This window comes from Corvus kubaryi, unplaced genomic scaffold, assembly GCF_017639235.1.
Source record: "Corvus kubaryi isolate FWS band 111438036 unplaced genomic scaffold, C.kubaryi_AGA036_p1.0 133, whole genome shotgun sequence".
NCBI classification, from domain to species: domain Eukaryota; kingdom Metazoa; phylum Chordata; class Aves; order Passeriformes; family Corvidae; genus Corvus; species Corvus kubaryi.
The window spans coordinates 34,933,261-35,077,156 of record NW_024580667.1 but is presented as its reverse complement, the minus strand read 5'-3'; the positions used below and the strand labels follow the sequence as shown (position 1 = coordinate 35,077,156).

At 40.9% G+C, this 143,896-nt stretch overlaps 4 protein-coding genes across 7 annotated transcripts; 1 reads left to right on the top strand and 3 right to left on the bottom strand.

The window, feature by feature from the left end:
* Positions 1-27,563: 27,563 nt before the first annotated feature.
* On the top strand, positions 27,564-116,766 carry UBAC2 (UBA domain containing 2). Of its 3 annotated transcripts, none has more exons than XM_042043113.1 (9): positions 27,565-27,693; positions 36,728-36,855; positions 40,015-40,134; positions 40,572-40,678; positions 85,259-85,382; positions 87,279-87,326; positions 99,351-99,596; positions 112,467-112,589; positions 115,890-116,766. In XM_042043113.1, the coding sequence occupies exons 1-9, from the start codon at positions 27,663-27,665 to the stop codon at positions 115,995-115,997; spliced, it is 1,035 nt and encodes a 344-aa protein (XP_041899047.1). In that variant the 5' UTR covers positions 27,565-27,662; the 3' UTR covers positions 115,998-116,766. The 3 variants fall into 3 exon arrangements, with proteins under 3 accessions (XP_041899067.1, XP_041899047.1, XP_041899056.1); XM_042043122.1 differs by lacking the exon at positions 27,565-27,693 and adding an exon at positions 33,824-33,842; XM_042043133.1 differs by lacking the exons at positions 40,015-40,134; positions 40,572-40,678 and having other exon boundaries at positions 27,564-27,693; positions 85,259-85,387.
* GPR18 (G protein-coupled receptor 18) lies at positions 41,977-46,820 on the bottom strand. 2 transcript variants are annotated; one of them, XM_042043147.1, is made up of 3 exons: positions 46,679-46,814; positions 44,191-44,320; positions 41,977-43,306 (listed from the first exon to the last, which is right to left on the bottom strand). In XM_042043147.1, exon 3 carries the CDS (start codon positions 43,260-43,262, stop codon positions 42,297-42,299), a length of 966 nt encoding a protein of 321 aa, XP_041899081.1. In that variant the 5' UTR covers positions 43,263-43,306; positions 44,191-44,320; positions 46,679-46,814; the 3' UTR covers positions 41,977-42,296. The 2 variants fall into 2 exon arrangements, with proteins under 2 accessions (XP_041899081.1, XP_041899089.1); XM_042043155.1 differs by lacking the exon at positions 44,191-44,320 and having other exon boundaries at positions 46,679-46,820.
* Positions 66,789-77,609, bottom strand: LOC121671429 (G-protein coupled receptor 183-like). The gene is made up of 2 exons (XM_042043099.1): positions 77,296-77,609; positions 66,789-69,690 (listed from the first exon to the last, which is right to left on the bottom strand). Exons 1-2 carry the CDS (start codon positions 77,334-77,336, stop codon positions 68,586-68,588), a joined length of 1,146 nt encoding a protein of 381 aa, XP_041899033.1. The 5' UTR covers positions 77,337-77,609; the 3' UTR covers positions 66,789-68,585.
* A 5,813-nt stretch (positions 116,767-122,579) lies between the features above and the next one.
* LOC121671426 (G-protein coupled receptor 183-like) lies at positions 122,580-127,368 on the bottom strand. The gene is made up of 2 exons (XM_042043085.1): positions 127,221-127,368; positions 122,580-126,298 (listed from the first exon to the last, which is right to left on the bottom strand). The coding sequence occupies exon 2, from the start codon at positions 126,263-126,265 to the stop codon at positions 125,207-125,209; it is 1,059 nt and encodes a 352-aa protein (XP_041899019.1). The 5' UTR covers positions 126,266-126,298; positions 127,221-127,368; the 3' UTR covers positions 122,580-125,206.
* Positions 127,369-143,896: the final 16,528 nt, after the last annotated feature.

Genomic DNA, 143,896 nt, shown 5'->3' with positions numbered 1-143,896 from the left:
TCAGTTTCTTTTCAGCTAAACACATTCAGCTAAAGAAAAAAAAAGAAAGTGACAATTCTGTGTATAAAACAAAAGGAAAAATATGGAAGCTCATAAGCAGAAATGGTAAATTACAGTTGTGAAACAATGAGAATGACTAATAGTAGCTAAATATAGGAATGAAAAGTCTTGGATCATTGCCTAAAGGGCAAGGGGAATAAATTTTTTAAAACATCAGGATCAGGAAAGAAAAAAATCTAGACAATGGCATGGTTTGCCTGCTACTTTGAAATACACAACTTTCAGTAACAATGCCAATGCATAAAAGGATTTATTTTTTAACAGAAACCTGGATAATGCAGTAATATTTCATGGATGTAATTGCAAATGTTTTATTCAACCAGTACTTAGTAAGGATGCTAAATAGCAACCTGTAAAGGTTAAAGCATTTAAACTTTCAAGACCAACTAAGTCATGGCACAGACTTTTATCGGATTCTAAATCATTCATGGTAATAATCGACCTGTGTTTGTTCCAGAAATGAAGAAGAGAAACTGATTTGATGTCCATTAGAAATGTAAAGCAAAGGGGGTTTGGAGCTAAAATAACATGATGACAATCTTTGGCAAAATCATAAAAGTCAAAAGTAAGAATCCTATGTAGGAATTAAAGAATTATTTAGTTTCTAATATCAACATGATTTGCTGAAATTTAGGCCTGTTGCTTAAGGGGATTAGTATTTCACCTAGCAAGGGTCACTGTATGGTTATGAGTTTCTGTGAAGACATTATAGTATATTCTGTTGAGCTAACATTATATTCAAAAATATTTTTATACAAAACTTGCAACATAGCTTTATCTGAACAACTGAAAAAAAAAAGATGCAGCTATAAATATTTATAGGGAGAAAAGGCATCTAAGTACAAAGAGTATTTTAAAGTCAAATTATAGAGGTGTTATAGTGTGGTTATGGAGAACTCAAAAAGATTCATACTTACAGTACAAACTTTGGATTTAAAAGTGGAGGAATATTAAGAAGTAACAATGATGATGTTATATATGGCATTCATCAAACTTTTACTGAAATTGTGGTATTGCATTTTAACACAAATAATTGACAAACTGGAAAAGCCGGGAAAATCTGCCTTGCAGTGAGAGAATGAAGAAGCACCTGTCTAGCTTATACAAAACCTCCATCATAATGTACTAGGATTTGAAAGAGAATTTCAAATATTAAAAGTCTCTTTAATATGTCAGCTGACAGTGAGAACCAATAAATGGCAGGTGAAATTATACTCATTTAGAGTAAGATCCTTCTCTTTTAGCCACAAGAGGAGTTATTTGGCATTATCCCTAAGGACCCACTAAGCTCTATTTCCCGATTTCTAAATTAGGATTCAATAGCTTTTCTAAATCCTGTGATCTAAGTCATCCCTCAAGCTATGGACTCAAAGCAAAGCTCACATTGTAGAATTTCTTGGCTTTTGTTGCTGTGGAGGTCAAGATCATCATAACCTTTCTGGCCTGAAAATCCTTTCAGTTAGGGAAAGAGTTGTTGAGCCAAAGGCCACTTAAAGTACTGATCTCTTCACTCTTGTGACCAGTGACAGGACTTGAGGAAACAGCATGAAGTTGAGTCAGGGGAAGTTTAGATTAGGTATCAGGGAAAAGGTTTTTCACCCAGAGGGTGGTTGGGCACTGAACAGGCTCCCCAGGGAAGTGGTTGCAGCACCAAGTCTGAGTTCAAGGAGTATTTGGCCAGCGCTCTCAGGCACATGGTGTGACTCTTGGGGATGCCCTGTGCAGGGCCAGGAGTTGGACTTGATGGTCCTTGTGGGTCCCCTGCAACTCAGATTATTCTATGATATGGCCAGAGAAGGTGCTGAAAGATCAGAGGAAGCAAAGGTGTACACATTAAATATTTGCTAAGCAGACAGTCTGGAGGTTTTACGAATAATAAACAACTTAAAAATGGATCTTAAAATCCAGAGAAGATGTGGGGGTGTTTTTGGTTCTTTTTTTTGGTGGTCTAAAAGGCAGAAGCATAAAAAGCTACATTTTGATAGCATTTTAGCAGTAATTTAAAATGAGTTACTAGTTCTCTATACTTGTAAAAGTTAAAGTAAAACAATACTGCTGGTAGATAGCTTTTTTAGCATCTTCAAACATACTAACCCAATCAATGATGTGCTGGAGTAGGTTCATTCGAACTCCTTTTTAAAATTCTCCCAAAGCCTGAAAAGAATAATGGAGTGTTTTTGCTGCATCTGGCTAAGACTGACTTTGTCCCAGATACAGCTAATCTACCCTTCCAAGTATTATACAAGCAGTCCACACAGATATTTCTGAATAGCAGCATTTAGTTTTTCCCCACCGCCCCCAGTGGAACATAAGAGCGTGCCAAAGTTTATGTACAGAAAGGTACAAGCATTTAAAAATTATTTTGATTATACAACACTCATCTCTTCTGCCCCATGAAATCCATAATATGCCTTTTTAAGATAACACCATTTTTTTATCAGATGGTATCCCCAGGTCTACAAAGTTCATCCTAACTTCAAATACCTGAAAACATCTACTTAGTGTAAGGTAGAATAAACATGTATTTCCACTGAGCAGATATACTGTAAATTACTTCGAGATTGTTTCCTTTGATTATATTAGTAAAAAAGAGCACATTCATGTTTCTGCTGCTCATAAATGGAAATGCAAAAATTATTTCAGTTTACTCCTTACCTGGAAATCTGGCTATATCATGAGGTGAAAGGAAGGAGTATTTAGTGGAAGTTTCTCCATAATTTCCAGAGTGTTACTGCTCATCAAACTACATCCATTGCCTGCTTTGCAGAATGATGTCATTAGTTTCAGTATAACTCTGTGTTTTAGGCTTAGTTCTTGTAACCCTGCCAGTAGAAACTTGAGGAAGGACCAAGTAAATATTCCGTGATCTTTCTACCCATTCATGTGCAATTTTTTGTGCCTCATTTTTCCATTTTTGTTTCTCATGTTCAGCAGAGGTATTACAGAATTAGTATAAGCAAACTAAATCTTTCTCTGCACTGGTGCACAGCGTAAATGTAGCTTCTCTTTTTCTTAAAAGCGGAGGTGATGTTACCTCCCATGACCTGGCTGAACTCCAACCAGGTTCTATGTAAATAAATTCCTCTGCAGGTTCACGAGGATACAGAATAATTCACTTTCTGTCTTTTCTACTGACTCATAAGACAATTCTGGCACTTCTTTCAGTTTATCAGTCAATCAGTTTCATTCAGACTTCTGGCATAGTATTCCTTCTTCAGCATTAGTTATAACAATCTACCCATGAGTATTGCTAACATCTTTTGGAGAGTTAGTCATGCAATGTGAACTGAGTTCCACATAATGCTTTTCTATTTTCAATGGAGTACGACAGCTGTGTGATTTTAAACCTGATAGAAGATTGATGCAGGACTTCTGAGTGGCTGCTCTGATTTTGTTTATTTTGGTTTGTCTAAACTCAGTTTAGATAGTTTTTGCTGGACCAAGTTAATAAAGGCTACACTTAACAAAAGTAAAAATAGATGCATAATGTTTTGTACCAATATTTTAAAATTATTTAGAGTTTAACTTTTACAATCTTAAATGTTTATTTACCTTCACAGCTTTTCCTGAACTGCTGCTTAGGATTTCTGTGTGCTTTTAGGAGATATTTCATGTCATGCCATGACCACCAGCAGCTGCTTAAGAGCATACCATGGGATACATCTTTCTTTTATCATCAGCATAAGGACTGTTGAAACCTTTAGAAGAGGATTTCTCTTCTCAGTAGGGATGGAGATTTCCAGCTAAGCCAGACCATATGCTGATTCCCGGATTTCTTATCTGTAATCAGTCTTTCTTTGATGTTGTCAAAGATGTTTCCATTAAAACTGCAGAATGATTCTGGTACTTCATCAGTGTTCATGTGCAATATTTATTATTATGAGACTACATCCCTTACTACGCAAATCAGTAATACATTTCTTGCAGTGTTAAAAGTTTGTGATTCCCCACCCACTTTGAACTAAGAGCAGCACAGAGGAGATGGCTGATAACCTCTTAACTCATAAAAGTGCTGACAAGGTCTCCTGCAGACACTGTAATTCAAAGTAGTCTGTACGACCACAAGTGACTTGTCTGCTCATTCCCTTAATTTGACATAGCTCACATTTCTTCCATTCTGAGTAGGTAACTTCATCATACTCGAAGAATTTGGGTAAGTGTTCCTTGTTTCAAAGTCAGTTTAGATACAGTTCCAAGACATGATCTGTGAAATAAATAGTAGGATATGATCTGTATTCATCAAAGAGATTGAGCAATGATTGTTTACACTATAGGCAAGTCCCAAAGCTTGCAGTTCTTACCTCCATGGCAGAGGAACTGATGCAGCAGAGATCCTTGCTGACACCAGGGAACAGTTTTCACCATATGCTGTTCACAAGAAAAGGATAACAGGTTTTTTTTGTATATTGCATGCTTGTCCAGTATCTGTTCAACTAGTGTATTTAGGAGCTTGTTCTCTGTTATAAATATATACTCTGAAATGCTAGGCTTTGCTTCCTGTGCTTTCTTCCTTGCCAGTTCTTCTGGCTGTCATTTATAACAAACATAGTCACAATAAGAAACACTGTCACAAATGCAGTATACTGTCATAAAATAAAATTATTGTAGCATACTTATTGTAAAGATTTATATTTTTATACAACATACAGCTATTAAAAATAACTGCACAATTGCTAATTTCTACTGGCTAAGGGTTTGGTTTGGCAGATTTTGAAACTGCTTGCTAACTACTTGCTGTGGTTGACTTACCTAAAGTAACTTGGTGGGAGCAGTTTTAAACTTTTTAAAGCAACTTTTAAATAGCTGCAGGGCAATCTTAAAACAAAATTAAACAGAAAAAGCCAAGCAAACCCAAAAAACAGTGCATATCCAAAACCAAAAGAAAATATTTAAAGGGTTTGAAAGTTTCCTATCTCTTTATAATTTTTGCATATTTGTAGCCTATGATGGTATATACCACAACAATAAGCCTTATTCACATGGGGAACCACAATGACACTACTAGAAAAAATCACATGAGGAACAGCTGCAAGAATGAATTTGTGGATGTGGTGTAAATAAGAAAATAGTAAAATGGAATGCTGGAATTATCATGACTAGTATAGTAGAGAAGGGGAAAAGTCAGACATCTTTCTAAGAAATACAAATACTAAGAAAGTTAAATACTTCATAATCAGTTCTGGACTATACGACAGACTGAATTTATAACCCAGTGCAATAGTACCTAAGAGCAACATCTCCTAATCAAGATAATAATTCAAATCATTATTCGAAGCCTTTCAAATGTGACCAATGATCAGTGTGACTTAGGATAAAACTCAGATTTCTTAGAAGTACAGTTGGAATTTGTTTAGTTGTTAAGCACGTTGGTCTTAGAGGAGGATCCCTGTGAGTGAATCAATCAGATTCCACTGTCTTGTCTCCTATTTTCCTATGAAACATGACGAATGGAAGCTCATGAGCATTTGTCAGCCTTCCTTTGCAAGGACAAAGGAAAAAGATCATTTTGGGTTTGATTTCCTAGATTTTCCTGATGTACTTTTTTGTACATATTTATGTTGTTTCAAAAAAAGCAAACAAGCAGACAAAAAAACAGGAAAGAAATTTACATTCAAAACTGACCTTGCTTGCTATATAGGACTCAGATCACTTAGGTGTCACTCCTCTGTCCCCCAAAAACTACCAAACAGGCCTTGCATTTAATTTTAATTGCATGTGTGACCAAAAATTAGTTGTCAACAAAATGATTGGGTTATTGTCTATTTGAAAGCTACAGCTGCCTTGTTATGTGTAGTAGTATCTGTAGCAACCATAAAATCTAAGAGCCTTCCAGAAGCCTATTAAGCAATGTGAGTAATACATTTTTGTTTGGGTTTGGTTTTTTTTTTAACTCATGGAAAAATGTGCGTCTGCTGGAATGTTTTGGCTGCTTTTTAATAATTCATATTCCATCCATTCATCCACCAATATAATATGTTTTCTCCTTCTGTTAGACAAGAGAAATTTACAGAAAGAAGCATTCAAAGCCTGTGGTGTAGAGTGGGGAAGTAATCGCAGGAGATTCCTGGAAGGCTCTGTCTCCTCCGTCGGAAGTCTTTTTCTTTGTAGGGAAGTCTCACGTGTCAGAAGATGGAGCAGCCAAACCCAGATTTATTTTGGAGCCATGATGTCCTTAGGTTCTCTCCTAAACACTTTGCAGCTGTCCTCTAAACTGGTAAATCCTTCAGGAGTTAACATGGCTTATATTCCAAATACAAAAGCAGCTGTAAGGATACACAGGGCCACAGATTTACTGGCACGTTCCAGGAGCTGCAGCAGTGATAAATCGTCTGTAAAACTCACATTTGTGATGCAAGCAACCATATAAACAAATATGCTATTTTATATTTTACATTTATAATAACTAAGAAAACATAAAGCCTTGTGTTTGTCATTTCTTCTGACACAAATTTTGTTTCCGTTTTTCAGCATTGTTGCTCAATCCTTAACAGTGAGTAAAATTCCACTAAATAAAAATATTCCTGCTTTCAACAAGCTTTGCATTTATTTTCAGAAAAACCCCTAATGTGTTGGGCAGGATCTTCAGCCCTTATCATCTCTCAGATCTATGTTCAAATAACAGACAGAGAAGATCAAACAAACTGTCCTCTGTCCCTGTGGCTTGTACAGTCAGCATTCCAGCCCTATCCTTTCTCACTTTCTCACTTTCTCAGGGTCATCTCCTTGCATCTTAATTTAAAGAAAAGGGGTCATGTAAGTTTGCAGAGCACAGATCTGTTTGGGATACCATCTGTCCTGCAGCATCATCTCTAGATTCCTTGTTTGCTGAGACTTATTAAATCATGCCTCACTTTCTTTAGATTTTCTGTAATGCTCTAGTTATCTTCACTCATAGTTTTTAATTGTCTAAAATACCATTTTAAGAAAAATCCCTTTCAACAGAATTCTTACATTATCTTCTTTTCTTCTCTTCCTTTAGTTTATGGAACTACGTTCTCCCTAGAACAAATCCTATTTTTATTGTTTTTATCACTGTCTTTCCTGCTTACATTCTTTTTTGTATTACTGGCCATGTAATTAGGAAGCCTGGAAAGGAGTAAAAAATATATTTTTACCTGTTTCAAGAATTGGACATGTTCATAATAAATTTAAAAGAGAATGTGCCATAACCTGAAAGGATTGTTGGAAAATGCTGCTTTAGATAGATAATCCAATGTAAGGTGAAAGAACAAAGAACAAGCAGTTAGAGGTTAAGATCGGATAGAGGGGGGGAGAAAAAAAAGAGAGAAAACACCTCAGTCTCAAATATACCAAAACAATGTAACAGAAAAGGAAAAGAAACAAAGTATTTAAGCTAGCCTTAAGACCAAGCATAAGAGGAATGGTGTAAAGGAAATTCTGACTTCCAGTTAACAATCCTGCTGCTGCAGTTTTAACTTCTTGTAATTGTAACCTAAGAGTTTCCTGGAAGCTGCTAGCACGGAAGCACATTCAGCCTACTGAAAGGCAAGTTTTGAAAGCCAAACATTTTACTTGCTGTTAAAATGAACTTGAAATCTGAATTAAGTCCATTTTTTAAAGTGCATCACAATGGATATTATAAAAAAAAGGTAAGTGGTTATAGCACTACTGCCCTGTGTCACCTCTGCTTTGAAAATTAACTCTTCACTTGTCTGCAAGTCTATATTGGTTTAGACTGGGAAAGAGTGAGTAAGTCTGATTTAAAGAGCAGGATGAGTGTCCTCAAAAACGGAGACTGTGCCTTTCCACACAGGAGAATATTTTGTTCCAGCAGCCAGAGCAGCTAATGAAAACTAGCGGCCAGCTCCCTGAGCACGAGTGTGAGCGCTGCTCCAGGGCAGCCCCGCAGTATCATTACCCCCAGCAATAAAGGGCCCCCAGCTGCCACCACAGCATGTCATTCCCAGACAGCTCTCCAGTCCCTGTAGCCTTTCCATAGGCTGTTTCCCTTAAGCCACACCTTGTGTCATCTCCAGGTGTGGCAGTGCCAGTGTAAACTCTAGTGTGGAAAGGTCAGTTGGGTCTGCAGCACCCCATGGAAGAGGCACCGGGTTGTGCCAGACACGGCGTATTGGTGAAAAATGTTAAAGAGAAACTACTCTGGTGGTTGGATACTGCAAAATCTGAACTTCAGATACTGGCTTCTACTGCAGCCTAGGTGAGTTGTCTTCACACAAATGGGTAACAAAGCCTGTTAAACCTGTGATTTTTATAATCATAAAGCTATTTTTCAGGTGGCAGATAGTTGGCAGAATGCCCTCATCATGCCCCATCAGAGTACCCTGAGAGCAGAACAGCCAGAGACCATCTTGACAATAGCCAGGTGTGTGCTAGAAGGGGTGTGATCTTGTTTGAGTTTATGCTGAGTCCTGGAGAGATACATCTGCAGTCTTGAGGAAGCTGCAAATTTCCAGTAACCTTGGGATCCCACCAGAGGCTTTGGTAAGAAAATATAAGGAAAATATGGTAAGAATCCTAAAAACTGTAAAGTTTGGGTATTAGAATTGCTAGCAGAAGCAGACTTAATATTATATCTGCAAATCTAAAATAAATTAGCTGTTCAAACACTCTGTTACCTACTGATGATGTGCTGCAGGCATCTATAAATATATAAAGATATGTAAAATATATATTCTATTTAATTTCTCTAGGCATCAAAAGCACAATGATTTTGTTAAAATAATCATTTTCCATAGCCAGGCTGGTTGACATACAGTGGATGCTGCCACAAAATTTCAGGGGGCATGTGCTGTTATAAGAACAAGTACTATTTGTACTGGAAAACTGGTTAAGCATAAGCTGGTTTAGAAGTCAAATTAAATATATGCTTAATTCTGTGAAGATAATTTCTTTCGGTCTGACCAAGCCTTTGCTTATACCCTTATATCTAGCTTTAATGATGCTTTTCTAACCTTGTCCTTCTCAGTGACATTCTTCCTTTTGAAAGTCTTCATTACCCTTAATACACTTTTTCACTCCTCATTGATTCAGCTGCTGTTAGGGTTGCCATAACTGTGGCAGTTCAATTACTTTATTTCTGCCAACCATTTCCTTTTCTCATTGAAGCTGAGCATGCAGCTTTGAGAAGGAGCTGTTACAGCACACTCTATGTAAGATGGTACTCAGAGGTATGAATGAAATAGCTGACAATGGTGATAGTCCTTGTGAAAGCTCTGCTTTGATGCTTGAAAGGCTGCAATGGTTTCCTATTTGTCACTACCTGTATATTGGCTTGTTGCAATTGGATCTTTAAAGTGCTGTGGGATCTGGATCCTGTTATCTACAATGCCACTTCCATCCCAGTGACAGCTGAGACAATCACATCTGCTCTGGTTAGAAGCTCTGATATTAGTAGGTGATGAAAATAGTAAAAATAGAAAAGGAAAAAAAAGCAAGAAAGGCCACCTCCAGTCAGGTGTCAGGTCCTTGCCTCTGTCAGCAGTTGATACAACGGAGTCCAAGGGTATGTCAAAGAAATGAAAATAAGTGTGTTTTAAAATGTTTGCTGTCGTACTTGTGATATGATGAGTTTAGACAGGGCTTCATGGGACAAATAATTTTGTTTCATGCAACACTAGGACAGAAACCAGGGCTGGTCACATCCACATCCAGATATGTTCAGAAAAAAAATCCAAAAGAGTTATTTTGCTTTTCTTGCAATAACTGTGGGTCTTTGAGAAGCTCTCCACAGATTCCATTCTTGGGGTGGACACGAACTCATGACTGCCTTGTAGGATGTGTGGATTGTCTACACAGCGTGAATGAAGACTGAGCCTGGTTAACTGAGTGCCTTGGGATGGAGAGTCAGTCTGGGTGGCTACAGGGAATGGAACTGCAGTGCCTGCACTGGTCAGATACACAGTGCACACATGGTTGCCTGAATGCAGTATTGCAGGTATGACTTGTGCACTTTATCCACTTAGGTGCAGAAGCAGCTTACTGACAGTCCCCAAGAGTTGCCAGCTGCTATGAAATACAGGAGGTGCCACATCTTGCACAGAGTAATGCCAGAGATCCTATAAAGTCCACAGCAATCCCAGCCCAGTCTGATTAGCATCACTGAGGGCTTGGGCACGCCACCATTACTGTAGTCTCTCCAACCTTGATGAAATCACCTTTCTTATGGCAGTTTTTTTATGCAATTCCCTCTTGCTAGAGGTAATCCTGTGGTTTTACCATTTTTGGATTCAGTCCCTGGATGTCAGCCCTCTTGCCTACCCCCAGCTTTGCAGATGCTTGCAAAGCCACCTGCAGCTAGTAGGTAAATTCCCTCCAGGAATCTGTGGTCAGTCTTACCAAGGTTACTGAACGTTTCTCTTCAACTAGCCCAGCTCCCAATTCACCTGGAGAGAGAGTGAACAGCAAAAATCAATAGACACACCACTAGTCTCCTGCTTAAAGCCTTTCAGTGTTGCAGTCCTTGTTGCATGGAGAGGGACTTTGGATTTGCTACAACCATCCTATAGTCCTGGCTGAGTCTCTGCCAGGCCACTCTCCTTGAGGTAGTGCATCCCTCTTATCGATGACCAGCTAGCCAGGACAGGAACAGATTTTTTTCCCTTGCCAGCCTTTAACTGCTGGAGATGTTCCCGAGTACCAGTGGCCTTTGGGATCACACTGGCTCACACACCTGAGTGCAAATATCCCATTTGTTCTCCAAACAATGCTTCCTTCTTTCCTCCCTTGCTTTGCTCACTCATTCATTCCCCTGGCACGCTGTACAGCACAAAGCATTCCTGTGAGCTGGCAGGGCTGCTGTCATCCCTCAGAGCTTGCTGTGAGCAACCTGCTACTGCTGGCAAGCTCTTGCAGAGTGATGTAATCCTGGGCAGATCTTACGCCACCATTCTGATGCCAGATATTGTGTTGGTTCATGTTGTTTATTACAATGTGTATGGCTCCTTATTTTTTTTTTTCCCCAAAGGATTTGAAATTTGATCCATGCTTGTCTTTCTGGTTCTCAGTTTTTCTGTTGTAGAGCTCTGAAATCTTTTTGTCTGGCATCTGTGGAAGGCTCTTGTCCTTCCTCTTGTATGTTCCAGCTGGGCTAGGTAATTTCCTCTGTTTCACATATTCTAGTTGTTTTGTTAACTTTTAACCCAAGTCTTTCAGCTTTCCAGTCTTATGTTCCCAATCCAAATAGCCTTGCTTTGTCTGAGTCAACTATTCAAAACAGTCAGCCTGAAATCAGTCAACCTTCTCCTGTCTTTTACACTTTTTACCTACCTGCTAATGAAAAGAGTTTTTAAAAATGCTTAACTCCTACATTTTCACATTCTGTAATACCCTTTCATGATTCATCCCCCTGGTTTGGATGCAGTATCAAAGGTACAAAGTGCTTCAGCTCCTTTCCAGAAACAAAGCCAGGACCTGGCTGGTTTCCATTTTGCTGCAGCTGTAGTATTGTTACAGTCATTATCTTTGAAGTACCTGGGGTGAGATAAATGTTGTAACAAGGCAAAATACCTCTCATTAGCCTGACTTTTTACAGACACCTCACTGATTTGTCCTCGCAGATGAAGGTCAAAAATGTCCCTGCTTATCCTCTACATTTCCTGGTATTTTCAGCATTCAGGGACCAATATGCAGCTTCTCTGTCCTGCTCGGACATTTTCTTAGTTTATTCTCTTTACTATAGTGTTCGTTTGCTCGGTGATGACTCAGAACAGAAAACTATGAAAGAGGTCAACCCATTTGTTTCCCAGCCTTCTAATGGTGCAGTTATCCACCCCAACAGGAAATTCAACACTTCTTTGTGAATGGATGTTACAGAGTTCTAGCGGCAAGAGAAGCCACAGTGCCATGGTCTGGCATGTATGCAAGGTGACTTGGCCTAAATAAATTAGATTAATTGAGTGAAAGTAAAAATCTTCCCTGAATTAAATACACTGAAAAGAGAAAGCATTTACAGACTGTGCTGTGAGGAACCTGAAAATGTTTTTTCCTCTTCCTGTGCACTAAAACCTGTGCACTGACTCCTGGAAGGAGCTCACGCAGGAATCCTCTCACCAGGTCCATACTAAACCCTAACGGGTTAGAAAGGTGATTTGTTCATACTCAAAGTGTTACTAAATGAGACAATATTAACAGTATTACAGCTTGGTAGTTGCTTTGTAACATGGGAAAACAGTGAAGACACCTCACACACAGCAGGGTTTGAATATTGAGGAATGCTGTAGAAATGACTGGAATCTCCCTCATACGTTGAAATGCATGTGGATTGGGATCAGCAAAGCTCATTGAAGCAGATGTGCGCATTTCAGGATTTTACATCTACCCTTTGACTGCAAGGTTACAGTGTTGACTCAACCTCCAGTTTACTTCCTCTCGGATTTCCCCATCTTCAGATTTTGTTTCCTCTGTCTATTGTAGGAGTGAAATGTTACAAAACAGGCAATTTTATAAACATTGCTTTTGAGTAAAATTCTGGATTAACATAGAGTTATAAATTTAGATTTATTGGTTATTAATTAGCAATAACTGAGACCTGGAATTTTTTTTTTTTTTTTTTGAGAATTGGCACAGATTTCTTGTTCATGGTTGAAAGACACATAAAATCTTGATTCTGTGCTACTGACAGCTCTTTGGCAACACTCTCTTCAGGATCATGCACCTTACCATGAATATTCCTTTACTGCAATCTGCTTCACGATCCATTACTTTAGAGTAACAAAAATCAGAATTGTTTAACTTTCAAGGAGTAACCACTGGAGAAGTTATGAGTTTCTATTTCCTCACTTCTGGATGAGATATGGAGAATAGTGCAAGAAAATTTGGAGCAGCTCCTTTAATATGGAGCAGCCTGGAGAAGAAGGACTTGGGGATGCTGATGGATGAGAATCTCAACACCGGGCAATGTGGGCTTGTAGCCCAGAAGGCCAACCATATCCTGGGCTGCATCAAAAGCAGCACGGACAGCAGGGTGAGGGAGGTGCTTCTGCCCCTCTACTCTGCTGTGGTGAAATCCCAGCTGGAATGCTGCATCCAGCTCTGGGTCCCTGTCTTGGGGTGATTTTATGATAATACTGTATTCCCCTATGCTTATTTCCCAGAAATGGGTCCCGCAGCTTTAAGCTGGGTCCGAGGGAAAGGGGAGGGAAGCCGAGAGAATTCTTAGCGCGGTTTGTGTTCAAGGGCTCATCCACACTCCCCCGCATTCTCACCGCTGCAGAGCCAAGGGAGCACCTGCCTGCTTTTAGCTAACCTGTTAGCTGAGGCAAGACATTTTCCCATACCGGCATACCGAAATCCTCTGGTAACTTCTTCTTCTTTTTCTGGAACTGTTGGGCCTAGCTGTGATTCGAGAACCAGATCATCAGACCCCGTGGACCGGCGGGGAGGCTGCGGGGACGCCGCATCCCGGTCCCTCGGGAGGGGCCGAGCCAGCTACAGAGGGAACTCTGAATCCACCAGCTTTCTCTGTATTGAGAAGGTTTATTATCTAACATTACTTATTTTTTTCTGTGTCTGCCGGCACTCTGCTTGTCAAAGAAATAGTTTTTTTCACTTTCATCCAAGGAAATTCCTTTCCTATCGGTGGGGGAGGGAGTGCTGAAACCTGTCTTCTGGGGAGGAGACGTTCCTGACAGAGCGTTTCCCCCTAAACTTGTCTCAAACCGAGACAGTCCCCAAGATAAGAAGGGTTGGAGCAAGTACAGAGGAGTACTACACAAGCAATCATATGGCTGGAACGCCTCTTCTATGAAGACAGGCTGAGAGAATTGGGGCTGTTCAGCCTGGAGGACAAAAGGCTCTGGGGAGACCAGGTAGTGGCCTTCCAGTACCTACAAGGGGGTACAAGAGAGCCAGAGAGGGACTTTTTACAAGGGCCTGTAGTTATAGGACAAAGGTGAATGGCTTTAAACTGAAGGAGGGTCGATGTAGATTAGATTTGAGAATGAAATTCTTCTCTCTGAGGCTGGTGAGGCACTGGAACAGGTTGCCCAGAGAAGTTGTGGATGCCCCTGGGATACTTTCCCTGGGAGTATTCAAGGTCAGACTGGATAGGACTCTGAGCTACCTGGTCTAGCAAAAGGTGTCCCTGCTCTTGTCAGGAGGTTGGAACTTGATGATCTTTAAAGTTACTTCCAACCTGAACTATTCTATGATTCTAATATCCACAAGTACCAAAATCCTCCTTTGAGGGCTTCAGCTGCTTTGTCTATTCTATTAATAAATCCTTATGTGACTGTCAATGAGTGACAACCTTTTGGGGGAAGGAGAGGCAGGGCAACTTGCCTGTGGCAGCACAAGTCATGGGTGGAATGAGGATTGTGACACCGGATTTCCTGCCTCACAAATCTCTTCTGGTTCTTCCAGATCAGGCTGCCTCCCAAGCAGGTAATTACATGCATATCAGTCATACATCTTATAATTTTCTTATCTTTATTTACGAGCTGTGATTCTCCTACTTAACTCAGTTGTACTTCACTGCATTAATTAGCTGTGCTTAACAGAACAACTTAGAGAAGTATTTAGTTGGTGTGTTCATGAAGTCAGTTCCAAGAAAGGTAATTAAGCTTTTAACAAAGCTAGACAAAAAAAAACCAAAAACAAACCCAAAGCCCAATTACAATATATTTAAAAGTGCTTACTTCTCTGCCAATCAAATGTGGCAAAGCCATTTAATCACCCACAACTATGAGGGTGAACTAGTTGCAAAGAAAATTATAGCTGCACATTTTATATGTGTTCAGGAAAGAGATCTGCATTTTTAAACAAAATTAACTTTAACACAGTTTTAAAAAACCTCATACATTTTTAAGTGAGATGTTCTTTGTATAAAGTGATAAGAGGAAGCTGCATCTTTTCTCAGTTTTGGAGGAGGAAGAGGGCAAATCCTCAACTGCAATAAAGTGGTTTTGGTTCAAGGTAATGAATGGATGGAGCTAGATTGTTTTAACCCATATAATGATCTACATCAAATATATGAGACTTTAAACTCTGAAATTTATTTTGACAGGTGACATTGTTTTGAAAGCAATCCTGCTTACACATTTAGGAAACTGTTGGCTAATTTCATTAGAATTGTTGTATTTTTTGTTTTCCACGTCATTGAACAATTCTGCTCTCTGTTCCAGTCATTTTATCCTGCGGGGCTGGTGTTTTTTTTTTTTAAAGTACCTCATCCTTTTGATATTTTATCCAAACTGAATTGCTTCACAGAATCACAGAAGGAATTATAGAATATTCTGAGTTGGAAAGGATCCAGAAGGATCCTTGAGTTCAACTCTTAAGTGAATGGCCCCTAAGGGGATCTTCATTGTTTTCTGAAGAGTTCTTGCCTCTCTGTCTCCATTTAAGAAGGGGCATATAGCAAGCAGGATGTCAGCTGTGCACACCAAGATGATGGCTAGATGATATTGCCCAGAATACCTAGAGAAGTGAACCTGAAGTCTGAGCACAGAGTTTCTGCATACTTTAGGCTATTTTGAATGTACACAGCCACAATTCATTTCTTAAAATTATTCACTTTCTGATCTGCTGTTTCTGACTCCTTCTGATCTCCCCAAAGAAGAGCTGTGTCAGTTAGCTGTGTTTTAACATCACTATCAGTTTGCCAAAGATTTTAAAGAGAACAAAACAGGACCCTTGCTCTATCCTTTGCATAGCTGGTCTGAATGAGAAAGCATTGCTACTTTTACAAAATAAGAGTAATAATGCTTATAATTATTATTTTTGGTACGATTGTTTGCATAGGTGAAATAGGGCGGAGGTGGCCCTACAAAATACTGCTAATTGCATTTTCCAAAACACATGAGTAAGCCTCCACAGATAATAAGGTGCCTTTTATTAATTTTGGTGTTTTCTAGCTGAATCTCTGGGGCAAACTTGCATCACATTTTTCAAACCTTTCTTTGCAATGTCATGGCCTCAAAGCATTTACTTTGGAAAAATAAAAGCAGGGCTTCTCTGAAAATATCTGGATTTCAGATAAAAGAACACCACAAAAGGTACTAAATCTCATAATAAAATTACAGAATGCTGTAATACATCTGGGCTGCTTTTCTATTTTGCTGTGCCTGCAGTACTAAGGTAGAATGGCAACGGCAGGTCCTGAAACACACGCTGCTACCAGCTTGTTCATACATGTTCTCCAGACAAATATTTCTATGCTCCAGGGCTGTCAGTTGTGATGTGCAAAACATATACATGTGCGTATATGTATATATGTGTATATATACATATATGCACACACATATAAAAACAAAATCTGAAATCCCATTAGCATGAGAGGAGAATCAAACCTTTACCTCTGCATAGTTTTTGAGTACTTGTCTACACAAAGGACAGCCAAAACTGAAAAGGAAATAAGTACAATCAGCACATAACCTAGCCATGGGGTTTACAGACAGGGAGAAATTCTCATATAGCCATCCAAGCTGTTACTCAGGATGCAGAAATAACCCTGTCTGAGTGCTGTTTTCATGGGTCATGGTGTAAGACATGAAATAGCTGAGCAGGACAGCATCACAGTGTTTGACTCCTGTATAAGGTGACACTTCTCTTGGAGGCAGTATTGATGAAGGTCATGGTGGACTGGGTGAGTGAGCGCTTTAGCCCCACATTTGATTTCCACTTGTAAACTTGTGCTGGAGAGCAGCCTCTTTACCATCACAGCCTTATTCCCAGCATCTTCTTGGTTGGTCAGCACAAGTTATGAAAAATTCTGTCAAATGTGTTTATATGAAGGAAAAGCGTGAAACAACAAGTGCAAGAAAGATGCTGTGCACCAAGTGATAATATTGAGTCTCTTGCTGGTGTTTTGTGTGCAAAAGCTATTCTGTGTTAGGTTATGCTAAACCTCAAGACAGCTTTTCTTGTAAAATAAGAAAGTCCATGCAGAGGGCAGATATTAAATAATTATTAAACTCTAATTATTTCCTCATAGCTCTTGCACAATATTTTCCATACAGGAAGCCTTAAAAAAAAGTCACTTGACACAGGCAGAGAGTGGATGAGGCATTTGGCCCCTGGCACTTAAGTCATAGAGCATAGAATCATTGAATCATAGAATGGTTCAGGTTGAAGAAAAGCTCTAAGATCCTTGAGTCCAACCACTAACCCAGCACCGCCAAGTCCACCACTAAACCATGTCCCCAAGTGCCTTATCTACACATCTTTTAAATACCTCCAGGGGTGGTGACTCAACTATTTCCCTGGGCAGCATGTTCCAGTGCTTGACAACCCCTTCTGTGGAGAAATTTTTCCTCATAGCCAATCTACATGTTTCTTCTACCAGCTGTGCTGGGGTGCTGGCAGCCATCACCAGAGAGATTGTAACAACCTGCTATAGGGGAGCAAGGGAGTACAGTAATACTAATTACATAATGGCCCATGATGGCACTCAGGATGGCCAGCACCGAGGTCAGGCTAACAGGCCTGTAGTTCCCCAGATCCTCCTTCCAGCCCTTCTTGTAAATGGGTGTTACATTTAGTAATTAGGGCATCCCATTTGCTGACTTCCAGTCAACCAGGACCTCTCCACAGAGCCAGGACTGCTGGTAAATTATGGAAAAAGGTTTGCTGACAAGTTCTGCCAAATCCCAGTGCCCGTGGGTGGATCCCATCCGGCCCCATAAACTTATGTGTGTCTAAGTGGTATAAGCATCTGAGGTCACACCTCCATTTTCATTCTTTTGAGCCCACACAATTTAGTTTGGGCTCCCTATTGCCATAAAGCAGCACAACTGATTGAAAGACCAGGTTATCTGTGCAAAGAAACTGTGACAGAGCCATATTAGCTGCCAGTTCCCTCATGCTTGGGCAATGGGAATATGCGGAACCAGTTAGTCAAATTATGAGTACTGTCACAGCAAGAAAGAGATTAAATACTCACTGTAGGGTCTGAAGACAGTTTGATTATGAAAGCAGTCGGCAAAGACTCTTAGGCCTAGAAGTGATTTATCAGTCAGGCTACCCCATTTTGTTATCATACTGTGAATAAAAACCAAGACACTCACTCGTACACTGTGATTTAAGGGGGCAGGGTTATTGGTCAATAAAGCTTTGTAGGAGACAGGAACATCTGTTGTTTAATCATCTTCTCAAATAGGCCAAAATCTAGAGTGCCTTTTAAACTTATTTACTTTTTTTTTTCTTGGCTAAATTATTGTTTGTAAATGTATTCAAATCTCCTTCATTCCTCAGATCTGTGGGAAAGCCAGCTGGGGTGCTGACAGAGGGACCATAATTGCTGCAGTCTAACCAAGACAGTATCAGCACCTGGATTTTGACAATGTTGTCTGGTTTTTTCTCATGAATTCAGCTTACCTCCTAGATGTGACAACCCAAGAAAGAGTAAATATGCTGCCTTCACCTCTATCCACTGTGAAAGTCTACATGATTTTTTTTCCACACTCTAATTAAATCCTTGAAGTTCTTAATTTAGCAATGACTAATCTACTACCCCTTTGGATCTCAGTTCTGTTCTCAAAGTCTAAAACATTCTTATCTTGAATCCAGGCCAATGTCTTGTTAATTATGGCTATGTCTGAGAAGATCATCTTTGTTGTTACTATATCAGCAAGACAGAATGAAGAAATTTAATACCTGATGAAAGACACACACCTTTTATAATTTTCCACGTCAACAGTGTTTCTCAGGCCCCACCCTACATTCTTAGCATAGCTGGTTGCACAATGTCACTTAAATTAAGCGATCCACTTACTGATTTTCTTCCTTGCGCTTCTTTCAGAGAAGGGAGAAGCCAAGTTTCATCCTCCCTGGATCTAGAAAGTATTAGCCTCTTATTTGCAAAGAACTTGGAAACTTCCTTAAGAGTGCTTGTAGTAATCACCCGAACACAAACACTGGTGAGTCATCAAATTTCAGTTCAAAGTCTATACAATCGAGTTTTAAATTATATTAGGATTTTTTTCTAACATAGCACAATTAGATCCCTTTCCATTTTCTGCTCATATCAGGGAAGGGTTCATTCTCATAGGCTGAAGCTGCTGATAGGGCTTTTTAGCCATTACCATGAGATAGTCACTGATCAGCCCAGATTTTCATTAAGTGCTTTCTATGATAGAAGTACCAATAGTAGATAAAATTACTTTTTAAACTGTGGGGTTTTTCTCTGGAGTAGTAACCTGATCTCTTTAGCAGCCTCCCAGCATCTCTTTAGTTTGCCTCACAGATTATGGATTGTGTGTACTGTGGTTCTGTGTGTGCATGTACACGAAACATTTATTGTCAGGTACTCTCCAAGAAAGTTACCGACCTGCACATTATTTGGAGGATTTTGCTGTGTGTTGCCTACACCCACACTCAGAAGGTCCTATAACATTTGCATTTTGCACAGGAAAGACATTTTTTGCGCTTCTTTTGTACCTCGTGTGGAACATGAAGTTACTCAGGATATGGAACACCCTAGTTAGACAGTGCAGCTCAGAAAACCTTTTTGTTGTGTGAACTCACAGAAAAAAAAGAGACTCAGTGGATACCACATACAAAGCAACCAGAATTCTTCAAGATAATTCAACAATGCTTCTTTTAGTATTTTCTTTCATCTCATTTTCTATTTCATCTTTTCTTTCTCTTTTTTAAAATCATCATGCCACCCTGCACAGACCACCTGGGCTCCATCCTATTGGTGTTACCTCTCCTGTCCATCCTCCTTACCGCTTCTCAGAGCTTTTAATGGATTCCTCCTCCGCCTGTGTCAGGGGTTAAGACCTGCCAAATTGCATAACCCCAAGTGTGTCTCTGTTTTTTTCTCCTGTCTCTTGCTCCACCCTGTGCTAATTCCGCACATTCCACCCAGCCTTCCCCTCAGACCACTCCCTTCCTCTCTCTTTTTGTTCTCGCCTTAGTATCTCCATTCATGCCATCGCCATCCATGTAGAGCAAAGGCGGCCTCCCACTCATGTCAGCTCTGCATCCTCCCTCTCCCCTCTCAAAACAAAGCCGGAGCGCGGCAGGGCCCATCTGCTCCCTGAATCATCCTGGCTGTGACAGCCACTTTCCATCTGCCCCAGCTTGCTGCTGCACTGTCTGCGGTTTGGAAGTTTAAAGTGCACCCATCTGAGCCAAAGTCTGCTGAAAACACGGCAGGCTTCTGGCTGATGAATTCAGGGCACTGTGAATCAGGCCATAAATCACCTGGGGCTGACATGCGCTTTTTTTGTTGCATTTTTTTTTCTTTCCTGTTTTATAGCATAATGTACTGACACATCTCAAGTGTTGCATCAAATGCGGATACTTAAGCCCCAAATCGGTGCTTTTCCTGGGCATGATGTCTATCTACACAACAACCTTCAGAAGAAAGCAGTTTACTTACAAGCAAGCAAAATTTCTGGGGTTTGTATGAGGCAGCCTAGGATACAAATGCTTAATTTTTGCCCCCAAGTGTACATGTCACCAGCAAAATCATTGATGCTGAATTCAGCTTATGAGCTGCTTTCCCTGTATACACAAACATATCAGTTCTTATTCATATTGACTGGACAATAAGTTCAAATAATTTTTTATTGAGACCTCAACCATGCTGTTGTGGAAGGACAAACTGCAGTGAAATCTGGAATCAAAACCATAGGAGAATGGCTGAGAAAACTTTCTTTACAATATACATTCACATGCAAAATTAATCAACTGCAGTGTTCTGTTGAGTACTAATGAATTATGTGTAGTAACCTTTTCTTGTCACCCATGTAACTTGACTTGTGTTGAAAATATATAGTTACTAGTATAAATACTCAGAGAACAAAAACATATTTAAGGAACAAATGCTGCAGTGAATGCATGTCTGGTATATATAATGGAGTGTATTGACTTTGCTGGTTTATTTTTCTCCCACTTGAAAAGTTTGTTAACTTGGTTTACAGTAGGGACAAAGCAATACACTTGAGTTCTAGTATGAGCAGATAGTATTTCATAACTATTCCTTAAGGGCCAAAAATGGCCTTGACACAACCTTTAGCACAGCTGCCAGATCAATACATGAGCCAGTAGGACATTTCTGAGGTCCAGCTACCCAGCACTGCTGGTTGCCTGTGCTCCCAGAGAAGTCTGTGTGGCAAGAGCTCCAGCATGTTTAAAATAGAAAAGATTAATGGTGTGTTTTACACACATCTTCAAATAGGGCCTTTCAGTTCCTCGTCTTGCAGTGAATTCCCAATTGCTGTCTCATTTTTCCTCAGTGCAGATGCATTTGCTTCAGAGGAGCCACCAAGCCATCCAAGAACAGGGAGGCTTGCAGCCCAGGCTGGTCTGTCCAGGCTGAAGGCCATGTGGAAAGATCCCCTGGAAGCTTCATCATGCAGGCATTTTGGGGTTTACTTTGAAAATTGTGGTGACACAAAATGTTGGTGCTTGCTTCTCTGGTTTAACACTGCAGTCAAGTCTGTCGTGGGAGCTCAGTGGCAAACTGCTCTCACTGTCATGCCAGCTGACTGGAAAGTGACATTGTCCCACCTCCTGGGCAAGGTGAGGAAGAGCCCAAAATGTCAGCTGAGTGAGTCATCCTGCCAGGAAAGATTTATTTGCCAATGTTGGTGATTTCTACTACAACTAGCCCCACAAACACAGATTTTCGTAGTACCCTAATTTATAAAGTGCTCTAGGTATTTTAAAAGTATATTAAGTATATTAAGTTGTGTTCAGCAAGTTAAACAAGACATACTTCCTATGTGCAGAGAAGGCAGCTAAAGGAAGAGTGAGAATGCAAACTTTTGCATTTAATTAGTTTTTTATTTCAGTCTCTGACTAGATCCAGTCTTCAGTTTTAGAAATCCACCTAGCATTACAATGCCTGTAGCAGCAAACAATGCTAGAAAAATAATGGCCCATGCTGGAAAGAGTACGGCATAGAATCAAGAATAATTGTAATAAACCATATTTTTTGTGGTTTTAATAGCCTCACTGTACTTAAATATTATTTATCAATATACTGATTGTTTTTACAGTAGTTCCTCTTTCTGATAATGAAAAGCAATTTGGTTTTCTGATGGCAGTTTAAAGGACACAGCTGGGCAAAATTTCACATTTCTGTATGCTAAAGCTTTTTGACACCTGACTTCACCATTACTAGCATTTATGGAGGAGAAAGGAAAACCTGGGAATGCTTAATTCCTGTAGGTGTATATATTTCTATTGCAAATATCGTGCAAGTATATTTCTGGTGTGAGCATCCTTTAATTTTTTGCAAGTTCTTCTGAGAGATCATTGTATTTCAACAAAATTATATGAACACAAACTTCTTCTGATTTGGGTAATTAGGTGAAAAAAAGACAAGACTATTCCTTCGTGTTCAAATTTAACTCAAATACAAATGAGATAATGAGAACAGCTTAAAGCTTTATTGGTTTTTTTTAATCTCTTAGCAGTGTTATGCTACAGGCCTGATAACATCATGATGTGGCTCATCAGGTATTCCCTTAAACACAGATTTGCCTCCAAGTGTAAACACAGGTGATTAATAATCTTTGCATTGTGTGGAGATAGACAGATAGCATTACAATATGGATGTGAAGCAAGAGGATGAGGATATCTGAGAAATATGGGTAGGTATCAGGGAGAAGGAAGGCCTTTAAATACCCCTATAAATATCTTCTAATATCTAATTTTCAGAATAGGCAATTTCAGCAAGGTTGTACCTGTGTGGAACAATGCAAATAATTTTCTGCATCTTAAAGGCTCAAGTGTTTTTGCTATCACTGATAGTTATCTTGGGTAATTTAGCATATGCTCCAGATCTCAAAGGTACTCTTTGACATAAATTCAGTCTGAAATAGATGAGTAGTGCTTGATCTCTTGCATGCATTAGAGAATGCAGATATGCAAAGTACATTGTGTTATGCAATGCTACACATAATTATTTGCCCTCCTAATGGATTCCTTAATTGGGTCTTCTGAGTACAATGCTTAAACTTTATCATTTTGTTAATGCTTACTATGTTTCACAATTTACCTTGCAGTAAATTAATGCCCTTCAAATGAATGATCTAAAATGCAGCGACAGCTGCTCAACCAAGGGCAGCTGGACCAGTGTACTTTTAATTCTCACAAGAAGTCTCATCTAAGTGAAATAAAACATGAACACGGGCAGATTGATTCTTATGCTTCTTAACTGTTGATTTTAATCTGAGTTTTCAATATTCTATCTTAACCTTGCTTTCCCAATATGTTTGTATTAGGATCCGGTTCCTGGTTATGCCTACCATATGTTCTTGTTTTTCACAGGATCTCAACCGTCATTGAAATAAATTTATTGAAAATAAATGTGACAGGGAAATAAATTTATTGAAAATAAATGTGACACTACCTTTAAGGCAGTGTTTTACAAGTACTTAGAGACCAAGCTGCTGATCAAGTGCTTGGTGCTGCACCTTGAACACAGAGATGCCAACATCTGCGTGCACGTGGCGCCAGTGCTTAGGATCATGTGGTCGATGGTTAAAATGGAAGTTATGGCTAAGACTTGCAGTGTAAAAGTGTATGTGGCTCAGCTCCAGATAAGCCAGTACCTTAAACTGGTACTGCACTGTCGTTGCAGGCCACTGAGGGGGTCCAGCTGAAACACAAGTCAGTGGTATGTTTATTGAAGCAATAGCTGCCTGCATTCATGTTACCAGACATTGGTATGCGGTTCAGGTTTAACACGGCATTTTAAAGTTTGCAAAAAATCTCATGGCTAGAACGATAACTAATGGAATATATTTGAGCATTCTAAATTTTTTATAATAGTGTGATGCAAAATCAATTGCAAAAATAACTGACAAAGCCCAATACTCCTTCAGCCACTCCATTGCTCCTTATTAACTGTAAGCTTACCAACTCTATATGGGAAGAACTAAGCTAGAAAATGATGCGTATCTTCTAGATACAGTAAAAAACCCCAAACCTATGCAATAAAATGATCACACTACAGTTTAAGAGGAGAGCAGGTCTGCTGCAGTATAAAGTTTTGTTCACTTCTGAAGGAGTGAGAGTAATTCTCTAATTTTGGAAAGGTACAGGTCAAATTCATCTTATTTCAGCCCAGCGAGTCTCTGCCTTCGACGTCCTTCCTCCTGTTCCCATGCAAGCTACTACCAGCAAGCTGCACTACTGCTGAACTCTCCTCTGCAGGGTATATGTGTTGCACAGCTGTTTTCCTTAACATCTTCTGTAACTGAACACAAGGGTTAGAAACTCTAGGGAGGAGTTACTGAAAACATTAAGTTTAGCATTAACCTCTCTTTAGGTATCTGTTAATATTTCAGGTAATTGTAATAACTGCAGGTGCTACTATGAATGCCATGGAAACCCTAGATGTCAAAGAGACATAGACCACTTACAATTAACCTGCAGAATCATTAACTTGCACTGAGTTTAGTCAGAAAACTCCTGAGCGAGGTGTTACATTTCCATCCTGTTTTACTCTGCTGCTATCCCTCATTCTATATGCCAGGGGAGCATCTGACTGTTGGAGATTAATTAGTAATTAAGAGTTGCTTCAGAAACATCACAAGTTCAGAGAAGAAAAGAACCTAATCATGTTGGGAAATCGTTAGAAATCTAAATTCCAGTCTCCTGGGATTTTCTTTTGAGCAGAAAATTTAAATAACTTTATTTTGACCATACCAAACCGACCCCACCAAATAGATGTAATAATCAAGTGGGAGATATTCAAGCTGACATTTGTACAGTGTCAAAGCCTTCTAAGCTTGTTCTGAGTAGATTAGTAGATAAGTGCTAGCCTTCCTATTCTGGGATATGTTCCAAGGCAAGCATGAGGACTGATGATTTCATTTAACTCCAAAGTAGTCAACACTGTATACTTAAACAATGCAAATAATTTGCTTAATTCTTATGACACACGACCAGTTGAAAGCAATGGTGTTGTGATAAAAATACCTCTCTGCTTGGCACTGTATCTGAGGGCAAAAACTACATTTCCTCTACTATTCAATCAATATGTGAAACTATAACTATTTACAAGGGGTGTGCAGTTTTCTCAAAAATACATAGTGGATCAAATATGATCTAATCCCAGAAATACTGACTTAATAATTTTTTTAAAACAATGTGTTTATCATCAGGTATTTCATAGACTCTGTAATATATTTGTAGACATTAATAAGATAGTGGCAGATAGATTGAGAGCCACGTCCCTGTATTCCAGCAGTATTGACATATCTGCAGGTGTTTTGGTTTGCTATAGGGAGAAGCTTGCCAGCTATTGCTACTCATTTGTCTTTGCTCATCTGTCAATGATAACAAGTCCACAGAGCTGCTTTCAAAATGGCCCTTAAATATTTGCCCAAATGCATCCTCACTCAGTGGAATACAGGCCTAAGTCTCTAGTATGTTCAGTGATTCTGACTTGAATCCAATTCCAGCGCCTGACGTTGCAGAGGAGAATCCCTCTAATATGATTACCTTATAGGACATCAATCTAGGGAAATCTTCAAAACAGAGACTAGAAAAAACACTAGGTCTTGGCTCTTAGGACTGTAAATTTCTAAATTAATGATTCTTCTGTCACTCAATTCTGTGAGACTGTGAAAAGAAATAAAAGCAATCTTCAGCACTGAAACAACATTCCTAAGCCTATTACACAGGCAATACTGGAAAAGTTTTCAGGTTTTATCCTCACCTATAGTAAAGCCAGATCCACACAAAGGCTTAATTACTTTAAGTGGAGGTTAGTCAGAAAAGTTCAAAAAGGTAATTAATTAAACCATGAGTACCTCATTATATCCCTAAAGCTTCGTGAGGCACCCAAGCTTTTCCCAAAAATGTTTCACGCTGGAACTACTGCAAGACTTGCAGGCTTTGCACCTCCTTATTTACCTTCGCTTTCCTTAGAAATGAGGGTTGCCTGTCACTTCTGCGGTTACAGGCATTCAGCAGCGCACTGGCAAGACAGAGTTTGCATATGTAACATACAGCAGCCAGAGCCATTTGCATTTGAAAGAAAGAAGGAAAATTTCTGTAGCAAATCATTTCTTCCAGCTGTGCTTTAACAGCAGAGAGTAAGCTGGTTGTCTATAGCCAAAGACACAAAGTACATGAAGGGTTTCATGCTGTGAATCCAATTTAGATTCTTTTCAGAGGAAAGAACCTCATCTTGGGATAAGCCAGGATTTCCAATGTGCTATCCCTTTGTCTCTCCCTCCTGGCTGGTTTAGACATACCTCCTGCTCTGTGAGCAGATTGTGAATCCCAATCCTACCTGCCTGATGCAGGCCTTGTACGGAGAGAACAAGTGAGCAACAGAATTCTGAAGTTAGTTCTTGGAAATTGGCCATTTAAAAAATACATGCTGATATGCTGAACTTAGCTGAAGTCTTTGTGGACCAAAGCATAAGGTCTTTTTATGTCGCCTTGGCAGTGTTTAAGAGATTATGTTTACAAAGATTCAGCAACTCAGCATTTCTGAGTGCTAGTTAAAAGTTGCATTTGAATGCAAATATTAAAATGCATTTTTAATGGTGTATTAAAAAATATGGAATATAAGAAATATATGACTTATCTAAAAAGCTTTTACTATTGGTTGCCTACTTTAAAATTGTTACCTAGATGACAAGCCACATTTTCCAGTTCTGGGGTGGCATTTGTTTTCAGTCTTGTACTGCAGTAAGCTGAGTGTGACTTTGAGGCCCACAGTTCCATCACCACACAAACACAAAGCGCGCACACCTTGTGCTGTAGAGCACGGTCACCTTTTTGCATGCCTAGCATGACTTATTCCAGTAAAGTCTGATTTCTACAAGGACTTTAAAATGTCAGTGAAATTTGGTGCCCTAGTAATTTCAGCCTTATCATACCATATCTCTTCTGAAATCAGGAATTTGGCTCACTTCACATGGGGCGCCGATCATGCTGGTAGAGAGCTGGTGTCTGATGTGCCATTAGAGCTCGAGGTGATCTGTTCAATGCGGTCCCTAGGTGGAGCCTAAGGAGCAATTAATTTGATTCCAAAGCAGGCACCTTCATTTGGCCACCTGAAAAGCTCTCCAGACTCCGCTGTCTCTATTGACTTTGTCTCCGTTAGCCGTAATAACAGCTTACCCACGGCTCCTAATGAGACAATTACCTCCTGGACTCCCAAATTACGGTGAGCCTCTAGGGCCAGAGTTTTCCAAAGTGTGAGGAGTCAGGCTTCGTCGAGGCACTTACAAATATAAAATTTAAATCGTGTTGAAGCACGAAATCACAGAACAGTTAGGGCTGGAAGAGGTTTCTGGAGATTATTTGGTCCAATCCCCCTGCCAAGGCAAGGTCACCCGGAGCAGGTGACACAGGAATGTGCCCAGGTGGGCTTTGAATGTATCCAGAGAAAGAGACCCCACTCCCTCCCTGGGCAGCCTGTTCCAGCGCTCTGCCACACGCAGTGGAAAGAAGCCCTTTCCATTTATAAAGATCCCAGTAATTACAGATAACACACGCAGACCGAAGCGCCGCCCGCGCCCCGCCGCCCGCCCGGCGGGCCCGGCAGGGGGCGCCGCCCGGTCTCCTGGCGGCGGCGTTTGGCCCATCGCGGCCGCCTTAGCCCTCCCCAGCCCCGGCCCCGGCCCGCCGCGGTTCCTCGGGGGCTGCCCGACCGCGGGGGCTCCGCCAGCCGCGCCCGCCGCCCGGGCCGGGCCGCTGCCATGTTCACCAGCACCGGCTCCAACGGGTTCTGTGAGTACCGGCCGCGCCGCGGTCCGGGGAGGGCGGCGGCCAGGGGTGGGAGCCCGGGCGGCGCTGCCGCCGCCAGCTCCGGGGGAGCCGCTGGCTTCGGTCCCCTCTTGGCTGGACTTTTAAACTACGTGACGGCGGGAGGAGCCGCGGGTGTGTCTGTGTATGTGTCTGCGTGTATGTGTCTGCCTGTGTGTATGTGTCTGTATGTCCGTGTGTGTCTCTGTGTGTATGTATGTATGTATGTATCTGCATACATCGATATAGACCTCCATGCCAAGATACGTATCAGAAAGAGCAAAAACCCTCTTTTCTTAATGTGAAATCAAACTTATTTTTTATAACCAGTTTGTTGATAAGGCAAACGTAAGGACTAACGTGCTTCCAGCTCTGTTTAGCTTTATTTTTTTTTACACGCAGCACATGTAAATAATTTCATGTCCTGGTGCTACCTGAACTGACTTCACAGGTATCGAGGGTTGGCTCTGAGCTTGTTTACAGGACACAGAATCTGCAGCGTCTGGAAGCAGCAGTGGGGAACTGACCTGGCTGCGGTGTGGACTTGGGCGCTACAGTCCTAAGAGCAGGCGAGGACAAATGATAAGTCAAAGCTTTGCTGACTAATTGCGTGCTCCATACAAGATGGGTGGGAGTGTCCGTCTGCTGGACGGCAGGAAGGCTCTGCAGAGGTACTGAACAGGCTGGATCAACGGTCCAAGACCCAACAGTATGAGATTCAAAAAGGGCAGGTGCCAGGTGCTGCACTTGGGTCACAACTGCCCCAGGCAGCACTACAGATCTGGAGAAGAGTGGCTGGAAAACTGCCCGGAGGAAAACGACCTGGTGCTGGTTGACAGCCAGCTGAACATGAGTCAACAGTGAGCCCAGGTGGCCAAGAAGGCCAGTGGCATCCTGGCCTGTATCAACAATAGTGTGGCCAGCAGGACCAGGGCAGTGATTGTCCCCCTGTACTCAGCACTGATGAGGTCACACCTCGGGTACTGTGTCCAGTTCTGTGACCCTCAATTTAGGAAGGACATTGGGGTGCTATAGCATGTCCAGGGAAGGGCAGTGGAGCTGATGAAACATCTAAATGCATGTCCTGTGAGGAGCGGCTGAGGGAGCTGGGGTTGTTTAGCCTGGAGAAAAGGAGGTTGAGGAGTGATCTGATCAGTCCTTACAAGTACCTGAAAGGAAGCAAAGTCGGGGTCAGCCTCCTCTCCCAGGTAACCAGCGACAGGACAAGACGAGAGGACTTGGCCTCAAGCTGCACCAGGGGAGGTTCAGGTTGGACATTGGGAGGAATTTCTTCACAGAAAGGGTGATTAGATATTGGAGTGGGCTGCCCAGGAAGGTGGTGGAATCACCATCCCTGGAGGTGTTTAAGAAAAGACTGGATGTGGCACTCAGAGCCATGGTCTAGTTGACAAGATGGTGTTTGGTCACAGGTTGGACTTGATGATCTCAGAAGTCTTTTCCAGCTTAGTTGATTCTATGTTTCTGTGAAATCCAAGTTTGGGTGATAGCACCCTCTGACTAAGGGGGAATAATTCTGGCATTTAAGAAGGAGTGTTGTAGCTGCATTTTGTATGAGGAATCCAAAGACGAGAAGAGTGTTTCTTCAGATGGAGCTGATAATACTGTACCTTGATTCACAGCTCCTGATTTTTTATCCCTCCCCATACCCCCCAATAGATATTGTAAAGGGACTTTTCAATGGCACATATCTGGGTATAATTCTATGAGAAAGAATGTAGGGGGAAAAGTATCCTTGTTTGACTGAATGGGTGGAAAGTGACAGTCAGTATTTACAAGTTTTTCCAGGATAGGTCCATCAGAAGGATGAGTGGGAAATGTTTGTCATAAGAAACGTATTTGTGGTAGGGAAAAAACCTAGACAGTATGTCAATCTGCAAAAAGAGTATCATAGAATCATAGAATATCCTGATCTGGAAAAGACCCAAAAGGATTATCAAGTCCAAATTCTGGCCCTGCACAGGACAGCCCAAGAATCACACAATGTTCCTGAGAACATTGTCCAAATGCTTCTTGAAGTCTGGCAGGCTGGTGCTGTGACCACTTCCCTGGGGAGCCTGTTCCAGTGCCTGATCACTCTCTGGGTAAAGAACCTTTCTAACCTAAACCTTCCCTGACACAGCTTCATACCAAATGTACTTTTTTTTCTTCTCAAAAAACGGATACAACATCCGTTCTTACTGAACTCACCAGCTGACCTAAAATGGATTTTTACAATAAGACTTGCCTGGTACAGGTACACTGACAAACTCCAGTAGAGGCGTGGATTTAGGTGGCAGTGACATATGCTCACCTAGGGCACAGCTGTAGCAGTTTAAGGTGTCCCTGTGCCCTCAGACTTTCGTTTCTGTCTGTGTAGCAGAAGTTGCTGCAGTAGCAGCAGGTGTGTGGGATTCCATCGCTGCTGCACAGAATCTGATGGTTCAGGTAGTTAGTGAATCAGTGCCTGATGTGGCACCAGGGAACTATACGTGTGTGTTCTGCCCCTGGGCTTGGGAGCAGTAACCTCTAGCAGAAGGCAGTGTCGGTGGATAATGGGACCTGTGTCAGTGACCCTGGATAAAATAAGTGGACGCCTGATTCAGCAGCAATAAGAATGATCGTGCCAGGTCACACTGAAGGCTCCTGCAGCCTGCTGTGCCATCTCCGACAGACAGATTAACATCTACAATGCTTGGATGAGGAGATGTAAATAAAAATAAACATACCTGGTACATGGTACAACTATGAGATAGGGAAGCCAGGAAACAAAGAACACCACCTTTTAAAAGGACATAGACAGTTTGCCCTTGCTGTGGAAACTGTTTCTGTTATCTGGAATACTGGAGGAGCTGGTGTGCTCTGGAAAAAAGAGCTGGGGACTCTGGGTACTAGTAGGAGACCCAGCACAAACACATGCAATGGCTTATCAGAACACTAACCGAGTTGAGCTGACTTGTCAAAGAGCATTGCAGTGTGTTCAGGGGGCATCCTGCCAGCACCTGGCTTTAGGGATGCTTGAGAGGTGGGCTGTGGTGCCAGACCCAGGCTGGTTGCTTGTGTTGCAGTCTGCTGGCAGCTTCGGTCCCATGGACAATGCTGCTGAAACGCTTCAGCAGTTCTGCAAAGGCTCACATGAGTGTGTGAATGGCCTGGCTGTTTGCTTTACTGTAGTGCTGCTTAGTTTGCCAAGAGGCTGCATCCCAGGAGTGAAGTATGGTACACAGGAAGGCTTTCCATTGTAAGACACAAAGGCCTTACCAACGCTTTAAACCAGTTAGACCAACACCAAACCTTTCTGCATACATTGTAATATCCCCTCCCAATACTCTTCATTGCTGTTTATGTACTGCACAGGAGTGAAGTAGGAAAGCCTGTTAAGAGTTAGTCTTTATTAAGGAAAAATTTGAGCCCATGTTTTAAAGCATATACACTTGTTACATCTGGAAAATCTTTGACTACTGCACACAAGCTACTTCTTGTAGTAGTAGGGAGTAGAATCCTTTGAACTCGCTCATGCAGCTTAGGCTTTTACCTCTCTGTGAACCTTGTAGTGCAGTGCTAGCAATTTGTTAAAAGTCCCCAAGGCAAGAAGGGATCTCTGTGCTCCTCTGCTTGCATAACTGGCAGGACTGAATTATGTTGTGCAGAGGAAAATAATAAATCTATGTAAATTGATGCTTTGTGGTATGACTGAAGGAAAAATGAAGCATGTATTGAATACATAAGACTTCTGTGCATAACAATATTATGCAGTACAGTACTATATGGGAAAGCAAATTAGCTTGTACATCAGCATTCCACAGTGCAGCCTGGTTAGCTTGAGTCCTGGGAGCAGCATGGCATTGAAGGCCACAAAACTGTGGCTATTCTGCTTCTGCAGAACTAGCTCATTTCGTTTCAAGCTTGTGTGGGGATCTCCACATGGTCTTGCAGTGTAGCCATACCTCATATTTCTGACAGTGTATACTAAAAGTAGTGTGGTAACATGGGTCTGGTTGGAAGGAAGAAAATTCTGCTCAGTGGGGTGAATATTTTTGTTACTTTCAACCTGATTCAGTTTCTATTTCAAGTGTTGCTTTTAGAAACAAAGGCTTTTTTTTTTTTTTTTTTTTTTTTCCCCTTTTTTTTTTTTTTTTTAATAGTTTGTGACCTAGGCTATATCTAGCAGTTTTCTAAACAGTAAATGTGTAGGTAAGTGGTTTGATTACAGTCTTACCTGTGCCTTTAAAAAATAGATTTAAAGCATGATCACAGGTTACTTTATTGACTTACTTAATACTAAATTTAGAAGCATTTGGTGAAAAACTGTTCCTGCAGTGATACTCTTACTGTTTTCACTTGCAATCAAACATCACTGCTGATTGGTGAGCCTGCTGCAGCATCTTGGACAGGTCTTGGAATACAATAGATTAATATCTGCATGATGGTTTAATGCAGGAAAAACAACCACCCAAAATGCAGATTCCGTAAGTGCATTTGGGAAATACTGTGCATTCAGATGTGTATCAGTTATGATCTAAAAGATTCACAGATCTTGTGTATCAACATTTAAAAAATGGTTTGTGGGTATTTCGTGCCATTATAGTAGCCCCCAGCAGTTAACTGTGTTTGAAAGTGATGTGCCTGCCTTATAGCAGCTGGGTTTGGGAAAGTTGCGGATGATAGTGGAAAAAAAGAGCTGTTACACAGCATATTTTGTCTGCAGCTGTGGTGTAAGCTCAGTGGGGATCCCCACAGAAATTGCCCTGAGCTAATTTGAGCTTTTGCAGCCACTGCTCATCAGCTGGCTCATCACATCAACTGACAATGAGAGCCTTTCCCAAGTCAACACTTGAGTCTGGAGCCTGGAATAGCAGTCCAGGGGTGAAGTCTTCCCGCAAGAGCTCTTCTGCAACAGTAGCTTGGTCTGGCTGCCTGTTTTGGCATGCCCATCTGCTGTCTCTTCACCTGTGAGTAGTGAGCAGGCAGAGACAGGAAATCCTTTTGAAAACTGTAGCTGTTGCTGTAGCTTTCTCATTCTTGTCATTAGCGCAGCAGTGGCTTCTGAAGCTGCAATTCAAGCAGTTGTGCCATAAACCTCCCCCTCTGTTTGTTACAGATGGACGCTTGTATCCTTCATTCTCTGTACTTTAAAAGTGGTACTGGCGGCCAGAAGAATAGTAAGTTGTGGAAGAAGAGGATCTGTGGGCTTTGTAATAAGTGCAGGGGTGGAATGTTCAGACTTAGAAGTGGTTTTCTCATTTATGTCATTTTAGGATCAGCTTCACATTGCACAGTTGGTAGCATGAAGGTTGGGACACTTGTCCAGGAGATTATGAGGGCAGTTTTGGGGGGAAACTTTTCCATTGCACCAGGAAGAAGCAAAGGTCTGTAGTGGAAGTTAATTCCTTGCTCTTCATCATAGCATGGGCATATTCTGCTCATTATTAAAGAAATTTCTCTGTGTACTGAGGTGGATGCTCAGTAGATGTGTTGCAGCACCAGTACTGCCTGTTGTTTGAAAGAAATGCCACTCAAGGAGTAGTTTGGGATTGCAAATTTATTTCAAGACCTTTGAAGACAGTATTTGATATATTTTAACTTTCAGGGTCAAAATTAATGTTTATCCTTTTATTCTTCTTTCTGTGTGGTATAAAAACACTGCGTTTTCTCCTTCTTGTGCACATTTGCATTGGTGCTGCCAGCAGACTGGTAGGTTGGTGGTACATGTTTCCATCTCACGCATGGTTGCACATTCATTGGATTAGAACTTTGCTTTCTGAATTTTACCTTTGCATTGTAAGTAAGGAACTTGACTTGAATGTCAGAATGCCCGATTGTGCGAAATCTGGGATTGTTAGTCATTTTTGGTCTGACATGGTTGAGACATTCCACAACAGTGGGAAGGTTGCTCCTTCCCTGCAGCCTCGCAGCAGTCCTTGAGAAGGATCTATATCCTGTTGAGGGATAAAGCAAACTGCTACACTGTGCAGTGAAACACTTGGAAAAAGATTTTCAGAGGATGCATTATTATATTTTTCAAGTTCAGCGGACAAGAATAAATTTCTCAACTATGATGACATTATGAGAAGCTGGAGAGTGGAAGTTTCCGTTACTCACGTGATGTTCCCTGTGGGTGACTGTCAGATTCATGGGTTAGTTGCTTCTGTGGTTTTTCACTTGATCACATGTCTAGTAATAAGTACTTTTCCTCTATATCAGGGTTTAAAGTGTCTAGGCTAAAAGCAGGTCTTAATAAAAATGTGTGTTCACACTTTTGGAGAACACAGATAAGGTTCTGTTGGTTATTTTTGAATGCATTCAGATTAGGAATTAACTTGATAGGATAAAGTATTTAAAGTGTATATTACCTGTAATGTAAAAATGATCTAATAATAAAAAATGCAGTAAAATCTACATTTAAACCTGTATAGAAAAACACAGAGTGGGATATCTGGAGATTTTATTGTCATGGTTTTTTGTGGTAATGTGACCCTTATGTAAAAAGTATTATAGGATTAATGAGTTCTTAAGAAAATTTCTTAAAATTAATGAAATAAAGTAAATGCATTCGATAGTAAAATAACAATTTTATCAGACTTTGTTTCAGAAATGTTTACTGTTGTGACTACTACAATTCTGCTGAATTAGGCTGTACTTTCAAATCAAAAATCTGTATCCTGATTATAAAATTGACCTTTTCACATTAAGAAATGTTAATTTAACTAAGTTAACTGAGGGAGTATTGCTTGAGGTTTCAAATGAACGTGTGTGCACATTGTCTGCATAGTAGCTTTCAAGAAGCTCCAGCTTCTTTTTTCCCCCAGTGTTCTACAGTACTCTGATGGCTTCAGATTGTTTTGAAAAGCCCAACTGAATCAGAAGAATGAATAATTTAAAAAATGGATGTCTAAAGAATATAGACTTTATTTTTGGAGAGCAAAAAAAAACCCAAAGAAAGATACTAGATTGAAAGGTGGACAGTTTTCTTGGATTAAAAAAAAGAATCAGCCAGACTTTCTGCCTGGGTGTCTCATACAATCATTAAAGTAGAGCTTATATTCAGCAGCGTAACATCAACCTGTGTCAATCCAAGTCACTGCCTAATTTCTCTAAAAGGATAGTTCTTTAAGGCCATACTTGCTTAAATGGAAACTGCATGTTTAAATAATGAACTCAAAAAGTATGGGTGTGGACTGAATTAGGAGTTTTAAGTACAAGTTTTCATTATAGTCCACAAAGAAGATGTTTTCTTCACATGGTGAACATCAGAAGACTGCAGACTTCAAGGTGGTGAACAGCTAACAGTGCCCATCAAAGTCTTTCTTGATGTCATCAGTTAATACTTGGATGAGGATCATGCCTAAACTATGTAGCAAGAACCATATTTTCGATGGCAGTGGGATTGTGCCATAATTAAAATCTTGTCTTTCATGCCTATTACCATCTGTTTTTTCTAGCAGTTTAATACCGTCCCTGCCCGGCTCCGTGGGGGGTTCAGTGTTACAGTCGGTAGCAAAGAGTCGAGAAGGGCATTTGTGTGCGTTCCGCCAGCAGCATTTATTGCTGCCACACTGGCGAAGGGTGCAGAGGCAAACACCAACATGATCCCACAGCTCACAGTTTTATCCGGGGGCGGGGAAAAGGCGGGACCAGGGAACAGGGGCCAGTGGGGAGCTCTGGGGGAGTGACGAGGGGTAGAGCTGACAGCCAACTGGGGAATCCAAACTGAATTAACAGAACACTGCATCCTGGGAGAAGCCTTTTTGGTCACCCTAACATAAAGTGGTTCTTGTGGTACTAGGGACTTGTCTTACTGAAAACTCTCTGTCCCTTGTAATGTGTGTTCACCGGCCACCACAGCAGTTCACTGTTCTAGTGTGCTGCAGATGTTGAAAAAATCATTCATGGTAGTCACTTTAATCTGGACAGGTAGTAAATGTTTATTTTATTATGCTGTTTCATGCAGTTTTCTTCCTGCTGTGTTCCTGCTCTTTACTTCCATTAATACTTTTAAAGTAATCTCATTGCTCCTTTTATTATATTTAGAATGACAACAGAGCTACAGATTTTGTAATACCCTGCAACAATAGTTGGCTGAAAATGAATGGATTCTGTGCCATAGCTGAGGTGTTTGGAAAGGAAGTATATGTGATTCAGGTTGCATGTCTGAAAAGGAGAAAAGTCATAGAATAAATAATATTTCAGAGTCTCTGTATTGGCTTGAATTGCACAAGAGTTTGTGTTTTATTGCATCAACTGCGCCAACAGGTTAGGGTGAGTTGCTGGGTACGCTCCTGCTGGATGTTCTACTTGGCAATTTTTAGTAAATGTAAGATGTGTATTGCAGATTTCTCTGTTCTTTGCTTGCTTTCTTCCGAGTGTCCTTTCTGAAAAGTCATGCTCCTAGAAGGAAAGAAGTTCTGATTTCACAAACATCCTGATTCTAGTAATTTCTTTATGAATAATTGTAATGATTGAATGGAAGGAAGATGAGTATCATGTAAATCTCCCTTGAATGGTGGATCTAAGTGCAGTGGAAAGAAAGTCAATTTATTCAGGACATTTATTCAGCTGGTTCCTGCTTCATAGCCCCTAAGAAAAAGCTAATCTTAATCCCTAATGCAAAGGAAACAGAAGTATTTGTTTTAACTAGATGTGCATGTATATTTTGCTAGAAAAAAGAGTGCTGATTTTATTTCCTGAAATGTGATTGAGACTTAGCAGGGCAGCATAGGAGGACCTGACCTCTATAGGTGCAGAGAACTTAGGTTTAATTGTAGCCAAACAATTTCATGAAACAATGTTGGAAACAAAATGTCTGGTTAATATTTAACTGTCATTAATATCTCTAAACATTTCATTTGGTTAGTGTGTTCTTCCTATCTATATGCAAGTTTTTGAAAACTTGCGAAGTTGTTGAGCTAAAAAGTCAAGATGGTGTCACTGCTATTATGTCTTCCAGTCACCTGTTTAAATATGTCACTTCTTGAATGTGAAAGACTTTTCTCTAAAATGGTTTGTTTATTTTGTCTTTAAGATAAAGCGCCTTTGTCAAAGAGTTTGTTACTAGTCCCAAGTGCCATCTCGATTCTATTGACTCTGCTCTTCCAGCATTATCAGAAGTTCTTTGCGTATAACCTACAAGCTGTAAAAGAGGATTTTCAGGTAAGAGTCTGTTCACTTTGTGTGAAAAGAGACTGCAAACTGTGATCTTCTATGCAATTTTCCCCCACAGTCTGTTGGTCCTCTGGTTCTTTCCCTTTGTTCTGTAAGAACAGGTAAAGAACTGCTGTAGACCAGCTTGTTCTTACCCTTTTTAATGCCACCCCAGTATGCTACTTTTTGGAAAATGTGAGAAAAACTGATCTGAAACAATCAACATAGCTTTCCACTTCTTTGTCTTGTCTGGGAACTTACTTGGTTTTTGTAATTTTTTTCTTTCAGGCACTGGCATTTGGAAACTTGCTATGAATGAAGTGTGATTTAACCCATTTAATAATTCAAGTATTTTGATATGACTGTCAGTATCTTATTGTGCTTAACTTTTGAGGCTGAAGAGGGCTATTTTGATTAGGCACGCTGATGATAAATGATTTATTTTAACAATGGAGGCTGTAACTTTCATTCTGTAACTTCTGTTGTAGTTAGTTGTGGAAAACTAAACTTTGCCTGTTGAATAGAACTGCTGCTTCTAATTTGAAAATTTCAGTTGATGGGGGAGTTTGTCATGCTCTTCAGCAATCGGCTGAATTGGTTAATTTCTTATTCATTCCTGTTTCTAACTAAGATGCTCTATCTTTTAGGTATTGTATCTTGTAAGGTTTTATTTTAAGTTTAATTAACGATCCTGTAGTATCAGCTTTAAATGTTGAAATAATGCACTTAAAAGTGATTAGATAAGTTCTGTGGGTATTTGTTTTGGGATGTTTTTAATTTTTGGAAGTGGCAAACTACTGCTCAATAGAGAAGGGTCAACAAATGCCTCTGTGTTTATCATACACCACAGATTTTACAATTGCATCAAACAGAAGGTATGTAGTCAAATTAATGTCTTTGAGGATGTCGGTTGTAGCCTATAAGCTTTAAAAGATTATTAGACCTAACTAGTGATACTCTGTGCTATTGCACTTTCTCTAATCTTTCTTGTCAAGAACAAGAGCTTTATTGTAATAATAAATTACAACTCTGCAAGAGCACTGCTCATATTTTTCAAGTGTCTTGCTGATGCTGTGCAGTGAAAATACATAAATTATGTCTGCATTTTAAAAATGTTATAGTCGTGTGTCTGGAGAGGGGAATGAAAAAGTCTGAGAAACTATTCAAGTTTTAAATGGGAATTGTGAGGGTTTGGGATTTGTTTGTTTGTTTTGCAATTTGTCTTTAGAAAAATCCTCCCTTTCCATATGCTTGATCTGCTGAAAAACAGTAGTGGCTGTGTTTTATTCAAAGAAATCATCTCTACTGTATCTTAACCATAAACACTTGCAAGTATCAGTAAAAGCTACAACACTTTTATTGTGGTGCTTTGGAGAATTTGTGAGTTTGGATTTTTTATTTCATGAGATTGTTTCACTTACTGCCATAGCCTTTGGAGTAAGCTATATACTATATCACTGAGTACCTCTGAGATCAGAGAAAGCAGATTGTTTAACTCCTGTCTGGTGCTAATATCCAAATGAGAACTCTTAAAAGAAAATTTGTTTAGAATAATTTCACCTGCAAGGATGTGTTTAATGGAAAGAATTTTTTCAAGGGCTGAACAAACATTTTGGATGTTGGATTTTAACGCTTCTTAAAGCTGGTAGAGAGCACAGGAATTAAAGTGAACAGTTGAAGAAGAGTACATTTGATTTGGAAGGCAAAATACATGCTGTCCAAAACTAAAAGGTTGTTCTCCCCATACAGAGAACCCTCAAGAGCAGTGAGGATGCCGTGTGTGAAAGATCTTCATTATATCATATCTATGTATTTTTTAAGCTGGCTAAAGCAAAGAGCAGTAAGGCTAGAAGCCTTTCATAGTCTGTGTGAGGGCTGTTCAGTTAGTGTGTGTCCGGAAATACTCAGCTGCAAGGTCATAGCCCTGCCAGTCTCGACTTCAGGAGGGGTGGTACTCAGGCTAGGATTTAAAATTGGGCATGTTGACATGGGATAGTAAGAATGGTGAGTGAAATGGATTGGGGCCAGTACTGTTTAGTGTGTTCATTCATAACTTGGACAGCAGGACATGGCATTCTCTCAGCAAGCCTGTAGGTGATGTAAAACTTGGATTTGTAGTTGTTATACCTTTTAGTTCTGCAGCCATTTAGAGGGGGAGAAAAGGGTCAATAGGAACCTTAGTTCAGCAAAGGCAAATGCAAACTCCTGCATCAGAGAGGGATAACATCATGCAGCAGTACAAGCTGTGGGCTGAGCAGCAGGAAATCACTTTTACAGAAAAGGCCCTGAGGGTCCTCATGAAGGCTTAAGTCGAACATGAACCAGCAATGCAGCATTGTGACTAAGATGCCCAACAGCATCCTGGGCTGCATTAGGAAGAGCCTCACAAGGAGGTCTGGATGGTGACCATCTTTACTCAGTCTCAGTGAGACTACATCTGACCCTTGTGCTGGGCTCCTGAGTACAAAATTAACCTTGACATGTTGCAGAGAGTCCAGTGGAGGGCCACCGGGCTGATCAGGGGCTGGAGGATTTGGTGTATGAGGAGAGGCTGAGAGAGCTGGGGTTGTTTAGCCTGGAGAAGAGAAGATTTAGGATAGATCTTACCAGTGTGTGTAAATACCTAATGTGAGGGAGCAAAAAAGATGGAGCCAGGCCCAGTGAAAGGACAAGAGGCAATGGGCATGATTTGAAATACTAGAAATTCCAGGTTTTCACTGTGAGACTGATGGAACAGAGGAGCAGTTTCCATCCTTAGAGGTGTTCAAGACTTACCTTGACATGGCCCTGAGCAAGCTGGTCAGATTAGACTTTCTTAGAACAGTTACACTGTACTAGTTTGTATCTAGAGGTTGCTTCAAAAATATTTTTTATAATTCTAAATTCACTAGGGTTGTGATTTACATTTTTATTTGTAAATGTAAAAGAACATGAAAGTGCATTTGAGTTAATTTCAATTGTTTATTTTAACAGTTAGACATCTGCCTTGAAAATATTTTAAAGGGACTTCTTGAACTCTCCATAACATTCTACTCTCTGTATTTCCTTCCTTAACTATGCTGCGTTTCTGTTATCTGACTCCAGTATTGCATTCCCTCTGAGCACAAATTCTGTAAAGAGTTTCCTTGAAGGAAGAGAGGCTTAACATGATGATCATTAACCTTCCAGATTTGGAGACTTGTATGTGGAAGAACAATATGTCTTGATTTGAAAGACACATTCTGCAGCAGTCTGCTCATTTACAACTTTAGAATATTTGAAAGAAGATATGGCAGCAGAAAATTTTCAGTAAGTTCCAGTTTTGAGGGTTTTTTTTAATAGAAACTTTTCTGTACAGTTTAGTCCTGTACTCTTAGATGAATACTGCAGTTTTATTTCTAGCATGTTGCATAGATATATATGTTAAAGGATTTTAAAGATAATTTGGTTTTCATAAATCTAAATTTATATTGATAATATCTTGCAGTCAGTGGATTATTCTAATTACTGTTTGCAGCTATATCAGTTGTAAGGTATCAGACCCATGGAATTTAATTTTGGAAACAATCTTACACTTCATTCTTCAGTATTTAGACAAGTAGACCTAGAATTACATTGTGTTAAAGATTCAATTAGTCTTAATTGAACTAGTGTAGAGGTTTTCTTATTTTTTCCTATATTTAGGGCTATATTAAAACCTTCTTTTCAAACTGTTGAATTGATTCAAATTAACCTTTTTTTTCCAGTCTTTTTTATTGGGCGCTTGGATGCTCTCAGCTTTGTTTGATCTTCTCCTTGTAGAAATCACTCAGTATATGTTTGGCATCACCATCAACAGCTTGCCTTCTGGTTTGTAAGTAGCTTCTAATGAATTGGTCATTTTAGATAGTTTCAAGGGATTGTTTTCTGAAAATTTTATTTTAGAAAACCTTTCTTCATGTAACACTTCAAATTAAATTTAATCCTCTTTTGAACCAAAGTGTAAAGGTTCTTGGCACAACTATTATAATTTCAAACATTTATTTCTTAGCTATGATTTGTGTTTAATTTAGAATTTATCCATATAATGATTAGTTTCCGATATGTTAGTCCCATTGCTCTATTAACATGATTGCAACATGCCCTGCAGTGCACAAATTATTGCTATATTTGTTCAGTCTAAATTCTTTGGATCCATTCAATTTGTAAAAACTAGAATCAGGTTGTGCTGATTTCTGTCCTAAATCAGAAAGGCAACAGAACTGTCAGTCCTATGCTTTATGTTCACTTTTAAAATGCATATGCATTTCATACTGGTATTTTGTATGTTTTTCAAAAATTGAATGCTAGAGCTTGTTACTCCATTTTGTGCTTGCAGCTGCAGTTCTTACAGCTTTAAAAGTGTTCAGTGGTTCACTTTTGCATAACCTATGTTTGAGATTTCTGCACTTCATGAAAGATGTGCATGGTGCAGTAGAACCATAGAGCTTGCAACCCTTGTGGTTAAGCTTCTGGCAGGTGAGATCATAGAGACTTGAGTTTCCATGTGTTGCGCACTCTGAGGTAATAATAAAAGCTCTTGGAGTAAGATTTTTAATATTAAATACCATATTAGACATTTTTGTGTTTCTACTTTTGCAGAGCGTCTGTTGAAAGTATCTAAAGACTGATTTACAGTGGACAAAAAGCATGTGTTTGATACTATAAAGACACTTTTTTTTGTAGTGTGTGAGTATTCAAAAGGAGTTGAAAGCTTGAATACCTACTGCAGTTACTCATCATGTTTGTTACCTGGAGTTTGTTGCTAGGACATAGGCTGCCAATGTGTCTGGAGAAATTAATATCTTCATATGCTTAAAAAGATACTTTGTGCAAAAGTTAGGTGTAATAAATGTGCACATCATACCCACAGGTAAGGTAATGAACTCTTTGACCATTGTACCCTTTGATGGTATTTTTATGACTGCAGAATGTAGTCAGTTACAAAGAAATCTGCATCAAAGAAGTTTTTAATTAAGTGCAGTATGAATTTTCCCTACATATGCCTTCTCATTAAGTCATGATGACATTGATCTTGAGAGAATGAAGTTAACTTCAGAAGTGTGGGATATACAGTAGTTTCAGGAGCATTTGATTATGCAAATATAAAAAATTAATATATACGTTGCATCATAATTCTTCAGTGTTGTCTACTTTATTATATTAATAGTCACTTTCACGTCTAACAACATTCACAGTCGTTTGAGGTGATAAAAGCATTGGAAAGTTTAACACTGATGCTAGGTTTTAGTTCATTTCAGGTGAAACAATAAAAGATGTTGAGCAAGTAAAAAAGAGGTGCAATTATTATTCTGCTTCTGTCATAATTACAGTGGAACAAATACATCTGTTACTTTTGGTTACAGAAAATTCTTCTGTGTAGCCAAGTGCTAGAATTTGGAAAAGAAATCACTTGTTTACGTTGTAGAAGTTCCCTGACATTTTTTCTCTTTTTATATCATTTCACTGTTCATATTATTGAGTGATCTTACACTTCCAGTTCGAAAACTTTTCCTGCGCACACTTCGAAGGTAATTGCGATAAAGGATTACACTGATGACTCTTGCCTGGAATTGTTTGGAAACGATGTAGTACAGTATAACATCCAAGCAGGTACTGAGATTCATGAGAAAGGTGGTAAAGGCTGCCCAGGGATTGTAAATTGTATTTTCATCTTGCAACATCAGGAAGGCAAAGCAAATGTGGAAGGGTACAAAGCAGATGAGTACCTGAGCAATCAAAGTAACTATAATTCTTATGGATCTCTCCTTGGCCTTAGGTTTCAATTTGGAAGTCTTGCCGTGAATAAAATTGTAAATAATGACTAGGTAACACCCCATCATGATAAACAAGGGGATCAAAAAGAAAAAAATCAAGCGACAAAAGTTCAATGCATTTACTTCCTTTAAATGGATGATATCAAGCATTTTCACGCAGGTGGTAAAATTTGAGGCTTGGTCTGGATCAGATTGTAAAAACAGCAGTGGGGACGTTGTTGAGAGGGTCATTATCCAGATTCCAGTGCAAGCCAGCACAGCTTTTTTTGTATTTTTTAGTTCTTTGACATGTTTGGGCTGGACAATAGCCATAAATCTGTCTACGCTGATAAAAGTGAGCAGCCACAGAGCAATGGCTGGATAAAATACAGTGAAAGCACTGATGATCCGACAGAATGTATCTCCAAAAGACCATGTTTCTGTCCCATGGTAGATTATCCGAAAAGGCAAAGAAAACATAAAAAATAGGTCAAGTAATGCGACATTCATCATATATACAGTTATGGTCGTTCTCTTCTTGGTAGTGCAGCTGAACACCCATAGTGCAGTGGCATTCACCAACAATCCCACTGTGAACACAAAACTGTAGAAGACCAGTGATGCAATCCTGTATTCTTCTGGGTGGGGATTTTCAGGCATCATAATTTCATTGAATTTAGGAATAGTATTTGCACTCCATAAATACCCTAAAATTAGATAAAATATGGGAAGTTATTCTCAGTCAAATAAAATTTATCTTTAAAAACAAACAGGAAGATTGTTTTACGATGGTGTTTAGTGATGAGACTGTATTGTTTAGCTGTGAAATGTGCTAGCTTTGTTGCTTTTTCTGACTGCAGATACATTATCATCCTCTGAAGGAAATATATATTGTCAGACTTGTGAAAATAGTATTCATAAGCATGTTTTAATAAAATATTGTGATTACTTAAGGTGCTTTTTTATATAAGGAATCAAAAAGTCAAGATTGACACTTCAATTGTGTGTCAGTCACTGATTATTAGATTGAAACAGTTCTATTTGAGCTGTGAGAGCTACTTTCTAAAGAAAATATTTCTTCCAAGTTGTTCCTGTTAAAAAATTCTTGACTAAAGCTAGTTATGAATAGAAACAAGTGAGCATGGCATGGAGTGACATTTGGATATGCAAAGAGTATTGATTTTGCATTTTATTTGTGTAGGAGCTACTTAACTCCCAAAAGAACAGGTACTTACTCGTAAGACACTAAAAAACTGATTTACTGGCTACATAGCTTCTAATACAGTGTTTAATCCCAGTGCATTAGAACCACCCACCCAGCATACGAATGAAATGAATAGATTAATAGACTTCCTGTTTAAAAAAGTAAAAAGATGGGAAGCAGCACAGTCTCCAGCCAGGCCATATGGGAACAGTATTTGTTCAGGGGAGAAGTTCCTGGCTGGTAGGCAGCTGCCCCAGAGCACAGTTGTGTTCCTTCTTCCAGCTTCTTGGTCATAGGAGCTGGACATCTGAAACATCACTGTGCAGGCTGAGGTGATGAGAGCTGAAGGAGAGGATCCCTGGAGCCTGTGAGGATGGCAGACCTTACCTTGTGTTTGCGTGAGTGCTTTGTTTAACCCTCACCCCTAGCACTTTCCTGGCTCTGGCTGTGGTCACAGTTTCATGACTTTATGTGGGAGGGTTCCTCTTGTCTGGCCTTTTACCCAGTCCTGTAGCAGCTTTGTGAAGAGGAGGAGGAACAAGTTAGTTGTTTGTCTGATCTTCCCACTTGTGACAAACAGCCAAGGAACTTCTGCAGTATCGGATTAGGCACCAGAACTGTTCTCAAGAGCAGAAGGGTGCATAGTTTCTGTGAGTTTTATCTCCAGAAGTGAAGAATGCATTAAAAAAAGGTTTATTGTTACTGCCCATCTGGTTAATGCTTTCTCTGTAATGTTACCAAATACTTTCTCAGTGCTATAGGAATGCATAGGGGTATGAACCAGTGTTTATTAATCTGGCATCCTGGTTTGACACTGGCAAATACCAGCTGCTTTTGAGAAGAGTGCCCATAGAGTAACTAACTTAAATATGACCTGTTAAATCTTTATATACGTTAGTATCTGCCTTGAAATATGAAATTTGGGCTTCTAATTTTCTTACAACTCTCCTGTTTACAGATATATAAAAAAGTTGTGCGTAGAAATATCTAACCCTTAATTTCAAGGTCGTTTTTTCAGCTGTACAAAACAAAAAAAGGTGTTTTCTGCTCAGATGAGGACTTTAGAACATACAATAGAATTTATGTTTTGTATGGGAAAAGCAATGCATGAAATGCAAAAAAGAGGTTTGGAGGGCATCTGTATAAATGCCTCTAAAATTCCTCATTGTGTGAAGAACTCTAAAAATAAGAAGAACAAAAGAATTAAAGAATGCTAGCAAACCTTATTGAAAGTTAGATGGCATATGCTTAAAAATTTTGAGCACATGCTAGCAGCATAGTTCAAATATTATCTGGCACACTGTTCCACTTTCACTACTGTTGCACAAAATTGTCCAAATGTTGCTTAATACACACCTCCCCCCTGCCCTTGCCCTTGCACGTTGTAAGTGGGTCTTTTTCTCTTTAGTTCTGTTTTCTTTTTCTCTCTTGCTAGTGATTGTGTATGACATCGTACAGGACTACCAAGCTCCATATCCTGAGTGATTTAGCAGGTGAATTGAGTAGTAATGTATAAAAGAGGTAGAAGAGTTCACTTGAATATTAAGAAACATCATGGATTTTAGTTTGGTTTTGCACTTCTCTCCTTTGGACTTGCAGTGACTGTAATTGTTTCTGGTCAGGTCATGTTTTCGAAATAACCAGTAGGCTGATGTTGATGGGAAGAGAGGAAGCTGAATCTGGTGTGATCTTCTTTCAGGAAAACCAGGGGTTCCATGCCTTATTTGCGGGTTATTTCAAGTTTGTGACAGTTTTGAGATATATCAAAGAATGGACCTGCTGTAACAAAAAGGCTTTGTTGGGTTTGTTTGGGTTTTTTTTCTGGTTGGTTGTTGGAGACTCTTATTTGTGTCAAAGCAACAGTGGGTTGTTTCCCAACTTTGTGAGCTTAAATGCATGCCAGTTAATTTTTAAGAACGTAAAATGTAACATTTATGTAGGTAAGAAATACTGAGATTTTAAAAAAGCATGAGTTACCTGTCTGCATTTATACACAATTGGAGATATTTTGCTTTTTCGTCGGTACTTGTCTGCATAGAGCTCAGGTTGGAACCTCCCAGGTCAGCCCAAGCAGATCTTTGGGTGTCTCTGGGTGGATGGTTTTTGCCCTAGTTGCCATTTTTCATAATGATAACGTTTACTTACTGGTATTGATTAAAGCACTTGCTGAAGAGCCCCTGGAGTCACTGGTTTCTGGAAGGCTTGTCTGTGTTAATTCTGAATGATTCCTCTGGGTTTGTCTGTATGTTATATCAATCTTTTAATTTTGTAATGATAACTGACATTCTGAATGTCTGATGTGAATTGGGAAGGCCAGCTAGGTGTCGTGTACAAGAACAAGACTTTCACAGCAAAATCACAATTAAATCTTTTCCTCCAGATTCTTACTGCAAGTTAGGTAACAGTGGTTCCATTTAAAGGACCATGCGTGTAGCTCTGTTCCCAATCCCCCTTTTTACTTTGCCTGTCCCTTGTGTTTGCTTGCATTTCCCCAAGGAGAACATGACTTTCAGTGAAGCAGAGAGAGACCAAGCAACACTCTTCTCCTGGTTTTAGTGTGATGAAAACAAATATTTTTCTTTTAGTATTAAATGTACTTACCAATGTTTTCATTTATTGCATATTTTTAAAATTTTTGTTAAAATCCAAAACAACAGTATTTATGGTACTATGCTTTTACAAATGCAATCATTTTTCTTTAAATGTTATGTATAGAATGATGCTGATGTTTTGAAAGTGCACTAAAGAATTAAATACCTTTTCATTAGTTCTAGAGTTAATTCCCATGTTTAGCTTCTGAACAACCAAGTCTCTTAACAACGTGTATAAACATCCAAGTTACTTTGTTAGCACAGCATAAGGGATTGTTACTCACCTTTTGTGCACTACAGAGTTTCTTCAGAGATGCTTCTTTCATGGCCCCAAATCTGTAGAAGATTTAGACTTCCTCTTCTTTGCTCAGCTTCACTTAACTAAAATAGCTCCTCTTCACAGGCAGGAAACAATGACGTAATCTCGCTAGTTCTGAGCTATTTTATTGGTCATACTTAAAAGTTAAGGTTTCACATAGGTGCAGTGTCTGTGAACTGGTATTTCTATTACCTTCCAACAGTCAAACTTTTTTAATATTTCCAGTGTGGTCAGGCTGGGCTGTTGTACTACATATCTTTTTAAAACACACTTTTAAGTGTTTGCGGTATAATGAAAGCATATTTTAGGTTAAGGTTTCCATAAAAAGGTATCTGCGAGAATACACATCTTGGTTATGCATAAGTTTCTAATAAGCACAATGTAAATGTATTTTCAGTAGAGCATAGTCTGGTGGATTTTTTGTGGAAATCCCCATTTTATTTATATTGCCTTGGATAGTAGTCAGTCTGAAAGTGACAGAAATTCCCTGTTTGATTCACTTGAATACACAACTTTGTTTATGCCTGTACTTAGAACATTTTATTAACACAGGAGCAATATTTCTATATATTATTTGCTGTCTAAAAAAATAACATGCTTATTCAAGAGCTTTGCTGAAAAATGCTGTATGAAGAGAGGTTTTAGCCTGTATAAAAATGGAGTAAATTCTCTCAGCTGTGTCACTGCAGCAGATATCTTAGGTGGGATGGGAGCATTCACAAAGGAATATAGGTGAAGAAGATTTAACTTCCTATGTTTCCTCTTTGTCGACGTGAAAAAAGATCCACCCTTTAGAAAAGCCATTCAGAGAAGGAGCTCATTCCATATTCTCTGTAGAGTACTTGCTGCTTCAGGTCTCTGACTGGCAGTCTTTGGGACGTGGGAGCAGAGAGCTCTATGTTGAGCAGGGGAGCAGTTACATTTCAGTCTCCACCTGACATGTCATCAAGAATTTGCCAGGATGTGCACTTGGTGCCCAAAACAACAAAGTCCTGCAGTCCAGAAATAGCCAGAATGAGGTTTGTTTGTGGGAACATCTTTCTTCACTGACCGTAAAACTAATGTAGGTAGGTGATCCTCATTTAGTGCTCAAGATAACTTCCGTGAAAAAAAGCCCCTCTCTCCTGGAGTCATGGAGTTTAGCTCAGCTAAATGTGTTTGTGTTAGCGTGTAGGTGTCTGCATAGGTCAGTGTGATGGGTAAAGTAATCACAGGGAAGGACCTGGCTATGATTTTTGGTGTGTAGATTACCTTTAAATATTTGTTTTTTTCCTGTTTAGGTGAACTAATACGAAACTTGGTTTTTTGTGATCATTCCAAAGGCCTCTTAAATGCAATGAGCTGCAAATCTTACCCTGACCACCCTATAGAAATATAAATCTATTTAAAAGTGCTTAATATTTTAGGATTAAGGATTATCTTGAAAGGACTAAGCAGTGTTGAAAACTCCTCAATGGCTTTATCATTAGTAAAGCAACTCCAGAGCATGCTACAGCAGAACAAAGCACTGTTTTCAGCTGTTCAGTGAAATTCAGTGCCATATGTATATCTTTTGGAAGAGAAGAACTGGACTTTTGAACTCTCCTAGGCAAGAGTACTTTGTTTTGGGAAAAAATACAGAAGTGTCAGGCACCTTCCAGGCTGAACTGCACTGTGAATATACCAAAACAGGCAAGTGGACGGTCAGTGCCTCCCTTAGCTAAAGAGGAAGTACAAAAGTGATTCTGGGTTTAAATGGAAAGCAGGCAGATGTTGAGCTTGGGCTCAGAGAAGCCATATGCTGTGAGTTGTCTCTTGGCTTGTTGTGTTCTTCAGGGAGGGTGGGAAGTGTGACCTTTTATAGCTGTGTCTCATTTTGTCTGGTGGGTGGCTGATGTTCTGACCCTGCAGGGGAGGTCATGCCTTGTGAGGGCAGCTGCAATCAAGTCCCGCTGTTTAGACAGGTGGATAACAGCGGCCCAGTTGAGTATGCTGGCAGGTTAGCCACTCATCTGGTTTGCTGCAGCATAGACATGTTGGTCTGTGTTCTGCTTTCACTCAGGCTTTTCACAGCCTTCCTGGTGGAGAAGAGGCAGCCAAACCTCTCTGCTGCTTGTAGGCTGGCAGGCCTTCCCCCTAGGTGTGGAGGGATAGCTCTGTCTGGCAGCAGTAGGCTGAAAAGAGATATTTGCTCTACCAGCAATTGCATACTCCTTGTCTAGGTGCTCAGGCTGGCTGCAGCTGCAGGGTGATAAGCATATGGAGGTGAACACCCAAATCAAAAGTTGCACTGCCTGGGGTTTGCGAGAGCTAGTGGGCTGCTCTGCTGCGTTGCATTGCCCTGTTGCTTTGGTTTCTGCTGTAGGAAGCACCTGGCTGTATTTTTGTTTCCTTTGCTATTTTATCAGCTAGAAATGAGTGCCTTGCACTGGTTTCCCTCAGATGGGTGAGTACTTCCTCTGCTCCATCTTTTACTGAATTAAATACCCACTTCCGTCCGGGGTCTTCTTTTGGTATTCTAAAGTTCGAGCAGTAGACAAGGTAATTTTAGTTGCATTCTGTTGTGCTAAAGCTGGTTTTAAGTAGTTTAAAGCTAAGCCAATGTATTTCCTGTCTGAGGATAAGGCAGAGTGCATGTGGTCTATTATGGTGCCTTCACTAACTGGCAGTAAGCCTCAGAAGAAATGGGTTTGATCACTTGCAACAACCTCAAAGTGCAGCACTGAAGAGATTGCCTTCATGCTGTTGCTTTTGCAGAATTAATGTACTGCTGGGTCTTTCAGCGGTTTAGTCATGGTACAGAAAAGTATGTTTTGCTTGTTCACTTACTGTGTAATGTAAGCTTTGTCCAGCTGATACAGAGAAGTTCTGCACACAGTGAGACAGAAGGATTACCCTCTGCCTCAGTTTGGTAGGGAGCAGGCTTGAGCTCATGTTCTTCTCCTTTCAAACTTTCCACCTTTTGGATCTACTGAAAATAAAGCACTGAAGCTTCTTGCATGGTTCACTGCACCAGTGGTGCAGGAAGCAACTCTCCCATGTCCGTTTGTTAACTTACTGTTTTGCTGTTGTGGGTGAGTTCACATGCAGTTTTGGGTTACTGTTCTCAGCCTTGATGAAGACTGGCTTCATTTTTTATTCCTGTCTTGTGTTCACCATAGTGAATGTTTAAGAATAAACTACTGGTTAAAAGTTGTCATGGCACTAAATGCATAAAGTTATTGTGGTTGTTTCTGGTTTTTCCATGTGTGTGTTACTCAGAGGCTGTGTCATGGCATAGCTGTCCCTCCTCTCCCAGTCCTCTGTCTGAGTGGGTATAAATGCAATGTGCAGCAGAGCTGAAGGAATGTGAAAGAGAGCAGCTTAAGAGAACTGCAGCCTAGTTAGCTGTACCTGACATGTCTTATTTACTATCACATTTTGCTTTCTCTTCCCTGTTTTGCTAGAACATGGTATGGTTTGAGGAAGGAGCTCCTGTATTCTCCCTTAAAAAAAAAAAATGAATATTCCATGCTTCTCCAGGGTTCATTTGGGGTTTTTTTCCACCCCTACGCCCTTCCCCCCTCCCCCCTGCACCTTCTCTTGTACAGCCACGACACACCCTGTCACTAAATAGCCTAAAAATAGACAGTGCATCTGGCCTGTAGTTCATCTATTTATCACTGCCAGCGTTTGAAAGAAAAAATACTTCAGGAATTAATTAAAATGAAAGTGGCGTCTCTGAGATGTCTATGACAGTGGGGTAGTGGACTAGAGACAGTGGTCTTTTACACACCAGCAATCTCAGCATGTCCATAGTCTAATATTAGCTCATGGATTTCTTAGACTGTTGGGTCTGTTCTGCCTTCCTGTGTTACATTTTGTTGGGAAGCAGCTTTTTTAATTCAAGTACACATTTTTCATGACAGATATTTCATAGTTTATTAAAACCTGCATGAATACTCAAGTTTTTATTTTCTTTTTTTAAATCTGCATTGTCAGGAACTATGAAATGAGTTAGTTGTTCTATTTTGGAAGTGTCCAGGAGAGTGTTTTCACTACTCTTTCCTTACTATGTGTGTGGTATGTGATGTTCTTACTATTAAACTGCTCTTAAAGGTCTCAGGTGCATAGAAGTATTGTTCTGAAACTTGATACACCTCCCAGGAATAGAGTTAATGTTTCAAACGAAATGTCTTTATTTGGAGCTGCATGTACTCAGATTCCTTTGATGAAATAAAGTGCAGAAATTGGGAGAGTTGTTTTGACTCCTCCAGAGTTCAGGAGTTTGGACAAGCTCTCTCAGTTACTAGGCCGAGTATATGTTATCAGAAATTAAACAATTAAAAATTGCTACATAGGCTTTAGCAGACCAGTGAAGTGTTTTATTGAAAGTACCTGAAGTGAGAGTGGGCTGTGTGAATTAGAGTCAGCACTTCAAATTCAAGGGTGCCTTACTGTGTTTTGCCCAGCCCTGGCCAGTAGCTTGCTTTGCTGAAGTGACAGTCTTCTAATGCTGTTCTGCCTGTGCCACCTGTCCCTGGCACAGATGAACAAGCAGCAGTGTTGTTGGGGTTGTGAAACTTGGTGTGCTGTGGTGGAGTTGAGGTGACACGAGAGGGAGCATCAGGATGATAAAGGGGCTGGCATAATCCAGACTGGGACAAAGCAGCCTGGTGCCTGCTGCACAGCAGTGAATCTGGTTGGTTAGGAACTCTGCTGGGCAGGTTTCCTTGGTGTGTAGGCTCAGCACTGTCCTTGGAGGGAAATGAAAGAGCGGCTGAGCGTGAGCATGCTCAGTGCATGGGAGCACCGGGACAAGGCCCGCTGGTGCTCTGAGCTGGCTCAGGTGGACAGCAGAGCTGGCTGCAAGCAGGTGGTTTCAGAGTCGCTGTCTTTTCAGGTATGGAGCCGGGTCCAGTCAGAGGACTCAACCAACTGATCAACTACAAAAAGTGTATCTATTCTACACACACACACACACACACATGCACTTTAAAGGGAAGGAGCTGAAAATCCTGAGCTTTATCACTACAAGAGGCCTAGGAGAGTAAGTCAGGGCATAAATTTGAAGTTCAATAATTTAAGCAGCTGTTTTCCTTATGTAGACATTGTGTTGGTAAAGGTGGCTTTAAGATAGGATGGACCAGTGAAACTGAACAGGGACTTGTGTACTCTGTGTTCTCTGCCACTTTCGTCCTTTGCCTACAAATCATACTGCCTGTCAGTGCTTTTTTATTTTTGTCCTGGAACATCTGGGACATTGCCTTCATTTGCTTGTAATAGAGCCCTGTGTTGTGTGATGATTTGGGCCACCAAATTCATATCACTTGCCCAAACAGCAGAAATGAGAGGGAGTGCAAAGCTTATTTTGAACAAGCAGCAGTGAGAGAAGAAAAGGCAGTAAAGGTGGCAGGATGTTGGACATCTCTGTATTCCTTCTACTTTCGAATTTGATGGCATATGGAGACAACCATAAGAACTATACCAGTGGCCCATGGCTCACAGCACTCATTACTGTCTAGATGACATTGTTTATTTCCAAGATGATGGGGCCTAACCTGTCACAGCTGTTGAGCGAGTGATTGGCACAGTGTCTTGTAGCAGTGATCCTGGATCTGGCTTCTCTTTACTGCCAGACGGTTCCTGGCCCAGTGCTTCTACTGCCTGGTGCTAAGATCTCTTACATTGGAAAATGGAGTTTAACCTCTAATAAGAAACAGTTTGGTGAAATGGTTTTGACCTCTGCTGTGGTGAGGATTAATTACTGCATCAATGCTGCCATCTACGGATCTTTAGCAAGCATAGCAACACATTTTGGAACAGCAGCAAACAGGTATGATGGGTTCATTCCTTTATACACCTGCGCTACTTAGCCAGGTTTTCAGGAAAACTGATTATAAAGAGTGAAAGCCACTTTCTCTCCTATGGAAGGAGAGGCATGGAAGCTGTGAGGCATACCACGTGGCAGGGAAGCTGCAATTGTTCCTGCAGTTGTGGAACTGCGAATTCTGTTATTGCTCGAATAGTTACATTTCATACAGGTCTCCCCTTGGCATTTCTGTTTGTACATTAAGATACAATTCTGAGAATGAGTTGTAAGCAAAGACTTTCTTACTGTGCATGGTCTGAATTTGCCCTGAAAAACTGAAGAATTAGAAGACACCTAGTGGAGGAATAGAAGAAAGACTGGAAACAACATTTACCATTCTTTTTGCTTTTTTATGTAGCACAAGGATAGAAACTAATATTAGAAATCAAGCAACTCTGTGTTTTTTAAGCCACCCACTTCCTGATTTTGTTGTTTTATTCGTCTGATATGTCTTTATCAAAATAAGACACAACAGCAACAAGTTTCTTTGCACAGCATTCCATTTTTCAGGAGTGTTCTAAAAGTCTTATGATTAAATTATTTCACGAGAATAAAAAATGCCCTCTTTCCTATGTGGGAATAGGGGCCTCCTTTTTAGCTTAGTAGTTGACCCTTGAAAGTTATTTTCAGTCCATGTGGGCATGATCAAGTTTTCTTTCTGTCTTTACTGGCAGCTTGGGGTTTTTTTTCCCCCTCTTCTCTTCCTCTTTCCGGAGTTAGGAACACCTTGTTTGTTCCTCATGTTCAACTGTAGTAAAGAAAGACAGGGATGTGGAAGTCCCTTTGGAATTTAAAAGGAAATCCTGCATCTAATTGTAGATGTCTGTGCCAAACAATTCTGTACAAGTTATCATTTCAGCTATTGTTTGCAAATTGGCTTACTGCAGTGCCTATGTCATTTGATCTGAAGGGAAACAAGCTTAAAGGAGTCATTGCATCCTAGAAACATCAGTTGTCTCCTATCTGTAGAAGTTCTGCTACAAGCATAGATTGCTATATTTTTGTTTTAAGGATCTGATATCCTTTCATATAAGTGATATTCTCCTTCATCACAGAATGAACTGCTTCCATTCCAGTGATGTTCTGTGTATCTCTTCCCCCTCCCTGAATTTGTAGGGCAGTTAATTATTTGATTGCAGTGGAGGAAGAAGGAAGAAAAATGAATGAATAATTCTTCAGAGCAGTTGGAGACATTGTTAGTGTGCAGAGAGACTCTGCCTGTTGTAGCCTTTTGCAAAATAGAGAGTGGTGGTATGATTGCTCTCTTAGGACAGACAAGGAGGGTAATGAAGTAACTTCACAAAGGAGGTCTTGCAGTGACTGATGCTTTAAAGAAACCCCTCTTGATTTATCAAAGTAATGAATAGAAATTGATTCAGTAAGTTCAATGGTATAGTCTAAGAAGGCACAGTTGTATGACTGAGACTTTAAAAAACAAATGTGCATGAAACAGAAGGCAGTGTGTACAGTTAGTAAAAAAAGTAATGCAGTTGTTTTGCTAGAGAATTAAGATATTAAAATGTCTCTTTTTCAGAGTTAAATGACCTTGAAGACTTGCTGTATAAGTAACAAGACCTTTTAAAATTTCCTCTTTGCTTTTATTTTATGCTTACTGAATACTCTCCTTTTGTTTAGTCATCACTTTTCTTCAAATACCTTGGTCTGTAGCTGAGAAAAAGGGTTATATGGTGGTCTTAATGGGGAAGTATGTTTTGCAAAGAAATCACTTCTGTGCTGCAGCTTTTCTATTTTGTTTCTGTTTTATCATGAACAAGCTAAAGGGTTTCCTGCCAGTAATTTGTGCTTTACTATACTTACTCATTGGAAAAGTTGAGCTACAGCCTTGAATCACAAGGAGGTGTGAATGACCAAAAGGCCCCAAAATGGTGGGAAGCACTTTAATGTTCATATATTGTAAAATAAGCCAAACTGTGTGAATAAGATAAACATTAAAACCTCCCTTTACTAGTCTTCAGCCTTTGAAGATATGTTATGATGTCTGTTACAATATCCTCATCATAATGTGGTTAGAAGAAATTTTATTTTTTTACCAAGAATACAAAAGTAGTTAAAAAAATGGCTCAGCCAAAAAAAAATACAATTTTTACCAATAATATTTACTGTGGAAGAAGACTGAGGAGTAGTCAATAACTCAACTTTCCTACAGAATTATGCTTAAAATCTTGAACAGGGGATATATGAGTCACCTTCTGTATTTAGCTCCAACTTTTTGTCTCTACCATGAAAATAGGTCATAATAAATGAGGTAAAAATAGCTTGGGTGCTTTGCCATGCAGGTCAACATTAATTGCCATCCTTTGGCTCCACTCTGCCCAAGCATTATGCTAAATACAGATCCTGATAAGATCATTTAATACTTGTATCAGCAGGGAGCTGGGAGTGAAGACCCTCTTCAGCCCATCACATATTGAGGTGTGTTCTTGGGTTACTGAGGTGTGGACTGGGTGATGTGGGCCATTTGTGGGATCAGTAGGGTAGAGAGAAGCAGGGTTTCTGTGCTGGAATGTTGGAGCCCATAGCGCAGTGGAGGATCAGATGTCAGGAGCTGGTAGGAAAGGCTGCAGCTCTCATTCACTTGTGGTGCCCACCTCTCCCTCCTCAGCACAGGCAGCTGTCATGTAGCCAGACTTGTCCATGCAAAGGGTTCTGGGAGACTGATGCTACCCAGTGTGCCTCTCTGGACTTCCTTTACTCTGGAAACATTAAACAGGTGAAGTTATGGGAGCCATAAGTTCAGGTAGGATCTGCATGCTTTGAAAATATTTCTCAGGTGGAGTAAGAATGGCTGTGAAACTAATAATGTTGAAAAGCAAGTCAATGAAATCATAACACTTGAAATTTAGGTGTGTAACATGCCGAGGTCTTGGATTATTATTAATCAAATGTGTTTTCTCTAAGGCAAGAAGTTTGCATAATTAAAAAAAAAATATATATATATATTAGATCCAGAGTTAAAAGCTAATCTCCATTACAAGTTGGACCATTCCCAGTATAAGGTTCCACTTTTGAGGTTATATGTGTCTGAAGGGCCTCTTGAAGTAGGTGCTTATCTTAAATGAAGTTGCCCACTCTTCTTGATTCAGTAGAGTGCCTCACAAATGGCAGCTTACTAGAGTAAGTGTCAAGATCCTTAATATCTGCTAGACAGCTCTCTTTAGATTCAGAAAGATTATAAAAGGCTCGGCTGCCCCCATAGAAGCATGAGTTTGTTTCCAGTCTATTCCTGTCCAGGCTTGGAGGGCAGGCACTTCAGTCAGGCTGAGTGTGTACCCTCATGTCCCTCTGTGAGTACCTTCAGTGAGCCCCTTGGCAGTGTGTCCATATGGGATGCTTTGCTCACTGCTTGCCTTGCACATGGGCATAGTTTGAGAGAGAGTGTACAGTAGTGGTAAAACCAGTGCCCATAGGATTATAGCCTATTGTCATCATTACCAGGTATGTAGTCACAGATTTCTATGGCCTAAATTAGGAACCTCCTCTGACATCTTTTGAGGGACAGAGACCTTGGGTCTTTAGTTTCCTTATCTTTATATCAGCTAGGTAGCAGCTTCAGGCTAAGTGGTCCTTTTGTCCATGCAGATTCAGCTTAGTCAAAGCTGACGGTACCATGGTGTATTACACAGACGTGGAGGGTGGCACATCACCCTCCTGCTTTGGTTAGGAATGTCGATCATTTGGTGGAACTGACTTTATGTATTGTACAAATTATTGAGTGGGATTTTGAGTGCTTGAGTCGGGTGAGTCATGAGCAGGAAATCTGAGATGGTTTCTCAGAGCTATTTTAAAAATGTTTTCCCCTGTTCTGGAACCAGTCAGGCATGTGGACACCTTTTCCAGTTTTCTGACAATACAGAGAGATTGGTCAGGATGTAGATGAGTTAGTTGTGACGACAGCATTCCATCTGAGAAGGAGCTTTTGTTCAAGACTATCTCAGCTAACAGTGCAGTCACACCACATCTACTTCTTTGCTTTTGTCGTTTCTTTCTGGCCTGGGGATAGCTTTTGAGCTTGGTAAAGCATGTCCACTAAATCCTTAAGTGAGAAACAGTCAGTCAGTAAGAAGCACTTACTCCCTTGCAGTTCTTAAATGAGCTGATTTCCTGTTGGTATGAGACAAAATACCTTTCTCATTTTTAAGAGTTTTGTTCAGTTTTTTACATTTTTACTTGTGTGTCTCGTACACTTAGGAAAATAAAATCAGTTCCATGAAGGGATACTCAGCAGTAATCTCTGTGCTATTCTGTGGAGAGCTTTTCTGTCTCGTCACCAGGGGTTTTAGCAAGGGCTTGGTGGGAGGTGGTTTTGTTTGTTTTGCCTTCCTTTAGTGATCCTTTTCTGTAGTGGGATGTTCATTTGATGCAGTCTTTCCTCATACTACAGCTCTTTGAGCCTGTGGTCACCAGCTGTTCTCATCTTTTAATAGTGTTTGGGTCACTGTGTGCTCTGCCACAAGTTTGAAAGAGGATTGAAGCCTGTGTAGCTGAAACAGTAGAACATCCTGTGCTTTTTCTCTTTTCTTTTTAAGATTCTCCTCAGAATTCATGCCACACTCCCCTATCACTTGTCAGAAAATCAACCTGCTGGTGTTTCATTTAAACCCTTCTGGTTTTAGAACTGGGGCATTTCTTTACCTCCTGGACATCAAGCACTTTTTTCTTTTTATGTTTCTAAAGGTTGTTCAGGAGTGTTTCTTGCTTCTTCAGTGCAGTGACTGTCTCCGTACAGACTGTCACAGTGAACAGCAGACTGTGAGACAACAAGGGAGCTCGGGGCAAACATGAGGCAGGAGCCCCACAATGGAATCACTACGTTCCTTCTTCAAGTAACTTTTTTCTGGGCTGTGGTTATGAGAAGTGAGTGTTTGCAATAATCCCAGTGAATGTTCCTGCAAATACTCATTCAAAGGAAAAAAAGGACTTCTTACTTTTAACTGGTGACAGGGGTGTACTATCTATATGCATATCTCCATCTTCAAATCTACTTCTGAACTCCTTCTGTGTGTCAGAAGTTTGAGATAAGCAAATGGAAAAGATAGAATGTGTTTCACTCCTTCCACAATATGTTCAACCAACAAGGGGAGTAGACAGTCAGGAGTCCACCTTTCTGGCATTAAGCTAAAATAGCTTTGCTCTTAAGTGCTTAAGTAATGCACTTCCAGACTGTGACTGATTTATTCCATCCAAAAAAAAAAAAATCTTGTGCCAAATATGTATAGCAGGGACTCATTTAGAGTAATTTCTGCTTAATATAGGAGTGATTGTGAGAAGAGATGAAAAAGTTACGTGACAGGTTCAGAAAATGAGACCAAACGTATTTAGACTCTTGAGGGAAATAGGAAGATCTTAATATGTGGAGCAGAAGAGACAGAGCAATGGTAGACAAAAAATACCCATATCAAATGCAAAATGACACTTGATCAGTGTAAGGGAGTGTGAGGCACCTGAACTGAGGAGGGCTCTGACTCGCATTCAACTGATGGAAAGAGTGATACTTGTTCAAACCATAAACATGGTTCCCAACCACGTTCTCCACTCCTCTGCCAGTGCCTTGCACAGGAGGCAGCAAGAACAAGCACATGTGGCTTTGTTTCACCTGCTGAAGGTGCAGTTTTGTAGCAGGGCTGAGCTGGTTGAAGTGTAGGCTGCTGTTTACACAGCAACCAATTGGTTCCTGCCTGTACTTTCCTATCTAGCACTTGCAGCAAAAGTCATCTGTTTTCTTACAGGCAGTCGTTATCAGGAGATAAAATAATGTTTAAAAATAAAACATATATACATTTATGTTTTTTCAGGGATCGTTTCCCTGAAATTTTTAAATTTTTGAAGCTGCTCACTTCTGGAGTGGATGCACACCAACATCAGAGCAAGGAAAGTGATGGAAACATGTAGCTGGAAGGCAGAGCAGGACTTTCTCTTTCCCTTGCTCTGTACCGCAAGATTCACAGTTGATTACATCAGCCTGGCTGCTGGTGCCTGAGATTAAGGTGTGCATTGCTGTGCAGTCAGTAACCCTTGACATGAGGATGAGGGTAGATGGGGCAGAAGACCATATCCTCTGACCTGGGGTTCTCTGTGGTGTATCACAAGCCCTGATTTTAGTAATTGTAAGAGGAGTCATTATCATCCAAAAGGTCTGCCCTATACAAAGTTGTACCATTCAAGATATCAGATATGATAACAAATGGATAATCAGTTGTTTTTAAAGTAGTGTCAAGATTTGCTGATGATTTTGAGAGTGTTCTTGAAATGTGGCAATGCTCCATTTTCACATTAGTTAGGATACTTTCCTCTGCCTTGCAATTGGGATTTGAAGTCTCTGTTATTGCACCTCTCCAATAGGCACACTCATGTTCAGTAACGGTATTTAGAGGATGAAAGCAGTGGGAGGTAATTTGGCAAAAAGTCAAAAAATGTTACCAATGATTGAATGTGTCTGGAAGCAAGATGGTACATCTTTGAAGGGCTTCTCTGAAATGAGCTGTGCTTTTAAAATTCGGAGTACTGAGTGGCATTTGTAATTGCAGGCAGTCACCACTCTCACACTTACCATTTAGCTGCTTTTGTTAAGTGGAAAGTACCAAGCATGGTTAGAGATCTGTGAACTAAGTGTATCCTGATTGGAAACTGGTCTGCCCTGCTGCAGTAGTCAGTACTCTGTAAGCAGCTTATGGAGGTAAACATTACATGTGTCTCTGCCAACCTGACTAAATAATGCCAGCTGTCTTAAATCTTTTTGAAGATAAATGAGCTGTAATTGGATTTCTGCACTGGATAATTTTAAACTAGGGCTGTTAGAAGCAGTAGTTGTTATGAAGAAACTCCACAATAGGCATATTATGATGAGATGTTGCATTCTCTGAGTGATTTAGGATTTGCCTGTTAAAATCAAGGTAGCAGATTAGAGAGAAACATGCTTTGGTGAGGCAGCTTGCATTTCTTCTTGATATGTGTGAGCAAACAGAAATGGTAATGAAGTTTGGGTTGAGTTGGCCAGAGGGGGGAAGTGGTGCTACTGAGAGTTGCACAATGTCCCAACATTGTGAACTTATTAAAAAGAATTTTGAAATAAGGGGAAAGATAAATTGCTATCTTTTGTATATCAACAAAACTTTTAAAAATAAAAGCAGACATTGTTTTTTCTGCAATAATATACTTAAAAGAAAAACTTGACATTTTAGTCAGAAATTGTTTCTCCATACAGACAGCGTTGTAAGAGGGAGGTGGATAGATATTAAGAGTGGAAAACATTAATTTGAATAGAATTTTAACCACTCTTCTGGCAATCTTTGCTTATGGAAAAGTATTAAAAGCTTAAAACTGAAACCAAGTGGGGAGAGCAAACTGTGATGTTGCCCACAGTATTTCATTTATTTGGTGTTGTTATCAAAGACAAGAAAGTGGGGTTTTTTGGGAAGCACACGTAAGAGTTCTCAAATACTAAAATCTAAATTTTTAAATTTAGGGAGCTTTTTTGTTTCACCAGTTTGTTTTGAACAAATAAAACACAAGTTTAGTTAGCTTCTGAGGTGTTTGTGAATTTTTTGACACCAATATTTAAGATTTTATGTGTGAAGCACAGGAATTGCTAAAAATTTTAGCCATTCTTTCCCAGGTTCATGTAGCATTAATTGGTGGTTTCATTTTTGTGCTATTTTTGCCATCCTTACACCATAAAAGGTGGATGTTTTTTCAAAATCATATTATAATTCCTTGTTTTCTTACAACTACTGTTTGATTACAGTTTTTCTCAGAGGGAGCACTGCTTGCTTCTCTCTCACAGATTTTAGGATAGCTCACTGTTTGGTTTTCCATGACTACTAATTTGCTTGTGTTTTTATTCCTTTTTTATTCTCCACAAAGCCGTATCATTAGTTTTTCTCATTTTGCTCACAACAAAAATTCATTTATTTAAGTTTTTTAACTGAGTTGCTTTGGTCTTTTTGATTTGATAGAACACTTCTTGGAGAAAAAGAATTATAACTCATCCCTTATCCCGCTGGTATTCACAGTTGGAAAAGTGATAAATAAAATACCAAGGAGGTATTTTGCACCAAGGAGAGGACTGGATCCCAGTAAGAAAGGCACAAACACTTGCAAGGCAGATAACTGTTCATTAATAACCTAGAAAAGCTGATAGCAAGTTATGAAATCCTACATCTTTTCCGATGCTGGGAACAATGAGATGTTACAGCACTGGTTGGACCTTGGGTCAGGAGCAGCACATGGTGCAGATCCCATCTGTGGTGAGGTTCACCAGCTCTGACATCACTGGTATTCCTCCAGGGTCTTCTCACAGTACAGATTGATCAGTCACTGACAGAACCCAGCAGGGAGTGAGGACATAGCTTTCAAGACCCCCTTGAGCAATATACCCTCATTTCATTAATAAAGCTGCAGTCATAGAACTGTTGCATGTAATAATTCTTATGAAAGAGACATTACATTACGTACATATACTTAATTTTAAGTGTGCATTGACTACACATTGGGTAATTATGTATTGATTGTGCATATAGTGATTAATTATACTATTGATTAGGTGCATCTTGATTAAATAGCAGTCATGTAGTATGCATGATACAGAGGCCTGCACCCCAACGAATAGTTATGTGGGTCACTGCCTCTTCACAAAAAAATCATCCACTGCTGTCTGCTACAATAGATAAGTCATTATTGATAAGGTTATTCCTGCAGCTGCAGGCATTTTGGTTCAAAGTACTGCTGATTTGATGATTTCCTATCAATTAAAGAAGTATTGCTGTTCTAAGCAAAGGTCACTTAACTAAAATAAAATTTTATTTATAGTTCTTAGGTACTTTGCAATTCTTTGTGTGTCAGGCTGGTACACCCTGATGTTCTTCCCAGGCCGCTGCCATCGTCATCCTGTGTAGGGAGGAATCCTGCTGTGAGCAGTTGTGTTGTATCATCAGATGAAATGGAGTATAAGTCATGGATCTTACTTGCTTAGACCTGTTTTTGAGATGTTTACAAAGTTGAGTAACACTGCGAAAAGAGAGTAGCAAAATCTTTTTGTACTCATGGGTCTGTGGCCAGTGAGGCATACTTGTTTCCTGTTTTTGTTTGAGACTAGAAAGTGGCTCTTCATGAAACACCATTAAAATCAGATTTCTGAGAATTTTTTTTTTTTTTTTTGGTTGTGATGGACTTATCTGGACCATATGAAAATGAGACTTCATCTGTAGTTAAAATATGTTATGGTACTAACTCTTTATTGATCTATGTTCCAAAAACCTTTTTTGTGGGCATTTTAAAATTATAAATCTGGTAATTAATCATTTCATTTCAGCAGGAATTCGGAAGTTGCAGCACAAGAAGCGCTGCAAGGAAATTGTGATGGCAGTGGTGCTTAACTGCTTGAATAGAGATGCTGACCTGTACAGTAAGTGCCTCCCCACAACCAGCAGCCACACTATTAGGAAGGCAGGCCTGTAGCCAGAGGAATTAATTTTTCCAAGTTCAGCTTTCTCATGCGATAGAGGAAACGTAGAGAGACCTTTTGTGGAGGCGGTAAAACCAGTTCAGACATGAGGAGGCATTTCCCTGACCCTGGGCTCTCCATCTGCAGGGGTCCTCAGCTGGTTGCTCTCAGCCATGAGCTTGGCCTCTAGGTTTGCCAGGTGTGGGCAGCTCCCTGTGCTCTTGAGTATGGCCAAGGGCCTGGGATGTGGGTGCTAGCTGAATAGCTGAAATGGTGCAGGAGAACAGCAAGGAGGAGCAGAGGTGGCCTAACCTAGAGTTATGAGCTGCTCATCTTGCAGTCACCCCTGGTGTTTGTGGTCATTTGTTTTGGTGTTGGCATCTAAATATGTTAATTTTAGAACTTCTGTTCTAGCTTGTGGGTTAAAAGGAGTTAAAGTGCAAAACCCCTTTGCTTAATGAAATTAATACAATGTAATCTATTATGTCAGTAATTGCAGATGACTTGATTATCCTGGTAGCTACTCCTTGCACATTTAAAGTAGTTGGTTTGCCCCCATCTTGAGTGAATGAAGAAGTAAGGTTCTGGTGGGTGTTCGGGCTGTTTTGAATAGCTGGCATTGAGAGTACACTGTATTTGTTTTTTAAAAGACAAAAAAAGAATTGACCCAGAGTTGTCTTTATAGTCTGATAACTTGTGAGGAGTCTTCAGTTGTCCCTTTTTGTCAAAAATGCCTCACACATGCAGCTGGCCGGGCAGCTTCATCTCTCCCTGTCCCACTGGGGACTGTGATCTGTCGTTGTTACTTCTAGACTGAATTGCTGTAACTTTCCATACTTTGGAGTTGTGATACTAAGATACCAAGTTCTTAGCCCCTTAGTATCAGTAGCTGCCAATTAAACTCTATCTGGCTGCTCTTCAGGCTGGTGAGTTGAGAATAGTCAGTCTTCAGCATCTCTATATTTAAAGCAGGCTGCCTTGGAGTTAAACTAACCACAACTTCCCTCGAAAGTTACATGCCACAGGAAGGATGAAACTGCTAAGCGTAGCTGATTAGAGGGAGGAACATAGCTCTCCTTTTGCATGGTATAAGACAATGTATACTTTTCTGGAGGGGATAGGATAACCACAGTGTTGCTGCCTTCCAACAGGTGCAAAACCTGCTTTTTTTAGTTTAGCCCTTTGCACAACATCTGTCACAACTGAGGGAAACAAAAGAGGAAGAGGAGAAATTCATACTTTTGCAGTGACGAAAAATGAATGCAGTTTTGTGGAAAGAAATCTATGCCATGTCTTGACCTTTTATTTTAGGAGGATGCTAATGACAGCATTTTGTTACGGGCATAAGTAGAGGACAAGATTAGAAGATTTTAAAGTTATGTAATTTGCTAGTTTTACTGCAGGGCCATTGAGTTTTATGTTGCTTTATTGTCTAACTTGGACCAATTTGCTAGTCATAAAATAACGCAGGTTGAGAGGAGCCACTGGGGATTATGTTGCCCAGCCCTGGAAGTGTCAGTTTCATAAGAGCTGTGTTAAATCAAGTTTGGAGTATCTCTAAGGACAGATATTTCAAAGGCTTTCTGTGCAACCTTTCCTAATGTCTGACTAACCTCATGATGAAAAAATGCTTCTTAATGTTTAAATGTCCCTTGATGCAACTTGAGCCTGTTACTGGGTGTTGCTGTCTTTTCTGTATCCCTTCCCATTAGGCAGTTGCAGATGGCAATAACATCTCTCAGTCTTCCCTTTCCAGGCTGAACCATCTCGGTTCCCTCAGCCTCTGCTCCTGTAACATGTGCTGCTAGCCCCTTCCACATTTTTGGTGGTGGTCTGCTGGGCTTGTTCCAGTATGCCAAGTATCTTTCCTGTGCTGGGAAACCCAAAACTCAGTACAGAATTCCAGGCATGATTTCACAACTACTGAATGGAGGGGAAAGATTGCTTATTTTTGAACACAGTCCCATACATGTTTGGCTATGAGGTCACACTATTAACTCCTCTTTACTTGTCCACCAGGAGCCCAGACTGTTTTCCAATCTGCTTTCTAACCAGGTCATGCCCAGCCTGCACTGTTGTGTGGGGTTATTTTAGCTCGGATGCAGGCTTCTGCATTTGGCTTGCTGAACTTCATGAGGTTCATGTGAGTCCGTTTTTCCAATCTGTTGAGGTCCAGTTCTTCCTTATTTAGTGCATTGGAGCAAGGTTATCCAAATTGGTCAGTCATGCAGCAAGATCCTAGCTTAGAGAACTGTTATGCTAACGTGGTAGGAAAAGTAGATCTTGTGTGTATAGAGATACTCTGTTCTCTTCTGTCACACAGCTCAAACACAGCTGGATTCCCATTCTTTACTTACACTTGCCTTCTTTCCTTCCTTTGGAGTTTGAATGAAGTGTTGAACAGCTTTTATCTGACTGTTCACAGGAGAAGAGACAAGATGACTTGAAGGAAGGGGATTTGATGCAGGTCTCTAAAATCACAAGTAATGTGGGCAGGGTAAATAGGCAGTCACTGTGTTCGCTCATTTCTGGTACAAGAAGCAAGGGACTTCAGATGAAACTAACAGGTGTCACAAATGAACAAGAATGGCTCCAGACACCATGGGTAGTTATTCTGTGCAACTTGTTGCTGCAAAATGCAGCAGTCACAGACATTTTATTTGAGTTCAAAAAGGGACCAGACAGGCTGATGGAAGAAAACATTGATTGAGGGCTGTCATGTGCAAAGATGAGACATCTGCCTCAGGAAGTCTGAAGTTAAACATTGCAGGAAGCCAAGGGAGTATTCTGAGGGGGGAAAAAAATTGAGGAAATATATCTTAGCATTTACTACACAAGCAGTAATTCCCGTTTTTTTTCAGAGAAGGGTTGCAGCTTTGCAAAGTTTTTTGTATTTATTTTGTACCAGCTCTTAGTCTGCAGGCTGCAGGTTAGCCAATACTGTATTAGGAAATACTGCACTCAGATGAATTTGTTGTTCTTCAAGTAATTCGTTGTGTCTGTTGACACACTAGCTCTATATTGAGCCAGTGGGATACTGCTGAATACAAACCTTAGTTTATCTTCAGTTGTTCCCCTGCTCTGTGCCACAGATGTGGTGATAGAAGATAACAGGGTATGTCACTGCTTTTCAGTTCCTCCAGAACTGGTCATATAAGGCAAAGCGTTTCTTCTCTTTCTCTTCAACTGTAGGCTGTTTATTTTTCCTATGTTGCAGATTGTCTCATCATTTTATTTGAGTCTCTTCATTCCTTGCTTACCTAAAAGCTTGCAAGTTCCAGAACAGTGTTAGTCTTAAATGGAATATTTATTTAAAAGAACTCAAAACCTTCCTTTTTTCTTATACTAATGAGTTTTCCGATTTAAGAGGAGTCACTAACCGCTTTCAAGAACTGTGTTATTTGTGGTAGCATGTTTACAACTTCTGACTCTTGCTGTCACTGTGTTTTGCTAGATGACCATGCTGCTTACAGGTTCCTCATCTACGTAACTGTCAGAGCTGCAGACCAAACAGTCAGACAGCAATGCCCTGGGGAATACCTGTCCTCATCTGCTGAGACTGCAAACCACAGGAGAGTGCCTTCTTTATCTCCACAGTATCAGTTAGTCTTCAATACCTTTGAGTCCAAGGCAGCTGAGGGTACTTGCAGTATTACTCTTTAGTTTTGTGTTCTTGGTGAAAGAAAAGATGAAGGTACTAAATGCTCTTCTGCTGAAGTGTGTGTGTTTTGGGATTTTTCACATGGTGCACCTTTACTTCATCATGTGTTTGACAGTAAATGTCTATCCAGCTTTCTTTTCTGGACTTGGACAGAGACAGCCAAAATGCACCATTTGGCTACCATCATAATTTTTACTTTCTAAATGCTCTGTCACATTCCTGACCAGATAAGATTCGAGAGAGATGTCAGCAGTGGACATGCAGTGTTAGTATTAGGGCTAGGACTCCTTGTCCTGTGCCATCCCCATAGCACAGCTGGTACAAGGAACAAGGCAGATGCTCTCTAAATGTTTTACTTCAGTGCAGTGTCCCAAGGCAAGAGAATCTCCCACTGCTACTTCTAGCAGATGACAGAAAAGAATCTCCTCATTGACACAAGCGTGCTCGAGCTGCAAGTGCATCCTGACAAGGAGTGAGGAGGAGCAGTGGCATCAGCTGCCACAGATATGAATTGTCATTGTCCATCTATGTTTGTGCTTGTAGGACTTTTGTCAGGAAACTGGGCTTGTCTTAGCTTTTAAAGGTTTTTATTTTATTGGTTACTTCAGCATTTGAGAAACTTTTAAATAAGGAGAAAAGAGTAGCTTTTCTCAAACCCATATCTAACTGGACTCACGCTAGAGCAGTATTTTGATGTAAAGTTAGCTGTTTGGGAACGCTGATGTGATTTAGAAACAAAATCTAATATTGAAAATAACAGAATTGCTAATGTGAGAAAATGGGGATGGAGAAAGATTTTCAATAGAAATCTTCACTTTGTTTCCACTTAGAAAAGTGTAGTTACCTGCAGTATGTGGTGTTTTAATACATATTTAAGTTATATTTTACGGACAAATATAAAAAAGGCTTCTTGTCTTTAAGATTTTATAATCACAATTAGATGAAATGAATACTAAAAACCCCAAAAAGCCTAGACATTATTAGACTAAAATAAGCTTGTACTGGTGTGATGTTAATAATACATATATTTTGTTTCTACAACTTCTAGGTATTCATTTGTGGTCTGTCTGTGATTTTATCCTGTTACCATTTGCTTACTCCAATAGGAACACATTCTTAAATAATAATTTTAAATAGTTTATTAAAAAAGCTGACAAGAATAGAACTGCTAGAACATGCAGAATTAAGCAGAACTTCTGATAAAAATTATTCTTCTTACGCTCCTTTTCTGAAGCTGCATAGTGTCTTTTAGAGTTAGAAAAGAGAGAATTAGAATTTTAGATTTAGAACCTCAATTTTGGCAGTCTAAGTGGTATGAAATATAGGGGGTTTTGTGGTTTCTTTGCCATAAAAAAATAATTGTTAATTTAATGTTTCCGTACTGCTCTTCAGATATGACCCTTCTGTGTTTGCAGGTAGGCAGAGGTCAACATGTGAGGAAGGAAGGCATTGAAAAGATGACAAATGTAATATGTCTGACTTCCAGTACAACCTCAATGTCAGAGAGATACAGCTGCAATAAATAACATTTATTCTGACATCTGGCACAGTTTTTACTAATGATTATCAGGCACTCTTTAATTTTCCATCACAACCTCCTGGCTGAGTTACCAAGTTGTGTTGGCTAGTGAAGGCATATTAATAAGATAGAACACTAAAGAAAAGATAGTGGGGCCAGAAATGAAGTAGGGAAGGAAACTGAAACGTGACGGAAGGGCGCGTCAGCAGGAACCCAGGGCTTACATCCTGGATTCTCAGCTGGTATGGAGGTGATTCCAGCAGGATGTGTTTAAGTCATTTGATGTATTTCCTGAGCCAATTTCAGCATGCCTAAAGGGATCCTAGATATGCTTTATGAAGGCATGATGGGAAAACTTGTTCTTTCCCAGCCAATTCTGCTGTTCTCATTTATTGATCTCTCAGGTAAACAGTTCATAAAGAGAGGTAGCCGTCTCACACTATCAGAATTAATCCATTAATTTACTTTTTAGTGGTCTCAACTATGAACATTTATTCAGGTTTCTAAAACGTTTGTCCTGTGTCCATGTCTGACTTCAGCAGAAGTTCTTCAGAACACTGTATCACCGTTCTTTTAACTGAAATGGTGCAGTTTTCATATTACAGTCTCTTGCTTCCATTTGTGTTTATAAATAATCTATATACAATAGGAGTAGAGAGAGACTTTTTACAATACACACTAGAAAGGAAAGTTTTCCTTTAGGAAAAGGAGTAAAGCAAGTAAATACACCTTGTGAAGATGAGTGATTTAACATACAGGAGATGTTCAGTGTTGGAAAGAACCAAACAGTTCGTTTGCTTTTCATGTGTTATATTTGACAATGTTTTCTATGTGACTTGTCCAATAAGGCATTTGTGCTCCAAATATTGTAAAAAGCAGTTTCACCTCCAAAGGTCTGTAAACTAAGTACTTGTCATAGTCAAATGAGCACAGAAGTTGTCCATTTTATCTCAAAATTTGATTTCCTTTGTTTGTGTGACTGGACCAACAAAGCCATTGCTGTAATTGGTAATTGGAGCTCAGCTAGAGGTCTTGAAATTTTCAGATGTTCTGGTTGTAGTTGGTCTGAATTGTAAGCTCTATTTGTGTTCAATCCAAAGTGTGAATTGATTCTGCTTGAGTTAATAACATCCAGGCATATGTAAGTGCAGCATGGAATCTGAACATTCACAATGGTGCATATTTGCTGGAAAAAATAAGAGATCGGTTGAAAGGATACAGCAAGAAGATTATAATGCTGAGTTTTCCAGCTGTCCTGTGATAATTCTTTTTCAGTCCATCACTCCTTGATTCCCTGACATCCTGAGAAACTGAATTCTACTTAAGCTGCAGGGAGCTCTAAGAGTTTTTGCTATGGACCCTGGATTTTTTAGTCTTTGTCCACCGTGGTATACTACAGACTTTATTTTTCAGGTAGCTTTCCATTGGAAGATTTAGCAAGTACCGTCATTTGCGTTTCTCCCACGTCACGTGAGCTTTCTTCGTGATGTGACCTGGCAGCGCTTGAAAGTGATACACTCACTTGTCGTCTCAGTATTTTCAGTACAGTTCTCTTGTATCCTTTGCATGCAAAGAAATAGATGAAAGGATCTAGGCAGCAGTTAAAATTCATCAGAAATACAGTATAATGGAGTGACTTCTGGAAAATTTTCTTTTCAGTGCACAAGGGTTCTTGCTGAAGTTTCTTAATCATGTGTTGTATGATTGCAACATGATAAGGGGTAAAGCAGATGATGAACACTATAATTACAAATATGATTGTATTGATAGCTTTTTTATTTATCCCTGATTTTTCAGTCAGTGGATTTTCCTTGGCTGTTTGAAAAAGTTTGCAGCTGATTTGAGAGTAGCAAAATAGTATAATCCCCAGGGGAATAAGATACCCTATTAAACAGGCAGCAAGAAGTATAAATGGCAGATGTTCTATTTTCTCAAAGTTTGGATATTCCATACATGTAGTCCTTTCTTCTTCTTCCTGTGACATGGATTGTATAAGTAGCGGGAAAGTTTGACTGAATACAAGAAACCAGACAAAGACACACATGCCCTTGGCATATTTAATCCTTCTGATCTTGTATCGGAAGGGGTGGACAACAGCAAAGAACCTGTCAATGCTCAAGCATGTCATGAAGTTCACACCGGCGTAGGTGTTGATGTAGAACAAGAGCGCGGTTATTCGACACAGCGCTTCTCCAAAGGGCCAGTGAAATCCCAGGGCATAGTAGGCTATCCTGGTTGGCAAGGCAATGCAGAACAGCAGATCGGAGAAGACGAGATTTGTTGAATAGAGGGTAGTGGAGTTGATCTTCTTTCTGTTCTTAAAAATGACGGTGAGGGCAATGGTGTTTCCAAGCACCCCAAGAATCAAGATGGAGCCATAGAAGACCGACAGTAATATCCGTGCTGTGTCTTTGTGCTCGTATAAATCGCAGGTGGAAATGTTGGCCTCAGATGCTGTGAAAGGGTCCATTTCTGCAACCACTGTTGTTGCAGGAAGCTCAGTAGACCTAACATGAAGGAAAAAAAAAAAACAACAAAAGGGAAATTTTGTAATTAATGTAGATAAACTGCTTCTACATAACGATGGACAGCCTCTGTTGCAAAATAAGACTAAAAAACTGAAATGAAACTTCATTGCTGTGAAATACTTGTCAAGACTCTATCTGTAAACAAACAAATGCCTCCTTTTGGCTTTTCTGTTTTGATCCCAATTTCTTCTCTAATAAAGAAAATCAGCAATGTAGTAAACCAGGGATGTAATATATTTGAAAAGTGAAGTCTATAGACGTTCAGGAGGTGGGAGACTGTTTAAAGCAATCTGACGGGGAAAAAGAGTCTGAAGAAACCACATGATAAACGATCATATGAAGTCCCCAAGGATCAGACAAGCAGACAAATGTTTTAAATGTGTTTCAGTTAATTTTAAGGGATTTTTTGTTTCTAACAATTCACATTGTGATTCTTTAACTTGTTTAGAGGAACTTTTTTTTTCCTGCATTCTTATCACATTGACATTATAACAGAATCATAGATTCACTTAGGTTGGAAAAGACCTTTAAGATCATAGATTCCACCATAATAACTCAACTTGTTTAATTCTAGTTTTAAGAATTGGCTTTTGGAAGCTAATTCAAATGTTGTTACATACATAAATTCTTAAGACTACTACTTTAATCACTCTTTAGTGACAGTGCTAAAGAAAGATAATGCAGGTGAACTATTTTACACTTTGTCAATTTAGTAGATTTTAGAAATTGTTTCATCTGTACAGTCATAAGTAGCATAGAAGAGTTGCAAAGTGGCAGTGATTTGGGGGACTTAAAAATATTTTTAAATGATCCAGCAGAATTTCAAAAATTGAAATAACCCCATCCTGTTGATACTGCTCTCAGTGCAAACATTTCTTAGGTCTGCTGTTCCCTGACAGTTGTATAATGTAGACATAAATCTCAGAAAGGATGGGGCGTCTCATGATACTCCTCAAGCAGCTGTTCTACAAAAGGGTGCCTCTTAGAGGCACCATTTATGAATTTAAACATCAGTCAAAACAAGATTGATTCTGCTTTAACACAGAATACTACCTGAAGATAATGCTGTTGCAAGTGGAAATTTAAGTCTGTTTTGTACCTTTAAATAACATGTCTATGTTATTTCTGAGGATGTCTCTTTCAACACACAATATTTACAAGCAACTGTAGCCTGTTGTACTTCAAAAAATTCTTTCTGGGAAATACCTCTCAGTTTTAAGGGATTTAAACCACGCATTTTAGAAAGCATTCATTATCCTTTTATTAACTTGTGAAAGCATTAAAAGGTTAGTGCTTTCTTCCATGATTTGAGGAGATTGTCCTCTTATTTCAGGGTGTTCACAATTAATGGTTCTCTGTAAACAGTAAACCTGCAGACAGTGGAAGACAGGTGAGTGATGTCTGACTGATAGATGTACAATGTTCTGATTCATAGAGATTTGTGAAGTAAGTACTGTCCGTCAAGAGGTGGGAATACTGCATTCAGGGTTGTATGTCAAATCCAAAGTGGGAGTTCTGTGCCTTGAATAAAGGAACTAATCTGGTAAATAACAACTCCAGCTGTAGCGCAGATTTAAGAATGTCAGTAATTTTATGTTAGTTAATTCTGCATTGTTCACGCTGTCTTCATGTTAGCGTGTTTGGTGACTGATTAATGCAGTACTTATTACCCCGAGGATAGTTCTGGTATGATTTTCTCCCATCTTTTCCCTTGTAGAAGTGTTCAGGATGGCTTTTGCTTTACCTAAGTGTAACAGGCTTCTTTTTGCCTAAAATGGTGTGGGTTTGTGTAGGCACCTGTATATGAGTCAGCGAGGTATTTTGTTTTGTTTCTCATATTTAAATGCTTCTGATTCTTGTTCACTTTCCCAGCAGCACATCTATCTTCTATGAATCTTTCTCAAAGTCTAGGTAAAACCATTTTGTCAACATATATGGGAAAGGATAATCTAAGATTTATGATAAACAGTTCAATTGCCGTAACTAGCTACAGCATATTAAGTGCATAATTTTATTTTTGCTTTAAAGTTGTAACAGTTTTGGTTCAAAAATAATGCACCTAATTGGCACATCCATTCATATGTCTTTCTATAAATGTATGTAAAATGTAGAATATCTATTATACAAACACATTGAACTGTCGTTTAGGAAAAAAACTGCAAATTCAGTAAAAAATATATTTTTTGTACATCAGGAGTAGAATTTCATAAATTGCATGTTACCTAATTTTGTCCTATGAAGTTGGATCTTTAATGTAATAAATTAATCTAGAGCTTGTTGCTCAAAATAGGATGTTCATCCTCACATATAACTGTGGCTATGTTGAGGAGTCCTAGCTGAGATAGTGTTTGTGTCTATCCATGGTGCTAGCTTGGATATACATTGGAACATGGCAGGACAAACTGGCCACAAATGGATGAGGAGACAGAGGGAGGAGCACAGCTCATGGATCTTCCAGGGCACTGTGCACATCAGCTAAGCTGTGCTCCTTGGCAGGCTCTTTTGCCTGCTGTGGGAGTCAGCTCTGGGGGCAGAAAATGTTCTTTTTGATCCTCTGTTATACCCAAAATATTTTGACTCTTAATGTAGGGAACACATTCTACAATGCTCTAGATGAGTATTAGTGTTTTCTCCATCTGTAGGTATGTATGGGCATTTTTGAGAGTCACCAAGGTGTTTAGGTGCTGTATTACCTGAATATATTTATTTAAAAAACAAAAAATGAGAGAGAGAGAGATTTTATCTGGTTTGTGGTCCAAACAGATGATAAAGTTGATACCATCCACTATAATGTGCATCACCTGAGCTGTGGTAACTTCTTTGTACTTGGGAACTCCAATTGTTGTTGGATGAACTTGATTCACCTCAGCAGGTATTTCACATTTTCTTGGCAATTTTGTAGAGGGCATAATTTAAAAACTATTTTCTTCCTGAAAGGTGTCTAGACTATTAAGTAAGATGAGATATATTTTTTTAAATCCTATTCCTTGTGTCACGTTGCTGTTTATTTCTTGTCAGCAATCCTGAGTAATCCACTTATTATACATACAGCACATGACATCCTGCACAGAATGTATCTAAAAAAAGAACATTTTGAATACTTGTTGTGAGTTTTGTATTATTGGAGAAAAAATGGAGAATGTTACATTCTTACTGCTGCAAAACTCAGACTAGCTGGACATGACTCTGTTTTAATGAGCTGTGTGCCTGAATAACCTGTGAGAATATGGCCATTTACTGTCCCAAATCCAGATGCACCAATTAAGTTACCCTCCAGAATCACTACTAAAACTTTTGCTCTTCTAGCTTGTTGGATTAAATACCCTTCCAGTGGCTTTCCAGGTTTATTCATGATATTACTTTTAAGTATATACTTGGAAGAAAGATAATATTAATTTCCCTTAACAAATAATTTTAGAAAACAGTACCAGAGGTTTTTGGCTTAGAGTCACATGCAAAATTTTAAGGTATAAAGTCCTGAAAATTCCTGTCTGTATATCTGTATTGTAAAGAAGGTTGTTCAGGTTTTTACATTTTCTGAGTCTATAAACACTCAGTGACACAGACTGCTTACTCACTTAATGTAGTCTTCTGTATAGTCCAGGTTATTATATTATTTTAGTTATTGTGTATGGATTCCAGTAACTTTTCATTTAAAGCATATTTTCTAAGATGCTGTTTATCTTGATTTGGAGAACTGAAGAGAAAGCAAATTAACCATTTGTACTCTAGTCTTTGGTCAGTCAACTTCCCTGTTAAAAAATGTGTGTCTCTTACTTAAATGTCTCTAAAATTAATTTACAATTGCTATTTTTATTGAGTCTCCTTACCTGTACACAATCTCATGGTTTGGGCAATTCGAGGTAAGCTTCTCAAATATTTCACCACAAGGTGAAATAATCCTTTGATGTCTGTTCTAACCCCAGCTGTGTCCCACACAGGACTTGGGTTTCCAGATGGCTCTTGGCATTAGTGTGCCTGGAGGCATTCTCACCACTACGTCCCTGCTTTTTCTGCTCAGTTGATTATGTATGCAAGATAGAGTTGTGTAGCATTGCACTGGGAGTTTGTGATGTTAGTTTACTGTGATCCAGGAGTATTTCTCTGATTCAGTGTGTCAGAGGATAACTTCAGTATAAGGGCATGGCCATTGCTGTCTGCTTCGACCTGGGAGAAGTTTACAATTAATTTTACTGCTAAATACTATGCCCAGGCTTGCAACCAGTGCAGGCTCTTCTTTGTTGTTCTTTCACTTGCCATTTTCAAGTCTTAGCACTATGTTTGCTTTCTGACCGCCATATTTCTTTAGCCAATTGCTTTACGAGATTTGTTAGCTAGGCAGCTGCTAGTCTATTCTCTGTGCTTCTTGGTGTTTCACAGCAATAGCATCCACCTGGGGAAAAAATTCACAGCACAATGGCAAGCTGTTTACAAAATCTAGCATGTCTGAAATCTGTGCAGGTGCCTTTCTAAACCAATATTGTAATCTCATCAAAGAAGAAAAAATAAATGGTGTAGAAGATTCATGTTGTGTGAAAACATTTGACTGGCATTAGTAATTTGTTTTACGTTTCTACATTTGTTTTGTGTTTAATCCCCACAGCAAGAGGTGTTTGATGAACAGGATGGTGACTCCAGTCTGGAAGTACTATGTAATCCAAAGCTTCATAGACATGTTCATGTATAATGAGCTTTGTATGTAGTATCATAATATTGCACACATTTAACTGTTATGAAGCATAGACTTAAGCTGTGAGCCAGCAATTGCAGTGTTGCACCTTAGACTATGTGGGCTGGGATTGTGTGCAAGCAATGGTATAAAGCTCTCTCTGTATACTAAATGAAATTTCTTGTGTTCTCAACTCTTGCTTTTTGGCAGAACAGGGAACATGTAGAAGGGTTTTACTGTGTATTGTAATCTAACATGTGATTTCTCTGTGCGTCTTCATCATTTTCATTCTTTGGAGTTGAATCCCTGGTCCATTTATCCCTGGTCCAGTAGCTAATTTAAGAGGGATACTAACTAAATTCTTGAAAAGGCACAGCAGTTCATTAGAAAGATCTCTCCTGGCGCTCTATACATAGTATGGTTTAGTCACTATGAGATGGGCAATATTTCCTTAACAAAACATATTGGAGGATAATGTTGTTTATCTATGCGTAAAGAGTGTAAATTATTTTAAAGGAATGGTCAGGAAGGAGACTTCTCTTCCCCACAAGCTTCACTGATCTTACAGTCCTGTATATCTATAATCTGTGTAGGTCTTACATTGTTTTAAAACAGTGGAAGATGGGAAATATGCAGTTCTATGTTTATGTAGGTTTAATTTTTTCTTTAATCTCAATTTTTTTTTTTTTTTCTGTTGACCAGTCATATTTACTCTTTGGATTTCTATTTTACCATGTGGGTCATCTTTATTATAGAGTGTTTCCTCTGAGGAAAAGGCATGATTCAATTAAGTTATGTGTATTAAAAGTGTGCGTGCTATGTTGCATAGAACGCTTTGTTAGTACAGAAAAGAGCATATACCTAGGGTACATAGTATCTATGTTTATGGACTGGCAGCTGGGGACTGCACGTGGTTTAATCAAAGCTGAGGCGAGAGACAGACATGTCCTAAAGCTTCCTCTTTCTTTCTAACACTTTAGCACTCATATGCATTTACTGCTTTAGGTTAATTTTTTTTCAAAAGCTGTTGAGTTTTGTGTTCTAAAGGCCGGTGAGTCAGCCTAATGACTGAGTGACCTGAGTCCTCAGGTCACAACCCACAGCTAATTTTGATGAGGGAGTTTCCAGGCTAACGCTTTTATCCCTCTTTGGTGTAGACCCAAATTTGTTGGCATAGTAAACCCAAATTTGTAACACGCACATCAGAGAATCCCAAATATGTATTTAATTCATTAAATTGTCTTAACAATGACTGTAAAGAATTACAATATTCTTTAAGCGCTTAACAGATTATGCAAATTTACAACACTGTGGGATCTTTATGGTCCTGCTTTTGTCTATAACTATAGATTTAGCATGACAGTTGTTGTATTACAGTTATGTTTGGTACTAAAAAATAATAAAAACTACAGTAAGTGAGATCAAAATAAAAGAAGTTGAGCTGAAATGCTGTATATCTAGTTAAAGAAAAAGTGGAAGTCATTTGAAGTGTACGCCTCGGTCTTATCTGTTGGATCTCTCTTTACAAGGGTGATCTGTTCTACAAAAAGTATGAGAACTATCTAACATAAATAATCTCTGCCAAAAACACATACTAACATGAAGAGCTGTGCTGATGCTAGATGATTAACTTCCCTTCAGTTTATACTTACTTAACTATACTAAATGTAAAAAGGAGAGAGCCTAAAACTAGAGCAAATAAGCAAAATAAAAGTGTGAGCCACTGACAATTACATTCTTGCAAGCAGAAGAAAGAAGTGGTCAAATGAGAATTTGTGTTTTAATACTAGAAAACATGCACACCTTTTAGAGTTTGGAGTTTTTTTCTGAGTTATATGAGACCTGTACAGGTATAGTCCTTCATTTTAGGGATTACAGCTTCAGATTTCAGTTTCTATATTAAGTTTATTATTCTTTATACCTGCTTCTGAGTCTTTTGACCAGAAAGGAATGAGATTTGAGCTCTTAATGACTAATTGCCAGGTAAATTTTCAATCCTCTTGTCTTTTCAGGAGCAGCCATGAAAATGTTAGACAGACCTCTTGTATTCTGTGCTCAAAGGCATGTACTCTGTCTTATTTTTTAAGATAAATGATAGTTGAGTTATTGTCTGCTGAACAATCTGTCTTGTTTTGCCAGTATAATAGGAAAAATTGGTCCTTTTACATTGGGAAGGTGTATAAAAATCGTACCACTTGTAATATTTCTTCAGCTTTGTGGCACAAAGATCAGTAATAAGGAGAAAGGTGTTTGGTCATTGCAATTCAGAAGAAGAATGCATTCTAAAAACCTTGAAAGAAATGTGTACTAGAAGTTAAAAGAGGAATCAGCTCATAAAACTTTGAATTCTTAAAATGCTCTGTTGCAATATTTAGAAATGAGAAGAGTGACAGAGGAGTTTTCAAGCTGATAATAAAGGCTGTTTTCACAGACAAGGAGCACACGTGATAAGAGCAAGCTATGCCTTCACAACCACAGTATGGATTTGTTTTAAGGCTGTCTCCTACTATTATTCTGTGAGATTCAGTGACTTGAGAGCTTCAGTGCTTCCCTTACTACTTCTACAGTAGCTATTTCTGCATTAGTATAATTTAAATTAGTGTTGCTTAAAAATTGTCTAAGGTAAGGCACCATGAAATGTTTCCCTGTGATTGTCAGAAGGCTGTATTATAAGAAAGGACTTGAAATAACTTGTTGATTCTGTGGCTCAACAGATCCTTTAAATGGAAACTAGCTAACAGCATATTAATATGGGAATATAAAATATCAGAGAATTTCTTCCATGGGCCTTTCCTATACAAAGATCATTTATAAAATATCCAGTATAATGCAAAAAAGGAAATATTTCCGGAATTGTTTGCTGTTACTCAGTGACAAAGGAAAAATGTAAAAAGTTAGTTCTTTTCTGTACTTACATCTCTGTAGCTTCTTGGATCCTCTGAGCAGTTAAGGGCATTAACAGGATGGCTTGACTGCGAAGATTTAGCCTTGCACATTGTTCTCAAGAGTGATTACGTGAGTCTTTTGTGGGAGGGGTAGGGTTTTTTCAAGTGCTTAGAAAAAACCAACCCTGTTTGTATGCCGGTCTTGATTTGCTGCCTACTGTTTTATGGGATGTGAAAGCATCTATTTTTGATCCTTTTACAATTAGCCTGTTCAAAGAGAGTAATTAGAAACAACACTTGCACCTCCCCCCTGAAGTTACGCATTACTGACTTTCGCAGAAGGGACTTTACCCAGAGGTTTACTTGACGAATTGTTGACCAACTAAAATCCCTCTCATATGTGAAAAACTTTGTTTATATGCCATCTGCATTTAAGAATAACTTAATTTACAGCAAAGGGCTGTGTGATCAGTGCATGCTTTAAAACTTCTTCTTACCAATGAGATCTGATGCAGCACAAGGAAACCTCAAAACCGAGACATACCGAGATGCGGTGTTAAAGCAGATGTCTCAAACACCCGTGGACATTCCCAGCATGGTTTTAGTATCATAATGATGAGGATTTACAGAAAGGCCTTTCAAAAATGTATGAGGGAGTTGAAGAACTCTGAGAGTTTGAGAGATTAATAAGAATGTCTGCCTTTGTAAGCTGTTTGTTGCATTTTAAGCAGTGATAATAATAATAATAATGAAAAATAAAAGGTAAATACATGAAAGATAAAAAACTTCTAAAACACAAATCTGATTCCCCTAAAATAATATTGATAAGAATGAGTGGCTAGGGAGTAGGAAAGGGATGGGATGTCAAGCTGTGAGTTAAGCCATTTGTACCTGAAATAACCTTGTTTCTGGGTGAAGAACTTTGATGTAAGAGTTGAATTGTGTGTTTGTTAAGAGGGTTTTGGAGATCAGAGATAGATGGAAAATCCTTTCGTTTGCTGTTAGAGACTGTGGTTGAGAGTTACTTGGGATTTTCCCCAAGAACTGATACTGATCATTCATGACTGCAAAGGACTATCTATCTTTAAAATGACCTCATTTGGTGGCCTGATTTTAAACAAGGCACGATAAGGCTATTTTTGGCGAGTCCAACCCATGCAGAATGTAGGATGCCTCTTTGGAAATGTTAGGGCTGTGTTCACAGCACAGGTGTTGGCTGACATTTTAGTGGTGAAGGTGTGTAAAGATAGGATCTCTACTAACATGCCCATCTCATCAGAAAGCCTAAAGTGAATGCAGATCTAATGACAAAGTTACACTTTACTAAATGTACTTCGTGTGATAGGAAATGTTTTTGCTATAGCAGAACATAGAGCCTTGTGAGCTACTTTTGTACCTACTTGGAGCACTTGGTTGACACTGTACACTGATTTTCCTGGTGTTGAACTCCCAGTGTACACATGGCTTGATGCCTCATAGATGCCAGAGAGCTGAAGGGCTCTATCGAGGGCTTTCAGCTCCTCAGTCTTAATGGAGCATTCATCTTCTAACACCACATTCAGAAAGTGTTTGGGAGAACTTACCGCTCTTATTCTAGATTTTTTTCTTACTTGTTTCTGAATAATTTTTTAATTATTCAGCTTCATCAGAGAGTAAAATCTCTTTAAATGAAGTAATGAGAATTAAGGACTGTTTAAAGGGAAATTGCACAGGGAACTTGCTTCATATGTATGCAAAGTAATACCACAGTGTGGTTCCCTGTCAAGCACCTAACATATGCTGTAGAAATGGGAAATTTTGAGATACGCAGACATGTCTTTGCTCAAGGGCTGACATTAGTACCCCAGCTTCTTATTAAAGGAAATGTTTGTTTCAGAATTGTGTTACCATTATAAAATAATGCCAGTATGTTTCCTGCTCAGATCTGATAAAATATTGCCTTCCTTTGCTTAAGATACAGTACTAGATTGCACCCTTTGAGTCACACTGATGTATTAGCTACCAATCCAGCCTAGCATGATGTAATGCTATTTGCTTGAGCTAAATGGTACAGGCTGCATTCTTTCACTAGCTGTTTATCCTTGTAGCTGCTTGTTTTCTGTTCTGATAAAGCTGCTCTTGGTCCAATATCTGTTTGACTGTTACGGGATTTGAACATTTAAATTAAATAATGTGATATACGTTTGTGTTTACCATATATGTGCAGACACTTCATGTTTTGCTTTTGGCAGGCAAGGCAAGTAGCATGGAACCCAGCAGTTTACGAAACATATTGTTGGATAGTCTTGGCATTAAAAACTAAAGCTTACTTTAGGATAGGTGTCTTGACTTCTGCCTTCATGAGGGGATTGTAAAGTGTTGATTAGATGATTAGTCTCAAATTTTGATGAACTCCAAGTTGCAGTGATTCTGCAGAGATATCCAAGGACAAGAGGAACCTTTCTTTTCACCTCCAGATGCACAACTTCAAGTTTTGTCTTGGGTTTTTACTTTTTCTCTGCCTTCTTGCTGCTTTCCTGTGAAATATTGGTGTTAGTGAGTATTGAGTAACAAAGCCAAATGCTTTTGCGGCTGTTGAGAGACTTCAGGCAGTGGGGTGCCCTGCTCATGTGTAGTGAAAGGATTGGGTGCAATAGGTGGGTCCTTTGAGTCCAGGGTTCCAGCAGGGAGAGGAACACATCTATCAGGGTGGTCACATTCCACAGAGTTGCTTAATTGTAAGGAATGTTATTGTGAATATTTAGCATGTTCAGAATAAAGGCTGGCACCTTAAGTTTAATATGGCAGTGTTTGGACAGACTGTAGGAGCGCAGGTCACTGAAGTGATTTAGTAGCTTGAGTTCCAAGTGCACTGTTTACGTGCCTGTATTATCTGCAGCTGTTTTATAAGTGATATTTTTAGTCCCCCGAAAAATACGTTGTTGTGAATTTGTCAGTTTAATGGTTTTTTGAAGAACTTGAATGAAGAAAAACACAGCACCGCAGTTACTAAGTGTAGTGAGTCATTCTGAATAAAATAGCATGTTATTTCTGCAAACTTAATCCCACAAAACTTCCATTGACAACAGCAAGTATTTTTGCAGAAGCTACATTTATTTAGCTTTCTAACCCTCTTTTCATGCATTTTAGAACATTTTTCCTCTGTTTTGTGCATATATTTGGTAGTGCTAATGTTTTATTTTAATCTGCATTTAATAGTCACTGTTTTAGACTTTAAATAGTGCATTTCTCTTATAAGATGTACTTGCCCCTAATTTTTTCTTCTCTGACGGTAATTTTTACATCTCTGATTTCTTTTTTTCAAGGCTATTGTTCCTACATGTCATGGGTTTTTTCTCTGTACAAAACCAATCTCATCAATGCATATGATTTAGAATGTTCCCATCTGGTCATGGTTTCTGTTTCACTGCAAATCTTAAAATTTAACATGCTCTTCAAAATGACAATATAATTATTGTCAAGACAGCTACTACAGTACATCTGGTACATCTGATAGACATGGTATCCATGTGGAGTGTTCAAACTCTAGAATTCACTTTTCAGGTTTTAGAGTTTTCTGGTTTGTTTGAAAAATTTATTTTCTAACCCACATGACTGAAATTAACTTCCTAAATATGAAGTGGGCAAAAACTCCGTTCAGAGTCAGCATGTGTTTGTGTCTATAGCCCTTCATTGCACACAGACATCTCAGATTTCTAGTAGAAGTTAATCATGGCACTTGAAAGGATGTTCCTGATATTCTCATAGTGTAGTGAACAAAGGGCTGGGCTGGAGGTCTCTGCAAAAGGAGAGAAAGTACAGGAGAGGAGACTAAAAGAGATGAAAGGGAAAGCAAAAACAAGAGGATAAGAAAGAAGTGAAGAAAAAGAAAAGATTGAAGTAGTCCTTCAATAGGAATATGTTTTCGACTTGTAGATGTTGAATCTGATACATGCTACCAAACAACTAATTAACATGACTAAAAGAGTTAAGAACCAGTCCTTTTATTTACAGTATGTGGATGGGTGTTTGCACCTGTCTAGTGAAACAGAGGAACAGAAATTCCTCCAGTGACCATGACCTTCAGGAAAAAGGCTTTGATTATTCATGGAGCAATAGGGTAGCTTAGGTTTGACAGGACCTCTGGCAGTCATCTAGTTCAACCCTGGGTTCAAAATACATCCAACAAGAATGGGTTATTTTGGGCTATGTGTCCAGGCTGTATCTCTGAGGATGGAGACTGTAGCTCTGGGCAGCCTGGTACAATACTGGACTGTCATTGCCCCTGTCTGGACTTACTCCAGTATATTAATATCTTTCTTCAAGTGTGAAGCCCAGAAGTGGACACAATGATTTAGGTTCAGGCTAAGAAGTGCTGAGCAATTACTTCTCTTGGCCTGAGGATAACACATTGATAATGCTGCCCTGTATGTGATTGACCTTTCCTGCAAGGATAAACTGACACTCAAAGGCTGACTAACACTGAAAAGATTCTCCAGATCCTTGTCTGCAAATCTGTTTTCTAGCCAGTCTATGCCATTGCACAAGGTTATTCCAACCCTGATGGAAGACTCCACAGTTACTTCTGTTGAACTCCTTAAGGTTCCTAATGTCAGCCCATTTCTCGAGTCCATCAAGGAATAGCTGAATGTGGTCCTGCTCTCTGAAGTATTGGCTGCTCCCTCCAATTTAATTTCACTTGCTACCTTGTTGGGAGTGCACTCTGTCCCATTATCCAGGCTATTTAATAAAGACCAGTGTGTGTCCTTGAGGGAAGCTGCTAGTAAGTGGCTGCCATTAAAGTTGGTGCTGCTGATCAGAGCCCTTGGAGTCCAGTGCAGCCAGATTCCCTCAAATCTGCTTATACAGTGCATATCTTCCCTGTTTTTCCTTAAGGGCTGAAGAGGAAACCAAGTCAAAGGGCATCCTAAAGTCAGAGTGTACAACATTTGCCATCTTCCCCTTCCTTAACAACAGCACCAGAGTCACTCCTGGTAAATCCATAGGGGATATTAGCAGCTGCCTCGTCCATCATGTAGCTGGCAATGGCTTCTAGGAGCTTTGCTCTGTAACTTTCCCAGGGATAGAGGTGAGGCTTGTAGCTACCTGGATCCTCTTCTTGCCCTCCATGAAGATGGGTGTGACATTTGCAATTTTCCAGTCATCAGGAACCTGCCTTAATCACCATGATGTTTCAGTGATGTAGCATTGGCAACCTCCCTCAGAACCCTGAGGTACGGCCTCCTGTGTGATCAGTTGGGCTCAAGAGCCTCCAAAATATCTTCCTTTACAGCAGGTGTTGCTCCAGTCCCACAGGAGGCTCAGGGACCACCTGCAAGGCCTGAGGGCAAAACTAACCAGTGAAAACTGACCCAAAAAGACATTGAGTGCCCATTTTTTTTGCCCTTTGTCAGTGCGTCCCTTTTTTCACCAGTGGATCTGCATTTCCCTTAACCATCCTTTTGTTGTCCTTTACTTTGTCAGCCATATTCCAGTATTATTACGTGGATAACTCCTCCAACAGACCTGCTGTAGATAAGCAACATCCTCATATAGATATTCTAAAATAAGGCATAAGTAAACTATAGAAAATTCTGAAGGCAACAGAAAATATTAAAGGAAATTTTTGAAGTACAGAATTATATAAAGAAAGCTGAAGGTGAAAGTTTAAAATTAATCAGAATGAATTTTCACCGAGTGTAGTTGCCTGTACAAATGAGTTTCAGACAATGTTTTGAAGGGCACCAGTTTTGGCATTTTAAAAAAAGATACCTGAATGCATATATGGGTAATATCTATTTCTATTAGATGTGAACTCTGTCTAAAAAGCAAACACTGAAGCCTTTAGGAGCATACCTCTGTGGTACCTATGAACTTACTGTTCTAGGAGAAAAGGCCCATCACTAAGTTTCATCCAGCTCCTCTAGGTTGTTGGGTACTGAGCAGTGTCAGACACTGGACTTTGAATTAAGCTGATCATTACTCTGTACTGGGTGGTGCTTTCTGTGGTCTCTGTTGACATAAATGGTGAATACTAACATTTAGGGAACCTTTTGGGATTCTCTAATCTCTTTTTAAAATGCACTTGCAGTCTTGGGAAATTCCTTTTTGTACTTTCCCATCTTATGATTGAGTGCACTCTTGCATGTGAAATCTCTGAGTCACTGTTTATCACAGGATCAATAAAACCTGAAAAGCATGCCACAAATGTGGTATTCTCTCAGTTAATTTGGTGAGAGTAGAAAGAAATAATTTAAAAATACTTCCCTAAGAAGAGAAAATACATTTTTTCTTTGTGTTTCTTCTATCTTCATGTATAAAACCTGATTTATTCAGTGACTATTGTCTACAATGGACTAATTTCAGATGAAGAATGATTTTTGTATGTTGCTTTCTTACAGCATTGTGACTCTTACAACTCAAATAATTTCAATTTATTTCAGGAATGTGTTGTGTATGTTTATACAGGTGTGTTTTCTTTCTGTAAAAAGGATTATATGCAAAATTGAACATTTTTCATTAATTTCTGAGTTGACATTCTGTGTACATTTAAGTGCATCTGACTGTATGTCAAATGGATGGTACTAAAAATGTTTCTATAATTAAACTGTATTTAAGTCTTTGGAAGTTTTTCCCGAAGCTGAACTTGAAATATAACAAACAAAATGATATAGCAAAATGCTCTTAAGCCAGAGACCATTAAATCAGTAAAAATAATATTTGAAGTGTTTTCTTTTTTTCTTTCATAGCTGTGGGTGTTGCACTTGGCAGTTATTCAGGAAATGTAAGTTTTAATATTCAGTCCATCATTTTCCATAGATTGCTGCTATCAGTAGTTTCTCTGGAAGGGAAATGTATTTTTGACTGAACAGTTCAAGTTACTGATGTCCTGATCTGGGCTGTTTGTGGAATTCCTGCTGGGTACAGAAGGATCCCTTTAATGTAAAGTCCTGTGGGAACTGCAACTCTTGAAAGTTTTGATAATCAGTGAAAAATCACCCCATGCAGCACCCTGTGCCTGTCGGGCCCGGGACAGCGCAGAGCTATGGCTCAGCATTCACCTGGGGCTGATGGCACTTTGCTGGTGGCCTCCCCTGCCTGCAGCTTTCACAGCTCCTCCAGTGCAGCAAGTTGTGTCTGCCTGAAGAGACCTTTTGTAATTCACCTTCTCCATCCTAGGAAGTATTTTTCTCCTAGAATCTCCCATATCCATGCCTTTGGCATTGGTTCTTCTGTGGCCTCCTCTGTGTTTTTTAAGACATGGTTTCGTTTTCTGTGTGCTTTATGGTGAGGAAAATGGGCTTTGTATCTCTGTGTCTGAATGAAATGCACTAGTTCATGTTCACAAGATCAGTCTAGGCATCTGCTTATTGTAAAAAGTGCTTGAAGTCTTAGATTCTATGACATTCCTTCCAATGGTGGTTTAAAAACTTAAAAAACATCTTGTGTTGTGATTAAGATGAGGACCCTAAAGGAAGTTTTATTTGTAGGGCCAGGAAGTCACTGGCAAAGGGAAATTAAATCAAACTGTCAATACTCCCATCTTAGATACTGTACTCTATTGGCAATCCTCTAACACCTTAAGTCTGGGTAAATACCAGGAGCGTAGCTTCATAAGTGAAGTGGTTTCCTTAACCTTTTGGGAAAGGTAAAATCCTTATCATTTGTCCATTTGAATCAAAGAAACTTTGTTCTGATGCAGGAAATCACTGCTGTTCTTGTTGTGTGCTGTGCTTTATAGGAGAAATCTGCTATCAGAGGAAATATGTTGCCTTCTCTTCTGCCTTCAGTCCCAAACATTTGGAAATAAAATACTTTTTGTCACTTGTTCTTATTTGCTAATTTATCTATTACCTTGAATGCCACAAGTTACCTAGTGTTGGTTCCCACGGAAGACCTTTGTTTGCAAGGTGGTGTAACATTTTGATTGTTATTAGAATTAACTCCTTTTGATTCTTTGACACTACTGTTGCTAGTATCATTCTTATAACCATCTGTGTCTTTCTTTCTGCAGCTTGGGTCCTGTGTTTGCGCTGTTTGTTCCATTTTATTCCTCCATTCCAAGAGTGCAGGTGACACAAGTATTGGGACACTTTTCTATCACAAACAAGTCTCTGGTCTACATACTGGGTTTACAGGTATGGTATGTACTTGCTTGTTCATCTTTTAATAAACTAATAATGTAGTAGTTAGTTTTTCTGTAGTATTTCTGTATGTTTGTGTATGAATTTTGATGCACGATTCAACATACATTTAGCAAGTAACTATCCCATCAGCTAAAACACAGAGAAACATGTGTTTCTAGTATGCTGAAGTGGTGAGCAACTGATGTGTTCTTACCTTGTCTTACATGGAAAAATATAATAGACAATTCTACAGGGGTTTTTTTTGGTCAGTAAAATGAATCAGACAAAAAGAGATTAAAACAGAACTTGTTCCTAAAGCATATGTATCTTTCACCTTTCCAGTTTACTTATATTCTTGAATTTGTTTATTTTTTCCCTTGTCTGTTAGAGTTCAAATGAAGGTGTAGAATACAGTATTTTTTATGGTAAGACTGTTTGCAAATAATCAAGGTTTTGGCGAATTTCACTTTTCTATAAATTAATCTTACTTGTATATCATGCGTTACTATGTGACAGGTAATTTAAAATAGTGTAACATAGAGCACAGCAACATCATGTAGTATTCTGTGAACTATCACTGGAAAAATATAGCTATTTTGTGTAGAAAGCCAGTAATTGTTCAAAAAACAATTTAAAAAAACCCCAAACCCAGCAGCCTAGAAATGAATGGACAGTTGTGTTACAACCTGAATTATGAAATAGGAGACATACAAATTTGTGAGGAATTAGGCTCATTTCTATATGTTCTAGGGATTCAAAAGTAGCTCTGGCACTGGCAGTGGGGTAAACACCATAGTTACGTGAAATGTGGTAGAGAGTATTTTAGATAAAGTATTCAGTTTCAGAATGTTGACTTGTGCTCCACATGAACATTTAAGTCATCCTCTTTCCTGTTCAGCCTTTGGTTTCCTACACTTTCTGCTTCAGCACCTTATTTTCTTGATCTTTCAGAAATCTTGTTTCCTCTCTTCTGAACCCATCAATTCCACTATTATTGCAGTCTTTGGGAAAGCCATGATATTGTGTGGCCTGTTTTCCATCATGTCTTTTGTATTTTGCTTTCATACACTGAGCACCTCCAGTGCAGATCAGTGCTGTCACTAACCCCCATATCTGTGTGGGATCTCTCCCTGCTGTGTGCAGAACAGTTGCTGCCATCACACAGAGGCTGAGGGAAGACTCATTTGCCTTCTCCTCATTTGTAAACTCTGCCCTTATCTCAAGTCACTCTTTCCGTAGTCAGAACTCTAGAGGGAAGGTGTTCTTATGATTAAGACAGCATCATGCAGGAACATTTCAGTAACCAGTACTGGTCTAATTTTCAGTCCATTTTCCAGTTGGTAATAATCTTTTCCAGATGATTAGTCACATACTTTGCTAGAAACAATGGGCTGCCATGTTGGCTTATCAGGATTTTTTTAAAAATTCACTACGACTTATTTCTGTGATTTCATGTCAGCAAAATGTCACTGGGTGAGAACTCCATTCCTTTAATTTTGATGCTTGTGCTTAGTCTGTCTGACTGCATGTCTGAGAGCTTCACTTGGGGTGCCTGCCTGCTTGGAACTCTTCTCCCGTTGCTGAGTCATTTCCTTTGCTTCAGTCTGTCTTTCAGACTTGTTTTTCTGTGCAGCCTATAACTGACATCCTGTTATACTCAGTAAGCTATATGAAAATAAAATGTATTGTTCTGTGGAAGGGGAGCAATTGTTGGATCCCTGTGTTTTTTCCACTTTGCTGCTTCTGGAATACTTTTTTTTAATGTTAAACTGAATTTTAACAGAGGTAAAAGTCTGATGTCTTCCATTGTCATGATGAGTGCATAGCCTATATTATATTGCAGCTTAGTAGTTCATATAGCAATAACTTTGTAAAATAAAAATTTAAATCCCTGCTCTTGTCTTCTAGCTCTTAACTTCTGGTTCCTATATCTGGATTTTAGCCTTAAGTGGATTGGTAAGTCTTACTGTTATAAAAACAGTGTGTTGCTTAAAACACTGTTATGTATGTGATCAGCACAGTATATTTGGACTCAAAACGAACAGAAATTACAAAGTAATATTTTGTGATGGTAAGTAGAAAGTTTTCCTCTTCAACTTACAAATGTGTAAAGCACTGACTAGCTGGTGATAAACTGACAGATGACAAAATTGGTAGTTAATATTTTCAGGGTGCCACTGCTCTCTGTTGCCATGGATATAGCTGTACACCCACAACTATAAATGACATTATTGAGGAAATGGTAGAAATGTGTGCCCTGGGTTGGGGTTTGGTTTTTTCAGTTTTCAGCAAGCCTCAAGCTTTGATTCCAAAACTCAGCTTTTAGTGGCTTTTTCATACTTTGCTGATCTCCTAGGAGATCTGTAGTATAGCTGTTTTTCACAATGACAATGGCAGTAAGGGTACAAAATCATGTTCATCACATCAGTCAGATAAAGGAGGTGTGGTCTTTTTCCTTTCTTACTCTGTTCTTGATACTAAGGCACTAAGTGCTGAAACAGATGGTGCTAAATCCTTCAGATTATTAGATACTGATGAGCTTCTCTTAAAATTTTACGAACTTAGACATTAGGAGCTCAGACTGATTTCTTGGCCCAAAAGACTGTAACCTTTTCAGACAGCAAGAGTGCCACCACTTCCAAGGGAGCTCATTACTAAATTGATGGAGTCCGGAGAACTCAAATTATGCCCTTGCTGCATACTAATTTGAACTCGGGTTGAGCTCAGAGGGAAATGCTGCTACAACTCTGTAGTTTGGTCTCCATTTGCATTCTATTTGCATTGACTGTTGCAAAGTATTCTGTGAATTTGCAGCATAACTAATAACAGGAGTGACAAAACAGCAAATAGTGACATGTTTTCATGATTTGATCTTGCTATAAATATCGATGATAGCAGTGCAGCTAACAAACCAGAATCTGTCTCCGCTGGAAATCAGCCCAAGCCTCTGTGCCCTCCGAAGGATCTGTGACTTCCTCCGAATGCACTACCCTTCCTGTTACTCGGCTGGCTCTTTTAATAGCCCTTCCTTTCAAACAGGTGTTCATTAGAGAGGGAAGGAAAGGAAAGAAATGGAAAGGCATTTTAACTCCCTCTTTCCTGATGGCAGAAGCTGTATGTATACTTGGTTATAAAGACATATAAAGAACAGCTTAATTTTTGTTTCGTAATATATTATGCAGTTCTTTTTTAATTCTCTTTTAATGTAAAGTTTTATTCTTATATATAATGAAACTTTCTCAACTTTCTTAGTAATCTTTTTTATAAATTAGCATGGTGTTTTTCATTTCAGGTTGACAGTATGTTTTACTTAGGTGTAAATCCACAGGATTAAATTGAGCTACCTCTGTGTCACAGGAAGGCTAAAAAAAATAATTTCAAGTTTTCATATTGCTTCAGTCAGCATGAATTAAGTCATTGTCAATGATGATGTGTTTTCAGTCTCAAATTTTTTTCCGCAGCAAGCAGAGAGCTGCACTCCACTTTGTAATAAGTGCTGCAATTTCAAAAGAAATTCATGCTAGGAATTTCAGCCTTTTTTTTTTTTGGTGTAGCATATCTGCCACACTTCTGTGATTAAGAAGTCTCTTTTTCTCCTCTGTTAGAAATTATAGTTTGCCATAAATTTTGAGAAAACTTGATAAAGGAATAAAGTTTCATGATACATTAAATAATCTGAAAAAGGATATGCAACTCTATAAAGGTGTCTTTTAGCACTACAGGTGTAGTTGGTTGATAACGTGTATGTAGAGTGCCAGAAGTTAATAGATTGTCAAATTGATGTTAAGTCCTTCTGACAACCTATGTTATGTAATTCTTACTACTCTTGACATTTTTCTAGCTTACTAGCTTAGTCTTTGTGGACTCAAATTTTCAGGTATTTGTACAAAAGGGATGAGTAAATGCACTAACACCAGGTCAGATAGCTGTGATATTTAGTTACTAGTTTATTGCCTGTTAGACACTTCACTGTATTTTTAGCACTGAAGATCACTTAGCCACTCAAATGAGTGTATTATGATGCTGTTCTGTAATTTAACTTCTGCTTATGTGGAATATCAAAATGGATGGTGCACGATTTCTAGGATGTTGTCAGTTTCCACTTTGTCTTCACTATGTTCCTGGTTTAGGTTTATTTAAATTCTCACAATCTGTATTTGAACATGACTAAATGGGATCTGACTTTCCAGTTACATCCTTGTATCATTAGTATCATTAATCTTAGTTGTGAATTCCAGGCAGGGTATGGACATACTGAGAATTGTACTGCCTTGAGTTCTTGTTTTCAGTGGTTTTGAGTGATGCCATCATTACAGAAACGTGCAAGTAGGCATTCTTGTAATGTGCCTGGTGATAGGGAATTTTAGACAATTTGTACTTTTGAAGGCGAATTGTTCTCAGTTGCAAAAATTACAGTTTTGTTATTGGAATACAGGTCTGCTGTGTCTGTCTTTGTGATGAGGTATATCTTGCTAGATCTAATTTTGATGCTGGATCCAGCACAGGAATACACTCTTAAAGGCAGTTTCTTTACTCTCCACATGAAACTGGACAATCAGCTATTGTACTTTTGGTATGTCAGTTGTTGGTATGTTGTATAAAACATGCTGTTTAAATACATGATGCCTATTTATAAGGAAGAGAGAATTTAAGAAGTAGAGTTAAAGAAAATCGCAAATCTGATGTAATCAGTAATCTGTAATGTTCTTACGATTGATAAGACTAATTTAATTTCTTGTTATTTATTTTGCCAGGAATATATGATGCCTGGCACATGCAGACCACATTTGTTTCTTATGATAGGAGTTTTTTGGGGTTTGTGTCATAAAATTAGGAAACATATTAGAGATGCCTAAAATTCTAATTCTTTCAGTAGTTGTTTATGGAAGTGCTTCCATGCAGTGCATATCACTCAGTTTAGTGAAGGCCTGAAACAGTTTCTTCACTATTTTTTTCTTTAAAATAATCAAAACAACTTAGGAAGTGGTATTCATGTTTCACTGGATGTATACATCTTTTTTTTTTCCCCCCACCCCTTTAAAATCTCTTGGATTCCCACTTTACATTTTTCCTTGCTACACTCTTGTAGGATTGAAATTTGAGAGGTGTGTCAAGGCTCAGTCATAGCTAGAGCTCGCCTGCTTAAAGAAGCTCAGGTTGGTCACCAGCAGAAGACATGTCCCACTAAGACATGCAATTCCCTCCACTTTCTAGGATGATGTCATCAGACAGATCACATGCCATGGGTTTTTCTGAGTAGCTTAGGGCTGTACTTCGTGGGGGAAGGTATCTTTCAGGCTCTTTCTTTGATTTTAGTGTTGTAGCTTTTCTTCTTATCTAGTATTGGTTTTTTACTTGTTTGCAAGATGACCTGCACTGCATAAAGTTCAAAATTTGGAACCCACCAAGTCTACTGTGAGCTGCCTTGAATTTATGTAGAGTTTAGTTCAAACCTTAGGAAACTGAAATTGAAAAGTTTCTGAAACCCTGCTTGACTTGCAGATTTCACTAAGCTGAATGCAACAGTTTTCTTCATTGTTGCTGTGCTACACTGGAATTTACTTTTCTCAGATTGTATGAAAAGTTGCACTTTTTATATTTAGACATTGGAAAACATAGAGCATCTGTAATTTAGAGCTTGTACTTTAATAGCTTAAGGTTAAGATAGAAAGTTCAGACGGTGTTGAAGGCATGGTTTTAATTTCAGTTCTGTTTTTTTGAGTACATTAGTTATTATTCATAATTTTGAAGTGGCTAACTTAGTTTTACATAGACTATGGATATCTGCTCTTAAATGCTCCCAAGTGTACTTGGATTGTACTTTTGGGTTCTATTTGTTAAGAACTTTATCCATTCTTTCTGTTAGTTATTCATCCAGCTGAGGTGTTTCTGTATAGTGAATTCATGTCCTTTAGAATTGGCATTTATAGGATAAAATGTGATTCAGCGGGGGAGCAAAATAATTAAACCAGACTTTCATTGTTTTAGTTCTTGTCTTAAAAATAACATCATGTAGTTAATACCTGATCAGACCTAGGAATCACTGATTTTTGTGTTGTTTTTCTTCCTCTTTCACATCTTTCTTGAGTGATTGTGAACAATTCATGCTGAATTTTTTATTGTTTTAAAAAATGTTTTAAAAGGAATGTAGAAGCATTTGTATTACCCCACAGTATGGTGTTCATATTTAAGTTATCATCCCTTCTACATAATTAAAATTAGTATTAAATATGTACTTTCTCAAAGAGAGTCATTGGTCAGTCTGTTAATGTATGCAGTTACCTCCACATTCATGTCCTGCTGCGCATTGTCCTTCATCCTCCAGTTAGTCTGGATATCCTTCAGTCATCCATGTTTAGTCTCATGTAGGTCTTTGGTCAAAGTATGATATTTCTTGGACTCTTTGTAACTGTGATTATAAGTGGATTCAGGTAAATGTTAGTTAAATGTTTGATCTAGTTAACTTCTGAATATTTGACATTGGTGTTACAGTATAAATATCAGTAGTATTGCTACTATCAGTGAGACTACCCACTCACTAAAAATTCTGCCTTTGCTTAAGTACTTACTTAAGTAAAACCATGTGTTTTGTGTGTACCTGATGTGATTCCCCTTTCCTGATAGAACTACCTACCAAAGAGCAAGTACTCAGTTCACAGAATCACTGAGGGTAACATCTGGTCCAACCCTCCCTGCTCAGGCCGGGCAACCCAGAACAGCTTGCCCCGGGACCATGTTCTGATGGTTTTTGAGTATCTCCAAGGATGGAGGCTCTACCACCTCGCTGGGCAACCTGTGCTAGTGTTCAATCAACCTCACAGTGAAAAAGTGTTTCCTGATCTTCAGAGGGAGCCTCCCATGTTTCAGTTTGCGCCCATTGCCTCTGTTCCTGTTGCTGGGAACCACTGAGAAAAGCCTGGTTTCATCCTCTTCATTTCCCTTCAGGCATTTCTTTACTTCGATAAAATCCCTCTGGGCCTTCTCCAGGCCAGACAGTCCCACTTCCCTCAGCCTCTCCTCGTGTGAAAGATGCTCCCAGTCCTTTGATCATCTTTGTGGCCTTGCACTGGACTTGCTCCAGCAAGTCCATGTCTCCTGTGCCAGGGAATGCAGAACTGACCTAAGTACCCAGCTGCAACCTCAGCAGTGCATAGCTTGTGAAGTGCATAGCCTGAAATAAGAAATGGAAAAGCAACAGAGGAACAAAGGTTACAAAATGAAAAAGAAGCATAGTCTGTCTGTCTGCTAACTTCATGACACACGCAGATATCCACATGTACATTAACACATGCTGAATCCTGCCCAAAACTAATGTGAAATATTTGTGTGGACAATGCTCAGTGGTCAGCTGACTGACTGTAAGTTACTTATCTGAGTGCCACTACATTCTACTGACTTTATTGTCTTAATGCCCCCTATAATGGGAACTTCGACACCTTGCCCACGTCAAGATGTTAACACATGATAACTGACTAAGCTACCAGCACTTATTCCTGCATCAGTTAACACATCTGAGAAAAAAAGGAGTTGATTCATCTGGAGTACAGGGGGATATTGGTTTGGAAGTGAGGTTTTAATTGTCTGGGGAGGAGGGAGATGCAGATATTTCCAACTCTGGAAGGAAGTAGTGAGAAAGGAAGGGGAAAGGTAATAATGTGTCATAAGATACTTTGTCTTTTATATCTGTGGCTTCTAAGATCCTGTAGAAAAATGGCTATTGGTTTTTCAGTTTGTATTTCACTTCTAAATTTCTCTCTTTGATCTGAGAGTTTCTGTGTCCAAAATACGGTCTATTTGGTCAGCTATGCCAACTGGTTCATTAGGAATTAGATTGTTCTATGAACATTTGCTTTTTTGGCAGCAATGTTACCCTTTTTCAGAGAGGGAATTCATGAGAGTAATTCAGCTGTGTGTGTACTTTGGAGACATCTGCCAAAGGATGAGTTACATCCTGAGTGCCCATTTTTCTCTATTGACTATGAAACCAACTTTAAACAACCAGCTCATAAGTAGGCTTTTAAATTACAGATCTCTATGTTGGGTTAGATTAATCAAATCCTGATCTTTTAATTGAAGAGATCTGGTTAACAACATGATAATGATCACCTGCAGAACGCTGGCAAAGACCAAGGGAACCTATGCTTAGGACTGTGCTGAAATGGCAGTACAGTCGTGCTTGCACATACACAATGTTTTTTAGCTGATAATGATTCCATCTGACCAATGAAGCATTGAGGAACTCTAAAGAAAAAAGTCTCAAGGTATCTGGAAAATTTATGAGCCCAGTCAACTGGAAACAAAATTGAAGAGAAATATTTTAGTATCATTATAATCTTATTTTTCTCTCAAAGTAACTATTGCAAAGGGCTGTTTATAGTATTTGCAACAATTTCCAAAAAGGAAACCCAAACAGAATAATCTGTTACAATTGTAACAGAAGTTGAAAATATATGTGTAGTGGGTTTATTTGTTGGGTAGTTGTTTCTTGGGTGGGTTTCACACAATCCATTTTGGTTTGATAAATGCTTTCTTTAATGAAGATGAATACAGGATTCTGACACAAACTTAAGCCCATGTTTTGATTCTAGTTGTATAGAATTCAGAACATACTAAGGATTAAGCAGATAAAATAGGTATATAAATGTCATTTCACCTTAAGAAAACTATTTGCTCTTCATTTGTTGGTATCTGAAAATAGCCAAGTCTTGAGTACATATGATTAATATATTTACGTTTTTCAGAACAAAATAATTGAGTATTTGCTGCCAAGTTCTGTTAGGCAAAATAATTTTCAACATCATTTTCTACACCAGTCTACTTTTTTTCTGTTTGATTTCCTTTTTTTGGTGTTAATCAAGTACAGTGAATTTAAATTTTAAATACTACTCCAGCTACTCGTGGAGCATATGTCTCTTTGCCATGTAAAATACTCGAGACCTTCCATGTTTGGTTTACCTTATGTACAGAGAAACTACAGCTACTTCCTTTTTCTTAAAAGTGTACAACTTTGGAAGGACATGAGGGAAGGGGAGGGGAAGTTAGGCTTTCTATGGGGGCAGGAGGAGGTTAGGAAACTTCATATGAAGAACCAATAGTAAGCCAAGGTGTTAAGAAACTGAAAATATATAAGCACACTTTTTTTCTGCAGTGTGCCAGAGAGTTTCCAGCATTCTCCATTTCCTCTGCTTAGCACTATGCCACATGCAATATGGTGGATGATGCTGTGACTAGCAGAAAACCGTATAAGGTATAAGATGAACCTTATGTTGCCAGCCACAAATTCTCCATTCTAACAGTGTGAGCATAACCACAACGTCTTTCTGTGGTGACTTTTGGAGGCTAAAATACAGTAGAGGCTCCTCAGTTTGGGAGAAGTAGCCCTTTAATCTCATGTCTGGTGCTGAAATTGGGATATAATGAGATCATTTTATCTTCCTTGAATAAACAGTGTTGCTTTGCTTTCTTAAACACTAGAAATTCACTCAATGTCAGTAACAAAAATGGTGTAAAAAGTTGCTTTATACTTTGTCAAAGCTTGTGTTTTTTAAAATGATATCAAGTTCTGCATATGAACCAGCTAAAGAGGAAGTTCTTTGGAAATACTTGACATTAAGGTGAGAGGTATGACACTGAGCCAGTCTGAATCACAAGACCTATTTTAACTACAAATATCTCCATTCTGGGTTTATTGGAAATATAGAAATAGCTATCTTGTCCTCACTAGGTGAAACTTACTGAAAATTTGTTATAAGTGACCACAGCGTTTCAAAGTTTCTTGTACTTCCATATAATATCTCTTCATTTTAGCATGTCAGTAAACTTCTAGCTATATAAAGCCTTTTCTTCCTATTAAATGCTCTGGGATGACTTGCTAAAAGGATATATATAAATATAACTGCCTGTCGCGGGTTCGGTTTGTAACCGGGCGGAAACACCAATTTAGTGTAGTGGTTTGGTCCAAAATACTCATTACTGTTTATCTGCTGTGAGATAAGAATTAGGAGAAATGCAAAACAGGCACCAAACTTGAAAGAATATAAAGAAGTTTATTAACAGACCTAAAAGAAGAAAAAAAAAAAAATACCACCTTCAGAACTCTCCTCCTCCCCCCACCTTCCTCCCTTCTCCCACTGACGATGTGAAAAGACAACCCTTAAGATGTTCAGTCTGTTTACCACTTCCATAATAACCTTGTTCAGTCCATTTAGAAAGAGAAGTCTCTTCTTGCTCATGCTATGAAAACATTATCACAACGAGACAGCCGCCCACTTCCAAATATCGTTCAGTCCATTTAGGAAGAGGAGTCTCTCTGCCTGCGTGTGAGTCCTTTCCCCCGACTTGCAGCTTTTCCCGCAACTGCCTTCGAGGGTCCACTCTTGAAGTTTTTTGGGGTACAATTTTAAGGTTGAGCCGTTCAGAAACAAAAACAGAGGCCCTTCTCCTTCCCTGGGAGCAAAGGGTCTTCATCATCTTCATCTTTAGGACTATCTCTGGGAGCATCTCTACGGACTGAGGTTTTCTCCTTTCCCGTTCGGAGCAAAAGTCCTCATCTGGTTCATCTCTACGGACTGAGGTTTTCTCCTTTCCCGTTTGGAGCAAAAGTCCTCATCTGGTTCATCTCTCCCTGTCCAAACTTCTCATGAAATTACAGCTGCGTCAGCATCTGCCTATCTCAGCGCAGGTGCTTTTGCTCACGAGTTGAACACTCCACCCCCCATATCTTCATGAAATTACAACAGGATACTCTGATATATCATAGCTTCACAACAGAATTTCAGCTTTAAGCATCTCCTCTCTCTCTTCCCTCAGGTTTTCAGCTCTTCACAGCAATAAAAGGGTTAATCTCACCTCGGCCTTGCAGCTTTGCAGCTGGAATGTTGAATTTTTCTTATCGCAGTGGAGAGGGGGGAGAGCCGAGCCGATCCGGCTGCCCACGGCAAGGCAGTGGGGGGGGGTTCCACGGCTGGAACAGGTCCATGGCTCCAGGATGGCCGTGGCCCGGCCCGGCCTGGCCCAGGCAGGGCCTGGCCGGGCCCGCTGGCCCCCACACGGGGCCTGCAGCCACTTGTCCCAGCGCCGGAAACGAGAGAGAGCTTGGAGGGGGAGTTTGCCTATTCTTAAATGTGGATCACAGAGGTGATCACAACTTTAAGTGGCTTAGAGAATTGTCCATATTCAAACTGGCCAGCTGATAGGTTCTATCAGTTCCCAGAGGAAACTGTAAGCACCCCTTAGCAAGGACGTCCCTTCCGGGACTATGCTTGCTAACCTATGACACTGCCTAAAAGGAGGTTTTAATGAGGTGGGGGTCAGTCTCTTTTTCCAAGTAAGATAAATGGAAATGTCCTTTAAGTTGAGACAGGGGCAGGTTTAGGTTGAGTATTAGGAAAAATTACTCACCAAACTTGGTCAAGCTCTGGAACAGGCTGCCTAGGGCAAAGAGAGGTTAAGTCACCATCTCTATAGGTCTTTAAAAGACATGTAGATGTGACACTTAAGGACATGGTGGACTTGGCACTGCTGGGTTAACAACTGGACTTGATGATCTTAAAGCTCTTTTCCAACCTAAATGATTCTATGACTAGCCATCTCAGCTAAGGAAAATGCAAGAATGCTTTTACTGATGCAGCTGCTAATTGGTGCTTGCAGTACACCTTCCCTTCTGAGACAAACAAGTTCCAAAGTACTGACACCAAAGATATGCTGCTGTTATCTCATTGCTCAATTTTCTATCATGAGTTGATAAAAGAATGATTGTGTTTGTGGTTAATATGTTCAGACACGTGTCAAGATTTGTCATATACTCAGGGAGATGCGGATTTTCCTATCACCACTTGCTTTGTTTTGTTCTTGTGACTTTTTGAACCTGTTCAAGATTTTTGTAAACAGTAGACCTTTTCAAAGGTGGTAAGAGAGAGCGGAGATGAGTATCTAGGAGGGACATTTGAAAGCAGTGAGGGAATGCTGGTGTGATGTTGGACAAAGTATTTTGAGTGGGACTTCTTACCCTGTTAACACCTGTACAATTAGGTGTGCAGAATCCCTGGAACGAAAGAGGGCTCATGGCTCCACAGTGTAATGATGCTCCCTACACCTAACAAGGTGGGAGGAAGGAAGATAACTTATAGGCTCTGGTGCTGCTCGAGCGTTTTGCGTTGAAGAAAACATCAGATTAAATGTATCTGTAATATTTGCTGTGTGGTTCTCGCTCCCCAAAAAACTGCTTTCTCAGTTACTGTACAATCTAGGTTTTCTTGAGTGAGGAGCCTATCTACGTCACTCCCTCAGGACCAGGGCGTTAGCTTCTGAGAGACCTTCTTGCTAGGCAGATACCTCAAGTACTACATACCAAAAGCAGGTGAATTGCAGGAGTGGTATGAATTTTCTTCCTCTTATCCTTTGGCAATTATAGCTATATCTTAGTTTCCAGTTGATGTGCACAGGTTTTAGTCATGAATTTACAGTCATCTGGAACAGTTTCACTAGAGCTGAGGAAAGACTATCTGAGGTCATGAAAAAGCTTCTGTGACAGTGCCCTGTCCAGTTAGGACCTTCCTTTGAATACCGAAAATTTTTGTTAAAGGCAGCCTTCACTCTGATGTGATTATGGCCCTCATAGCATTTACCTCCTTTCTCAAAGCATGGCTGAAAGACTGAAGAGGGTAAGGGTAGTTTAAAGCTGTTCTTTCTCATTTTAGAATGGCCTGTGCTTGGTGTTACATTCACCCCTGCGTCATAAAATGAAAGTATAATAAAACAAAATCATTGTTTCCCAAAGTAGAATGTGGTTTTGCTAAAAGTCTCACTACCTCATTGGATATTTAACCTTTTAAATAATATGAAAAATACCCCCTCTCCCAAAGAATGCTGCTTTTTCCTATACTGTCTCCCCTGGTATACTCATCAATGCATTTAGTGTGTTTATACAAATGTCAGTGAGCTACAACAAATAGCCCCAAATAAATAAATACTTCGGATGCAGATTTTCTACACTGATTTTAGCAAAATTGCATTTCTGGGGTATGTTTACAGATTTTTGAGGTTCAGATCTCTTCCTGTTCATTTCACTGTGCTGTCGCAGCATAATTTTTGTGGCATAACAGACAATAAAGGGTCACAAATGCTGAAATGCGGCATAAAGCAGAATGCAAATGGAACCTCTTTGGGCTCAAGTGCTGCGGCTTCACAATGACATTCAAAATAATGGCTGAGTGATGACTGTAAATCCATTTATGGGGCACATGAATTTCTCTTTCTCCTGCTAAATCTGAAATGAAATCAAGCCTCAAGGCAAGCACAAACACAGCAAATGGGATTTTTTTTAATGGGTAGGAGAAGTGCCTCACAAAAACTGGCTTTTTCAGTATCACAGTTTTTAATGAATTGTTTTTTAAACATTTTTTTTTCCTCCTGTAAGGTAGATGGGCTCCTTTTGGAATAAGTCTGTGCATAGTCTTAGATTTAACTTCAATTCTGCTTGTTTACTTTTATTTTTACTAGAAGGAGAGACTCGGGTGATGGGGACAGAAGCCTTAAGGGGGTTTGGGTTTTTTTGAAGAAGTGTTTACAGTGCTTTAGCATCCTCAAGAGCAGTCTTAATCTTCTCAGGTCAGCATGCAGCATACCTTGACCAGCTCTTTTACTAGAAATTAAAATTTTATTTGAATTTTGACCAGTTTTAGAAAGGGTCACTTGGCTTGGGCTCAAATTCTGAAACAAACAAAAAACCCCATGCAACTTTATGAGTCACAGGCAATGCACCACACAGATTTTAAAAAGCAATAGTTTGTAGTTGTAGGGAAGTAAAGAAATCCCCTGTTCGTTCTCTGATTCTTGACTGAGAACTGTGAGTAAATACAGTAAAAGTGCTTTAAAAACCAGAAAGACCAACTGTTACCTGCAGCCAAATTCAAAGTAAATGTGGTGTATTTAAGTTCTTTGGTTTTCAGGGTTTTTTTAACATTTCATTTTTGATTTCAGCTTTCTGGGATTTGCTACAATAGCAGTATCTTAAAAGTTCATCAAATTCTTTGTGTACCCAGATGGGTAGCAAAGATATTTTCTTGGACTCTTGAACCAGTCTTCTCATCTTCGGAACCAACAAATGAAGTTCGAGTGGGAATGGGAGCAACAGTTGACATCCAGAGGCAGCAGAGGATGGAGTTATTGGATCGTCAAATCATGATGTCTCAGGTTGCCCAAATGAGGCGGCAAAGACAGCAGCAGGTATTGCTATACATTCTTTAAGGATTATATTGTTATAAGAAATATACTTCTTTGGTTCATAGATGTTGCATTGTTCCTGTTTCTTAAAAAGAATGTATTTTAAAATCTTTCTCCATCTTTCATACACTGTTGTACTGCTGATAGCTGTTTAAGTGGTTTATATAGCTTTATATGTTAAAACTGCTTCACAAGATGTGAGCAGAATGCCAGACAATTTCGTGGGGATATCAGTACTCCTGGCATTCTGTCACCAAAAATGAGGCTGAAGGGTAAAGTGATTGCTTCTTGGTGGTCTTTAATGAAAGACATTGTGTAAAGTTAGGAAGTCAAAATGCTCCTGACTCTTCTGAGTATCTGTCTGGTTAGCATCATTTTCAGAGAGGTTGAAAATTTTTTATGGAATTCCTGTATTTGTAGGTGTATAGGTTGTTTCTTAAGGGCAGAAATTAAATTCTCTAACCTGCAGAGGTAAACCACAAGGGACTTGCTGTTTGCCACGTTTAATGCTCTTGGTTTATTTCCTTATTGAACAGAAGAGTCTTTATTTTCTCTGTTTTATACAAACCAACAAATGCAGATATTCTCAGACTTCGTGTTGCAGGGCAGTAAAACAAGGCAGGTGGTGTCTCAAATCCTGTATCTTAGATGTGTTACTTAGGTGTATATGGTACTAGCAGACAGCACGGGCCTTACCTTGCCATGTGAGAACTTGTATTGCTCATAATTTATTTACAGCCTAGCAATTTCAAGTCTTCAGTGGGTTTTCTTTGCCTGAAACACAGCTCTGTACTGATACATGAGTTCTTCTTGTGTTTGGGATAGTGTAGTGTGAACAGGTATAGCTGTGTTACCCTTAATGCATTACCAGAATTAGAGGTGTGATGGCATAAAGCTTTGACCTGCAACTGGAGTATGAATCTTTGTCTCCAGTCCCTGATAACATCATTCTGGTTTTCTTGTTTCCTTAACATTTCAATATGATGAAATTGTTCCTCAAGCAGGAACCTCTAAACTACTTTTCTCTATTCCTATTAAAATGCGAATCAGTTTTAACATAAGAACTGAACTAGAAATTACTCAATTCTTGAATGTTGCCATTGTAATAGCAAATGAATTTGAAGTGTATGTTGGGCTACAAGTATCTGGGAAGAATGAAGTCAGGTTTCTTCAGATGTGACAAGGAAGCCGTTTCCAGTTACGAGGGACAGTCTTTCTAATATATCTTTAATTACAAAAAGTGGTAAATAAGTTCAGAACTGTAAATGATAAAAGGATGGTTGATAACATTTTCCTCTCATCGTGTCCTTTCCCTAGGCTATGAACAGTGAAAGTGGAAAAATGTCTTTTCATGTTTGACTTCAAATAGAATTCTTTAAAAAGGTTGGAGGGGTTTGAACATCAGTAAGATGCTTCCCTTTACAAGTTGCTGAAACACTTTCAAGTTACCTTTATGTTCAGCTTTTAACTTGAGCACAGCATTTATTTGACTAGTAGTGCTAATCTGTGAAACCAGCAATCAGAAGGCAATAGGATCAATGTATGAGTGTTTCATAGAGGCTCTTCAGAAAAGGTATGTCATGAAAGTTTTTCACCCACCTGGTGTTTCTTAATGACTCACTCACAGAATTTACTGGTCATCAACTAAATCAGAAAAAGCATCACTCGCAAATGTTGCTGTGTAGTGGTAAAAATGAAAAGCAGACTGTTTTCTATCTCAAAATAATATTGGAAAAGTTGAAAACCATTTTCTGGATTGCTATACTTGGGCAATTCTTTTGCCTTTAGAGATTTGGCAAGGTGTAATTTGAAGACAGTGGAGCGGAACGGATCATGCTACAGATGAAACGAATTTAGATGATAATTTTACCTGTGGGAGGAAAGCTGATAAAGAGTACAGATCAGTTTCTTAGACAGTTTTTTTGTGGAATTCAAATAATAAAAGTTGTGAAGTACGTCAGTCATTAGATAGGGCTTTGAATTATATTCTGGGTAAATGTGTGGATTTCTGAAGTCCCAGTATGCTGTCTGTACGTAGTGTGCCATGGGTGAGATAAATTAACACTTTCTCTCACACTTTCCACTTTGCTTGGTGAGGGAAGTGAACTTTAACTTTCCTCTGTATGCCATAGTGCAACGATTTTGTTCAGCTGCCTCTTGAGAAGGTGCTCTGCTCATTCCTCCCACTCCTTTACTCTTCAGTTCATCTGTTTGAGAAATGAGACAATGCAGTTTCCCTGGATGTTGGTAGCATTATGGAAGGAGAAGATCAGTGCTTTTAATGGGGCTCCATTGTCTGTGCAATGTTGGCAAACTCCCATGAGGGAGGCCCCTCTCTTAAATAGATGCTTTTTGTAGTAAGTTTATTCTTTGAGTCTTCACAAGAAATTCTGAAGAATGTGAGCCTGACAGATTATGCAAACCAACATAAAAAAATTTAAATTAAAAAAATAAATAAATAAACCAAAAGGGGGGAAAAACTGGGGGAAAAGCCTTTCTCAGAAGTTGTTTATAGTGTACCTCTGTGATACTGATATGTAAATAATTTTTTTTTCCTGCTGTTCACTAAGCCTTTTTATCCAAAGCAGAGTTCACTTTGGATGCTTTCTACAAAAAACCAAAAAGCAAGGAACAATCACCCCAGAATTTCTTCGCTGTCAATTCTTTGAGCTTTACCTTTTCCAGTCTTTTTCTAGCTGAAATGTTCTGGTCTGGAGGAACCTGAAGCATGGAACTGCATGTGTGGGTGCTGGGTTGTCAAACACCTGTGACTTCGATGAGTAGATTGAGTGTGTGGTAGAATTTGAAAATAAACCCACCAAGTTCATTACTTGATGTACTTCATTTTAGCTCTCAAATACTCAGTGGCACTGTGTCTGAATATGTTGCTAGAAACTGTGACATTGATAGTTTCTCAGGGGAGTGTGGTTAAATGGTGACTGGTTTTTGTGTTGGTTTCTAGTTGCTGTGGATACAGCCCTTAAACACGTCATAGTGTTCATCTAGAAAACTTTCTAGATCTTACTGTGTTCTTTGTTTTCTCCTGTGGATATTGCTGAGAAATTATGATCTTGTCCCAAATGAATTACTTATCATCATCTACATTCACCTTTAAAGGCAGTGGAATAAAATGTGTGCCATATGTATTCATTCTCTAAAAAAATACTAGCTTGCCATTTTGTTACTGCTTTTAAAACTTCACTTTCTTAGTTCTTTTCTTTCACACTCTTTTGTGTGTCCTACTTTGTAAATAGTTTGTCCTGTTTTTCTTTTTTTCCCATTATCTGATCTCCTGTTTCCCTTCACACTGTCACATTTTCATTCCCCACTATGCCATTTTCCTCCCACGTTTTTGTCACCTCTTTACCTTCACCTCTCTTGTTTCCTATACTTTGTATTTGCTCCTATACAAAATGCTTCTTCACTTTGGGGGAAGTTCTCTCCCGCCATGTCTTACCACCAGTAATCATTTGCTATTTTATCCTTTTGACACTGCAATATTGATAAAAATTTTGGTCTTCCTCTCCTGATGTTTCTATTTCTAGGTCTCTTTCATTTCCCAGCATTTTTCTAAAGTTTATCTTTCTGTAACCCAAATAAAACCCTGATGGGAAAAGGGAAGCAACTGCTGCATCTGTGCACCAGTGTGGGTATCAAGGAGTCAACTTGACTTTCACTTCCCATTGAGAATCTTGGAGGGAGGCTGGCAGATAGCCAAATTGCAAATAGATAGGGAAGATTCCGTGCCTAGGTGGTATTGGCTACACTGATGTCACTACAGTTATGTGGAAGGTGGTAGAACTGCCTTCTGTTGGCACTAAATACAACTTCTTTGAGCACTCCTACCTGTGCCCATTTGGGATGGATGGTGTATCAACGTCAGTCCCTTCATCTTGAAAAAATGGGGTTTTTCTCCCCAGAGCATTTTTGCTGAGCATATTAAAGACATGGTATTGCCTTCTTCTTGGCTTCTCTTAAGTGTCTTGGGTCAGGGAAGAGCTTCGCCAGGTTGCTCCAGACTGCAGCAAACCTACAGCCACATATGAAAATCTTCATTTCACTAGCTCTCTTTCTACCCTATAGTCCACTTAAAGCTTATGTTTTCTTTTCCTTCCTGTCTTTTTGTTCTTCTCTTCCAGCTGCTGCTAATTTTCACTGAGGCCAGACTCTCCTTAGATTCATACCACATGGTATCTCATATGTATATCTCATCTTCATCATATAGGAGATTCTGCTGCTTGAAAAGACTTGTCTCCTATAACAAAGGGACTTCCTCTAATTGTTCATTTATTAGATGTCTTTCTCCTGGGACACTGGAGACATGTTCTGTGGGGAGGCACACTGAGTGTCTTTATTGTTATGGGGAGCCTCATATCCTGAGCGATTTGCAAGTTTCATCTTTTATCAGCTAAGGACTGTGAGACTAGATTGGTAATTTACCTTCTGGTTATATCTAAGCAATAAACTCCTGACCTTGGAAAAATAATAGATTAGTGGAGCAAAGATTTTCCTGGCTCAAGAATTCTTCCTCAGGAATGTTATCCTCATTCATGATGGTAGAAAAAAAATCCCCCAGTGAATATGCTTCCAGACAGTTCAATTCTGCTTTCTCAAAGTGAAGAACCAGACCCAGGCATATTCTTTAGCTCTCCTACTGGCATTTCAATGAGGTGGCACTTCAATGAAGTCTTCTTGAATAACTTCACAAGTCTAAATACCAACAAGAAGTCCTTCAAACAGATATTTTGAACCGTGAAGACCTTCTGCAACCTTTATACATTGCCAAGTCCGTGAAAACCCTTGCTCTCACAGCCAGGACTTTGGATGGAAGCAGCTATTCCATTTTGTTCCACAAATGTATGTATCATTGTCAGGAAGGAAACTACCAGACTGGCTTACCTGAATAAATGAGTGAGACTTTCAACTGAGTGTCACACAGTCTTTTTCTCTGATTACATTTCCATTCCAATCAGTCTGTGTTACCTAAGGCTTCTTTGGGGTTTTCTGACACATTTGAATAGAAGCTGCCTTTAGCAACACTTCCATAACCCCCAAAGACAATGATACATAGGGTACCAATAGGATAAAAAAGCTTTTGTGCCCAGACTCATGGGATGTGTGTGCACAGGATTTGATATCATATTTGTAAAGAATTGTATTAAGCAGTAAGTGATTTACAGATTCATTTCAGCCCATGAATGAAGCTTGTATGCTGCAGCAATAATCACTGTGGCTAAATTTAGACTCCGTATTCCATCACTCTTCCTTTCCTCTGCATGCCAGTGTACACATGTTGACATATTTTGAAATAACAGACAGCTTCCATTTTTATAGAGAAAACAATATTTTCCTTCAGACCTGTGTCTTGAGCTCATCCTTTGCTTTTTTTGCACTCTGCTGACATTTTCAAGCCTTGATTATTCTCTGTAATTGTTTAATACTATTTTCTTTGTGTTGATAATAAACTTGGATTTATTTCAAGCATTTATTTGGTGTAAAAACTGCATATGCTACTGATGTTGGCATGCCGAAACTCTGGTTTTTAACTGTTCCATGTTAATAATGTATTTGCAGCAACCGATAACCCACTGCTATTTAGACATTCTGGATTATTTTGCTCTATAACTTTTTCCATGGATTCTAGGTGTGAAATTAAAAACATTGAATTTCCAGAGTCCTGATCCAGGTAATGAGCAGTTTATGACTATTTCCTCTACAGACTACCACAGAAACTTCAGGTTTCTGTCTTTTTTATGGAAGTTGGCCATTCCACAAGCTGACAGACAGTAGAGCTAACAGACACTAGTGCAAGTAGAATAAGCTGAGTGTGTCTCATTAACAGCCAGCTGTCTCAATCACAAGATTGACTTTATCTCCTACTCATTAGTAGCACCCTGCTCATATATTGAACAATCCTTTTTTCTCTTGGACTGGAATTATGAAATTATCTTTCTTTCTGAGTCAACTTTTGAGCTATAGCCTATGAATTTGGATTAATATTTGTAATCAGCTTCCTTAGAGAAGCAGTGGTTGGACAACTTTCTAGAGCAAAACACTGTTTTATTTCAAAGCAAATAAATTGTTTGAGAAATAGAGTATGTTTATTCTCCTATGAGATTGGTCTATATTGCCTTCCTCTGGCAATTTAACTTGAGGCAATTTCTTATAAAAAAGCTCATGGCATACAAACTTCCGCAGGCATTTCCAGAATATTTAATTCACTGTTGTTGGATCAAGTTCTGTTTACAGAAGGCAGGGTTTTTTTAGGTGTACCTGTCCCTTCATTTCTAATAAACATGGGGCAAATAAGGCATCTGTTTTGGGGGCATCTTTTTTTTTTTGATTATTGGGTACCAGGGCTTCTTCTGTTGTCCTTGCAACGTGCACTCAGAGAGTCTTGATGGACCATTTGTTCTTCTAGAGTGTCATTTTCTGCAGTATGTAGTAAAAAAGAAGCCTGTGGTTCAGATAGTACGTGGTCCTACTTAACATTCAGGTTTTCTGGTTTGAACTCTGATACTCGCACGTAACAACTGCAAGCTGGTTCCACCCCTTGTTCCTTAATGTGCTGCTGTGGTGGCTTAAGCCCAGCCAGCAACTAAGCACCAAACAGCCACTCACCTCCCCCTGCCACCCTGGTGGAGTGGCGAGGAGAATCAAAACTAGGTTGAGATAAGAGCAGTGTAATAATTGAAAAGAAGTAAAATATAGTAGTAGTAGTAGTAACAATAGTAATAGTAGTAGTAGTAATAATAATAATAAAAAGAAATACAAACCAAACAAGTGATGCACAATACAGTTACTCACCACCAGCTGACAGAGGCCAGACCCCATTCCCTAACCTGGACTGGCCTTTTGGTTAACTCCCACAGTTTAGATATTGGGCATGGTGTTCTATGGTGTGGAATGTCCTTTTGTTCAGTTCAGGTCACCTGTCCCAGCTATGCAACCTTCCAGCTTTTTTTTGTTTGCATCGTCACTGGCAGAGCATGAGACACACAAAAAATAGTCCTTGACTTAAGATACATACAGCTTAGCAAACCCCAAAATGTCAGTGTGTTACCAACATTATACTGAATCCAAAACACAGCACTACCAACTACTGAGAAGAAATTAACTCTATCCCAGCTGAAATCAGGACAGATACCTTAAGAGGCACTATAGGTGCAAAGTGTTGCATATGACACCTTGTATATTGACTTTGAGATGTCAACAAATGGAAGCTACTCCTATTTGCAGCCCAAGACAACTGGAACCTTTACATCCCAAAATGGAATGCTGATCTGTTTCCCTATGTCATCACAGACTAGCCTTTTATATAGTCAGGTATGTGTTTATGTAGTATTTTGAAGAATTTGGGTTTGAGTTTCCTCTGTGCCCAGAGTTTGTTATTTCAGCTTGTGAAATCAAAACAATTTTAGAATTCTGATGTCTCACTTTGGTTTCATTCTCTCCTTATTCCTTATTACTCTTTGAAAAGGTTTTTGCACAGGAGGTGAGTGAAGAATTATCTGTCTAATCATCATGCTTTAATACCAGTTCAGTGTCACTAGTCCACATCCAAAGAGCCATGTGATAAGAATTAGAACTGACTGTTTTGTGCAAAATGTCTAAAACAGAGCTGAAATTATTTCTTCAAGTACAGACTCCATGTTCATGCTGGTGGACCTGCCTTCAGCATTTGGAACACTGGACACCCCCAGTGTCATGCCAGTGCTGAAATCCCTTCCATTGTCTCTCAGGCAGCTTCAGGAGCCAGATTAAGGTGTTCCTTCTAGATTTCAAAGGAAATAGCTGATCAAGCTTCAGAAAAGACCACATGTGGATTTCTGAACTTCTGTGACACATGAGCTCCTCAGGGACAGTGCAGGCATCAAAGTTCAGGATGGAGAAAATAAGAGCTGGAGACAGAGCCTTTTGGCTGAATAGACTTGTCTGTAGGATAAATTTCCAGAGAAATTAGAATATCATTAGAAATTGCTGGAGTGCTTTACTTGGTGAAAAATTCTTTCCGTCATTAGGAACAGTGCTTAGAACACTAATACTGTTATGTTTCTACCCCCTTTCAAAAGAGGGAAGTTATTAAAGTAAAAGGAAAACAAAACAAAAAAAATTCTTCCCAAACAACCAAAAAACAGAAGAGTTTTATCCTCACAAAAAGAGGCAGGCTTGACTTTGAGTAAGTGTACTGGAAATTTCACCATTTTAATCTCTTATGCAATGTTTTGAGCAGCAGATATCATGTCATCCAAGGGTATGCTTTTTTTTTTGTTTTGTTTATATCATCAGTATGTGAACTTTGGAGTCAATACATTGTTGAAAAATCTATACCAGAAAAGCAAGTCGATGTTTCTTGTTTCCAGTATATTTTTTAATGAAGCTTTATATGAAAAAAAGTAAGACAATATTTATGTCTTTATCAAGTAAAGGCTTCTATACAGAATGGAATATTTTACAAATGTTACTTTCTTCACAAAGGTGAAATGCAAAGCAATTTCCTTTTTCTTTTTTTTCGCTGCGGTTGTTGTGTCAAAAAAAGGTGAACAGGACATATATCAGGAGGTGCTTCCTGTTTGTGCAGATGACAAGTTGGCATTAACCATCTACAGGAGATAACATTATCAAAATATCTTAGCCACATGCATCACTTTCAAGAGGATTTTTATAAAGCATTTTCTTTCATTTCTTTTGAAATTAGTCTAATGAAAATATATACATATCTGAAAGCTACATAACTGGATATTTGTTAATTGTCCATAATACAACACTTTTATTTGTCAAACTTTGGATAAGAAGTGCTTTTGCAAAATATGCCATGGCGGGTGTGTACGTGGGAAACAGGCTGAGCTGTTTTTCAAAACAGAGAGGGAGGAGATTATGTGAAAAGAAATGGCAATAACTAGGGGTTTAGCATGCTGTACAATCAAAGACATTTGCTAGCTCTAGATATTTCTTCCTTATTCTGTAGGAAAGGAGGATACTTCTTTCTTGTCCCAGAATTGTCCCAGGCACCATTAAAAGAAAAAAAATAACAACCCAAATTAAAAAAAAAAAATCAAGGATGTGACCTAGAAAGGCACAGCTTCTGTATGTAAAGCCTTGGCAGCTATCCAAGATGAAATCATCAATATGGCATTTCCTTAAAACCTTTTCTGTAATGAAGAGCTGCTATTTTCCCATTCCTTTAGTCCAGTCCATCCTTAAATCTCATTCTTTGGTCACCTAAACTTGTGACGAGTTTGTTGTCTTCCTGTAACGGAAGTTCCAACATCACCAGTGTTCTCCTAATCCACTTCCAGTAGTGATTTATGAGAGACCAGTAAAATTATTTCCTTGGTATGTTTGTTTCCTATCAGGCAGTAACAAAGAACTTAAAATCAACTGATTCACCCAGTCTGCGCTGCTAAACCAAAGGAAACTTCAGAATTCTCCTACAGTTAAAAAATTACAGCATAGGATTAAAGGAGGAAGAAAGTTTTATAGGCCTTTCTTAGGTTTGTCTTGTCACCCTTCTAGTCAAATAATTAAAGAAGCAGTGCTTTTGTCAAGTCTTTTTCCTGATGACATTTTGAAGAAGAAGTTGCGACAGAGGTAAGGGCTGGGCCCCCAACTGTGCACAGTATTTTTGTGAATCATAGTCTAGAATTTTTCAGTGCTTCTCATTCTCTAGCAGTACAGCTGCACTGGCTGCTCCCCATCATCAAAGATCAGGACCAAAAAAACGTTGCCTGAGATAATCTCAGTGCAAGATATCCCAAGTCTGTCAGTTGTGAAATCTGGCTCTGGATGTAAGAGGTTTAATGCATCCTCCTTACCTTGTCCCAGGTCATGTTAAGTCCCAGCCCCCAAACCATGTAGTGTTAAACTTAATTCTTTTTATAACAAACTGCAAACTGGAATCACAGAAGAACTGCGTGGACTTCACTAAATGGATTCGACTGGCACACACTTGTCACTGAAAGTGCTGCTCAGGAAAGGAGCTTACATAGTAGACCCTTGAGCATCCCCATTGCTTATTGTTTTGGACCACTCTAGAGAGCTCTGTTATCTGAGGCAAGGTGCCTGTGGAGAGTGAGCAGATTGGTGTGAGCTCCTCTGTGCTGTTGGGTGCTGATGCTGAGTCAAGTATAATGTGAAATGCTTAGATATGGTTTGCTGATTCCCCAGGAGGGACTCTCAGATGGTTTAGAAGCATCACTTACATAAATTAATCAGATTGGATATCTTCCTGTGAAATCTTCCCGATTTCTCACAGGCAGGTGTAGTAGCACAGTGTAAAACCACTGCAGTACAGAAATGATCATAAAATTATGAAGAGGAGGTCTGCAAACTAATTTCTGTGAGGCAAGAAGGAATATTGGTCTGGAAATTTCCTTCTGTGCATTTTTATAGCTGGAATTTGCAATATTTACTTAATGTTAAGACATTATTTGGTGCTTGATTTGGCTCAATTTAAAACAGATCTTCATGTATTTCTGCTGTGATAGTTAAGGTTGTCTGAAGGTCTTTGCACAGTCACCATCCATACTGTAAATCCATAGCCTTGATCTCCATCTTCTGTGGATTTAAGATGTTAGCTGCACTTCCCAGTTTTTCCTTACCTTTATGAGATTGGCCACATTGCCAGTCCCATAGTTCCTGCTGCAGTAAACCTTCAAAACTAGATAGTTATATTTGTAAGGAAGCTGCAGTTCTTATTGAAAATAATGAATTCTGTGTATGTTAATGCAAACTGTATTGTAAGCTTAAGGCAAGGAAATAGACAAGTATGTCTGTAGTGTTAGGTGACAGAGCACAGGACAGGGAGGGTGCAAAACCAAACTGGAATAGGCAGCTCAGTATTGAAACTCAGGGCACTGCTGGAAAGGTACATTTATTTCAGTCTTCAGGCACACTGGATTAAAGGTAAATTCATGTTTATTGTAGATTTTATATTTGATATTCATTATTCTGTATGATTTACAGTGCTTCAAAGGAATGTGTCATAGTCCTGTTAGTATTTTTACCCATTCAGTGTGAATGACTTGCGGCTGCATTACTTTCTCCATCTCTAAGTAATAAAAACAGGTAAAGCAATGTTAGTGCAGTGTTCTTGCTGAACTCTAGAGCTTAGTAGACTGTGAGAAATTCAAAGTTTGTTAATTAAAACTCAACATAATTCTGAGTTACAGGAAATTATAGGTGGGGAAGTACATGATGTGATTTCCCAAGACTGCAAGGTAGTGCAGTGGTGTCAGTAGAAGATCTGAGATCCTTCTTTCTCCTTAGGCTTACTCTCCAAACCAGTTCTTCTTTTTACTACACTGTGCTGTTTGACTAACATGAGACTTACACAGAATCCTTTGATCAAAACCTCATGAATGTTAAGCAAATGTTTTATACAGTATGGGAAATGTAGACACATTTTTTTAAATTCAAATTCATTAACAGTGGAATCTATGTCTTGAAAACAGGTGATGGCTTCTGGCTATTTCACCTCTTGACAGGGAAAAATGTACTCTAGTATAGAAGGGACTAGAACATTTCTCAAGCTGGTGTTTCAAATCTCATGATTCTTCAAATGCTTTTTTAAGTGTGCAATTGTACTGCCCCCTGTGGTGTCTGGGCTGGTCGGGTCTCCTCTGGAGAGCAAGGAAGGAAACAAAGGAAAGGGCAGGAATGCTAATTTTTTTTTTTTTTTTTGTGGTCTAGGAGCATATTTAGCTGTTGCTGATCTGATTGAGCAGAGGGGATTTAATGCTTTAAGGGTACATAAAGGCAGGAAGAGCACTCTGAGAGAAGAAAAGAAAAAACTCTTGTAAGAGGAAGGCCTTCTGAGAAACAATGTTACAGAACTAAAATAGAGCAACTAGAGGAAGGAAGGCCATGTCCTATATATACAGAAAAGGAAGGGGGATCTTCTCCATAGTAACGAGGGGAGCAGGGGTGGAGGAAAAGGACAACATAAACTGCAAAAGAAGTTTCAACAAACTATGGAAAAGAGAGATTGGGTTTGCTCTTACCTGCTCACAGGATCTGTGGGCTTTGTATGATACAAAATCCCTTCAAAAATGTTTTTTTAAGCTGATGAAATGAGAATTCATGATTTCTGGACAAGTATAAATCTTCTACTTTAGTATTTCCTCTTTATGTTCCAAATGTCTTACTATTACAGGAGTTGAAGCTTGGTTGTTACGAGAAAGTTTCGGTTCTGTGATTTGCACAGTACCTATGTTACTGCTGTGTATTTGCATTATTACTATGTAGTTAACAAGATGTTTTGGCACTGGAACATGGCCAGAGTTTGCAACAATATTTAATACACAGAAGTTAGGTAAATGTGGTGGGTCTGTAAGTCACACTGGTGTTACAGGAGTAGTCACTTGCATGGAAGTCACAGGTGTCCTGAAGGTTGGGTTTGTTTTAAGTTTCCTGATGTGATTTTGCTGATGCACTGAGAAGCCCCTTTTCCTTTTTCCCCTCACTTATTTCTTGCACTCTTTTTCCCTGGTTAACTCCAGCATCAATCTTGCAAAGTATTTGCAAGACCTGCTGTTGCACCTCTTGCCAGGCAAACACCTGTTAGTAAAGACAGCTGTCTTTCAGCCTCAAAAACCTAGCACTGTACGAAACCAGATCTATCCCAATGGATGTGAAACATCCTTTCCTCCTTCTGTTGGCACTTTTCCTTAGTTTGCCATGATTACTTCAATTAACTAATAAAGCAGTAACCAGTCCAATTTTTGCTTCATAAGAGACTACAGCAGTTTTTGTTGTTTAAAATAAAGTGCTTTACTTAAAAATCTGCTTTCATATTATGTGGTATGGATGATCTTTTTGTTTAAAACGTTTGTAGTTCGTTTTGCAAAGACTGACAGCAGTGTCTGCTTTCAGGGTGGAATGATTAACTGGAATAGACTGTTTCCTCCTTTACGTCACAGACATAATGCGAATTATCAAGATCATCGCCCGTCTGAACAAGGCATACCTCCACCTACTGAGGTTTCTGAAGAGCAGGTAAACACTTTGTATTTTAAAATGGCATTAAAAACGGTTGGGAATTAACTTTACTAATTTTTTATCATCTGTTTATACAGTTTCTCTAGCAGTTTCTATAGCAGCACAAATTAAAATACAAGGTAATGGTCACAATACAGAGACAGCGTATTGTCAGTACCATCCAAACCAGAGTGACAGAGCTACTGGGGATTTTCTGCTTTTATGTGTTACTGCTTGTAATTTATATTAAAGATGTGATGGTTTCAGTAGTGGAAACTACTCAAATCTGATAAAAATAAATTTTCAAAGAAAGAAGAATGATAAATAGATTTCATTATTTGTCATGTAGACATCATCTTCGCTGAAGTCCTCAGCTTAAGTTTCCAATTCAGTCATTTTGGTTTTTTTTGAAATAAAAATGCTATGCCAGCGGTGGACTGCAAAACACACTCAGGCTAAAACTTGGATGTTTCCCTCAATAATGTGGTCGACTGATTCCTTATACTGATGCCACAGAGAAATTCGTGTCCTTTCTATCAAGTATAGATTTAGACTTCTAGACTTTTGTTGATAGTTTTATTCTCAGAAGTAACGATTATTTACTCAGAAATTTAAGAATTTAAGATTAGTCTTATTCCTGCCTGCAGGATTTATTGCATACAGTCAAATTCTCCAGGTTGTAGCCTACCTGCAGTTAGCTGTATTGGCCATTTTGTAGTTTAAGGTCTCTGCTACCCTTGAACAAGAGTAGGTTTCTTTCCCTTTTTTCTTTTTTATAAAGAGATAAGTCAACACTTGGTAGCACCACTGTCATTTTAATTTAAACTGAGCTTGTCCCAAACAGAAGTCTTTTCTATGATCTAATTTCTAGCTTTGACTCGATGTTATATTATGTTCAAAATGTTCAAAACTTTTAACTGCGCTTTTACTGCAAATCTGCTGGGCTACATCTAAAAGGAAAGAAAAAAACCGAACCCAACAAAAAACTGCCCAAAAACCATCAAAACCCCAACTAACAAACAAAAAACAAAATCAAAACCCCCCACCAAAAAGCACCCTCTGAGACAAAAGCCAGAAACTTAGTTTTGGCTGTTCTGAAAGCCTACTCAGTGCCAGTATGGGATGGATCAAAAGATTTCCTTGCTAGGTTGGCTTACTTATTTGTTTTATTGAGAAATTCTGCTTATCGGGACTTTTATTTTTGGGCTGAAACAAATGAAATAGTTACTGGTCTGACTTATGCTGGATTCTTATCCAAGCCCTTTAGGCCCAGGTTTATGAAAACAATATACACTTACATTTTCTCATGCATTGAGGATGTAGGGTTCACCTGATTGCTGTCATTTGCAAGGCTCTCTGGTTACCCTACAAAGAAAAAGTCATTAAAGCACCTTTGATTTTTCAGGACTGTACTAATAACAGCACAAGTTGTCTTAATATGGCAGAAATGCAAGGGTTTCATCTCTTCTTCACATTAAAGTTTGTGAGCATTTACAATGCTTTGGGTACAAAAATCTGCATTTCTTGTGGAGTTTTAGCACCTTGAGTTACTGTTGACAGTTATACATCTCTTTTCCCTGGAGCTGGATTCAGTTTCTGTGGTTAAAATATGCTCAGATGAAAAGAGGTTGTTGTTGTTACTATTCCCCATGATGCTTGATGAGTATTTCTGTAAACAGAAACATTACAATTCCATCCACCATTTCTTAAAGTTAGAATTCACAGCAACTGCAGTAAAAAACTTACTTTTGAAATGTGTTTCTGTGGTTAGCTTTTATTCCATTGCCTGCCCTTTTTCTCATAAAAAACACACTCTTAGATGAAAAATAAGAGTTACAGGTTACAAAATAGAGCTTGGACTTAAAACTATTGTTGCAGAAGTGTCAAAAGTAACAATTCATTTCTCTCCCTACAAGAAGGTGAGAAAGTGGCACTGATTTGTAAGGCTGGTGTTCTGACAACCAAGGTTCTCAGAACAGTTGTGATGGTGTATTTATATTAAGAAAAGGAGGGCCTGTGCCTCCAGGCAAACTTGGCAGCAGTATACTTCTCAGTAAGTCAACAAAGCAGAGATGACTAAAAATAGTGAAAGTTCTGGAGGTGTCTTAGAGGAAAGAAAAGCTGCTTTTGGTGGCAAGTTTCCTTTAAAAGTACTTTCAGTGCTAGTGCTGCACATTGGTCTTGCACCCTGGGAAGATTCTTCTCGAGATGTGTACAGCCTCTGCTGTGTTCCTGCTCAACTTCACTCTGCTGCTGCAGGCTCACTACAGGCAGAGGAGGGGCAGCAGGATCTCTCTGGCAGCTCCTGTAGCCCAGGACTTCCAGGTGGTTCAGGAGCTGTGGTGTCTGGTCATAACGCCTTTTGAAGCAGGATGAGGAATGCTTTATGCTGCCAGTGGCCACAGCTGATTTTACATTCCCTGCCCTCTCACACCTTTTTAATTAAGATTAATTATAAAAGTGAAGGAGTTATATTATGACTTTCAGTCATACCAAGATTTGTAGATTTTAAATGCACTTTAAATTGGTATTTAACCATAAATTAAATTTGGTTATGCATACATTGCCTTTCTACACGTGGTGCTTTGTATATGTTAACACAGAGCACATAGGTTAGGTGTCAAGCACGTGATATTATAAAGAGGGTTGGTTAAGAGATTATTAATTTAACAAAATCACTGTCTTAATGTGCCCTTTTCCATGTAATTCTTCCATCAGATGTCACTGATTTTTGCTTTGCCAAAGATTTTTGCAAAAAAAGTGCTTTTTTGAGTATATGTAGAAGCCCTCCAAGAATTTTACTAAACCAATTTAAGTATTGTACTACCTGTATTTTAGGACTAGCTTTAAGGTTTATTAAAAAAACCCCAACACCTGGAACGAATAGTTTTGAGTTTTTTTAATGCCCTCTGGAGAAGTAGGTCTTTTCAAGGAAAAGAGCTGAAGATGTCTGGATAGGTTTTCTCATCTGCCCTATAATTCCATGTTTTGGTCAGTGCTGGTTTCTTGAGATCCTGATCTTGTCGAGAGCAGCAAGCCCCCAGGTCAGACTGTAGTTGTCATGTGCAGTACCACACTTTGGATTTTACTCTTCTTTCAAAACTGGACCAGCCAGGAAAACACAGGTGCGGCATTTTCTGCAATCGGCTTTGAATTAAGTGGCAAAAAGCGATCGTTTCTGTGGCAGCGTTTTGAAGCACACTGTCCCAGATAGGTCTTTGATCAGTGGGAAAGTGATTTCTGACATTACTGACTAATGTGCACACAGTGTGAATAAAACTCTAGCTTTAAAGTAGTGTTACTTTACTTCTTTTCCAGGTTGCACGACTTATGGAAATGGGATTTTCCAGAGGAGATGCTCTAGAAGCTCTGAGGGCTTCAAATAATGACTTAAATGTAGCCACTAATTTTCTACTGCAGCACTGATGGTTTTCTGTGTGAAGGAACTTCACCCGCTGGGTTTGTACATGCCTGGGAGACGATCAAAGCCACCTGCTGGGCGGACGCACCAAGGTCAGCTCTGCAAGAGCGCCAGAAGAGAGGAACGGCTCCACGTGACTGGTGACTCAGAGTGATGTTAAGAAATGATGTGAACTGTTCCCAAGCCTTCGGATCACTTGGTGGTTTCTAGTCTGGTTATCCTTTTCAAAGTAACTTTAGTTTCTACTTGTTACTGGATATCACCTAAATTTATTTTTAAATAAAATAGGTGGGTTTTTTCTTGTAAATCCTTGTTAGACACATTATCAGACTTAATGACTAGGAAAAAAAACCTCCAACAACAACAGCAACTAGATTTACCTGTCAAGAAAAATTGCATTTTCTTCATTTAAAGTCTAATTTGTCTAGATTACGTGTTATTTTACAGTACTTGATTTTTTATTACAGTAATAAGAGGTTTGAAGATCATTTTATTTTCAACTCAATAGAGGGTTATGGGACTATTATGTCATTCTTTGCAAAGTTTTATTAATGCCTGTAATATTTTATTTCTCAAATTTCTTTTTGAATAAAAGTTGTCATTCAGCACATAATAGACAGATAGGGTGAGAGAAAATTCCTGTGTGTATGGCAAGCTACGGTAAGTGACCACTGTAAATTGGAATTTTTGCAAAGTGAGTGAATTGCTGTTCAAATACGGGTCATGGAGATACTCACTGGAAGCAATAAAGGTGAATCGAATGATGCAATAAGAGCAGAACTGGAATGACGTGAGTGACTTCCATGGCTGATTCTGAGAGGACTTCTGTAACAATGGATGTATGCGGTGTCCTGTGTGCTGCTTTTGTTTCTTTTAAGCTGGCTACGTGCTGTCTTATAAGGAAATGATAAAGTCTAACTTTTCTATATATAGTTCTAGTTTTCTAGTGTCAGAGATGAGGATGGTCCTGCATTTGTTGAATCCTCGCTGTCTGAAGCAACTTAGTGTTGACCACAGGCTGGAACATTAACTTACAGTGATTCAGGCTGGCGCAGGAGGCAACAGGACGGATGTACCAAGCTTGTGCCATTCTGGGTTTGAAGTTTAGATTGATTCCTGAATCAGCTTGCTTGGCTTGACTCTCGGAAGTGCTCAGTATCAGCACCTTAGGAGTTGCAGGAGGTGGGGTGGAGAGAGGGGAGCATCTCTATACAACCAACCTGAAGGAATACAAGATTCCAAAGTGCAACTCCTTAAAATCAATCTACACATGTATGTTATGCATTTCATGTGTGTTTCTGTATGTACTTGTGTGTGTACAGTGTGTGCATATGTGTCTATTTATATACACATGGGTATATTTAATACATACATACATTTAGAATAAGGTATAGGTCATAAGAAGTGTAACAGAGGCAATAACAGGTGCATAGGGGATGTTTTGGAAATCCAGATGAACACTGTGTACCACAGTACAGATCTTTGCAGTCTCACTTGGCCTGGAAAATGTACCAGGAAATCATAGGATAAGATTTAGGGGGAGAGAGAGATACTTCTCTTTTCCTTTTTTAATTGACTGATAAAACTGAAAAAAGTCCTTGGGGCATACAAGTCCTTATCCAGAAATTGCATCAAATATGTGCAGCTTTCAGCACATGATAAAGTCTTTAATTCAGTGTTCTGTATGTATTTCTTTGGTATTTTCCAGTGGGTGAGGTAAGGGGTTTTTTGAATGACAGTGTGTTTTCTTGGGCTTTGATCAATCTCCTTCAGGGTTTGGCTTGTTTCTATGATCATCTTATTTAGGGAGGGTCTGCTTTTTAATTGAAAGGTTTTGCTTGTGTGAAGCTGAGGTTGTGTGTGTGTGTGTGTGTGTGTGTGTGTAGGCCACACTTCTGTACCCAGGGAACTCTGGAAACCTGCTGTCTTGGAAAGCAAAGGATACGTGTAAGAAAAAGAAGTCCTACCATAATTTGTATATGCAGACTAGTTAAATGTTTTGAAACAAGTTTTAACTTGTTTCAAAGTTTTAACTTTGAAACATGCTGATTCTTCCTTCACAAATATTTTATCCAAAAGTAGCAATAAAGACCAGTGAATTACTTCAGAAATCAAATTTTGTCTGTAGGAAATAAAAGTCCTCCTATCCCAGGGTAAAAAAACATGTGCCCTTTTCAGACATTGCCCTGCTCTAGGGACAAGCACAAAGAGTATTTATCCCTTGGAATTTTACAACATGTTGCGTGGCATAAGGGGGATGTAAGTGGATATTCTCCAAGTGTAAATCCTTTCTTACTGTTGCCTGTACAGGGGATATTCAAATGTCACGGTTGTGTGGGAAATCCCATTTCCCTGGGCATTCTGCTAAACATGGTCAAACATAAGGGGTAAAATGCAGGTCAGTTGGTGATGTCAGTTGAAAACTCCCCTTGACAACTGTGAGAAAAGTTTGTGCTCAAAATGCTTCCAGGGTTGTGATTTCCAAATTTAAAAAAAAAAAAAAAAAAAAAAAAAAAAAAAGAAGAAGTGGTAAAAGAAGGGGTCTCAGACGCTGCTGAAAATAGTCTGTGTTTCATGCAAGAACCATAGAAGAAAGATTCACACGTTAGAGCTGGAAAACAACTCAGTTTCCACTTAATTGTGAAATTTTCATTACCTGTTTCTGGGAATTTGAGGAGCATGTTCTTCACAGCCTACGCAGGATTTGTCTGATACAGTTTTGAATGTCTCATCACACAGTTTCTAATCTGTGTGTGACACAAGCCATATTTTTTGGGCGTCATGAAGAAGGCAGAATACTTTTCTACATCTTGGATTTTAAATCACGAGAAAATTCACTCTAGTTCTAGTGAAGCCAAGATTTGATACTTTGAAGTAAAAGCAGCTGCTGCTGTTAAAATTTCCCTACTAGACTGGGAATGTCATCTCGTGAGACAGCAATGGAGTAACTTCTTGGGGACTTTCCTAGACGGTTATGGAACACTGAAATACACCCACAGTGGGGTTGATATTTTTGGAGATCTACCTGACAAGCCACCAGGCTCAGGTTCTCAAGCCTTAATTTTTTGCCAAGATGGAGATTGATTGGTCTCAAGACCTACCAAAACCATTTTCCTCCCTGAAGCAAGTGTTAAAGGCTGCCTGTTACTGAGCGAGCCCAGGGACTGTCGCAGCTGGGTCATGCACCGGCCTGTGCTGTCTAGCACTTACCAGTGCCTTTTGGAACTGTGGTGGAGAAAAGGTCTTGTTCTTCTTGTCTGGAACAGAAGAACGAGCCAGAAAAACTTACTGCAAGGTGCTGGGCAAAGGACAACGTTTCTGGCTCTCCTGTTTGTATGTATATGTATATATATGATTATATATATGCATATATGTGTGTATGCATGTGCATATATACAGAGAGTGAGTGAGAATATGTATGTATTGGTTCGCTGAATTTAAGTGGAGCTAAGAGTTTGTTAAAGAAAATTAAAAGTCTGTATTCAAAGACCCCCCTCTCTCAGATGTGTGTATTTGGAGTTGCAAAGGCACCCAGCTTTGGAAACACTCTGAACTACAACTCCCATGCTGTGGGGAGAACTGCATCTGTTTGAGGATCAATAAATGCGCAGCATTCATTTGAACTAATAGAGGGATTTGATACAAAAGTGCAATTAATTTCTTGTGTGTTTTTCCACAAGAAAAACCTACATGAGATTCGCTTTCTTTAACTGGGTGGCCACAGTAATCAGTATTTTATATAAATGAGCATAAGTACTATTTTACTAGGAGAGTCACATGAACACACAAACACTGTATGTGTTTATATATATGCACATGTGCATGCATATTTATTTATATATGTATAAAATGCGTGCCTGTTTACTTAAAAAATACTGGTTTAATTTTTAGTAGAATTACATTCCTCCTGTTTCCATATATAAAGGGATTCTTTGGCCCCAGAAAGTCCACTCTGAAAGAGGGTGTGTGCTTCCAGCAGTGTTTGGTGAGATGCCAGTGGTGGGAGCAGAGGAATGATATGACCAGACAAATGGGTGTGACTGTTGAGAAGCTCAGCACATTGGTAGTTCAGCTGTCATCATTTGTTTTCCAGAGGAGAGTTTTAAGAGGAAGGAGAAGTTAGTTTGACTCACACGTGTTTGTAGGGGGCTGTTTCTAAACCTGAATGGTTGCAATGGAGAAAGCAGGACTATACATACTTTAAAAATGGGTGAAAAATTCCAGGATCATGGCTGACCTGAAAGCAGGATCTGGCCTTTTGGCTGGGGATAGGTAAGGACCATAAGTATCACATAAGATTGCAAAGGAAAGGACTTGAGAGAGATGAGGCAGGTGGAACTGAGCAAATCCAGAGAGTTTAGGAAAGAGGAGCAAAGTAGAACTGAGGACAGAAGGACAAGAGCTGCTCAGAGAAAGGGGACAGAGTGTCACATTGCACTTAGTTAAGTTTAAAAGAATTCACAGGATTTCATGTGGAAAATTAAAATATGCAAGGTTGTGGCTAATCTTGTACTGAAAATCCACTCTTTTTTTTTTCAGGGGTGTCTGATAGGGGAATCCTCACATTTTATTTGGTCAGTTTTGCAGGAGGTGGTAGGTGTGGCAAGTGAGAAAGCAGTGTAATCCCATCAACTGGGCAGTGCCACAAGCCCTGGAGCCACTCGTATGTGAGAGTGCAGATGCTTCTGGCTTTCAAAGCACTGTTAGTCCTGCCAGCCTGACTTCTCCTGGCATCCCCTCCCAGCTGTGGAGACACCTCCTCCAGAAAGAACACAGCTCCTCCCAGGTCCTGCTGCTTTTCCTACGGAAGGTGATTTATAACTCCCTGTTCCATGAGAGCCCACCACCAGTGTAAGGGAAGTGGATTGAGAGCTTGTGCTTGCCCCTTGCTGCTTCTGGTCATTTGCTTGTGGGGGGGAGAGGCACACATGCACTTCTGAGGAGAAAAGAGTTGCCCACATTGCTTGGCCTGATCAATCACACCAGGGCTTGTTACTTGGCCGTGAGAAGCTTTTATTTTTAGTGGATATGTGCATTTTTACATTACAGTATTTTAATGGCTTACAAAGATGGCTTACAAATATTATGTGTGACATGCTATAGTTTCAGTTCAGGACAATTTAAAGCACAGACTGAAGAGGTGTGGAAGTTGGGAACCATGGCTAAGGGAAAAAAAGCTGTTCTGTTTGAGCTCTGTCCAGCCCCCCTGCCATGGGCAGGGACACCTTCCACTAGACCAGGTTGCTCAAAGCAGCAGCAACCAACCCAGCCCTTGAACACTTCCAGGGATGGGTCATCCACAGCTTCTCTGGACCACCTGTTCCAGTGTCTCACCACCCTCAAAGTAAAGAACTTTGTCCTAATACCTCATCTAAATCTGCCCTCTTTCAGTTTAAAGCCATTCCCCCTTATCCTGTCGCTACAGGCTCTTGTCAAAACAGGACCTTGGCAAAAATCCCTCTCCAGCTTTAGGTACTAAAGCTTTAGCTTTTCAGTGCTCTAAGGCTTCCCTGGATCCTTCTCCAGGCTGAACAACCCCAAGTCTCTCATCCTGTCTTCAAAGGAGAGGTGCTCCAGAACCTGAATTATCTTGGTGGCCCTCTTCTGGACTTTCTCCAACAGGTCTATGTTGTTCCTGTGCTGGGGACCCCAGATGCAGTATTCCAGGTGGGATCTCACCAAAGTTGAATATAGGGACAAAATCATCTCCCTTGACCTGCTGGTCATGCTGCTTTTGATGCAGCCAGTATACTATATCCTGTATCTGTGCATGTATTACCTATGGTTGTGTGTCCACAAAGGGTACTCTCTGCCCTTAGATAAAAGTGCAGTTTTCTCTTCTTAGAAGACAGTACAGCAGCAATGGGCTGCACAAAAGCAAGAATTACCTGCGTACTGTGCAGTTATGACTCTCTGCACGGAATGCCTTCGATCCCAGTGTGCTGTCGTGTGCTTCCCACCCACGCCACAACCACCCGGCTTACGAAAGGCGCCACATTCCTACGTGGCAGCAGCAGACGCGTGGGGGAAGCACCAGCCGCGGATGTCATCGTCTTCTTAGATTCGTGGGCGTCTTTTTTAACACCGAGTAAAGGTTCCGGCTCCCTCTTTCGGCGGGAAGCGGCGCTGTCCCTCTCGCCCGAAGGCACCGTCGGGGCGGGCACTGCGCCCTGCGGGCTCCCCCCGCCACGGGTACCCCCAGCCGGGGGCTTCGGGGGTCTGCACCCCGGGGGAGCCGGGGGAAAGGCAGGAGCAGCGGCCGAAGGGAGCCGGTGGAGAGGTATTTAAAAGACACACAGATGCTGCACTTGGGGACATGGTTTAGCGATGGCCTTGGCAGCGCTGGGTTGATGGCTGGTCTTGATGATCTCAGAGGTCTTTTCCAACCTAAGTGGTCCTGTGATTCTGTGTTTCTGTGATTCCAAGTGACCGCTGGTGGGTCAAAGTGTGGCAGGGGGCGGTAGCTGCTGGGACAGCGGGGTACAGCAAGCATCACGTGAGGAGCTTGGACCGAGTGGGTGAACAGCGAAGTGTAGGAAAATGTTATTGTGCCTCTAGACAAAATGCTCTGTATGGTTTCTCTTCAATTTTAGTGAAATGCTCCATTTTCAAGCAGCCAGGGAGCACCCACAGGTGGGCAAGCTAGTCTGGGCAATACAGAGTTCTTCAGAGTTCTCCTTTGCCCAGACTTCTCTTGACCCATTCTGCACAAGTCCCTTCCTTTTCCATCCCATGGATGTTCCCTCAGCTCCAGCTAATAACCTGCTGTCCCTGGATTGCTATTTTCAAAACTAAAGGAGCCCAGGCTGGCGTCCATCTAGAGGAGGAAGGCCGGACCCCTCCTTCATTTTGCAGCACTACACTCAACTCTTCAGCTCTTCTGGACTTGCTCCAACAGGTCTATTCCAAAGTCTCCTATTGGTGGCAAGAGATAGAGGTACCTTTCTTAATAAAGTACTTCTGAGAAAAACAGTCCAATGAGGAGCAAACGAGGTTATGTTCATACTCCAGCTTTTCCTGAGAAGGCTTGGTCATAGATTGGCTTTTTCTCAGCTGTGGGCTGCGGCCTGGCAAAACATCTCAATGCCTTGGTCTTGAGAAGAAGGGTTGGCCACTGCTGCAGACCCCTGCTCTGGTGTTCACATGGAGACCAATAGCTACGAACCACTTCTCAACCCCCAATACAGTCCCGTGGAATTTGAGTTACAAAGATAACAGAGCCAAGATCTTCATAGCACGAGTAGGTGATATTAGGGGCAACAGCCACCAGCTGTGGATGGGGAGGTTCACAGACAGTGGGAAAAATGTTTTTATCCAGAGGGCAATGCAGCGTGGGAACTGTCACCTCAGCAAGGGGACCCTCCTTTCCTGGAGTTTCCAAGCCTTGTCTGGATGAAGCCATGTCCAGCCTGACATGATGCCAACCACACTCCTGCTTTGGGTAGGCTGTTGGATGAGGTGATGCAGAGATTCCCTTCCAGCCATCACATCCCAGAGACGTTAAAAGGACAATGTAACTGTACGGCAATTACCAGCCTAGCCAGACTCTTTCAAGGGTGTGCAGACCACTGATACCCTTATATTATTGCATCCCAGCTCTTTCTTGTCCATTGTAATATGCTTTTCAGGACAAAGGCTCTCTGCAGGTCAGCACTGAGGTTAGACCTGCTTTGGGGAGGGTTCAGATAGCCTCCAGAAAGGACCTACTAGAGTCTGTTTCCCACCTGAGTTATTTTAGGCATCCCTCTTAGTCAGCCTTCAGGATGCTACAGTGACCCATACCATACATAAAACCATCACCGTCCAAAAGCTCATTCATGTGCATTTAAAACAATAAAGGGCTGCATGTGACTGTTATTAACTTTCTAGGCATAAAAAAGGTTATTACCTTAAAGAATGATTTGTATTCATCGAAAGCGTCTATTCACGAAACTTTTTCAGGTATACTTTCCAGCAAATTAAGCAGCTTTTTTTTTTTTTTCCTTTTCATGTCTCTGTGTGTGTCTGTCCCTTCCAACTTCAAACAAAAGGCCAGACATGCCAGGAACTGTGAAATCCTATGCGTGGGTTTTTTATCATAGTCTAGCGACTTCAGAAAAGAGCTGAGGAGGCTCCTGCCAACTTTCTCCTTGTCTGAGAGGCACAAACCTCAACGGGAACCTGATGTCCCAGGGCTCCTCCTCTTGCTCTGGCAATAGTCACAACTTCCTTAGCAAGGCTCTCCGACTCCTCAGGGCACCAGCTTCAAAGTCGATCAAGGTCACATAAGGCCACCCTCTGTTCTTGTGCCTATTTCTCTACTGCCTTCAAATTAAGGACTAATGGGAAGGTTTCCCCCCCACCCTGTGCATCCAGGGCAAGTTTGCAGCCTTAGAGCTAGGCTGGGCTCCAGGCCATCCCCACCGTGCCCTTCCTAGCAGAGGGTCCCAGGGTGACTGCAGTGCCATCAGCTGTGAGGAAGGGCACCCTGGGGAAGAAGCAGTCACGCAAGTGGTGAATGTAGGCAGCAGCACATCCAGGAGCTCTACAAATTCACATCCTCGCCCCTCTTCCTTGGGGGAGGGCTTTTCCAGCATCTCCCACACGCCCCACATTTACTGCTTGCCCCAAGCAGAGCCCAGGTGCAGGAGTGGGATGCTGGGTGGGGAGAGAGTGGAGCTGATGTTTGTCAGTGTGGAGAAGGGGCTGTAGGCCATCTTCTGCATGAAGATAACATTCCAGCCTTCTCCTGAAATGCCCTGAGTCTGTCTGCTCCATGCTGTCTGCCCTGAGCCCTGCAGGGATGCTGCTGTAGTGCTCCAGGGGCAGTGCAGGGGAATGGGGCAGAGGAACATCCATGGTGGTTACCAGCACACCTGAGCCCCATAGGGGATGTGGACAGGCATGGGACAGGGGTGCAGTGCAGTGCTGAGAAACCTCCAGCTGGGTTTGCCAGCCAGAGCAGCTGCACAAGCTGCCTCCTCCGGGGTTCAGATGAAAATGTGCCGCTCTGTGCTCCAGGCTGGCAGGTCCAGCAGCGCTGAGCACAGAGCCAGGCAGGCAGAGCCAGGCAGGGCTGTGTCCCTGCGAGGTTGGCTTCATGAGAACCCCTGGCTCCAGGCAGGGGAATGATGGAGCTTGTTGAAGGTGCTGGTCCTGCAGCTCGACTCTGCCTCCTGCCATCAGGGATGGTCCATAAGTCGCAGGCCGGGGCAAAAGGGAGGGGGCTGTGCTGCTAGACAGAGACGGAGCCGGGCGGCTGGCTGTTGCTGTTGCTGTCCGAGGGGGTCTTGGCAGTGGAGGAGGTGGCCAGTGAACCGCTGTTCCTGAAGATGCGGAGCAGCCTCCGCTTGTAGCCCCGGAAGGCGAAGAAGTAGATGATGGGGTCGATGCAGCAGTTGAAGTTCATGAATGCCACAGTGACTTGCAGGGACATCTTGAAGGCTTGCTGCTCACGGCAGGATGGCTGATAGAGGATCTTCCTGACCATGAACTGGACAATGTTGAGGTGGTAGGGACTGAAGCAGAGCAGGACAGCCAGCAGCACCACCAGGATGACGGTGAAGGCCCGGTGGTGGTGCCTGTTCTTCACTGTCAGCGAGTTCTCCTTGGCTGTCTGGCAGAGCTTGAGGTTGATCCTCACGTAGCAGACCAAGATGATGCCCACAGGCAGGAAGAAGCCAAGCATGCAGGCCACCAGGAGCAGGTAGGGCAGATTGGGAATCTCCTCAAAGTTGAAGTACTCCATGCATGTCAGTTTGTCTCCCATCCTTCGCGTCATGGGCCACAGGAGCAGTGGAGCCGTCTGCAGGAACACCAAGGACCAGATGAGGACACAGATGCCCCTGGCACGGCTCATCTTCCGAATCCTGCTGGGGTGCCTGGTGCGTACCACAGCAACGTAGCGGTCCACGCTCACACAGGTCATGAAGTAGATGCTCACATAGGTGTTCATGTAGAAAATGAAAGCTGTGATCCGGCAGAACCAGTCCCCAAAAGGCCAGTCAGACTCCAGGATGTAGTAGGCAATCCTGCCTGGCAGTGCCAGGGTGAAGAGGGCATCGGAGAGGGCCAGGTTGACCAGGTAGAGGTCGGTGGAGTTGAGTTTCTTCTTCCTGTGCTGGAAGGTGATACAGAGGGCCAGGACATTCCCACAGGCACCGAACACCAGCAGGATGATGTAGAAAAGGGAGAAGGTGACTTTGGTTGACAAGTGGTGGTTGTGCACGTTGCAGCTGCTATGGTTGCTGGAGGTGAGGTTGGTGGGCAGGAACACATCCTCCACAAGAGCCATTTCTGCAGTGCCTCACAAGCTCTTGTTCTCTCCCTTGGAATAAGAACAGACATGAAACTTGCAGCTTATTGATAACAGGAGTGGCACCCTTAGAGCTGGCCCTCACCACAAAGCAAAAGCCCTGTCCCCTGCTCCAGCCACCCCCCTGGCAGCATACAGCTCGAGTCATTTGGAAAAATGCTTCTCTTGTGATTTTGGTGAGAGCATCTCAACAGTGGTTGTGGCTCATTCTCCTTTTCTTATCACGAGCTCCTCTTAATTTTGTTTTTTCCCAAGTCCAATCAATATGAGAAAGGACTGGGGGTGCTGGGAGGGGGAATTGCCTGTCACACAAGGAAGGTCCCAAACTCATCTGGTGGCAATGATGTAATTTACTCATTACTGCGAGGGGAATGGGGAGCTCCACGGAGAAAATGCCCAAAACCTGGAGGGGCCGGGGGCCGGGAGGTCTGCGGGACCGGCGGGCAGAAGTGCTGAGGAGCACCTTCGCAACCCTCGGGCGGGACCAAAGCAGGAGCAAAACTGAAGAAATTCAAAGAGAGGCAAAAAACCTAGCCTTCCCTCCAACCCCCCCCCCCCCCCAACCTTCCCCAAAAATCCCGTGCTCCATGCTCGTCCGATCAGGGAGCTGGGAACACTCCGGCATCGAACCCCCGCTTCCCGCACGCCCTCCCGCCGCTCGCCCCGCTTTGGGCACGGGGTCCGCGCTCCCGGCCGGGGACAGCGGTGTTCCCTGGGCCGCGGGCTGCAGCAGCTCCCGGGACGCGCCCCCCGCCCGCCGCTCACCGCCCGCTGCCGCCTCCCGCAGCCCGGCTCCGCTCCGAGCGCCGCCGCACCGGGACGGGCGGGATGGGGCAGGACGGGCGCAGCGCTGCCTCTCGCCCGCCGCGGCGCGGACCCGAGGGGCTGAGATGCTCCAACCCACATGCACGAAAGGGAAGTCGGGGGCTCCAACCTGAGAGCAGCGGTGCCGCCGCCTTCACCTCCTCCTCTTCCTCCTCCTCCTGCCCGAGTTTTGGGGGGCGGCGGGCGCGGAGCCTCCTGCCCGCGCCCGGCACTCGGGCTCCCCGGCCGTGTGAGCGCCTCCCGGGATTCGCTCACATTATAAAAGCACCGTGAGGTTTGGGGGTTTTTTGTTTGTTGGGTTGGTTTTTTTTACTTCGGGTTAGTAAAACCTTGTGTTCTTTCTGGGTGGGGCTTTTTTTTTTCCCTTTTGCTGTGTGAGAGGCACGCTGCCGCCGCGGGGGATATTCTCAGTAGTGGCTGCCCTGGAGAAGATAAATGACTGTACCTGCGCGGCAATCGCTCCCGACATCTGAGCCAACTTCGGGTTTTACTCTGAAAGCTTCTACAAGGATGCGAAATGCAACTGAACGATGAAAACAACTTCAGCTCTGGTTCACGTGCGGTCCAGAGTGCTCACCCCGGGCACACACACACGGCCACGGCAGCACGATCAGACCACGGCAGCTTTTCCATTAAAGTTGTGGTAAATCTTCAAAGGATCTTATTGTGTCTGTGGCCAGTGCAAGCCACGCAGTGCCTGTGGTGAAACTCAGATTTGCCTTTCACACACACGGAGACATCACCAGGCACAGCTCCTTAGGGCAGGGATTGAGTAGAATGAAACAATTTGCCCTTAGTGGAGAAGTATTTTTGTTATTAAGATGATACATTGCGTGGTGCAGGTGGGACAAAGCCCCTTGTCCCAGCTGGAACTCTCACGGCAGGCTCTGTCCCCACAGGGTGCCGAGCAGTGGAGGGCTGTGATTTAGCCCTCAGCCCTATATGTGGGCGTCTTACAGCACGGAGAGAGTACTTTCCTTCCTAGCACTTCCCAAAATGTTTGCAGAAGCGCAGCCTGCCCTGTGACCAGCAGGATGGCCTTCCCCATGGTGCCTGTTTTACTGGAGACCGCTGGGGTTTTCAAATCCCAAGAGGAATTTTTATGCTCTTTTTAGTGGTTCTAGGGTTTGGGGGGTTTTCGTGGTGGTGGTGATGATGATCTTGCTGGTGTCTGGTTTTATCCCTCCAAAAAATTCCTAATATATCAGGAAATTCCCATCACAGGGCGTTTGGGATGCTACTGAAAAACTGAAGCCAAGAAATACCAAGGTTAAAATTACAGTTAAGCTAAATATTTCCCTCTGGGTCAGTAAAGCTCAAATTATTATTTAATTGCCTAATATTGCTAATGTTTTAAAACAGTGACATTAAACTCAGTACTAATCTGTGTACTCATGTACCGTGAGTCATCTGTATAGAAATTACACATTATTGTCATGAACTTACTAGAAATTGAAGGCACCTAGCAAGAGTAATAGTGAAAATCGGCTAACAAGCATCTGTTAATGGAGATACTTTTGTTATTCGAGGGTTTATATTACACGGAGGGAAAGGTCTGCTAATAACAGAATAACTGCTGAGTAAATTATTAACAATATTCCCTAGTAAAATGGGGATTTTCTACTTGCACATCTGTCAAGAGTTAAGCTAATCAGACTTGCGTGGGGCTCGGAAGTTTGTGAGCTGTTTCATCACGACGGTGAAAACAGCCAATGGATCTAACACTGCAGAAGTGTTACCTCTACAAAAGTCCTGAGCCCACACTGGCGAGTGGATCCAGGACCATCCTTTCATCTCCCTAAAGCACTGCACGACACACAGCCGCAGCTGAAAAAAATACTGGTCACATCAGTTCAGGCTCACTGTGGCACTGATGGTGCAAAGCTCCTGTCCGCCTTCACTACAGTCTCTCACATGGGAGTTTTATCTCCACAGATTCACACACCGTTGAGGAAATAAATTTGGATGAAGCTCAGCAAAATGCCATTGGCTTCCATTCCCAGGTCCCCACAACTCCTCGGATCCGTCGGAATCCCCATTGCTTGGCAGGGACGGACGGGGAGGTTTGTGATGCAAATTTATGCCCGGGACTTTTCTGAGTAAACACCCCCTTTGTATAATCCCTCCGGTCCCCTGGGCTCACACAGGCACTGAAAAGAGAGCTGCAGATCCCAGAAGGGGAATCATGTGCTGATGACCCATGACCTGCCACCCGCCTGGGGATGGAGGACCTCTCCTGGGAGCCATGGGAGTGGGAAATGCCATCGCTGTGTCAAAAGGGGGCCTGGATACAGCAGGGTCGGAGGGGTCTCAGCCCCTGCGCAGAGGAGGGAGATGACCCAAGTGGCATCACCAGCCTTGAAAACAGGTGGAGGAGCCCAAAGTTCTGGGTGACAGCCGTGTCCAGGGTAACAATTGTGCCCAGGGCCTTGGGAATAAGACAGAGGGAAAGCAATGCTCTCTGCCTGATTTTATTTTTCTTTTTGCAATGCAAAAGAAAGGAAGTGGGTTCTTCTTTTGTGCAAAACACGCTCCTGCCCTGTGTGCAGCAGGTGCTGTGCTACAGGAGTGCAGCCCAGCTCCACCCGTTTGCACGGCTCCAGCAAGCCCAGCGGGGCTGCACCACTCTGTGCTGCACAGCAGGCAAGGCCCTTTTCGATGGGGAGAGGGACTGAGGGGATCCCCTTCCCAGCTGTGGGGACCCACTCCCTGCCTCTGCAACACTGGATGAGCTGAAAGGGGATCCCCCCTCAGACAGGGTAGAGAAGACCTTTCCACCCCAGTTTGCAGCCCTCTCATTTAAGACATACTGCCCTTTACTGAACCCAGTGGAATGTTGTGTGGGATTTGAGGAGTGAGGTTCAACTTCAAAGTTCATCTAGGCTTTCTTCTGTTGTGTCCATGTTTGCATAAACTTCCTTGGGCCTGGCAGGGAGCAAGCAGAGTCCCACAGCCCAGGTATCCATCCCAGCGTGAGCAGGACCTGCTGTCCCAGGGTGTCCCTGGTGCCAGAGACCCAGCCAGGACACAGGGGACACCTTCTGGGGGAGCGCTGTGCAAACATTCAGCATGGAGGGTCTCTTTCCTGAAATGTGCATCATGGTCCTTAACCATGGCATGACTCCAGCCAGGCCCCTGCCTGGTGGCCACCACATGATGCTTCCCAGAGCCAGATGTTGGGTATTTCAGGATAGATGTGCACCTCAGAGTCACATCATCATCACAGCACACCACTCTCTGCCATCCCATGAAGGCTGCCTGCAGCCTCCTTTTGCTGCTGGAGACCTTGCCATGGATGTTGCTTCGCAGCCCAGCAGGAAAGCCAGGCTGCAGCTCCATTGGGATCAGGTTCTTGAGGCCAGCAGCTGAGCCCAGCCATGGTGGTGGCTGTGGCTGGCGAGGAAAGCTCACGAATTGCTGCGCCTGCAGGCAGGCACCTGCACACGTGCGGGGAGATCCATCACTGCGCTTCATCCACGGCTTCTTCTTCGGGTGCAAAGCCACTCTCAGGTAGTTGTTTACATCTGGTGGGATTTCCCAGAGTTGAGAGATGATTTGGAGTTGGACTTTCTGAGGGCAAGGCAGCATAACAAATGAGGTAACAGCCCTTTCACAGAGACACAGCAGGAAGTTTGTGCCTCCTCTTTCCATTGTATCATCATCGCCTCTCCCTTTTTGCTTTCCCCATCGACTTTGGTTACCTTTTCTCTCTTCTAGTGCAAAACACTCTCAGGAAGCTTTGGGTGTAGACACAGAAATCTCCAGCTGCTTTCAGTTTTGATGCAACAGGCAGGGATTTTCCACAGCTCAGCCCCTGCATCCCAGGTCACCATTACTCATCTGGCTGTAGAGCAGAAATTAGGAGAATCCCTGATTTTGACATTCTTCTGTCCATTCAGTAACAGCAGTTACATGGGAGGACAATGTTTTGGAGGCTTTAACTTGATTTGATGGGAACTGTAGAGGAATAAAAATATGAAGATTCCAACCAATTTGTGATAAAAATCGGAAGAAAACAATTACTGGAGCTTTGATATGTTTGAAATCTGATCTGGCCCTAAATCTAAGTGGGAAATACTGAATAACAAAGCAGCTGAAATCTGCTTCTGCATGACATGACTGACTTTGCTCTGCACATGCAGCACCAGCTCTGGAAATGATGTTGCAGCCCCACGTCACGACAGTCAGAGGGGTGGCACAGCTCATTTCAACATCCCGAGCAGTGGAGCACAACATGGCAGCACCTTTGGGAGCTTCCTTCCACATTCCCTTGATTTTAGTCCCAAAATGTGGGCCTGAAGCCCTGTGTGTGGGCCACACAACCACCACTGTTCCCATGTGCCTGTGGCTTCGCTAAGCCTGGCTGCCGAGAGGGGCTTGCTGTGCTAACAGGGGCAACTCTCAGTCAGGAGGGTCAGGGCACCTTAGTAGGAGAAATACCAATGAAATTCACAGTCTGAAATAACTTCCTCCAGTGAGCATGAAAGGCACTTTCTCCCACGCTGTGCTATGACTTAGAAGCTCCATTTTGATTTTGCAGGAATAAGATTAAAGTTTTCTTGGTATCTGATTTCTGTGGTTAAAAACAATGTTTAAATGCTTGTTTGAAAAAACACAATCATACGGCAAGTTTGGAGAAGTGAGGTCCTATTTTTATCTGTCTTTTTCTTATGCTAGGGCCACAAATGCTGTATGTGCACATACAAATTTGTAATGTACATCTACAACATGAGCAAAAACAACTGGTGTAGAAGATGATCACAAAATACAGAAATGAGTGTTTGTGATAGAGAAAGTGCTAAAAACACATCTTAATTCCATCTGGATCTCTAGGATCCCATACAACAATTTCTTTTGGCAGGTCACCCTCATATTTTGTGACTTGTGAGTCTTTTCCATTTATTCTTTGCGGTCAATGTTTAGGCCATGTTATGACCAGGTTTTGGCCATGTTTAACACATACCAGGTAAATCCTATGGCAAGTGTAAAAATTAGCATCCTCGTGAGTGTCTCCATGGGGTGCTCTGTTCAGTGCACGAACGCCTCAGAGAATCACAGAGTGGAAGGTTGGACGGGACCTCTTAGGGGCAGCTTGTCTGACCACACTGCTAAAGCAGAGCCAGCCTGGTTGCCCAGGACTGTGTCAAGACAGCTTGTGAATATCTTCAAGGATGGAGACTCCACAACCTGTCTGGGCAACCTGTGCCAGTGCTCAGTTGCCCTCACTGTGAAAAAGTGTTTCTTGATGTTCAGAGGGATCCTCCTGTGTTTCAGGTTGTGCCTGTTGCTCTGGTCCTTTCATTGGACACCATTACACAGAGCCTGGCTCTGTCCTGCTTGCACCCTTCCTGCAGGCATTTATACACATCATTGATATCCTCCTGAGCCTTCTCCAGGCTCGACTCACAACTGTCAGTGTTTCCTCTCAGGAGAAATGCTCCAGTCTCTTCATCATCTTTGTGTCTCTCCAATATGTCTGTCTCTGTGTACAAAGGAGCCCAGAACTGAAACCAGGACTCCATCTGCGACCTCACCAGGGCTGAGCAGAGAGCAAGGATTATCTCCCCTAACCTGCTGGCAACACTTTGCCTAAGGGACCCCAGGATGCCATTGTCCTTCTTTGCCACAAGGGCACATTGGTGCCTCGTGTTCAGCTTGGTGTCGTTTCCTCAGCAGAGCTGCTTTCCAGCTGGTTGGCCCCCAGCCTGTACTGGTGCCTGGGGGTGTTCTTCTGTAGGTGCAGGGTTTTGCACTTCCCCTTGCTGGGCTTGATGAGACTCCTGCCAGCTCATTTCTCCAGCCTGTGAAGGTCCCTCTGGACAGCAGCACGACTTTCTGGCATCTCAGCCACTCCTCCCAGTTTGGTGTCATCAGCAAGCATGCTGGGGGTGCCCTCTGCTCCATCATCCACATCATTAATGAGGATGTCAAATAGGACTGGACCCAGTAGTGACCCCTGGGGCACACAATGAGTTACTGGTCTCCAGCCAGCACCCGTCTTGCCAATCATCACCTTCTGGGCCTGGCTATGCAGTTTTCAACCCACCTCAATGCCTCAGCTTCATCTGCTGATTTATCTACCCAGCACTTGCATGTGAGAGACCGGGGTGCTCTGTGCTTTATTGTGGGAAAGGAAACCTCAGAGAAGTCACGGTAAGAAGTGAATAGCTGGAGACCTCGACACATGATTTTTTTTCAGAGCGGTTTGCTCTTGCTTGCTCAAAGGGTGCCTGTAACAGGTGTAGTGCCAACCCCAAGCGCTCAGCACTCCTGTGTACTTCCACCTCCTCAAGCCCTAATCCTGCAGAATCCTGTGGCTTTTGGGAGAGGGTGGGACCAGCTCACTGCAGAATAAAAACATTTGTTAAGGAAAACCTTTCTTAACAAAGGCCTCCCTTTGCAGTGCTGGTCAGAGTGAAGTCTGGCTTTCGTGGCTATTTCTGCCTAGACTCGGTGTGGGCAGAGCAAAGAGACAAATCTGTTTGCACCACAACAATGATTCACCTGCAGAGAGGCCCACGCGGCGCCGAGCACGAGCACGGCACAGTCCCGGGAGGAAGCAGTTGGCCAAAGGTGTCACACACCCCTGCACGTGCTGCATGTCTGCACGGGACCTGGACTGGCTTGGCACAGACAGTCCTAACGCAAGAAGGTCTTAATTTATAGGGCCAGAACTTCTGTGGGGGTCTTTGGTGTTGCTTTTGCTGGAGGTCCTTTGTAGGGCCTGGATTTACCTTTCTCTGTAGCTCCCTTCCCTGGCAGATCTCTTCTCCTGAAGTCCACTTGCAGTGGGCAAGGGGCTGCAGCTGTCAAATTTTACCTTTTAGGGTTTACTTGTAAGACCAGATAGATCCTTTCCACCTTAAATTGTAGTTTCCAAGGTTTGTTGGCTAAATACTGTTTTAAAATGTTTTTTATGCTTTTGCTTGTCTCCTGAGTCGAAGTTGAGGTTGATCTCCTCCCTTACATGCTTGGGAATATATTTTCGAAATTATTTCTTCATAGAGGAACTTCCGCTTCTTGGGGTTTCACTCACTTGTAATGTATTCATGAAGACTGCAACATTTTAGCTGCTAATGCTTATTGAAAACACTTCAGTCTCTGGGCTGTACTGTAGCTACATTTGATGCTTAATGCTTTAAATGATTTGTGGTCATGAGGAGTTTGGCCTGTCAGCATAGTTATAAGTGGAGAGGCTTCTGAGCGCTCCATAAAAACTAGAAAGAAAATGGTACAAGCTTTTTGCATCTTTTTCATGTACATGGGAGATATAGAAAATTGACCTCTAAATAAAGCTTTTTTTAGGAAAAAACAGAATCACATCTTAGCTTAAGGGAAGATGCTTTCAAGAAACAACCCCTCCCCCCCTTTACACATAGAAGTAGAGCCTGCTCAGCATCACATTCAGCCACCCCACAAAGCCATGAGCCATCGCTCAACAGGCCAAAAGAGGACCCTGCCTGACCTCGGCACAGAGAGAAAAAAAATTGTCTTTTAACGCCCCATGGCTCTAAGCCCCTTCCTATTGGGAAGGTTTTGCACAAGTGGGAAGTCCCAGCACTTCCATTGCAATGACTTGCAGCGATGCCTTGAGAGGCCTCCTAGAAACAGAGACTAGACAGGAGTAAGGGAATAAAGGTAGATATTTATTTGAAAGGTATTTCAAAGGTAGCCCTGGGGAGCCAGAGGCTACTGCCAAGATGGACCCCAAGATGGACGACAGGTCATGAGTTCTTCACACCTTTATAGGTTTGGTTCATTTGCATAACAGGGTTAATTCTCCAATTAAAGCTTCAGTTTAATGATGTAATTCCCCTCTGCTTGCCCCCCTTTAGAGGTTTTTTGTTTTATACTTTTTGGGCGTAGGACGGTCTGAGTGTCCTTGAAGAGCAGGCCTGGAGAGGCTTTGTTATGTCTACCTAGCACGAGAGAGCAGAAGTGAACAAGCTACAAGAAACCTCAGAGTTACACACTAGGCAGTATAGGATTTGAAAAATATAAAAGTTAAAACCTAGGGCATCAGCAGAGACAGGGATAATTCCTCTCCATGAGGGGCCAAACATTCCCCCTGCTCACCACTCTAGCATTTCACAGATTTTACCTCTGCCATGAGACACAGAGGAATGATTTGCATCTCATGGACAGGGATCTGAGGCAGGGAATTAAGTGGTATAGATTGCTTTCCTTACAAATTGCAATTGTATGGTTTAGCATCATGAAGCCAGAAATCCCAAAGAGGGACCTTGCCTGTGAGCCATGCTGGAAACATTTAGGGGCTGTTAAAATCACGCATTTGTTATTCTGCTGGTATTTTGCTTGTGACATTTGCATGTTGTGGAAACAAGTTTCTGATTATTATTTTTAAATTTGTTGTTACTGTTTTTGTTGTTTGATTCTCCATTAGCATTAACTGTCTGCAGCAGTCCAGGCACTTTGGAGCTGTTAAAATGTGTAATCTTGAGATGTGCAGTCAGAGAAAAGTGTTTTGTTCTTCACAACCACAACCAAAGTCTGAGCTCAAAGTCTAAAATCCTGCTACTTTGAAATAATTTTCAAGTGCAGGAACAGGTCTCCTTCCTCACCCAGGTCTTACAGCAGTGCTGCTGGTTCTGTAGTACCATCACACGTAGCACACATGGTATCACATCATCTACTGCTGGCTACCCTCAGGCAAGAGGGAATTCAGCTCTCTTCCTTAATGTGTCTTCAATCACTGACTCCCTATAACATGTGAATGTCCCTGCTTAGAGGGGGGAAGTGACCACTGTGGCTGCAAACGGTTGGTGTCAGAATGAGTTAAAGCTTGGCTGATAGAAAATGGGAATAAGGAAGAGTATTTCTAAAAGGGCAAGAAACAAAGGGGATTTTTTTTCAAGAGCTGGGGGAAATTTGAGGGAGACTAGTAATTTCCCATCTCTCTAGTGTGATAGTCATCTGATGACTTCAGTTAGCTTTGACCATTAATTACACAATTCACAGGAACAAACACAGCAAAGGCACCTCTTTGCAGTGGTCTTATTAGTGGGGTTTTCTGTTTGGTTGGTTTTTGGTTGGGTCTTCTTTTTGGTTGGGTTTTTTTTGGTTGTCTTTTTTTAATGCATTTAAGTACCCTGGGACAACAGAGATAATTCTAATATGATTTAAATGCCAGTCCCTATGAAGAGTACAATTAGTTATTCACTAGAAATGGAGACAGTGTAGTTTCAGTAGCTTGACTTCGATACTCCTCAGAAAGTGTAGATAAGGATATGCACAGTCTCCCCACCCACACTTGGTTCATGAATTAATAGCCTGGCTGTGGCTGGCAGATGGAATGCCTCGAGGTGAAAAAGCAGTTTCTGCCTTCAGCTCTTTCTTGTAACAGGGAACAAAAGGTCTGATCACAGCCATGCCACCCTGGCTGCCAGAGGGAGGCCTGTTGGAGGCCAGTCCTGTCACCCTCCCAAATGCAGACAGGGCTCCCACAGCTTCCCGACACCCAGGTCCCACTGCCTCACCACGTGTCGCCGGCCAAAGCTGTGCTTCACTTCCAGGCTCTGTACACACAGGTGACCCACCAAACCCTCAGCAGCCAGATTTAAAGCCAGATCCACCAACACAGGTCAGCATTTGCCCACTGGCTTCGTGCCGCTGGGTCACCCAGCACCCAAATCATTCTCAATTTCACTGCTTGCATGCTTTTTATTTTGCAGACAGTTGTTCCCAATATTTGATTTGTATGGCTGACCTGTTCAAAAACCACAAACACTTTTTCTGGTGTGATAGGTATTGACAATGTGATTGATGTTTGCAATGCTTGTAGTGGCTGACTGGAGTGAGGATGAGGGGGAAGGTGGTTTTATGCTCAGGACCACATTTTCTTCTGGAGACGTGAATGTCTTCATCCTGTTCTTTGAGGTGGAGCATATCTGTGGGGGGATTCCCCATGGCTGGCTGGGCCAAGGGCTTGTGCACCCTCATACGGAGTTCTTGTGAAAGAAGGTCTTGTAAAATGTACTAAGCTTACTGAAAAATGTGCTTACCACTTGGATAACCCAGTTTTTATCAGAAACCAGTCTGAGATAAAAGAAAGGTACCACACTGTAGCCCTTGAGTAAGGTCCAAGAAGCAAATGCTAATTAAATGAAAATTTATGCATGGAGTATGGGCTTCTGTGAAAGAAATAACCTTGAACAGACAGATCATGCTCTCTGCAGGACCACCGGAGACTGGGTCCACAGGGTAAATGGGTATCTGCTGAGCCACCCAGCTCAAGAGGCAGCAAACCATGTCCTTAGACCAATCTAGACATTTACTTAAGGATTGTTTCCTCCAAGGAAACCTTCTCTAACATGCCTCTGGGCTGCTCGGTGAGACGTGCTGCCCTGTCTGCCAGTGAGGAGCCAGGTGGCATGGGACAATGCCACAGTGGGATGGGACAGCCCTACTGAAGGAAAGGAGCTTGCAAAGGTGCAAATCTCCCTTTCTCAGGTGGTGTTGAACTTTCTCTGCTCTCCTGAGGGTGCAGGGTGCCTGCAGGGCCTAGGCACTCAGCCATGAGCAGGGTGATGCTGAGGGAACCACAACCTACCAAAGCCACAGTGATGCTGCTGCTTCCACTATAAGATGCTCCAGAGACCACGGGGGAAAAGTCACTTCGCCAACACTCCTGTGTGTGTGCATGGTACAGCAGAGAAGAAGTGTTGAGTGACTTTTGAGTTTCTGACGGCGGACATTTCTCCAGGCTTGAGTTGAGGAGGGTGTGCGGAACTGTCTGCAGGTCCTGGTGTGGATTCACAGAGGAGGTGGAGGGAGGAAGTGGTTGCTCTCATCTCTGCATGATTGCTGCTGCACACCAATTGCAAAGCCTTGTAGGAGGCCCATGATTGAGCTTGCCCTGCACAGGCAAGGAGGGAGGAGAGTTGGTGAAAAAAACCACGTTTAAGGCAAGAAAAGTGATTTTTGTAAGGGGGGTAAATGTGTCATCCCACATCACCTGCGGGCTTGAGACAAGCTGGCGCAGCCCTGCTTGGTGTAGCTGGAGCTGGGAGGGCCAGCTCAGGCATTTCTCCATGCAGCAGCCATTGGCCCTGGGACCACAGGGGCTGCTGAGGTCTGTGTGGCAGGAAGACTCCTTGCCCTGTGTGGAAGATGTTGATGGAACAGGGGGACTGGTTTCTCACCCCAGGATGCCCAGATGAGAGATGAGGCTGAGTACATCAGCCCATCTTGGCCCAGGGACTTGGTTTTGCCGAGGGATCTGGTCTTGTGTGAAAGTGGCAGCGGGGTGCTGGAAAGAAGTGGGAAGAAGCTCAGGAGAAGGAGGTGACTTCTTTCTCATTCTGGGTCTATCTGGAGCAGGGAGGGGACATGGAGGGAAACTGCACTGCTGAGCCCCAAACCACATCCTCTCCATAGTCACAGATGCCAAAGAAACGTTGATTCACAACAAGAAATTAGGAAAAAGAAAAGACAGCAAAACCAGATTTTAATCCTCAGATGCTACTTTTTAGAATACCTAGAGGTGAAATCTGCTGCCCTCTGTCCTGGGAAGCAGGCTTAATAGCAGGGAAATATACTCACTAAACACCTACCACAAATTATAGGGACCGGGTGTCTGCGCACCTAGATGCGGAACGTCGAGACCCAGAGTCCATCCTGCTTCCACCCTCATTTCCTCAGCTGCAGAGGTGAATGGTGGCAGCTCTGGGAGTCGGTGCCCGGAGAAGGAGCGGCCCGGAGCCAGAGGCGGATCCCGGTGCCACTAGAGGTCACCGTCACAACGAGGGACCGGCCCCGAGCCGCGGGCGGGGGACCCCGGCCGCCCATCCCGGGCCAACGCGGGGCTTCCCTGCTGTACGGGGCAAGCACCTGTGCCGGGAAAGGTGTGTGGGAGGGGACGGAGTTAGAACAGCCGAGCAACGTAAAGGAGGGCGGGAGAAATCAAAGGTTTGTGCTTTGACAGCAAGGGCTTCTCGCAAAGACTCACTTTGCTATACCTGATAGAATATTAGTCATTCGAATAATAATTAAATATTTTAATACTAACTAATTCTACTTATTAGAGAACTTAAAAACATTCAGAGGGAAAATGCCTTTTTTTTTTCTTCGTTTTTTAATTTTTGAAACTCCAGACAGCTTTTTAAGCCTGCAGTGTCCTATGCAAAACCTTCCCTACCACAGCAGTTGGAAGCTGATTTTTTCCGAAAGCTTCAGTGCCAAGTGTCTCCCACACTGGCACCTCCATCAAACACGTCTTCACATTTCCTCACCTCCACAAACAGCGAGGATGTGGGCAGAAATGGGGTCCCAGCCACGGCCAGGCTTTATGGGAGCTGCTGCACCAAAATCTTTGGTTTTGAATATTTTCTTCTTAGTGCTTATGAATTAAAGACATTTAAGAAAACGAGGTGTTAAACTTGCCCAAGGGAAATACCTACGATTCCCCTAGAGCTTCTCCCATGTCCTTCCTTGGATGTTTTCTCTCCTGCCTGAAGTGAACTTCAGCCTCTTTGGGCACAGAGAGTTCCCACTTACATGCCTCAAGCGTTCTTGGGTAGGGTAAAATTTAAAAGTAAGTAACCCTCATGGTTTTAGCCAGGTTTCGCTTTGAATCACCAACTCACCTCAAAGCAAAACTGAGAAAAAGTTCTGGGCTAACTCTCGTGTTCTCAAACCTCGGACTGTCGCACGTCTTTACTTAGAGTGAAATTATTCAGAGCTGATGTGAGAAGCTATTGCTCCTGTTAGAAACCAGACAAAACCCCCTCAATTTCAGCGGTTTCAGGATTTGTTTTTAGTGGCTACCCCCATATTTAGCTGGCGGAAATGCTGGTAGCAATCACCACCGCTGTTGCAAACTCACTCTCACTTTCCACCCTTTGCCAAGCGGCTACTCTTGTTACACTGCTTTTGGGGAGGACCTGGACCTAAAGTCCCACACTGGACTGTGAAATGCCACTCGATAAGGAAGACTGAGGGTTTTTTCGCCAGTGGAAGGTGATGGGCAGACGGTGTCAGGGAGCAAAACCTGGTCAGTATGGTGCAGCCACATAAAACACCTTTCCTCATGAAAGCAGGGCTGTGAGGGAGGTGCCCTCGGGAGCTCTTCCAATGAAATTTTCCATACAAAAACGTGTTTTCTTTGTGCTGTAAGTGTTCGACAGAAATGTTTTGCCTCGATGTTGCCACTGTATACAGATGCCATAATGCTGGTGGGCACCTTGGATAGAGACAAATCCTTTCCCTTTGCAGCTTGTGAAACCGCACCGAATGAACTGCAATGGTTTGGGTTGAACCTTAAAGGTCATCTCATTTCAATCCCCCTGACATGGGAAGGGACACCTTCTGCTACACCAGGTTGCTCAGAGCCCCTCCCAACCTGGCCTTGAACACTTCCAGGGATGGGGCATTCACAGTTTCTCTGGGGGCTGTTCTAGTGTCCCACCACCCCCACAGTGAAGAATTTCTTCCTGATAGTTAAACTAAACCTGCCCTCTCTCATTTTAAAGCCATTGCTCCTTGTCCTATCACTACATATCCTTGTAAAAAGGTCACCAAGCTCCTATTTACCAAACACTTTCTCAGCTGTCAGGGCTTGCAGGAGGAGAGGGAGAAAGAGATTCAGGGCCCTGCAGTGTGAAAGGCTTGGCTGGGAGGACGCTGCTGAAGAGTATTTTGGACCCTTATGTCCCTCTGTTCTTCTTGTCTGAGCCCCAGGGGCCAGCAGTCATTTCCACGTTCCCAAAGCATATTCACGAGTTTTTGCAGGCACATTGTAACAATCTGTGTTTGTGCAGGCAGTCCCAAGAACTTCCGCAGCCTTTGAGCTTCCCTGCAGCTCCTTGGCACATGTCAGGGGAGTGACTAGTGCTTCCTGGCAAAAATAAGGACGCTGGTGTACATGCTCCAGTTTAATTTGTTTTCAGAGATAGTCCTCCTGACACAAGGCTGCATGTGGGGAGGAGGGAGGAAAGAAGCCAGTGGGAGGAAGCACAACAGCCAGAGAGCAGTGAGGCCCTGGTTTCTGGAGGACACCTAAGGGTATACTGGCTTTTAAAGGTGTCATCTGGCATTAGAGCCCACGTGGTGTGGGAGAGCCCCAGATGTCACACCCAGAGTCAATGCTAATGCATTTCCTAAGGTGTGGAGGAGGTCTTGGTACATAGGGCACACAAAGCCAAGGCAGGTGAAGGTTCCCACCAGTCTCAGCTGGAGCATGTGCCACCTCAAGCTCAGGACAGTTTCTCTCATCTTCTAAGGGAATCTCCTACAGAGACTGTAGACAGCCAATAAGAAAACCTCAGTAATAAATCCTGTGGTTCACTGGACTGAAATTGCCAAAAGCCAGTGCAGCTTTACTGGGGTTTATGTCCATTTAATAAAACGTGCTTTCCATCTCACTCTGGAAGCACATGACCCCAGAGATTGAAAGCAGGCCAGGAGAAGACCAAAGGAAAACCCCACTGTAGGTATGGGACAAACTCCAGTACAGGCAAGTTAGGTGCTGATTAGAGACCATAAACGCTTGAATAGAAAACAGAGGGTGAGCCAAGGTGCTGGAAAATCCATTCCCCATAGGAACCATAGGAAAAGGTGAACTGCAGCTGATAGAAGCCTCTGTCTGGCAGCAGACGGCCATGGAAGGCTCCTTCATGTACCATTTGATGTAGAGGGGGATCTGAGGACTAATTCTTAAGCCAGCATTTAGGCAGAGCAAGGATCTTGGTGCATTTCAGCCTTCTGTAACTTCTGGCTGCTTTATTGACAACCGGCATGGTGAGGTCAAAGCACAGCAGAGACAAAGACAACTCAGATACTCTTTTTTGTTATTCAGGCATTAAGTGAAAATTGGGAAGACATACATGTACCCAGAAAGCAGGTACTGTGCAAAAAGTTTTAAATTACAAGCTAGTTAGAGGAAAAAATGTACAGTAAGACGGTTTTGGACATCTAAGTTAAAAATGGTTCCCACCAGTGCTGTCTTTATATGTTACCTACCAAACCCAAGAAATAAAAGCAACAGATCCATGTTATTTTTTAATTTGGTGATCAAATAGTCTTTAATAATATTATCAACTGCAGCTTGGAAAAGGCTGCTAGTAAGACCTGTTCCAGCCTTGCCTAGCTTTTGATGAGAGTTTGTAAACAACATTGATTGACAGAATTCAATTAATTAGAGGCAGGTTTTAAAGATCATGGGCTTGCTTTCAACAAGGAAGTTAATTCTAGTTAATTCCTTAATCAATCACAAAAATAAACAGAAAAAATTGAAAACTCCTCCCAGCAATCACCCAAACAATTTGAATTATTCTTCTTGGAGCGATGTCAATGACTTCAATGTTTAGGACTTTTGAATCTACCTAGGAAAATTAAATTTATGGCATTTTGACAAATTGGAGAATTTTGAAATAACTGACATTTTTGTGGTCTACAACTTCCTCACGAGGGGAAGCAGAGGGTCAGGCATTGATCCCTTCCCACCGATGACCAGTGACAGAACTTGAGGGAATGGAATGAAGCTGTGTCAGGGCAGGTTTGGGTTGGGTTTTAGGAAGATTTTTCACCCAGAGCGTGGTTGAACACTGGAATGGGCTCCTCAGGGAAGTGGTCACAGCACCAGCCTGACAGAGTTCAAGAAGCATTTGGACACTGCTCTCATACACATGGTGTGATTCTTGGGCTTGTCCTGTGAAGCGTCAGGAGTGGGACTCAATGATCCTTGTGGGTCCTGTCCAACTCAGGATATTCTATAATTCTATGAAAAGCATGACACAATTATTTATTGAATGAAATCACTGTGTGCATCAGATTCAGGATCTCTGGACTCACCCGCTTTCACTGAGATGTCTGCAAAGCATGTGAAAAAAAGTCAGCTCTAATATTCATACACAGCCAGTGGAGCTGAGGAAAGACAAGCCTTCTGGAACTTCAAGTGGATAAAAAATAGGGAAAAGTTACAAACTGGTAGCCTGGACAGTGAATTTAAAAACTGCACAGGTCTGGTTACCGTTATTTCTTAGATTTGGGACATAATCCTGCTCTAAAGTCCCATTGACTCCCATTGAGTCAATGGGACTTTAGAGGGACCAGAATCAGGCACTTTGTCTTCTCCAGACCTGACCACTTTATTTGGAAATATAACTTTTAAAACACACAGTTCTCTCTTAAAATGCTACAAAGTAAAGCAAGTAATTACATTAGGCTCTACCTGAAGCTCCAGAGAATTAATACAAAGGCTGCTTGAGTCTTGCCAACTTTCACTATTACAATTTTACTAGCACCATATGCAGCACTACCGTACCTGCTTGTTTCACTTAGTAAAATCGTTGGGGTTTATTTTGGTTCGTTTTGGTTTGTTTTTTTTTCCTAAGGAACATGCAATATCCACAAACAAAAGCTCCAGGGAGTGGGGACCAGCTCAGAGGCCCATATGGTCTTAGTATCAAAGTAATCAGAGAGGGAACAGGTCTGTTTGCTCAACAACCCCACCCTTTTGGCAAACATGCAAGAGTTGGCTCAGGAAAAGGTGCTCTTTTGGGTGGTTTCTGTTGCTTGCTGTCATGCAAGAAACTGAAGTGAGATTTCCAGTGTTATTTTCAGTGCCCTTGTACCCTAAAAGGAAAGAAGCTGTGAAGTAGGGAGAGAACTGGCTGTGTCAGCTTTGAGACCATGGAAAAGTCGGGGACACTTTCCTAAGGACAGCCAGGAAAGGGTTCTGCAGAGGAGAGTTTTAACCAGAAAAAGCTTAGCATGGGATTCTCAATTGACTAATTCCAATGGAGGAGAACAACTGAATGCAAATGA

What these genes read in the sequence shown, in the direction of transcription:
- GPR18 (XM_042043155.1), bottom strand. Translation starts at nt 43,262, where the DNA reads ATGATGCCTGAAAATCCCCACCCAGAAGAATACAGGATTGCATCACTG.
- LOC121671429 (XM_042043099.1), bottom strand. Translation starts at nt 77,336, where the DNA reads ATGCCCTTAACTGCTCAGAGGATCCAAGAAGCTACAGAGAT. An exon ending in ATCCAAGAAGCTACAGAGAT is followed by an intron (nt 69,691 to 77,295) that starts GTAAGTACAGAA and finishes CCTTCATGTTAG; the next exon opens with GTCTACTGAGCTTCCTGCAA.
- UBAC2 (XM_042043113.1), top strand. Translation starts at nt 27,663, where the DNA reads ATGTTCACCAGCACCGGCTCCAACGGGTTCT. An exon ending in AACAGCTTGCCTTCTGGTTT is followed by an intron (nt 40,679 to 85,258) that starts GTAAGTAGCTTC and finishes TTCTTTCTGCAG; the next exon opens with CTTGGGTCCTGTGTTTGCGC. An exon ending in TCTACATACTGGGTTTACAG is followed by an intron (nt 85,383 to 87,278) that starts GTATGGTATGTA and finishes CTTGTCTTCTAG; the next exon opens with CTCTTAACTTCTGGTTCCTA.
- LOC121671426 (XM_042043085.1), bottom strand. Translation starts at nt 126,265, where the DNA reads ATGGCTCTTGTGGAGGATGTGTTCCTGCCCACCAACCTCACCTCCAGC.